At 38.6% G+C, this 144,179-nt stretch overlaps 1 protein-coding gene across 9 annotated transcripts; it reads right to left on the bottom strand.

Annotated features, from left to right (window-relative positions):
- Positions 1-27,499: 27,499 nt before the first annotated feature.
- RIC8B (RIC8 guanine nucleotide exchange factor B) lies at positions 27,500-143,190 on the bottom strand. Of its 9 annotated transcripts, XR_011076015.1 has the most exons (13): positions 142,717-142,912; positions 135,362-135,409; positions 102,098-102,706; positions 92,325-92,419; positions 75,887-76,115; positions 75,041-75,136; positions 69,673-69,817; positions 58,987-59,131; positions 42,978-43,097; positions 39,938-40,021; positions 35,630-35,768; positions 34,798-34,974; positions 27,501-28,817 (listed from the first exon to the last, which is right to left on the bottom strand). XR_011076015.1 is itself a non-coding variant. In XM_068561245.1 (11 exons), the coding sequence occupies exons 1-10, from the start codon at positions 142,798-142,800 to the stop codon at positions 39,982-39,984; spliced, it is 1,611 nt and encodes a 536-aa protein (XP_068417346.1). In that variant the 5' UTR covers positions 142,801-142,912; the 3' UTR covers positions 35,167-35,768; positions 39,938-39,981. The 9 variants fall into 9 exon arrangements, 5 of the variants coding, with proteins under 5 accessions (XP_068417345.1, XP_068417349.1, XP_068417348.1 ...); XR_011076017.1 differs by lacking the exon at positions 42,978-43,097 and having other exon boundaries at positions 27,500-28,817; XR_011076016.1 differs by lacking the exon at positions 39,938-40,021.
- Positions 143,191-144,179: the final 989 nt, after the last annotated feature.

Raw genomic sequence — 144,179 nt, 5'->3', positions numbered from 1 at the left:
TTAATATGTTTTCCTTATATTTAATTTTTGACAGTTTGATTAATATGTGTCTTGGCGTGTTTCTCCTTGGGTTTATCCTGTATGGGACTCTCTGTGCTTCCAGGACTTGATTAACTATTTCCTTTCCCATATTAGGGAAGTTTTCAACTATAATCTCTTCAAATATTTTCTCAGTCCCTTTCTTTTTCTCTTCTTCTTCTGGGACCCCTATAATTCGAATGTTGGTGCGTTTAATGTTGTCCCAGAGGTCTCTGAGACTGTCCTCAGTTCTCTTCATTCTTTTTTCTTTATCCTGCTCTGCAGTAGTTATTTCCACCATTTTATCTTCCAGGTCACTTATCCTTTCTTCTGCCTCAGTTATTCTGCTATTGATCCCATCTAGAGTATTTTTAATTTCATTTTTTGTGTTTTTCATCGTTGCTTGGTTCCTCTTTAGTTCTTCTACGTCCTTGTTAAATGTTTCTTGCATTTTGTCTATTCTATTTCCCAGATTTTGGATCATCCTTACTATCATTATTCTAAATTCTTTTTCAGGTAGACTACCTATTTCCTCTTCATTTGTTAAATCTGGTGTGTTTTGACCCTGCTCCTTCATCTGCTGTGTGTTTTTCTGTTGTCTCATTTTGCTTATCTTACTGTGTTTGGGGTCTCCTTTTCACAGGCTGCAGGTTCGTAGTTCCCGTTGTTTTTGGTATCTGTCCCCAGTGGCTAAGCTTGGTTCAGTGGGTTGTGTAGGCTTCCTGGTGGAGGGAACTAGTGCCTGAGTTCTGGTGGATGAGGCTGGATCTTGTCTTTCTGGTGGGCACGTCCACGTCTGGTGGTGTATTTTGGGGTGTCTGTGGCCTTATTATGATTTTAGGCAGCCTCTCTGCTAATGGACGGGGCTGTGTTCCTGTCTTGCTAGTTGTTTGGCATAGGGTGTTCAGCACTGTAGCCTGCTGGTCATTGAGTGATGCTGGGTCTTGATGTTGAGTTGGAGATCTCTGAGAGATTTTTGCCGTTTGGTATTACGTGGAGCTGGGAGGTCTCTTGTGGACCAGTGTCCTGAAGTTGGCTCTCCCACCTCAGAGGTACGGCCCTGATGCCTGGCTGGAGCACCAAGAGCCTTTTGTCCACACGGCTCAGAGTAAAAGGGAGAAAAAATAGAAAGAAAGAAAGAAAGAGGCTATAATATAGTGAAGTAAAATAAAGCTATTATAAAGCAAAGCTATACAGACAAAATCTCACCCAGAAGCATATACATATACACTCACAAAAAAAGGAGAAGGGGAAAAATTAATATATCCTGCTCCCAAAGTCCACCTCCTGAATTTGGGATGATTCGTTGTCTATTCAGGTATTCAACAGATGCAGGCACATCAAGTTGTTTGTGGAGTTTTAATCCACTGCTTCTGAGGCTGCTGGGAGAGATTTCCTCTTCTCTTCTCTGTTCGCACAGCTCCTGGGGATCAGCTTTGGATTTGGACCCGCCTCTGCGTGTAGGTCGCCTGAGGGCGTCTGTTCCCCGCCCAGACAGGACGGGGTTAAAGGAGCAGCTGCTTCGGGGGCTCTGGCTCACCCAGGCCGCGGGGAGGGAGGGGTACAGAGGAGGCGGGGCAAGCCTGCGGCGTCAGAGGCCGGCGTGACGTTGCACCAGCCTGAGGCGCGCAGTGCGTTCTCCTGGGGAAGTTGTCCCTGGATCACGGGACCCTGGCAGTGGCGGGCTGCACAGGCTCCCGGGAGGGGCGGTGTGGAGAGTGACCTGTGCTCACACACAGGATTTCTGGAGGCGGCAGCAGCAGCCCCAGCGTCTCACGCCCGTCTCTGGGGTCCGCGCTGATAGCCGCGGCTCGCGCCCGTCTCTGGAGTTCGTTTAGGCAGCGCTCTGAATCCCCTCTCCTTGCGCACCGCGAAACAAAGAGGCAAGAAAAAGTCTCTTGCCTCTTAGGCAGCTGCAGACTTTTTCCCGGTCTCCCTCCCAGCCAGCTGTGGTGCGCTAACCCCTTTAGGCTGTGTTCACGCCGCCAACCCCAGTCCTCTCCCTGCGATCCAACCGAAGCTGAGCCTCAGCTCCCAGCCCCGCCCGCCCCCGCAGCTGAGCAGACAAGCCTCTCGGGCTGGTGAGTGCTGCTTGGCGCCGAGCCTCTGTGTGGGAATCTCTCCATTTTTTCCTCTGCGCCCCTGTTGCTGTGGGGTCCGCGCTGATAGCCGCGGCTCGCGCCCATCTCTGAAGTTCGTTTAGGCGGCGCTCTGAATCCCCTCTCCTCGCGCACCAGGAAACAAAGAGGGAAGAAAAAGTCTCTTGCCTCTTCAGCAGCTGCAGACTTTTTCCCGGACTCCCTCCCGGCTAGCTGTGGTGCACTAACCCCTTCAGGCTGTGTTCACGCCGCCAGCCCCAGTCCTCTCCCTGTGATCCGACCAAAGCCCGAGCCTCAGCTCCCAGCCCCGCCCACCCTGGCGGGTGAGCAGACAAGCCTCTCGGGCTGGTGAGTGCTGCTCAGCACCGCTCCTCCGTGTGGGAGTCTCTCCGCTTTGCCCTCCGCACCCCTGTTGCTGCGCTCTCCTCCGTGGCTCCGAAGCTTCCCCCCTCTGCCACCCGCAGTCTCTGCCCGCGAAGGGGTTTCCTAGTGCGTGGAAATCTTTCCTCCTTCACAGCTCCCTCCCACTGGTGCAGGTGCCATCCCTATTCTTTTGTCTCTGTTATTTCTTTTTTCTTTTGCCCTACCCAAGTACGGGGGGAGTTTCTTGCCTTTTGGGAGGTCTGACGTTTTCTGCCAGCGTTCAGTGGGTGTTCTGTAGGAGCAGTTCCACGTGTAGATGTATTTCTACTGTATCTGTGGGAAGGAAGGTGATCTCCGCGTCTTACTCTTCCGCCATCTTCTCCACCGCCTCCTTTGGCAACAGGTGACAATAACTGGGGGCAGGGAGGGCAACTTAAAAGAATCTTCTGGGATAGTGGAATTTCTTGACCTCTCCAGCTTCCTACCCCAGCTATACTGAATTCCTTGCAGTTCCCTTGATTCATTCGCCAATTCATGCCCCAGAGTTTTTATCATAAATGGATGTTGAATTTTGTCAAAACTTTTTCTGCATCTATTGAGATGATCATACGGTTTTTATTCTTCAGTTTGTTAGGATGATGTATCACATTGATTGATTTGCAGATACTGAGAAATCGTTGCAGCCCTAGGATAAATCCCACTTGATCATGGTGTATGATTCTTTTAATGTATTGTTGGATTCAATTTGCTAATATTTTTTTGAGGATTTTTGCATCTATGTTCATCAGTGATATTGGCCTGTAATTTTCTTTTTTTGTGTGATACCTTTGTCTCGTTTCAGTATCAGAGTGACGTTGGCCTCATAGAATGAGTTCAGAAGTGTTCCTTCCTCTGCAATTTTGGGGAATAGTTTGAGAAGTATAGGCGTTAACTCTTCTCTAAATGTTTGGTAGAATTCACCTGTGAAGTCATCTGGTCCTGGACTTTTGTTTGTGGGGAGTTTTAAAATTACTGATTCAATTTTGTTACTGGTAATTGGTCTGTTTATATTTTACGTTTTCTCTTGGTTCAGTCTTGGGAGATTGTACCTTTCTAAGAATTTGTCCATTTTTTCTGTGTTGTCCATTTTATTGGTATATAGTTGGTCATAGTAGTCTCTTATGATCCTTTGTATTTCTGTAGTGTCAGTTTTTCATTTCTGATTTTATTGATTTCTGATTTTATTGATTTGGGCCCTTTCCTTTTTTTCTTGATGAGTCTGGCTAAAGATTTATCAATGTCATTTATCTTTTCAAAAAACCATCTTTGGTTTCATTGATCTTTTCTGTCATTTTTTTAAGTCTCCACTTCATTATTTCTGCTCTGATTTTTATGATTTCTTTCCTTCTACTAACTTTGAGTTTTGTTGGTTCTTCTTTCTCTAGTTCCTTTAGGTGTAAGGTTACATTGTTTATTTCATATTTTTCTTGTTTCCTGAGGTAAGCTTGTATTGCTACAAACATCCCTCTTAGAACTGCCATTGCTGTGTCCCACAGTTTTGTTTTGTTTTGATTTTTTATAGATCCTTATTGGAGTAAAATTGCTTCACAACACCATGCTAGTTTCTGTTACACAACGAAGTGAATCAGCCATATGCATACACATGTCCCCAGATCCCCTCACTCTTGAGCCTCCTTCCCATCCTCCCTATCCCACCCCTCTAGGTCATCGTCGAAAAGCACCGAGCCGATCTCCCTGTGCTATGCTGCTGCTTCCCACCAGCCAACGATTTTACATTCAGTAGTGTATATATGTCAATGCTACTCTCACTTCGTCCCAGCTTCGCCCGTCCACCCATGTCCTCAGTTCCATTCTCTATGTCTACCTCTTTATTCCTGCGCTGCAACTAGGTTCATGAGTACCAATTTTTTTTTTCAGATTCCATATATATGTATTAGCATAAGGTATTTGTTTTTCTCTTTCTGACTTACTTCACTCTGTATGACAGACTCTAGGTCCATCCACCTCACTACAAATAACTAAATTACGTTTCTTTTTATGGCTGAGTAATAATATTCCATTGTATACATGTGCCACAACTTCTTTATCCATTCATCTGTCGATGGACACTTAGGTTGCTTCCAAGTCCTGGCTATTGTAAATAGAGCTGCAATGAACATTGTGGTATGACTCTTTTTGAACTATGGTTTTCTCAGGGTATATGCCCAGTAGTGAGATTGCTGGGTCATATGGTAGTTCTATTTTTAGTTTTTTAAGGAACCTCTATACTGTTCTCCATACTGGCTGTATCAATTTACATTCCCACCAACAGTGCAAGAGGGTTCCCTTTTCTCCACACCCTCTCCAGCATTTATTGTTTGTACATTTTTTGATGATGGCCATTCTGATTGGTGTGAGGTGATACCTCATTGTAGTTTTGATTTGCATTTCTCTAATGATTAGTGATGTTAAGCATCCTTTCATGTGTTTGTTGGCAATCTGTATATCTTCTTTGGAGAAATGTCTATTTAGGTCTTCTGCCCATTTTTGGATTGGGTTGTTTGTTTTTTTGATATTGAGCTGCATGAGCTGCTTGTAAATTTTGGAGATTAATCCTTTGTCAGTAGCTTTGTTTGCAAATATTTTCTCCCATTCTGAGGGTTGCCTTTTCATCTTGTTTATGGTTTCCTTTGCTGTGCAAAAGCTTTTAAGTTTCATCAGATCCCATTTGTTTATTTTTGTTTTTATTTCCATTTCTGTAGGAGGTGGGTCAAAAAGGATCTTGCTGTGATTTATATCATAGCGTGTTCTGCCTATGTTTTCCTTTAAGAGTTTTATAGTGTCTGGCCTTACATTTAGGTCTTTAATCCATTTGGAGTTTATTTTTGTGTATGGTGTTAGGGAGTGTTCTAATTTCATTCTTTTACATGTAGTTCTCCAGTTTTCCCAGTACCACTTATTGAAGAGGCTGTCTTTTCTCCATTGTATATTATTGCTTCCTTTATCAAAAATAAGGTGACCATATGTGCGTGGGATTATCTCTGGGCATTCTATCTTGTACCATTGATCTATATTTCTGTTTTTTTGCCAATACCATACTGTCTTGATTACTGTAGCTTTGTAGTATAGTTTGAAGTCCAGGAGCCTGATTGCTCCAGTTCCCTTTTTCTTTCTCAAGATTGCTTTGGCTATTCTGGGTCTTTTGTGTTTCCATACAAACTGTGAAGTTTTTTTTCTAGTTCTGTGAAAAATGCCATTGGTAGTTTGGTAGGGATTGCATTGAATCTGTAGATTGCTTTGGGTAGTATAGTCATTTTCACAATGTTGATTCTTCCAATCCAAGAACATGGTATATCTCTCCATCGGTTTGTATAATCTTTAATTTCTTTCATCAGTGTCTTATAGTTTTCTGCATATAGGTCTTTTGTCTCCTTAGGTAGGTTTATTCCTAGGTATTTTATTCTTTTTGTTGCAGTGGTAAATGGGAGTGTTTCCTTAATTTCTCCTTCAGATTTTTCATCATTAGTGTATAGGAATGCAGGAGATTTCTGTGCATTAATTTTGTATCCTGCTACTTTACCAAATTCATTGATTAGCTCTAGGAGTTTTCTGGTGGCATCTTTAGGATTCTCTATGTATAGTATCATGTCATCTGCAAACAGTGACAGCTTTACTTCTTCATTACGATTTGGATTCCTTTTATTTCTTTTTCTTCACTGATTTCTGTGGCTAAAACTTCCAGAACTATGTTGAATAATAGTGGTGAGAGTGGAAAACCTTGTCTTGTTCCTGATCTTAGTGGAAATGGTTTCAGTTTTTCACCATTGAGAATGATGTTGGCTGTGGGTTTGTTATATATGACCTTTATTATGTTGAGGTAAGTTCCCTCTACGCCTACTTTCTGGAGGGTTTTTATCATAAATGGGTGTTCAATTTTGTCAAAAGCTTTCTCTGCATCTATTGAGATGATCATATGGTTTTTCTCCTTCAATTTGTTAATATGGTGTATCACATTGATTGATTTGTGTATATTGAATAATCCTTGCATTCCTGGGATAAATCCCACTTGATCATGGTGTATGATCCTTTCAATGTGCTGTTGGATTCTGTTTGCTAGTATTTTGTTGAGGTTTTTTGCATCTATGTTCACCAGTGATATTTGCCTGTAGTTTTCTTCCTTTGTGATATCTTTGTCTGGTTTTGGTATCAGGGTGATGCTGGCCTCGTAGAATGAGTTTGGGAGTGTTCCTCCCTCTGCAATATTTTGGAAGAGTTTGAGAAGGATAGGTGTTAGCTCTTCTCTAAATGTTTGATAGAATTCGCCTGTGAAGGCATCTAGTCCTCGGCTTTTGTGTGTTGGAAGATTTTTTTTAAATTTATTTATTTATTTTTGGCTGTGCTGGGTCCTCATTGCTGCGCGCAGGCTTTCTCCAGTTGCAGTGAGCAGGGGCTACTCTTTGTTGTGAGGGCTTCTCATTGTGGTGGCTTCTCCTGCTGCAGAGCATGCGCTCTAGGAGCGTGGGCCTCAGTAGTCGTGGCATGTGGGCTCAGCAGTCGTGGCTCACAGGCTCTAGAGTGCAGGCTCAGTAGTTGTGGCGCCAGGGCTTAGCTGTTCCGTGGCATGTGGGATCTTCCCGGACCAGGGATTGAACCCATGTCCCTGCATTGGCAGGCGGATTCTTAACCACTGTACCACCAGGGAAGCTCCTGTTGGAAGATTTTTAATCACAGTCTCAATTTCAGTGCTTGTGATTGGTCTGTTTATATTTTCTACTTCTTCCTGGTTCAGTCTCGGAAGACTGTGGTTTTCTAAGAATGTGTCCATTTCTTTCAGGTTGTCCATTTTATTGGCATATAGTTGCTTGTAGTATTCTCTCATGATCCTTTCTATTCCTTCAGTGTCAGTTGTTACTTCTCCTTTTTCATTTCTAATTCTATTGATTTGAGTCTTCTCCCTTTTTTTCTTGATGAGTCTGGCTCATGGTTTATCAATTTTGTTTATTTTCTCAGAGAACCACCTTTTGGTTTTATTGATCTTTGGTATTGTTTCCTTCATTTCTTTTTCATTTATTTCTGATCTGATCTTCATGATTTCTTTCCTTCTGCTGGCTTTGGGGTTTTTTTGTTCTTCTTTCTCTAATTGCTTTAGGTTTAAGGTTAGGTTGTTTATTTGAGACGTTTCTTGTTGGATGATCTGTCCATTGGTGAAAGTGGGGTTTTAAAGTCCCCTACTACAATTGTGTTACTGTCGATTTCCCCTTTTATGGCTGTTAGCATTTGCCTTATGTATTGAGGTGCTCCTATGTTGGGTGCATAAATATTTACAATTGTTATATCTTCTTCTTGGATTGATCCCTTGATCCTTATGTAGTGTCCTTCTTTGTCTCTTGTAATAGTCTTTATTTTAAAGTCTATTTTGTCTGATATGAGAATTGCTACTCCAGCTTTCTTTTGATTTCCATTTGCATGGACTATCTTTTTCCATCCCCTCACTTTCAGTCTGTATGTGTCCCTAGGTCTGAAGTGGGTCTCTTGTAGACAGCATGTATACGGATCTTGTTTTTGTATCCATTCAGCCAGTCTGTGTCTTTTGTTTGGAGCCTTTAATCCATTTACATTCAAGGTAATTATCGATATGTATGTTCCTATTCCCATTTTCTTAAATGTTTTGGGTTTGTTATTGTAGGTGTTTTCCTTCTCTTGTGTTTCCTGCCTAGGGAAGTTCTTTTAGTATTTGTTGTAAAGCTGGTTTGGTGGTGCTGAATACTCTTAGCTTTTGCTCGTCTGTAAAGCTTTTAATTTCTCCATCGAATCTGAATGAGATCCTTGCTGGGTAGAGTAATCTTGGTTGTAGGTTCTTCCCTTTCATCACTTTAAATATGTCCTGCCACTCCCTTCTGGCTGGCAGAGTTTCTGCTGAAAGATCAGCTGTTAACCTTATGGGGATTCCCTTGTATGTTATTTTTCCCTAGCGGCTTTTAATATTTTTTCTTTGTATTTAATTTTTGATAGTTTGATTAATATGTGTCTTGGCGTGTTTCTCCTTGGATTTATCCTGTATGGGACTCTCTGTGCTTCCTGGACTTGATTAACTATTTCCTTTCCCATATTAGGGAAATTTTCAACTATAATCTCTTCAGATATTTTCTCAGTCCCGTTTTTTTTCTCTTCTTCTTCTGGCACCCCTATAATTCGAATGTTGGTGTGTTTAATGTTGTCCCAGAGGTCTCTGAGACTGTCCTCAGTTCTTCTCATTCTTTTTTCTTTATTTGCTCTGCAGTAGTTATTTCCACTGTTTTATCTTCCAGGTCACTTATCTGTTCTTCTGCCTCAGTTATTCTACTATTGATTCCCTCTAGAGAATTTTAAATTTCATTTATTGTGTTGTTCATCATTGTTTGTTTGCTCTTTAGTTCTTCTAGGTCCTTGTCAAACGTTTCATGTATTTTCTCCATTTTATTTCCAAGATTTTGGATCATCTTTACTATCATTACTCTGAATTCTTTTTCAGAGGTAGACTGCCTATTTCCTCATCATTTGTTTGGTCTGGTGGGTTTTTACCTTGCTCCACCTGCTGTGTGTTTGTCTTCTCATTGTGCTTAACTTACTGTGTTTGGGATCTCCTTTTTGCAGGCTGCAGGTTCGTAGTTCCCGTTGTGTTTGGTGTCTGCCCCAGTGGCTAAGGTTGGTTCAGTGGGTTGTGTAGGCTTCCTGGTGGAGGGGACTGGTGCCTGTGTTCTGGTGGATGAGTCTGGATCTTGTCTTTCTGGTGGGCAAGACTGTGTCTGGTGGTGTGTTTTGGGGTGTGTGTGACCTTATTATGTTTTTAGGCAGCCTCTCTGCTAATGGGTGGGGTTGTGTTCCTGTCTTGCTAGTTGTTTGGCATAGGGTGTCCAGCACTGTAGCTTGCTGGTCATAGAGTGGAGCTGGGACATAGCGTTGAGATGGAGATCTCTGGGAGAGCTTTTGCCATTTGATATTACGTTGGGCCAGGAGGTCTCTGGTGGACCAGTGTCCTGAACTCGGCTCTCCCACCTCAGAGGCACCGGCCTGACATCCGGCCGGAGCACCAAGACCCTGTCAGCCACACGGCTCAGAAGAAAAGGGAGAAAAAAAGAAAGAAAGAAAGAAAACAAGAAAATAAAATAAAGTTATTAAAATAAAAAATAATTATTAAAAATAAAATAATTAAAGTGTAATAAAAAGAGATAAAGAAAGAAGAGAGCAACCAAACCAAGAAGCAAATTCTCCAATGATAACAAGCACTAAAAACATACAAAAAAAAAAAAGGGGGGGGACAAACAGAACCCTAGGACAAATGGTAAAAGCAAAGCTATACAGACAAAATCACACAAAGAAGCATCCACATACACACTCACAAAAAGAGAAAAATGAAAAAATACATATATATCTATATATAAAAAAAGGAGGAAGAGAGCAACCATATCAATAAACAAATCTACCAATGATAATAAACTCTAAATACTAAACTAAGATAAACATAAAACCAGAAAGAAATTATATGCAGAAAGCAAACCCCAAGTTTACAGTTGCTCCCAAAGTCCACTGCTTCAATTTTGGGATGATTCGTTGTCTATTCAGGTATTCCACAGATGCAGGCACATCAAGTTGATTGTGGAGATTTAATCTGATGCTCCTGAGGCTGCTGGGAGAAATTTCCCTTTCTCTTCTTTGTTCGTACAGCTCCTGGGGTTCAGCTTTGGATTGGCCCTGCCTCTGCGTGTAGGTCACCTGAGGGCGTCTGTTCCCCGCCCAGACAGGATGGGGTTAAAGTAGCAGCTGCTTAGGGGGCTCTGGCTCATTCAGGCCGTGGGGAGGGAGGGGTACGGATGCGGGGCAAGCCTGCAGCGACAGAGGCCAGCATGATGTGGCAACAGCCTGAGGCGTGCCGTGTGTTCTCCCAGGGAAGTTGTCCCTGGATCACGGGATCCTGGCAGTGGCGGGCTGCACAGGCTCCCAGGAGGGGAAGTGTGGATAGTGACCTGTGCTTGCACACAGGCTTCCTGGTGACTGCAGCAGTAGCCTCAGCGTTTTATGCCCGTCTCTGGTGTCCACGCTTATAGCCGCAGCTCACACCGTGGCACTTGGGTTGTTTCCATGTCTTGGTTATTGTAATTAGTGCTGCTATGAACATTAGGGTACATGTATCTTTTCAAATTAATGTTTTCTTTTTTTCCAATAAATATCCAGGAGTGGAATTGCTGGCTTATGTAGTAGTTCTATTTTTATTTTTTTAAGGAACCTGCCTACTGTTTTCCATAGTGACTGCACCAATTTACATTTCTACCAACAGTGTAGGAGGGTTCCCTTTTCTCCACATCCTCACCAACATTTGTTGTTTGTAGACTTTTTGATGATAGCCATTCTGACAGGTGTGAGGTGATACTCATTGTGGTTTTCATTTGCATTTCTCTAATAATTAGTGATGTTTGAGCATCTTTTCATGTACCTGTTGGCCATTTGTATGTCTTCTTTGGAAAAATACAAGTCTTCTGTGCATTTTTAATTGGATTGTTCCTTTTTTTTTGATATTGAGTTGTATGAGCTGTTTGTATATTTTAGATATTAGCCTCTTGTTGGTTACATCATTTGCAAATATTTTCTCCCATTCTCTAGATTGTCTTTTCATTTTGTTGAAGATTTCCTTTGCTATGCAAAAGCTTTTAAGTTTAATTAGACCCCATTTGTTTATTTTTGCTTTTATTTCTTTTGCCTTAGGAGACTGATCCAAGAAAATATTGCTATGGTTTATTTCAAAGAGTTTTCCACCTATGTTCTCTTCCAGGAGTTTTATGGTTTCAGGTCTTATATTTAGGTCTTTATAGTCTCTGGAGCTCGTTTAGGCGGTGCTCTGAATCCCCTCTCCTTGCGCACCATGAAACAATGGTCTCTTGCCTCTTAGGCAGGTCCAGACTTTTTCCCGGACTCCCTCCTGGCTAGCTGTGGTGCACTAACCCCTTCAGGCTGTGTTCATGCAGCCAACCCCAGTCCTCTCCCTGGGATCTGACCTCCGAAGCCCGAGCCTCAGCTCCCAGCCCCCACCCGTCCTGGCGGGTGAGCAGAGAAGCTTCTCAGGCAGGTGCGTGCTGGTCGGCACTGATCCTCTGTGCGGGAATCTCTCCGCTTTGCCATCTGCACCCCTGTTGCTGCGCTCTCCTCTGTGTCTCTGAAGCTTCCCCCCTGCCATCCCCTGTCTCCACCAGTGAAGGGGCTTCCTAGTGTTTGGAAACTTTTCCTCCTTCTCAGCTCCGTCCCAGTGGTACAGGTCCCGTCCCTATTCTTTTGTCTCTGTTTTTCCTTTTTTCTTTTGCCCTACCTAGGTACGTGGGGAGTTTCTTGCCTTTTGGGAAGTCTGAGGTCCTCTGCCAGTGTTCACTAGGTGTTCTGTAGGAGTTGTTCCACATGTAGATGTATTTCTGATGTATTTGTGGGGAGGAAGTTGATCTCCACGTCTTACTCCTCCACCCTCTTGAAGGTCTCTCTCCTAAACCGCCATCTTGACTCCTCCCTTCATCCCACAGTTTCTTGATCATTGTATTTTTTTTTTCATTTGTCTGTAGGTACTTTCTGATTTCCTTTTTTATTTCTTCAGTGATCCATTGGCTGTTTAGTAGCATATTGTTTTGCTTCCATATGTTTGTGTTTTTTGCAGTTTTTTCTTGTAGTTGGTTTCTAGTTTCCTAGTGTTGTGGTCAGAAAAGATGCGTGATATGATTTCAATTTTCTTAAATTTACCAAGGCTTGTTTTGTGGCCTAGCATGTGATCTGTCCTGGAGAATGTTCCATGTGCACTTGGAAAGAATGTGTATTCTGCTGCTTTCAGATGGAATGCTCTATATATCAATTAAGTTCTTCTGGTCTAACTACTCATTTAAGGCAAGTGTTTTCTTATTGATTTTCTGTCTGGATGATCTGTCCATTGATGTACGTGGGGTGTTAAAGTCCCCTACTATTATTGTGTTACTGTCGATTTCTCCCTTTATGTCCGTTAATAGTTGCCTTATGTATTTAGGTGCTTCTATGTTGGGTACATATATATTTACAGTTGCTGTATCTTTTTCTTGGATTGATCCCTTGATCATTATGTAGTGTCTTTGTCTCTTGTAACAGTCTTTATTTTAAAGTATATTTTGTCTAAGTATTGCTACTCTGGTTTTCTGTTGATTTCCATTTGCATGGAATACCTTCTTCCATCCCCTCACTTTCAGTCTGTGTATGTCTTTAGATCTGAAGCGAGTCTCTTGTAGGCAGCATATATATGGGTCTGATGAAAGAAATTGAAGATGACACAAATAGATGGAAAGATATACCGTGTTCTTGGATTGGAAGAATTAATATTGTTAAAATGCCCACACTAACCAAGGCAATCTACAGATTCAATGCAGTCCCTATCAAAATACCAATGGCATTTTTCAGAGAACTAGAACAAATAATTTTTAAATTTGTACGGAAACACGAAAGACCCCTAATAGCCAAAACAATCTTGAGAAAGAAGAACAAAGCTGGAGGAATCTTGCTCCCTCACCTCGGACTATACTACAAAGGTACAGTAATCAAAACAGTATGGTACTGGCACAAAAAGAGACACATAGATCAATGGAACAGAACAGAGAGCCCAGAAATAAACCCAAACACTTATGGTCAATTAATCTATGACAAAGGAGGCATATTCAATGGAGAAAAGACAGTCTCTCCAATATGTGGTGCTGGGAACCCTGGACAAGTAAAAAAATGAGATTAGAACATTCTCTAACACCATATAAAAATTAACTCAAAATGGATTCAAGACCAAAATGTAAGACCAGAAACCATAAAACTCTTAGAGGAGAACATAGGCAGAACACTCTTTGACATACATCAGAGCAAGATTTTTTTGGATCTGTCTCCTAAAGCAAAAGAAATAAAGGCAAAAATAAACCAGTGGGATCTAATTAAAGTTAAAACTTTTGCACAGCAAAGGAAACCATCAACACAAGGAAAAGGCAACCTATTGAATGAGAGAAAATATTTGCAGTGATGACTGATAAGGGGTTAATATCCAACATATATGAACAGCTCATACAACTCAACATCAAAAAAACAGCCCAATTGGAAAATGGGCAGGAAACCTGAATAGACATTTTTTCATAGAGGACATGCAGGTGGCCAATAGGCACATAAAAAGATGCTCAATGTCACTAATCATCAGAGAACTGCAAATCAAAATCACAATTAGATATCATCTCACACCTGTCAGCATGGCTATCATCAAAAAGAACCTAAATAACGAATGTTGGCAAGAATGTGGAGAAAAGGGAACCCTTGTATACTCTTTGTGGGAATGTAAATTTGTGCAGCCACTGTGGAAATCAGTATGGAAGTTTCTCAAAAAGCTGAAAATAGAACTACCATATGACCCAGCAATTCCACTCATGGGTATATATCTGAAAGAAAAAAAACACTAATTTGAAAAGATACATGTACCCCCATGTTCATAGCAGCATTATTAACAATTGCCAAGTTATGTAAGCAACCTACATGTCCATCAACAGATGAATGGGTAAAGGAAATGTTCTGTATATACACAATGGAATACTACTTAGCCATAAAAAAGAAATAAATTTTTCCATTTGCATCAATATGAATGGACTTGGAGGGTATTATGTTAGTGAAATAAGTCAGACAGAGAAAGGCAAACACAAATATTTGATATCACTTATATGTGGAATCTAAAAAATAGAACAAACTAGTGAGTGTATCAAAAAAGAAGCAGACTCACAGATACAGAAAACAAACTAGTGGTTACCAGTGGGGAGAGGGAAGTGAGGAGGGGCAAGATAAGGGTAGAGAATTAAAATAAATAAGCTAAAAGGATAAATTGTACAGCAAGTACTATGTATAAAATAAATAAGGTACAATGTATCAAATAATCTACAAGGATATATTGTACAGCACAGGAAATATTTTATAATAACTATAAATGGAGTATAAACTTTAAAACTTGTGAATCACTATATTGTACACCTGTAACTTATATAATATTGTACATCAACTATACTTCAATTTAAAAAAAAAAGACTACATTCCCTGGGGAGGTTGTAACTGCAGTTAGGTTCGGTATTAGGTCTTGGTTTGCTGACATGGGGCTTAGCACAAGTGACTCCATTTTGGGCCTGTTGTCTCCTTTTTAAGAAGGCTGGATTATCCACTCCTGAGACCCAGCTGTCTATGTGGTACAAATAACTAGACATGGAATCCAAAGACCTGAGCTCATGTCCTGGTTTTGCCCCATACCAGCTCTGTTAACATACCTCTCTGAGCCACAGAGCCCCTGTCTGTGAACCAAGGATGGTAGTGGAAACACCACACAGCGTTGCTGAGAGCAGCAAATGAGATCATGCGTAGGATGTGACTCTGGCAGGCAATAGATGGCTCATGACAATGTTTGATGAAACCAGTTCTGAACCAGGAAGTGGAGTCCCAGGATATAATATCTGGGCTGCAAGGATAGCTAGACAGTTTTCTAAGACATTCAGACTAAAAGCTAGAAATGAATTGGTATCAAGGGATGCTGAGAGAGCCCCCCTAGATGAGATACACAAAGAAGAGGCATATGGGTTCATGCAGCCGAGCTGAGTACACTGCGCTCCCCTTGATGGGTAGATGGTATCGCTTAGGGTCTGCCTATCTTGAGCCCAGCTTGACTGCTAACTAGTTTAGTGACCTAATCTTTTGGCCTCCATTTCCCATCTGTAAGTTAGGAATAATAACACTGGCTATGCCTTCAGGTTGTTGTGAGGACTTGAATGAGGTTAATTGCATGGATACAAAGCCCTTAGTGTCATAGAGTGAGTACTTATTTCATCTAGTTCTTACTATTCCTGAAACCTCAGAGGTGAGAAAAAGAGGCTGGTTGATGATGGCCTCCCTTCCCTCCCTTTCTTTTATCCTGTCTGGCTGCCAAATACATGGAAGAGAGCAATTATTTAGCACTGGTTTCTTCAGAATTGACTGTAAATCATTTTTTTAGTGTGGTATAGTAACATAAAACATAATTTGGGGGTCATACAGATAGGCATGAAATTCTTGCTCTGCCAATTCCAGCTTTGTGACTTTGGACAAGTTACTTGTCTTTCTGAGCCTCAATTTTTAAAAGGTATAGGAATCCTTCCTTGTTGATGTATTGAATGAGATAATGTATGTAATGTTTACATCTGTTCTCTCCTGAGAATCCATCTAGTGTTTTGCGTTGGAGAAAGCAAGAGTGTACAATATAATAGGATATCAGTATGGGAGGGTGATGAAAAAGAAGTTTGGACTCCTTTCAGAAAATATAAAAGAGGATCTCTAGGATTTAACTCTGGAAGATTTTCCAGGGGAGAGAAGCTACTGCTAAGTACTTATAACACTGTCGTGAGTTTTACCTTCACCGTTCTCACAATTTGGGTCCTACTGTTACCACTTTGCTTGATCATGATGATGATGATGAAAGCAAGCTGAGATATCCCAATTTATAACAAGAAACACGTATTTGGTCTTCATCCAGTTCCTGGCCCAGGGCTCCTAAAACCCTTGGAATTTCCTAAGTGATGAGAGCCAAAATGGTGTCTTTTTTACGTTAATGAGGTGACTTTTGGAAAACACCTAAGGATGGGGGCCGGTTGCTGGAGGAATCAACCAGGTGATTAGAGGGTTGGAACTTAGTCTCACTCCCTGACCTCTGGGTAGGGAGTCAGGTTGAATCAATCACGGATGGCCAATGATGTAATCAATCACGCCTGTGTCATGAGGTCTCCATAAAAACCCGAAACGACAGGGTTCAGAGAGTTTTTAGGTTGGTGAACACATGGAGGTTCGGGGAGAGTGCTGTGTTCTGAGAGCATAAGTTCAGGGCCCTTTCTCCATATCCGACCCTGTGCATCTCTTCCATCTGGCTGTTTCTGAGTTATATATCCTTTTCTAAGAAACTGGTAATCTGGTAAGTAAAATATTTCTCTGAGTTGTGTGAGCCGCTCTAGCAAATTAATCTAAACCCAAGGAGGGGGTCGTGGGAACCTCCAATCTATAGCCGGTTGGTCAGAAGCACAGGTGACAACCTGGACTTGCAATTGGTCTCTGAAGGTGGAGAAGACAATCTTGTAGGACTGAGCCCTTAACCTATAGGGTCTCCTGGTAGATGGTGTCAGACTTGAGTTGAATTGTAGGGCACCTAGCTGGTGTCAGAGAATTGCTTATTGTGGGGAAACCCCCACAATCTGGTGTCAAAAGTTGTTGAGTGTAGTGGTGGTATGGGGGAAAGGGGGAACCCAGGAGGAGGGCTGGGGTTTTCCTACTCACTAGCATTTTTGGTGCAAGCTTGGAAAAAACTCCCTTCCCTTGGTTCCCCCCAAATACAGCCAAGACTGGCGAGAATGTAAGGTTTTGGTTTTTTTTAATTAAAAATAAGGGTAAACAGAGTGGAAACACACACAGGAAGTGCAAGAAGCCTGATGCTCTGTGATTTCAGTTTTCTGACCCTTCCATTGTTAGCTTGCTCCCTGATATATTTCACACAGTATTTGTAATATTTATACTGTGAGTTCCATACCAATATGTCATCAATTTTTCTAAGTAAGCTAAGTATACTTTAAAACAAAGTGTCCAGGTAGCAAGCCTACTGCTATCAGTTAATTTCTATTTTACTTAGCTGTATTGTTCAGCTGTGGACTTACTTATTTTGGGTTATTGTTTACTTAATCTGCTCTATCCTGATAATGGAGTTGATGTCTACAATTATAATTAATTATAGTTTTGTAGAAGGTTTTCCTTGGCTCTCTGCTTTTCTGTTTGCTTTGGTCTCTGTTTTTCTTTTTTCTTTTTAAATTGAAGTATAATTGATGTAAAATACTGTGTTAGTTTCAGGTGTACAGCAGAGTGGTTCAGTACTTTTGCAGATTATATTGTTATAGGTTGTTATAAGATAATGGGTATAATTTCTTATGCTATACAGTATGTCCTTATTACTTATCTATTTTATATATAGTAGTTTGTATGTGTTAATCCCATACCCCTAATTTGTCCCTCCCCACTTTTCTGTTTCCTTTGGTAACCGCAAGTTTGTTTTCTCTGAGTCAGATTCTGTTTTGCATATACATTCATTTGTGTTATTTTTTTTGATTCCATGTATAAGTGATATCATGTAGTATTTGTCTTTCTCTGTCTGACTTATTCACTAAGCATAATATTCTTTAGGTCTATCCATGTTGCTGCAAATGGCAGTATTACATCCTTTCTTATGGTTGAGTAATATTCCATTGTGTGTGTGTGTGTATGTATACCACATTTTGATTAATCCAGTTGTCTGTTGATGGGCACTTGGGTTGTTTCCATGTCTTGGTTATTGTAATTAGTGCTGCTATGAACATTAGGGTACATGTATCTTTTCAAATTAATGTTTTCTTTTTTTCCAATAAATATCCAGGAGTGGAATTGCTAGCTTATGTAGTAGTTCTATTTTTATTTTTTTAAGGAAACTGCCTACTGTTTTCCATAGTGACTGCACCAATTTACATTTCTACCAACAGTGTAGGAGGGTTCCCTTTTCTCCACATCCTCACCAACATTTGTTTGTAGACTTTTTGATGATAGCCATTCTGACAGGTGTGAGGTGATACTCATTGTGGTTTTATTTGCATTTCTCTAATAATTAGTGATGTTTGAGCATCTTTTCATGTACCTGTTGGCCATTTGTATGTCTTCTTTGGAAAAATGCAAGTCTTCTGTGCATTTTTAATTGGATTGTTCCTTTTTTTTTTTGATATTGAGTTGTATGAGCTGTTTGTATATTTTAGATATTAGCCTCTTGTTGGTTACATCATTTGCAAATATTTTCTCCCATTCTCTAGATTGTCTTTTCATTTTGTTGAAGATTTCCTTTGCTATGCAAAAGCTTTTAAGTTTAATTAGACCCCATTTGTTTATTTTTGCTTTTATTTCTTTTGCCTTAGGAGACTGATCCAAGAAAATATTGCTATGGTTTATTTCAAAGAGTTTTCCACCTATGTTCTCTTCCAGGAGTTTTATGGTTTCAGGTCTTATATTTAGGTCTTTAAACCATTTTGATTTTATTTCTGTATATGGTGTGAGGGAATATTCTAATCTCATTGTTCTATATGTCCAGTTTTCCCAGCACCACCTGTTGGAGAGACTGTCTTTTCTCCATTGTAATTCTTGCCTCCTTTGTCGTAGATTAATTGACTGTATGTATGTGGGTTTATTTCTGATAAAAACTCTCATCAAAATGAGCATAGAGGAAACATATCTCAACACAATAAAAGCCATTTTATTAAACAGCCACATAATACAAACCCACAGCCAACATAATACTCAACAGTGAAAAGCTGAAAGCCTTCCCACTAAATTCAGGAACAAGACAATGATGTCCACTCTCACCACTTCTGTTCAACCTAGTATTGGAAGGTTACAGCAATCAGACAAGAAAAAGAAATAAAAGTATCCCAATTGGAAGCGAAGAGGGAAAACTGTCACTATTTGCAAATGACAATGATACACTATATAGTGAGCCCTAAAGTCACCTCCCCAAAACTGTTAAATTAATAACAAATTCAGCAAGGTTTCAGGATTCAATTTTAATATACAGAAATGTGTTGGCTTTCTATATGCTAATAATGAATGATCAAAAAGAGAAAGTAAAAAATATCCCATTTAAAATTGCATCAAAAAAATAACTAGGAATAAACTGAACCAAGGAGACTATATGCTGAAAACTATAAAACATTGATGAAGGAAATTGAAGATGATTCAAAGAAATGGAAAGATATCCATGCTCTTGGATTGGAAGAATTAATATTACTAAAATGGTCGTATTACCCAAAACAATCTACAGATTTAATGCAATCCCTGCCTGTCAAAATAACCACGTCATTTTTCACAGAACTGGAACAAATAATCCTAAAATTTATATGGAATCACAGAAGACCTCAAATTGCCAAAGCAATCCTGAGGAATAAAGAACAAAACTGGAGGTATACCCCTCCCAGACTTCAGGCTATACTACAAAGCTGCCATAATCAAAACAGTGTGATATTGGTACAAAAACAGACCCATAGATTAACGGAACAGAGAGCCCAGGTCTCTTTTTTTCATATGAGAGAGTTTCCTCAAACATCTATTGACCACTGACTGTGCCTTCATATTTAAGAATGAGACACTGAAAACCTCATTGCAGACTCCGTGTGGGCTTACTCTGTTTACCCTCCAAGGCCTATGTGATCTGGCCTCACCGTATCTCTCTGACCTCATCTCCTACTGCTCTCCACATTTCTTCCTCCAGCTAAACTACACATTGTAGTTCCCAAGGTGAACTAATATCAAGATTGTTATCACTTTGGGGCCTTTGTACTTACTTGCTATTCCCTCTCTCTAGAAAGAATAACTCCTAGATGTTCACTCAGCTTATTTCTTCACTTCTTTCAGGTCTCTGCTCAAATAACACTTTGTCAGAGAGGCCTTCCCCAATGACCTTCTATAAAACTTCTACCTGGGCCTAACACTGCTTTAGTTTCCACTGGTATTATTGCCACCTGACATGGCATCAGGGATAATATGCTTTGTTAGGTTCACCAGTATACTGTATTTATTTATTGTCTATCTTTATCCAGAAGAATTAAAGCTCCATAAGGTCAGGATCTTTATTTTGTTCACTGATTTGTCTGTTGTACCTGAAGCAGGGCTGGGACACTAGCATGTATTCAGTGCATATCTCTTGAATGAATGAATGACTGAATGAACAGTGGCCTTACTGAGCATGAAAAGGCTGGTATCTGGCCATTGTGTTGGAAGATACCTAACTTTCATTCTCTTCAGATCCTTCTTCTGGGCCATTTTCCCTGCCAGAAGGGTCCTAACTGCTTGTGTTCTTGGGGTTGACTGGGGGAAGGAGATCTTTCACCTGATCCTTCTGTTTTCAGCAAGATACCCCAGTCATCTTCAGTGCTTGAGTCCTTAGGTGCAGAGACCTTTGAAATAACTTCTTCTGAGGGAAATTCCTGGTTTATTCTGGCGAGGTAGAATAGGAATCACCTGGTTGTGTAGGGGCAGGTGACGGAGGGGAACCTGGTTGCCTGTTTTAAACCCCACCCACACCCTTATTCTTAGATGTACTAGGTATCTGATTCCTAAGCCATTATGGGGTTCTGTAGGGTATTTCACTGTGAAGTGCTGGTAAGTGTTTAATTGGCTCTCTAGTGGAAAAAGTCCTGATTGGTAGTGTTTGTTTATTCCCATGATGTAAATATTCCCACCATAGCTGAATTCAAGCTACCATCACGACCTCACTGAATACAGAGTTGGGAAGGGTTGAGCAGCAGCACACCATTCTTCTTACCTTACAGACACGAGATGTTAATAACTTCAAGAGCATAGATAATAATAAAATGTAGTAAAATAATTAGGAATGAGGAGTTTTTTTTGTTTTTGTTTTGTTTTTTGGCTGTATTGGGCCTTAGTTGCAGCATGCAGGATCTTCGTTGAGGCATTTGGGATCTTTCATTGCAGCTCGCGGGCTTCTCTCTAGTTGTGGCCTGCAGGTTTTCCCTCTCTAGTTGTGGCGCGCAGGCTCCAGGGTGCGTGGACTCTGTAGTTTGTGGCACACGGGCTCTCTCATTGCGTGCAGGCTTAGTTGCCCTGCGGCATGTGGGATCTTAGTTCCCTGACCAGGGATTGAACCTGTGTCCCCTGCATTGGAAGGTGGATTCTTTACCACTGGACCACCAGGGAAGTCCCAGGAAGTGAGGAATTTTGAGCATTTATTACCTTAGTTTTAAATATAACTTATTGAAATTTACATAATTTAATTTTTAATAATGATTAATTTTAACCAGCTTGTAAAATTCTTAAAAATTTAACAGTATGCTCTCGTGAGCTGGTATAAGCTGCTTCCAGCACATGTCATCTTGCTTTTGGCTTCCCTTGCCCCTTGTAGGCTTTAATTTTTCGATACCTTGTGTCTTCTTCCTCCATTAATTATCTCTTGCCCATCTAATTTCCAGTTTCCAAATTTTGTTGATAGCTCTTTTCTGCTGTCATCTTCTTTCTCATTTTCATTGTCTTATTGGGCTTAAGCTTTACTCCAAAACATCCATTTAGTGCCATTTTAATAGGTTTTCAGGAGGTGGTCAAGGTAAATGCATGTGTTCAGACTGCTTTGTTTAACCAGAAGTGTCTCCAATTAGAATTACTTTTAATTTCTTCTTGCATGTATGTGCTTGAAAATGTACATTGTGACTACATTCTTTGGCCTATATAGATTCTCTCTCTTTTTTTTTTCATTTTTACTATTGAATAGTTGGTGACCTTGTATGGCTCACATAAAATTTTAGTATAAAATTAACTTCATTAATTTCTATTGCTTAATGTACTTTTGGTATGAAACTTGATTCATTTAATACCACAATAATAACTTATAACCACAAATAAGTCACAGACATTAAAACATAGTAAAAGTTTTAGTTTCAAGAGTGTTTGTTTTGGGTAAAATAAGGTAGTAGTGTTTTACATCTATCAACACGTATTTTTCTTTACTGAGTTAGTTCATGACTTTATTCCTGGTGAGCTTATCATCTGTCTTGAGATAGAGGGGTGGAGGAGGAGGGAATTATTACAGCAGGAAAGAAAAAAGCAAGAAAAATTGTTTAGCTTGTTTAACTTTGAAGACAAAATATAGGTTTGAAAGTCATAATTCATTGTGGGGAAAAAAAGGATTTTATAAATTCCTTTATCTTACCCCTGTAATACAACAAGACTCAGGTTTTGTTGTAACTGAGACCCCATGATGTCTCCATCTTTGCACAACTTGGTTGTTCATCTCCTTCCCTTATGAGAGAGATCCCAGTATTCTTTCATGACCAAGATAGTTCAATTTGACTTTCTGAAACTAGTTGCCAATAGTTCTAAGTCTTTTCAATTTTGAGGGTTTTTTTTTAAACCTGAACTTTGTGGATCTCGTTTCCACACATGATAGCTGTTTATCATTAATATATTTTGACTGAGAAAATACAGATGGTCAAAAGGATATTATGAATTGAGGAATGCTTATGAATGAACTTTTATCACATCAACATGTGATACAGTATTTGTAAAATAGATGTACTTGGTATCCAAGACATTTTTTCATTCATTATGTAAATGATGCTTGGTAGCCCTACAAATTTGCAAATTCCTTGAAATGACTCTTAGCTTCACCCTCCTGCTCCCAAACCCAAAGTTGCTTAGTTCACAGTTTGGCAGAGCCAGTATTTTAGATTATCTTTTTCTCAAAGTCATTCCCATCTCAGTTTTTAAATGAGCTCTTTCTTGCCTTTCCACAATGCCAAATTGTGTTTATTCCAGCTTCTAAGCATTTCTTGACTCCCTCCCCTCTTTTTTTACACCTCCTGCCACTACTCCAGTCCAGGCCCTGCTTACCCCTCACATGTACTGATGCAGCAGCCTTCTATCTGGTTTCTTTTCTTACTGTCTGTCCCTTCTCCACTCCATTCTCCATACTGCAGCCAGAGTGATCTTTCTGGTTGTGTCCTTTCCTCGCCTGAAATTCTGCTACTCATGTGTCCCATCATGAGACATGTTTGTGTTCTGTAAACACATCAAATGCACGAGCTTTTGTTGGAGCCAGTTCTTTGGGTGGGAACAGTCTTTCTCCTGTACATGGCAAACTCAAGCTCAGCTCAGATGTCCCTTACGAAGCTTTGTTACTCAACCCCCATATTCCTCCTGGCATCCTGTAGCACTTTGTACAGGCTTTGGTTATGGACTTCTCACACTGTGGGCACTTTGGGGATAGGGACTTTCAAGTTGTGTTTGTATCCCCAATCACCTTGAACAGTGCCTGGTACATGGTAAATGCCCAGTGAATGTTTACTGAACACACTGATGTGGATTGGTATGCTTGTGAGCATGGGCCTTTCTTTGAGACTAGCAGGAGTATGGGATTCTATGTAGTGGGGAGATACGGAAATGGAGTGAGGAAAAATGTGTTAAAGTTATTTCCCAATTCTGTTTTTCCCATTTCAATCTCTTCTGAAATTTTTTCTCTCAAAACTTAAATTTTTCTGATCGCAAAATCAACACATAGCATAGTATTTACAGACATCAGACAGGTTTGAATTCAAATTTTGCTACTTATTGGCTGTGTGCCTTGCACATAATACCTAACATCTTTATGCCTTAGTTTTCTCATCTGAAAAGTGGGAGTTATTCTAATAGTACTTATCTCGTAAGATTGTCATGAAGATGCAATTGGAAAGTGCACGTAAAGTGCTTAGCACAGTGTCTGGCACAGTAATTGCTCAGTAAGTATACACAGCTGTAATTGCTATGTTCAATGCAGAAAAGGTACAGGTCGGTGAGACCTGGATACAGCTGGAGCCCTAGGGCCCAGGATCTTCCCTGTGTTACATTAAAAGAAAACACAAATCTGACTCTAGAAGCCTTGCAGAGTAATTTTGACCTTTTCTTTAAGATAGCCTTTCTCGGGCTTCCCTGGTGGCGCAGTGGTTGAGAGTCTGCCTGCCAATGCAGGGGACACGGGTTCGAGCCCTGGTCTGGGAGGATCCCACATGCCGCGGAGCAACTGGGCCCGTGAGCCACAATTACTGAGCCTGCGCGTCTGGAGCCTGTGCTCCGCAACAAGAGAGGCCGCGATGGTGAGAGGCCCGCGCACCGCGATGAAGAGTGGTCCCCACTTGCCGCAACTAGAGAAAGCCCTCGCACAGAAACGAAGACTCAACACAGTCATAAATAAATAAATAAAAGAACGTGAATTTCTTTAAAAAAAAAAAAAAAGCAAACTGGGCTATTCATTTCAGTAACAGTCAAGTGGTCTTAGTTTGCATTAAAAAAAAAAAAAAAAAAAAAAAAAAGATAGCCTTTCTCAACCAGGGTTCACCTGAACCACAGAACTCTGGACTGGAGTGACTATTTTTTCTCTCCATCGAGGATGCTATGTAGCTAACACTATTCTAGATGCACAGGAAAGTTAATTCACTATGTACAAAGCATGGTGTAGGAAGTGAGGCTTAATCTCCCCACCCCTTTAAGAAAGGCTGCTCTGATGCTTCTTGAAGACTTGGTGCAGGGACTCGGCATAGTGCATCAGAGTCACATCCTCCTATCCTCCTAAGTCCTCTCTAGAAACCTCTCCCTTTCCTTGAATCTTCTCACTTATGGCAGTTGTTAGAAATCCCTCCCTCCTTCCTCCCTCACCCATATGATTTGTTCCTAGAACACCATTCATTTGTTCCTTCTCCATATTGTGCTCGCCACATACCCAGTAGTTTCTGACAGGTGGTCCCCTTACTTTTCTTGAAAGACTAACATGTCTCTCCCCATCCCTGTGTACCCTCTTTCACCTCTGGACTTGCAGTGAAGAATATCTCCAAGAAAATTAATGCCAGTGACTGGATTACCGAGTAGTAAACATGATTGACATCTTTTTTCTTCACATGCAGACTTTTTAAAGTCATCTAGATCCCCTGCTATTTTCAAACGCCTCTCCTTAACAAAAATTATAGAATTATCTAGTCACTTAATCTAGCTGTGTCATGATTTGTGCTGCTGAGGCTCCTGCTAGACTCTGTATGACAGAGCAAGTCTGCTCTTCCTGGTGCCATTCCATTTCCTGCTGCTCTTCAGTGCTGACAAGGCTCATGCTGCCTCCCAGGAAGGCAGCGGGCACCTTTTTTTGTGGGGAGGAGGGATAGGTCATGATGTCACCTCTGTTAGCAAGGAAGAAGAATACTGGGTAAGCAGTTACTAGTGTTTACCACAATTCATATAATGGAATATCATATAGCCATTAATTTTTGAAGAATATTTATTGACATGGGAAAATGCTTACAATATGTTAAAGAAGAAAGCAGGGTACAAATCTGTAAATACAGCATGATCCCAATCTTGTAGTAAAATAAATTATATAGGCATAGAAAAAACACAGGACGGAAATACACCAAAACATTAACAGAGATTATCTCAGGTGGTGGGTTTTGGGGTGAATTATTAACTTTATTATTTCCTGTATTCTCCAAACTTTCCACAATGAACATATATTACTTTTATAATGGGGGGGAGGGGAAGGGAAGTCAATATAAGAGACACCTAGTACTGGGAGGCGGCAAGACTGATGGTAGTAAGGGGATGTTGAGTACTTGTACTGCCTCTGCCTATGTCTTCATTTATAAAGGAGGGACAATAACATCCGTCCTGTGCACCTGCCAGGACCACCCGCTGTGTGAAGGGGCCTCAAGTGTCTGTCAACTGTTACTTTAAAGCAGCAGCTCAAGTGCCTTATTTTAGAACCCGCTCCTCCATACCCTGTTTTAAAGGTTGGGAGGTATGTGGACACAGGGGCCTGCAGAGTGCAGTTGGCCAGTGTATTCTCACCATCCCCACTGCAGGCCACTGAGCCAGGCAGATGTCAAGGGTCAGGGTGGCGGGGGGGGGGGGCCGGGGGGTGGGAGCCTGCAGCCCTCATCTCTGACCTAAAGGATTCCAGGTCCTTATTTGAAATCCAGTACTAACTGAGCAAGTTTCCTACTCACACTTCAACTTCATTCAGGTCACCTCCCTGCTTAATAAGTTCTTTAAACCAGTTCTGCTGAAATAGTTATTGCTTAAAATGGCCTGAGAATTACCACTCTCCCAGCATTCCAGAGTCATAAAGGGGCACAACATGGACCCAGGTGGGCAGCGTGAAGGGGAAGGAGAGGTGCTGGGGGTCAGGCCGGCCAGAGTTAGATTTTTACTTGCTCTGTGATGTTGGGTAACTTACTTTGCTTTCCAGAGATGATCTCTAACGTGAGATGTGATGAGGTTACACAAGATAAGATACATAAAAAGCCCAGCACAGAGCAAGCAATCAACAGATGTTAGTTCTCTTTCCGTGTGCAAGATGAGGTCACTTTCATCTTCTCCCTCTGCAAATTCCCTCTTCAAAACAAAGCTTAGTGCCCAGTATGGGGAAACTCAAAATGAAACAGAACTCATTGAAAGCAGAAGAGCACAGCTACTTAAACAGGACTGTTCAAACACTCTGCATAAAGCTGGCAAGATGGTATTTCATTAAACATGTCTTCATTTAGGTAAGCCGACACTCATGCCAAAGCTATTTAATTGCAGAAATTATAAAAATACTTTAAAAATGCATTTGTAGAATGAAGTAACAAAAATACTTAAATTCTTTTTTCTAAACTTTTTTTCACTTAATCTAAAATTATGAATTACCAAGTTTCATTTTTATTTACTGTTAAAACATGGGTCACGCATAACTTACACTCCAACTATTTTGGATAAAAATCCTAAAATGTACTGTATTCTTCCTAGTCTTTTTATAGAGTATCCTTATTTTTTAAAAGAAACACAAGGGCATCGTTATAAGAATTAGTTTATAGGCCATACTGTTGTACAGATACTTTCTGGGTCAACTAGAATGTCCTTTGGGAAACAGATGGTCCCAGACTTATGACGCCTCGAGTAGTTCTCATTCTCCCCACGTTCCTATCGGGTTTTCAGTTGGCTTTTTGCTGCTTTCCATCTAACAGCCTCCTCCTTGCCATTTGTTTTGTGGGCTTGGAAGTCAGATAACTAAACATGTTAGAAATATATGCAAATTTTAGTAAAGAGGCAAAAGGTGAGATTCTTGAGGGATCTCTCCTATAAATAAATTGTAAGAAATTTTGCCATCTCTTTTGGCAGCTCTAAGGCTTTTTAAAACTGAATTCCTGATTTGTACTTTTGCCAGAGAAGTGACTTCTGGATAAACGACATTTTCACTAATACTTCATGTACTTTATCCCTAGAAAGGCTATTTATTATAAGTGAGATAATAGATGTAAAAGCACTTTAAAAAAGCACAAACTGTGAAACAGGATTGTTTACCCCATGTATCTATAAAGAAACACACACAGATAGCTAAATTGAATCAACCCCAATGTTTTATTTAATTTAACGTTTTAAAAGGCAGTGGTTAAGCACATTATGTGTGTATATATATATAAATATATATATATATGCATGTATATACATACATGCATATATATATATATAAAAGGAAACCAACCCCTTTTCAACTTTAGCCATTGATTAACTAGGCCCACTGTCTGTTGCATGATTCATTTTCTACTTCTTCATATGACCAATTCTAAAAGTAAAAATAAACAGCCTTAATCAGTTTAACAGTAACTATTTGTGTTTCTTTTTTAAATAAATAAAGTTACCATTAAACTGATCACATATGGTAGAAAGGTAGGACACACACAAGCACACACAGTCCCCAATTTAAAACATGTGACATATGAGTGACCTATATGTACAAATGGGTGCTGCTGACTCCCCCGCCCTCAGCAGAGGGCTCAGAAGAACTCCCCGTACCCAGGGGGTCCCCATTCCCTCTACCGGGTTGGAGGCACCCCTATGTTAGACCTCAGAATGCATGCTCCCCATGCAGTGATACAGATGGGGGTTCAGTTCTATGGTACTAGTGTTCAGGTTATTAGGGAATAAATAGGCATTTGTAGCTGCCTCAGAACTGAACCATCACTTATAACTTTATAGGGAGAAATGTATTCTGAAGTTCTAGATAACTGACATACAAACTTTTTGAATGTAATCAGTTTGCAAGTCCGGGGCTGCTGTGTGTGTGTGCGTGTGTGTGCATTTCTATAGATTTATACAAAATTGAAATGAAAAGCGGGGCTACGTTTATGGAGCAGCTGCTTGGCTTCCATTCACTCAGTCCTGATCTAACAAGTCACTTGCCTCAGCCCCCTTTTAGCAGCTCGTTCTGCTTCTCACATGCCTCCGTCTCTGGAGAGATTCAGAAAAGGCAGCTCACACAAGTGAGAGGAAGGACACGGCTAAATCTTCTGTTAAGAATCTTGGCAAACAGAACTGCCAGATTCAACCAGGGCTGCTTTATAGAGTGAAGTCCTTCAGTTCCATCTTGACAAAATGGAATTATTTTTTTTTCTGTTCCTAGTCCCTGCAACTCCGTCTAACTGCAGCTCTGTATGAATGCCTCAATATCGCAAAAACACAGGATCACTTCTTAAATATGCTGGATTCTCAATGAGTAAACCAGTTAATGTGTTTCTAGCCAAAGCAAGGGCATAAATGTTTTAGAGAAAAGATTCCCCTGGAGCTACAGAGAAAAGATGCTGATAAAAGCAATACTGAGAGTTGAGCAGGTGATGCTTTTAGTCTGTGTCAGAGCTGGTCTCCTCGATGACAGAGTACTGGTTGAGTGCTTCCTCCAAAGGCGTTATTGTCCCATCAGGTTTTAGTCCCATTGGTTTAAGCAACTCCTCTCTGGAAAAAAGAGATAAAAGAAAGAAAAAAAAGTATTCACCAGCATCACACACACCCCCTCCCCCCACCCAAATCCACATCCTTTAAAAAAAAGAAAAGTCTTTAAAAACCAAAGTATTTTTCCTCAAGCTCTCTCTGTGTGTTTGTAACAGGAAAGATGAAAGAGGTATGGAAAGAAAAAGAGGGAGATAAAAGACTTCATTCACACAGGCCAAACCTACTAAGCCAATTAAAAGTATGAAAAGTCAAGGTCTAAATGGGCTCAGGACAAGGAGCAGGTCTCTTCTGTTTTTAATAATTTTTTTCCTTTTGTGGATTTATTTTAGTGAAGTTGAAGCTGCCAAAATTTCACCTGTCCCAGGGGACCAGGCATATAATTAAATGGCTGATTGGATACGTATGGATTTCATTTAATGGAATAAATCTGTCATTTGATTTTTGCCTCTCCAATCTCTAGTGATACATAAGTACTTATTGATTTCAAATCATTTGGCCTTCCCCAACTTTCTCCCTCCCTTTTCTTTCCTCTCTCTCTCCTTCTTCTTCTTTTTTAAAAAACACCATTGCTTTTGTTTGTGGCAGTTTAATTATGGGATTGACAGCCATTTTAATCTCTTCAAAGCTCCCCAACTGCCTCTTTTCAGCTAATCCAATTATATCTACTCCACAAGTTACAGCCTCATCTAAAGATGATTAATTATTGATTAAGCCAATCAAAAAGCATTAAGGAAGATTTATTTAATCTTTTCATAGGCTCTTATTTATTGTATAGAGATTATGTCAAATGTACATGTTGAGTTGCTAACTCTAGTCCTCCTCCCACCCCAAAAAGTCAGCAGGGTACTTTAAAAGGAGCCTTGAAGAGGCACATGAGCTGCTTAAAACTTACTTCTCACAGAAACAGGCATCACCCCCTAAAAACATGTCTACAACAAGAACCAACATGGCAGCAGTTGTAATGCTGGTGGGAGTTGGAGTGAAGGAAAATGATAAAACCTCCTCTCCCTCTGCTTCCTTGCTGTTGTCCCTTAGGCCAGCACAAAGAAGGGCTCCCCTCGGAAGGGCCGGCCACATAGCAGTGTGACGGTGTTATAGCTGCAGAGAAACTTACTGGGGAAGGGGAAGAACAGCTCAGTGGTCACTGGATAGGTCAACAGGAACCTAATCAAGCAGCTCTGTCTAGTACCAGAAGACTATTGCTGAGAGTCTGAAAACTCTATTTGAGTAATGTGGATGGTTGACTGGTTGAGGCTGCTAAATACTATAAAGTAGGAAATGTGTTTCCTGATCCAAGAAATGGAGTCAGAATCATAGAACTTAAAGTTGAAGGGGCCTTAGAGATCATTTAGTCCAACCCCCTTGTTTAATAAAGGAGACTGGAGTGACTTACCCAAGGTCACATATCTAATGGCAAAGTTGGACCTGGGACATAGGTCTCTGAATCCCAGTCCAGTGCTCTTTGCAGCACACACATCTGGATTAACTGCTATAACTGCACTGAAGGAACACACTCTGAGTTCAGCTGTTCAAGGACTATGTGCCAGGAACTGTGTCATATACTGGGAATAAAAGGAAGACTAGGCACAGCTGATGCCCTTGAGGAGTGAGTGAAACATATACGTGAAAAATAACTTAGAACATAAAATGGGGTAAATGCTGTAACAGAGTCATGAACAAAAGAAATCACAGCTCCTGAGATGAAGCATCAACCAAACTGCCTGGGGAAGGTGGGAACGGCACCTCCAATGAGGTGTCCTATGCCACGCAAAGATAGTACAGATCTTTTCAGGCAAAGGAGTCTGTGTGGAGGGCTCTGTATGGTCCCAACTACTTGTGATTTTTCTTTGTAGACCTTTTCGGATTGTGTCAATTTCTTCCTCGGCTCCCATGAAGCTGGGACAGGGCCCAGTGTTTGGGGAGTGGTGAGGTTCAGTGAAGGAGCAGGAGGAGACAAGTCTGCAAGGGTAGTTTGGGGTCTAGTAGTCAAGTGTCTTGAATGCCAAAGCAAGGAGCTCGGGTCTTGGCCTGTAAGGAATGCCCTGTCATCAGGTTTGTTTTACAGGGAAGCATCTCTGGCAGCAGTGCAAAAGGCACACTGGAATAGGGGAAACTGCGGCGGGGAGACGAGCCACGAGGATGTCACTGTAACAGTAACGGCGTGAGAGGAGACAGGGAGCTGGATCATGGCTGTGGCTGTAGGAAGGAAAGGCCTTCCTTCCAGGGCAGAGCTGCGGTCCGCTGGAAGGGCGGAGGTGGGGGGGGGGTGAGGAGCAGAGTGTGGCTGCAGCCTCGCTCCGATGGCCACGTGGGCGGCGACCCGCTCGCTGCGGCAAGAGCACAGCAGGTGCAGCAGCTCGGGGGCGGGGGGCAGACGCTGACATCTTTCAGGACAGCGAACAGCTCTGCATGACAACCAGGGAGAAATGCTTAGAGGAACCAGAAAACGATCTGCTTCCACTGAAACTTCTCTTCAGCACGAATACATACTATACGTATCTATACTTTAGTAACTGTTTCCTAGTTCCGATGGTGCTGAAGGACTTTGTGATACTGGACACTGTTTACTAATAATCGATACCAAAGGAGAAGGGGATCACCTTCTGGGGTGAAACATTAAGGGATCAGAAAGTTCAAAGGTCTGAAGGGGCTGGTGGACTGAGGGTACAGTAAGGTGGGGGTGGGGTTGAAGGGTATGGGTAGGTAGAAGTCGGATCAGCAGATGAGACTACAGGAATTCTACCAAGATAGTGAATTGCTGGGTGGATATGCCATCACTCCTAACACTCCAGCATTTCTTTGGTAACAGGATGATACTGGAGCTAGCTACCAGCTTGCACAAAGTAGCTAGCACTTTCTCATCCAAACCCAGGAGGAATATTTTCAAATCAAGTCCATCGATTTCACCCCACTCCCTAATCCAATTTTATAATAGAAATAATTAAGAACATTACAAAAGTTTTATGGCCAAATTATGGGAATTCATCTATAGAATAAAGGGGCTCATATTTTAATTCTCATTTGTGAACTATTCTTCTCAAGGCTTTATTTTTTAGGTCTTATGTATCACCCCTCTACTAACATAGAAGCTCCTCTGAGGGTATGAATTATTGTCTTTTCCACATGGCTCCATGCGATGCTTGGTCTTACTGACATTCCTGCAGGAGAGGTGTCAGTGATAACTGGCCACATAATCACGCATTCATGCAAATAAATTAAGGCAGCAATGTGATACAGTGGAAAGAACAAAAAGATCTAGAGTCAGGAAGTCTGTCTGAAGTCCTGGCTCTTCCACTTACCAGTTGTGTGATCTTGGGCAAGTCTCTGAGTCTCTGTACTCCCATCTGTGAAATGGGGTTAATGATACTAGCGCTACCTACTTCCTAGTGATGGCTTAAGGGGTAGTAGTACCAGCAGTGGTAGTAGTAATTGCAATAATAATAGTGCAGATGAAAGAGTTCTATGAACTGTAAAGGAGTCCTAAATATTAGTTATTATTATTGTGGTATAGCGAAAGGCATATATAGGTTTTGGAATCAGACAGACCTAGGTTCTAATCCTGGATCTACCACTCACTAGCAGTAAGACCTTGAACTCTCTGAACTTCAATTTCCTTATCTGTAGAATTGGGATAGGAATACCCAGTTCACTGAGTTGTCATGAGGGTGAAAGGTCATTATACATAAAAAGTGCATAATGCAATGGCCGGAATGTAGTTGGAACCCACAAGATGCATTTCCTGTCCCTTATGTGTTTATGGAAGGAAGGCTTCCACAAGATTGTTAGGGTACTCTTTGGGAATAAGTGGGAGAAGAATATGCAGAAGCAAATAAAAGACATGGTCCCTGTCCTCAAGAAGCTTTTAGTCAGTTCAGAAGGTAAAACACACACACATTAAACAATATTAAAGGAATTACAGAACAGCAGATCAACAAGCTTGAGATGATTAACAGGCAGAGCCCTGCTTTCCCTAGCTTGACAGTTCTATACACCCTTACTGTATTTGAAATGTATTTAAAGGCGATTTCTCATCCTGTTTGGGAGTGGAAGGAGAGAGGATCACTTACAGATATGTTACTGTTTTTTCTTATGGACCCCGGGCTTACTTTTCAAACCCCCATCTTAACGATTCTGATCTTCCTCTCTATCATATAACAGCCCACAAATACCAAAATGAAGTCTTTGATATAGAGACTTACTCCTAAAAGGTCTGATAAATGACCTGGTTATACTAAACTGTTTCATTTAATAAGATCTGTTGTATCTAGATCAGCAAGATGTGGACAGAGAATGGGAAGCATTCATGAATACCACAGAACCGTTATTCCACCAGTCATATGGGCTATGTACACATGGGAGGGACACGGAGGAGATGGGGATGCTGATCACAGGCTCCCGGCAGGAGATGGACTCAGGGCCAGACTGTAATGGCAGTGATGGACATGGATTCATGGGGAGAAAGGCATCCCAGAAGCAGAAGATTAGTCAAGCAAAGGCACAGAAGCAAGGGTTAGTTGTGTGCAGGGATTGGCAAGCAGGCTGGCTTGGCAGAGGTAAAGGAAAAAGAAAGCTCAAAACAGATATGGGGTACAAAAGAGGATTTGGATGGAGACTTTGAAATCCTGGGCTGACGAGTCTGGATTATAGTACAGAGGTATTTTTGTCTTCTATTTCAAGGGTCCCATATTTAAGAATATTTATTAAAAATAATTCTCATTACAAACATTGAAGGCTATAAAACAATATTCCTTTGACATATTAAAAAGAAAATGTTCTATGCTTTATTCATTTTCATATCCCTATGTGTCTAGCACAGTGCCTTGCAGATAGTAGAGCCTCAAAAAGTGTTTATGAACTCAATTTAGCTGCAGTTGGTATTATCTTGCACTTTCACAGAAAGAAAAGGCATGGTGTTTTATGGGACTCCTAATAAACAAACCCTGACCAAGAGAAAAGCTGGATCTTTGGGTAGAAGTTTCACTTTCATCACCAAGATTTGCAGTTAGGAAAAGTATTAGCATTCTACAGGAAATTCTGCATAATGCTTTCCAGGGATTTCTCATTCTCTACTGGACTGTGAGCAACTTGAGGGCAGAGTCCATGTCTTATCTGGCTGTGATTTGCAGTATCTAGTATAGGATGGGCACACAGTAGGTGCTCAGTAAATGTTTATTGAAAGAATGTAATAGATGGGTCATAGCATAAATGGACAATGGTAGAGAACCATTTGCCAGGAAACATCCTCATATTATTTTAACTGCAGTTATTTCCCTGATGAGTCAGTGTCATCAGACATTCTGACAGTCCCGAAGTCAAGGCCCTCTTTGTACCATACAACCTGGGATTTCCAACCACTAATTAGTATAGACTCAGCTGCTTATATATGGGGCACCAGTGGGTCTAGATTCTAGTCTCAGATTTTCCACTGACTTGCTGGGTGTCCTTGGGCAAGTCATTTCCTTCTCTGGGCTTCAGTCTCCCCATCTATATAAAATGAAGGGGTTGGACAAGATGATCCCCAAGATTCTAATTCTAGGAGTCTAAATATTAGGCTACTAAATAATTTTGATCTACTTAAAAAGCTGCTAGGTTTTTAAGACACTAAAACTCAATACTGCTAAGCTTTTGTTTCTAATCAAGATCTTCTAAACCTAAGAGTCAAACACAGCATCCTACCTAATTGTCACTGACATACACCAAGACCACAAGTCCTTCCTGCAAAGCTACCAGCAAATGATTAGAATGATTCCAAAAGTAAATCAAAGCAATGGCAAATGTTACAAGGAAGGATCTAAATTCAATCATGGCCCTCAATAAACAGGCCATTTCATGAAGAGTTACTGGTCCTAAATTATGAAGGTCCCATCGAAAAAGGATGGCTAGGTGTCAGATATATGTAGATCATGGTTAAACGAAGATACTGTATATTGAAATGTGCATCAGGATTAAGATATTCACATAGCAATAACTCCTTCATACTTACCTTCAATGCTATACACAGGCCTTAACACAAGTTAAGACTGCCCTCGTTATCATCAAAAAGTACAGTGATGTCTACTGGATAAAGAGCCCATTCTAGGCACTGTGACAGTATCATGGCGGGCTTCTCATCTGATCAGGCATCTGGCCAGGGAAGAGATAAGCCTCCAAGAATGTTCAACTGGAACGAAACATCATTTAGAAATTTGATCTTACTAAACGATAAGGAACCATAATCTATAAGGGCTTGGCCAGGCACGAGGACACAGATAAAGCACGTCCAAGAAAGGAAACCTTATTTTGCCCCAGCCTAACCCTTAGGACTGCTAATGGAAACCACAAAAGTACTTTCTTAAAGATTTAGGGGTGGGAGATTATGGGATTTATACCATATTTAAAATTTTATAGTCTGTCTTTTTTTTCCCCAGATATAGTTCAACATTTTCCTGAGCCACCATTTCCCTGTAAGTATGGTCCTCTGGGATGTCTGGGCTTATGTAACCTCTCAGGACCTCAGAGAAGGTTCCACTTTTTAGGCTTCTGGTTCCTACATAACTCTTTTTCCCAGAAATGACAGTGCAATATTGGGGCTCAGATACTAACATACCCAATAGCACATTATAGAATAGGCCAGATGTGTATGTGTATGTGTATAAAACACCTTACTTGACCTGGAAACAAGAGAATACTCTTGCCCACAGCACATGTTTTTGTGCAATACAAACAAAGCATTCAATTCAAGTGTACTTGTTGAAAAACAGGACATAATTAAGCAGTTGGTAAAATGCATTCTTGTTTCCCACTTGCAGATCTCCCAAGAGTCCCTTCGAATTTACCTATACGAGTTTCAGCTTCCCGCTTGCCACTTAGCTTGATAACGACTCAAAAATCATTCCCTTGTTTTCAAGGGCTCTTCTTTCTTGTCTGCTCTGTGTACTACAGGGCAGTATTGACACATGGAATTAATGACAGGGTCTGTAATGAAACAACAGTCATGCAAACACCAGTCTGCTCTTTTGATAAAACAGCATGTTAGAGACCTATTCACCTCCCTCTAATTGAGTACTGCATAATAGTTCCGATCCTTTTATGTAACATATTTTGTTCTATGATTAGAAAAGAAGAAAAAGGGGGAGCCTATGAAGCATTGCTTCCTTCAGTCACCCCCTGATTAATTCTCTGATTTTAATGAGGGTGGCTGCTATTTAGGCAGGTCCTGTTACCTACTTGTTTTGTTGACTTCTGTACAATGTATAACAAAACCCATGATGGCATAATTGGGAACCATTTCTTTGGCACAGGGATTCCTGTTCTTAATGTAAGGTTGGCTTGGAAAAAAAAGAACCCTGACATTTAAAATTAGCCATTTCATATTTAATTCCCTTTCACATTTGAAAGATAGGATGAAAATTAGTATATAAATAAAGCATTTTAATTAACAGAGCTTTTCCAAAAGTGCCTGCTGTAATGGAGCCTGTGAGAGCCCAGAGAAAGAAGCTCTGTAATCTTTGCTATAATTCCAAGTCTGAGAGTGCATCTTATTTCAAGATTTCAGTATCAATGGAACAGTCCATAATCCACTGAAGTACAATGGATTTCCCAATAACTTGTGATATTCTTAAGTGTTTTTAACGCTTTTTTCCTCACAGAAATTAAAACAACCTTTGGCACTGGTTAACATATTCAGTTATATACTATGAAAGAGTGTCCTTTGCTGATCCTTCGTCTTTCAGTATAATCTTTCATCTAATGGCTTCCTAGTGCTGACTGGTTGGTTTTACTGTTCTTTCACTAAGCCACTAACCCAGTAGGCAGGAGAGGTGTGGTGACTTTTCTATACCAAATTCGAGGTCTTCAAGCTGCATTTTTCAAAAACATTTCTGAGATCCTTCCCTCAGCCTCACCATTATGCTTTGGGATTGGGTACAGTTAATTGGGAAGGTAAAATACGTAACATAAAAATATCATTCCCAAGACAAATGGATATGGCATGTTATCTACACCATGTCCTTCCACTTCAGGAGTTGCCTAAACAGGCAACAGTCCTGTAAATAAGTAAGTAAGTCTTTCTAAAGTTAATTTTCTTAAAATGATCACACTGAATGTAAGAATTTGTTAGAATACCTATAATCATTCTATTTTCAAAATAATTAAAAGACTTTATTAACATAAGAATCATAGCAGTTTTACTGGTTTCCTTCATATGAAGTTGTTTCTGTTTGTTTTCTGTTTTTGATATAAGCTACTTAGGACCTGACTTGATATTTGAGAAAAGCTCAACTATGGAATGAAAAAGCAGGAATGAATGAATGGCCTCCAAATCTTAATTTCTTTGTCAGGTAAATATGCTTACTCTCTGTCTTCGTGCTTTGCATCTATTTAAAATTTAGAGCATATTATTAAAAATAATCAGACTGACAAATCTGAGAGCTGTTGGTAATTTTTCAAAATAACATAAGATCTGGAATATGAAGACTAAGAACCAAATCCTGACTGTGTCATTAACCAGATGCCTGATCTTGGTTCAGTCACTTCATCATTGGTCCCATTTACTCCTCAATAAAATATCTCTTGCCCTATCTAATTCACAGGGCTGTTTTAACAGTCAGTGGAGATACTTTTTAAACTTTAAAGCACTATATAAATATTAGTCTTTTATTATTCTCATTTCTGTTAGAAGATCACATGCAAAGCTTCTAAAAATTTGCTATCTACCTCACATTAAAGAGCATGGTTAAGAAAATATAGAGAAAGAGGTTAGGGATAGTGCTCGAAAAATAAAACTCAGTTTTGTCCTTAAGTGAAGGTGATCTTTATTTCTTGGTAATTTCTCTACAGAACCTTTCTTTCCTGTTGTCCAAAATTAGCAAAATAAATATTAATAAGAGGTCAGCATGCCAGCTGACACTGTTGAATAAAGCAGTAGAAATGGAAGTTCGTACATGCTCTTCTCAATCAATCAGAAAGTCTTAAAAGTTAAAGGAGGAGGGTGACTGAGAGCAAACAGTCAATGGAGATTATTCTTATTTGATGTTTCTCTGATAAACAGAAGTCATTTCACCTAGTGCTTAAACCAAGAGCTCAAAGTAGGCACTCACTCCTACTACAGAGTTAAAGGCCAATGATGGGCAATACTAAGTTTGCGTGGCACCCTACTAAGAGACGTCCAGCCAGCTTCTCAAATTAGTCCTCCCCTACCACTTTAAGGGTATATCAGTTTAACTGGATCCAAGTTCCCTTAATTAAGCTTCTAAGCAACATTGCAGTGTATTTTAATGATGTAGAACAGTGCTATCTAATACAAATATGATGTAAGCCATATATGTAATCTTAAATGTTCTAGTAGCCACATAGAAAAAGTGAGAAAAGATAGGTAAAATTAACTATAAAATAATATGTTTAATCCAATGTATCAAAAATATTATTTCAATATAAAACCCATATTAAACAATTGAGATATTTATTTTACATTCTCTTTTTGTACTGAGTCTTTGAAAGTCTGAGTATTTAACACTTACAGGACATCCCAATTCAGACTAGCCATAGTCATATATGGCTAGTGGTTACCATATTGGACAGTGCAGATCCAAAGGATTTTCTGATGTAAATTAAGATCTTGACACTTTCGTACCTAAAATAGATCTCACAATGCTATAAAGACTGGATCATATTTCTGAAATGTACCTAAAAAGCATTTCCTTGATTAAGTCATCATAAAGGTGGGAGTAATCACAGTTATTTTTGTAAGTAAAGTAATTTAGTTACAAGAAAAAACTTATGTAGTTATTACTTTTCAGTCATAAATTACCTGTCCCAGCTTCCATAAATTTAAAAATAACCTTTGGATTAAAGGGGAACTATTCCTATATTTGATACTTGCATTTACTAAGAAAGCCATGTCCCAAATACTACACAAAGGCTGGCAAAATATATATATTGGATAAGGAGTAGATAAGAAAAGGAAGAAATGGAAAACAATTATTTATATAAATGTAAGTTTTAGAAGATTTTGACAGAATATATAAGCAATAAAGGCAATGTACCTTGTTAAACAGTGATGGGGTAAGGGGAGAGTAGAAGATTAATCAGTCCTGGTTCCAATTAAGAAACTAAATGGGATTAGAAAAGTCAAAACAAAACTGAAACTTGAAATATTACTTCCCTTGGTTAACTTAGGCTTAAGCCAGTCAATCCTCTCTCCCCTTTTGTGGAGGAGGCCGCGTCACTACATGCGGCTCGTGTGCTGTAGCTGAGGTGAATGCAGTTGTCTTAGCCACACTGGACTTGCTTAACCACATACAATCCCCATTCTAATCTCCCGCTTAAATTGCAGGGCCTTATTATTTTTCCAATTCAGAAAAGGAAAGAGGAGGTGGAGAGGCAGGCAAATTTCATCCCCTTTTCCACCTCTGTTCTCACGTTAAAAAAAATGTCAAATGAAGCTTTCTATAATCTTATGCCTCAGGCCTTATGCTTATGTCTGATAAATATTACAATTATCATTCTATATTAAAGAAGTTAGGTACCCCAATATTTAAATTAGCCAGTCGTGGGCCAAAGTACCTTATAGAATTCCTTCCCAGACCTGAATTTTATGACATCTGGCCAAGAAATGGAACTGACAAAAGTATACTTTCAAGTCTTTAAACCATGTAGGCTATTTTATTGAGCAAAAAATTAACCTTCGATTTGGGGATCTGCTTTATACATTATTTCATCATCACACACTGGGGAAACCACAGGGTACAAGGCACTGTACTAGCTAGACATGATGGGATTTATGGGGTTCAAATTATTCTCAAACTCTTAAGACCTCTAGGTCCATTGCCAGTCCCCTTATCTACATCTGTCACAAATACAATCCTTATACTAAAAAAAAAATTTAAAAAAATCACTTGGAATATACTGTCAGTTGGTAGTCAATGGGAAGAAAATGTTTGAGCGCTAATCTCTCCAGTATCCTTAAAAATCTAGCTGAGATAAAGCTGCTAAGGTGGTGAGCAACTTGAGGCAGTGGCTATGTCCGGCATGGAGGCAAAATGGAAATGTAATTTTAATTTTTGCATTGGTGGTTTTACAGTTTTGGTGGTAAATAACATCTGTACCCTACACCAGGCTCAGTAACAGTACTTGGCATGACCAACCTTAGTCATCACTTTGGTAAGTGCTTTGGCACGGGCCACTGTTGCTAACCACCATCCTGGTGCAGGTCGTTCACATCTGCTCTCCTATGGATGGAAAAAAGGAAGTGTCTAGCGTCCATTCATTGGCCACATCACCTCCAATCCTATCCTTTACTCGCACGCCTTTCAAATCAGGCCCAGGAGAAAATGATTTCACTTTTGGAAAGAAAGTTAATCAGACAAAGCTACAGTACACTCATGGCACAGCAAGACTTGGTGGGATGCGGAACATCCTTAGAGTGACAGTTGAAGGAACTAACCAACAGCACACTGCTGAAGAGGATGATTAGGAAATGTTCTGGCAAACACTGACTCTAACAGACAGACACAGTAGCACAGTGGACAGAGCAAAGGTCTTGAGTTCTGGAAAATGAAGTTCTTAGGCCTTACTTTAGCTAGAAAGACAGTGTATGTGAAAGTGTTTTGTAAACTGTGAAAGGAAATGGATTTTCACCAGTCATTAGCTTGGAAATGTTTGGGGCAATTCTTTGGGCCTTGCTTTCCCCAATGATAAATCTGATAACATATTACTCAAATAATGATAAAATAACCTGAGCTCTTTGGAAGAAAGATGCAGTATGTGAATAAAAAAGATTTATCTTATTAATAAGAATAAGTTTCCCTCCACCTAGAATGAATGGTCATTTCTCCATTTGTCAATTCAATACCTCTTAAACTTCAAGGATCAGCAGAAATGCTACCTTCCCTGTGAAACAGTCCCTGATTTATCCCAACAGAATGAACTGCTCCTTTTCCTGGGTGCTCACAGTTCAACACAGACCTTATTTTGTCATTACTTCCTTCTAGAATATTCTAGAAGAGATTACAGCCATATCCCACACTAAAATGTGAGTTTTCCAAAGGTACGGACTACCACATTCACCTCTGAATCTCCCTCATCTTCCTAGCACAGTGCCTTGCACAGAGTAGCTGCTTAATAAATGTTCCCTGAATTTACTGAATTTAATCTACTTTGGCTTTATGGCATCTTTTTTACCTTAAAAAACCAAACCAAAAACAACAGTGAAAAGAGAGAAGAAACTTAAGACAAACACATAAGACACATAAAGAATGGCTTCATTCTTTGCATTCCTGCTTTGGAATGCCCACTGCTGATCTCCATACAGTTTTGTCACTGATTGTTATTAGTGAGAGCAAATGTTAGAAAGCACATAAAGGCAGACAATGTAAAAATCCCACCACATGTCATGAAAAAGGTCTGTGATTTAGGACTATTCTCAAAGTTGCCTTAGCTTCAACTTTAATGGCAAAATTCATACCATCAAAGCCAACACAAGACATATTTGCTCTGCTTTATACATGTGAAAATCAGTATCACCTTCAGATTGAGCTGGGCATCTGCTGGGTGTTTACTCATCTAGGGCAAATGGGCCAGTTGGATAGCATCTGTGTTATCTTTTAAGAACTCATATTATTGAAATGAAATTTATGAAAAATGTAATTTATTCAACCTAACTAGTTCACTGTCTTCATGCTAATATGCTCTACTCAGGCCCTTGTTAACATTTCCCCCTCCAGCGTCTACCAGATGGACTCTGTTGGTTCTCATCCCAACTGCTGTACTTACAGCACTGTTTCATTAGCTACCTCAGATCCTTTTGGAAGTACAAATCTTACTTTTATATGTTCATTCAGAACCTTTTACTCTGCCTCCTATAGGTCTGTCCTATCAGCATCTTCTCTTTAATTGTAAATTCATTCAGGGAAGGAACATGTATATTCTATCCAAAGGTATGGAGAATGTCATATGCAAACAGATAACAATGTCTTTTGAAGACTGTGAGCATAGTGAGCTGTAGATTCTAACCTTCTTGGGAAAATGATGGAAATTTAAAAGGACTAACTGGAAGTTAACTAAATTCTAGTCATATCAGCTTTGTAGAGGATGAAGCTACTTACTTCTATGCAACTTCTACCACATTACCAGCATCATGTGAAAACTCAGACTCTGCAGAAGGTCTAAATACCCTAACTTGTCACACTCCCCATGTCAGCCTCTTCTTATTTTTGAACACTTCTACTCTAAGCCTCCTGCTGTGCTCTTAGCCTCTGCTTGTTTCTTTATTACACTTTTCCCTTTACTGGTTGGCTTTCTGGCTTTCCCGTTCTAGTTGCTACTCCTCTTGATTGAGGGATACTAGCCTTTGCATAGCTGTTGTGAAAAAGGAGATGACCAGAAGAAATTCACCTTCCAGTGGCAGCTCCCACCAACACACAGAAGCACTCACTCAAGATGGCTTAAAGGAGACAGTGACTCAATATACGACTAGAAAATTGAGCAATTCAGGCAAGTGTGAAAGGAATTAATACTTTCTAATAACTCCTCCAAGATGACTAGTTGCTTATTAGTATATATTTGATTTAATTATTTTCAAAACTGGCTATCTGGGGAGGGGAAGGAGGTGTGAAGCAAGAAGGGAAGGGGAGATTGTTTTTAGAATCCCTAATTAATACAAGTGCCTGCTTTCAGAAAATCCTTCATTTGAGCTATTCCTTTTCACTTTTTCCTATTGGGTGCATGACATTTTAGAATTCTTGGTTTTAGCAGCAATCCAGAAAGAAAGAATTGCAAACTTGCACATCAAAAATGGAAAAAAAAAAAAAAAAAAAAAAAAGCATCATGATTTGGAACAAAAACCAAAACAGACTAAAACAAAAAATACAAGAAGCAGCAAAATCATTGAACCTAATTCACAGCATCTTTTTGAAGACAGGGAGGTTAGTTGGTTAAATATCACAATGACCTAGTAGTTACTCTCCTAGCTTTGAGAGCTTAAATGTTTAAGAATGCACATCCATAAGCGGCACATGTAGAAGAACCATGGTAGCCAAGAGAGATCTGAACTACTGCTGCCTGGGCCATCCTGTTCCAATCAACATGGATTTCCAGAGTTGCTGTTCTATGGTAACTCTCAGTGAGAGAGACAAAGAAATAGAACATTTTTAGAAACCAAGCAAAAAATGGATGGGAATACAATACCTGGAAAGTTTATCAAGCATGTTGACAAGTTTCATGGCTTCATATTCTTTTTGTTCTTCTGTCATTTCATCTATGGGGTTTGGCATTGGTTCCTCTAAATGACCAGTGATAAGATTAATGCTACAAAAAGAAAAAAAAGTTATGCTGTATGTTTTCAAATTATGCTCTTTCTATACTTTTCTGGTCCAAGTTGTAAGTTATAATAAGAAAGAGTATAATAGCCAAAAAATTGGCAATAGCAATTTTATGATATAGAACTGCTATAGGAATTTTTTTTAAATCGACTTTTCCTGCTAATTTGCTTTGGGAAATGGGTGATAGCGAACTTGCCAACTTTTTTTTTTAAAGGCATGGCTGCTTTTTAAAAATATGAAATTTGATTGGTGCCGTTAGGATAAATATCCTTGGATGCACAGCTTCTTCATTAATTATATAAGGGACAAATGATTTCAGAGAAGGAGAAATCTATTTTGTGATACAGCATAAAACAAATATGTCAAAAAATTGGAAAAATGATGACAGAGAGGCTGGAATCTGAAAATGAAAGCATGCCAATTTATAATCTCAGGAAATTAGTCCATTAGTGAGACCACAGAAGGCAATGAGTGTTTAAATAATAAAAGATAAAGCAGAAGAACAATTTTAATTAGATTTGATCTGACCTAGATTAAAAAAAGGAATGAAATCTAGCCTACCAAAAGACAGGTATACCATCTGGCTTTCTGGAAATAGATTTAATAAAGTACGTAAGATGAATAAGTTCCATAAACTTTGTATGAAGTTCTAATACCAAACAAAACTATCCTCTTAATTAAAAGCCACATTATTTTTTTTTTTTGAGGTGAAATAAAAGATAATTCCTTCAATGGCTGCCAAATATTTATAGCTTAAACATCTTTCTGGAGAAGCAGAAAAGAGGTTACAGCATTTTGTACCAGCCAAGTACACACAGTATGTTTTTAATGATCAAATGAAATATCCCTGCAAATGGCAAATCACTGATAAGTTACTTTCTAGGGTCTACAAACACAAATGGTTTCAGGGGCCAGGCCTTAAGGATATGCAAATGAGTGAATTGGTCAAGTATAAATAACATGGAGTATTGAGGACTAGGGTAAAATGGAGAACAGTGCTAGTCTAAACAGGGAAAAAAAAAATCATGCGGGCCAAAACCAAGACACCGCGATTAATTACATCATCTGGTGGCTAGCTTGCCAGCCCTGCTTTAGACTTTTACTTGGGCAAGTTAACTTTCTTTACAGAGCAGGGCTTTTCTCACTTGGAGCAAGGGCTAGGTACTATAATCTGTTACAAAAAAATATTTATTTGTCTACATTCCTCAGAGGCTGCCTGACATACAGATTCTTACAGAAGGACTCAATGCTCCCCATCCTTAAAAACCGGATCTAAAACATACGTTTTGCCATTCTTTCATAAGACCTATGTCTAGAGCCACGGTTAAAAAACTTTTTCCTTCAAAGTAGTGGAACCCCTCACCCTTTTTATTTTAACAAATGAAATCTACACAGAAAGCTGATTTATGAAATAGATGAAAGTGGAACTGCTCAGGCAGAAGAGGGGATAGGGACGGCCAAGGAGAGTGCAGGCCTAGAATCCCTTCTATTTGTCCGCACTCACTTGTTTCCTCTTAAGGCAGCCCCTAAGGCACTTTCAGGAACTCTGGGGAAACAGTCTGAAAACCCATAGGCTTCTCAGTGATTCTTAGCCTTGGCTATACATTGGAATCACTTGAGAAAATTTAAAGACGAGGCCTGGGCCTCACCTGAAACCAGCTAAATCTGTTTTGGTTTTTTTCCAGGTGATTGTGATGCGCATTGAGGTTAAGAACCACTGGGACAGAGCGCCTACTTGAGACATTCACTGTGTGCTACTAGTCCCTCTCCCTTTTTTCAGGTGCTCATAAAAGAAAAGAAAAAGGCGTCTAGTTAGTGGCCATTAACAAAAATGCCAAACGGGGTCATCACGTTTCCCAAAGGTCAAGAACAAAGAGGACCCAGACGAGGCTTCTGAGAACTATGGAGTTTTTAAGAAGTATCCAGATGCCATAGTGAAAATGTAATTCCACCACCCATCTATTATTTGCTTAGGTGTATAACGACGGGACATATTTTCACTGGTTTCTCTTCTGCTGCCTGCTAAATTAGAAAAAACGTCTAGTCTTATAAATAAGTAAGTAAAGGTACTTATATATAGGCACATACCACTTACCAAGCAGACAAAGGCAATAAGGCCTTAGAAGAAAGTATAAGGGAAGGCAGATGTATTAACTATTTAGACCATGCTCATCTGTCTCTTGAGAGAAGGCTTCTCTCCTCAAGCTCAATGGAAGGGTGACTTAAATCAGATCCACACACTGTTTTAGAATATAATGAAATTAGCACAAGCCATCATGTGCCTCAGGGAAAAAAATCTGTCAGGAGGACACACTGGTCAGCTCTGTGGTATTGTGGATACCACAGCACACAAAGTCAGGACGTGCATTCCTGGATCAGAGCACATTTGATTCTTTTCTTGGTTCTTTTAAGGGCTTAATGGAAATGATGTTTGTTTTCCATAAGCTGACCTCAAGTCCGCTGCTGCTAAAATGATTTAATGTCTTGCTGTGAAATTAGCTACGAAAGTCACAAAATCCTTTGCTCACTGAGCATGAAAGCAGCAGCCAGAAATTCACTCTTACAGAGTAAGAACTTACCATCCTTTACCCATGTAGTAAAACATTCCAAACCCCCAAAATCACTCCAGGGATTGAGGTTTCATCTTTTGTCCTTGAAAAAACACCCCCTCCCCCTACCCCCACCCCGGTACTCAGAAGAACATAAACAAAGCCACAGCAAACACAAGTTGCTGAACCATGCCACTCTCTTATGGGAAAAATGCCAGTGTTCTGGGGGCAGGAGGCAGACTTGGACACTGTCTCCCCTCCAGCTCCCCACTTCAAACCAATCTCATGTAGCTTCTACCCAGAGGAAGAGAAGACAAATAGTCACCACCACAGCAACAGAGTGAGGTTTCATAAAAAACTACTTTTGAAAAAAAAAAGACTATTTTTGGTTGAACAAACACTTGCCACCTTTATAACCTTGAACAGTATAGTATGAGATTTAACGTTACAGGTTTCAGGATCTTAACACTGAAATTCTGGGATTGGTTTTTTGTTCCAAGACTCTGAGTCCTAAGATACTTTAAGTACACTAACTGTGGTGGATATTTTATTGGATAATTTTATATTTATCATAATTTTTCCCACCCTGTCTCTGCTCCCCTCCCCTATCTACTCAGCACTCCAATCCTATTTTATGTCTTCCAATTAGAGGACAAGAAGTATCCAAACTCTTATGTGTGATATGTCACCAAGAATTTTGTATTATATAAGGCCATTATATGACAGCAGCTGGAGACAAAAGGATTAAGACTTGCTCTTCAAAATGTTGCTACATTTGGCCAACATCAACAGTACTACACTAGTTCACTGAACAAAAAAAGAGCTATTAAATGTTCCCTGAGCTATATGAAAGTTAACATCTATCTCTAAAAAACGTGGATTAAATTTTGCTCAAAGCACCCTGGTTAATCAAGAGGCTATAAAGTCAAGTCCCTACAGAGGCTAAGGCAGATAAGATGAACAAAAAAGATACATTATCAGGGGATTGGTTCAAGATGACAGAGTAGAAGGACGTGCTCTCACTCCCTCTTGTGAGAGCACCGGAATCACAACTAACTGCTGAACAGTCATCGACAGGAAGACACTGGAACTCACCAAAAAAGATACCCCACATCCAAAGACAAAGGAGAAGCCACAATGAGATGGTATGAGGGGCGCAATCACAATACAATCAAATCCCGTAACTGCTGGGTGGGTGACTCACAAACTGGAGAACACTTATACCACAGAAGTCCACCCACTGGAGTGAAGGTTCTGAGCCCCATGTCAGGCTTCCCAGCCTGGGGGTCTGGCAACAGGAGGAGGAATTCCCAGAGAAACAGACTCTGAAGGCTAGCGGGATTTCATTGCAGGACTTCAACAGGGCTGAGTGAAACAGAGACTCCACTCTTGGAGGGTACACACAAAGTAGTGTGCTCATCGGGACCCAGGGGGAAGGAGCAGTGACCCCATAGGAGACTGAACCAGACCTACCTGCTAGTGTTGGAGGGTCTCCTGCAGAGGCAGGGGGTGGCTCTGTCCAACCGTGAGGACAAGGACACTGGCAGCAGAAGTTCTGGGAAGTACTCCTTGGCGTGAGCCCTCCCACAGTCCGCCATTAGCCCCACCAAAGAGCCCAGGTAGGCTCCAGTGTTGGGTCATGTCAGGCCAAACAACCAACAGGGAGGGAACCCAGCCCCACCCATCAGCAGTCAAGTGGATTAAAGTTTTACTGAGCTCTGGCCACCAGAGCAACATCCAGCTCTACCCACCACCAGTCCCTCCCATCAGGAAACCTGCACAAGACTCTTAGATAGCCTCATCCACCAGAGGGCAGACAGCAGAAGCAAGAAGAACTACAATCCTGCAGCCTGTGGAACAAAAACCACATTCACAGAAAGACAGACAAGATGAAAAGGCAGAGGGCTATGTACCAGATGAAGGAACAAGATAAAGCCCCAGAAAAAAAACTAAATGTGGAGATGACAGGCAACTTTCCAGAAAAAAAATTCAGAATAATGAGAGTGAAGATGATCCAGGACCTCGGAAAAAAAATGGAGGCCAAGACGGAGAAGATGCAAGAAATGTTTAACAAAGACCTAGAAGAATTAAAGAACAAACAAACAGAGATGAACAATCCAATAACTGAAATGAAAAATACACTAGAAGGAATCAATGGCACAATAACTGAGGCAGAAGAACGGATAAGTGACCTGGAAAACAGAATGGTGGAATTCACTGTTGTGGAACAGAACAAAGAAAAAAGAATGAAGAGAAATGAAAACAGCCTAAGAGACCTCTGGGACAACATTAAACATAACAACATTTGCATTATAGGGGTCCCAGCAGGAGAAGAGAGAGAGAAAGGACCCGAGAAAATATATGAAGAGATTATAGTCGAAGACTTCCCTAACATGGGAAAGGAAATAGCCACCCAAGTCCAGGAAGCCCAGAGAGTCCCAGGCAGGATAAACCAAAGGAGAAACATGCCGAGACACATAGTTATCAAATTGGCAAAAATTAAAGACAAAGAAAAATTCTTGAAAGCAGCAAGGGAAAAACGACAAATAACATACAAGGGAACTCCCATAAAGTTAACAGCTGATTTCTCAGCAGAAACTCTACAAGCCAGAAGGGAGTGGCATGACATATTTAAAGTGATGAAAGGGAAGAAATTACACCCAAGATTGCTCTACCCAGCAAGGATCTCTATCAGATTCGATGGAGAAGTCAAAAGATTTTCAGACAAGCAAAAGCTAAGAGAATTAAGCACCACCAAACCAGCTCTACAACAAATGCTAAAGGAACTTCTCTAAGTGGGAAACACAAGAGAACAAAAGGACCTACAAAAACAAACCCAAAACAATTAAGAAAATGGTAATAGGAACATACATATTGATAATTACCTTAAACGTGAATGGATTAAATGCTCCAACCAAAAGACACAGGCTTGCTGAATGGATACAAAAACAAGACCCATATATATGCTGTCTACAAGAGACCCACTTCAGACCTAGGGACACATACAGACTGAAAGTGAGGGGATGGAAAAAGATATTCCATGCAAATGGAAATCAAGAAAGCTGGCGTAGCAATACTCATATCAGATAAAATAGACTTTAAAATAAAGAATGTTACAAGAGACAAGGAAGGACACTACATAATGATCAAGGGATCAATCCAAGAAGAAGATGTAACAATTATAGATATATATGCACCCAACATAGGAGCACCTCAATACAGAAGGCAACTGCTAACAGCTATAAAAGAGGAAATTGACAGTAACACAATAACAGTGGGGTACTTTGACACCTCAATAACACCAATGGACAGATCATCCAAACAGAAAATAAATAAGGAAACAGAAGCTTTAAATGACACAATAGACCAGATAGATTTAATTGATATTTATAGGACATTCCATCCAAAAACGGCAGATTACACTTTCTTCTCAAGTGCGCATGGGACATTCTCCAGGATAGATCACATCTTGGTTCACAAATCAAGCCTCAGTAAATTTAAGAAAATTGAAATCATATCAAGCATCTTTTCTGACCACAACACTATGAGATTAGAAATCAATTACAGGGAAAAAAACATAAAAAACACAAACACATGGAGGCTAAACAATACGTTACTAAAAAACCAAGAGATCACTGAGGAAATCAAAGAGGAAATCAAAAAATACCTACAGACAAATGACAATGAAAACACGATGATCCAAAACCTATGGGATGCAGCAAAAGCAGTTCTAAGAGGGAAGTTTATAGCAATACAATCCCACCTGAAGAAACAACAAACATCTGAAATAAATAGTCTAACCTTACACATAAAAGAACTAGAGAAAGAAGAAAAACAAAACCCAAAGTTAGGGGAAGGAAAGAAATCATAAAGATCAGAGCAGAAATAAATGAAATAGAAACAAAGAAAACAATAGCAAAGATCAATAGAAGTAAAAGCTGGTTCTTTGAGAAGATAAACAAAATTGATAAACCATTAGCTAGACTCATCAAGAAAAAGAGGGAGAGGACTCAAATCAATAAAACTAGAAATGAAAAAGGAGAAGTTACAACAGACACTGCAGAAATACAAAGCATCCTAAGAGACTACTACAAGCAACTCTATGCCAATAAAATGGACAACCTGGAAGAAATGGACAAATTCTTAGAAAGGTATAACCTTCCAAGACTGAACCAGAAAGAAATAGGAAATATGAACAGACCAATCACAAGTAATGAAATTGAAACTGTGATTAAAAATCTTCCAACAAACAAAAGTCCAGGACCTGATGGCTTCACAGGTGAATTCTATCAAACATTTAGAGAAGAGCTAACACCTATCCTTCTCAAACTCTTCCAAACAATTGCAGAGGAAGGAACATTCCCAAACTCATTCTATGAGGCCACCATCACCCTGATACCAAAACCAGACAAAGATACTACAAAAAAAGAAAATTACAGACCAATATCACTGATGAATATAGATGAAGAAATCCTCAACAAAATACTAGCAAACAGAATCCAACACCATACACCATGATCAAATGGGATTTATCCCAGGGATGCAAGGATTATTCAAGATACGCAAAACAATCAATGTGATATACACCACATTAACAAATTGAAGAATAAAAACCATATGATCATCTCAATAGATGCAGACAAAGCTTGTGACAAAATTCAACACCCATTTATGATAAAAGCTCTCCAGAAAGTGGGCACAGAGGTAACCTACCACAACATAATAAAGGCCATATACAACAAACCCACAGCAAACATCATTCTCAATGGTGAAAACCTGAAAGCATTTCCTCTAAGATCAGGAACAAGACAAGGATGCCCACTCTCACCACTATTATTCAACATAGTTTTGGAAGTCCTAGCCACGGCAATCAGAGTAGAAAAAGAAATAAAAGGAATACAAATTGGAAAAGAAGAAGTAAAACTGTCACTGTTTGCAGATGACATGATACTATACATAGAGAACCCTAAAGATGCCACCAGAAAACTACTAGAGCTAATCAATGAATTTGGTAAAGTTTCAGGATACAAAATTAATGCACAGAAATCTCTTGCATTCCTATGCACTAGTGATGAAAAATCTGAAAGAGAAATTAGGAAACACTCCCATTTACCACTGCAACAAAAAGAATAAAATACCTAGGAATAAACCTACCTAGGGAGACAAAAGGCCTGTATGCAGAAAAGTATAAGACACTGATGAAAGAAATTAAAGATGATAGAAACAGATGGAGAGATATACCATGTTCTTGGTTTGGAAGAATCAATATTGTGAAAATGACTATACTACCCAAAGCAATCTACAGATTCAGTGCAATCCCTATCAAATTACCAATAGCATTTATTACAGAACTAGAACAAAAAAATCTTAAAATTTGTATGGAGACACAAAAGACCCCAAATAGCCAAAGCAGTCTTGAGGGAAAAAAACCGGAGCTGGAGGAATCAGACTCCCTGACTTCAGACAATACTACAAAGCTACAGTAATCAAGATGATATGATACTGGCACAAAAACAGAAACATAGATCAATGGAACAGGATAGAAAGCCCAGAGATAAACCCACACACCTGTAGTCAATTAATCTATGACAAAGGAGGCAAGGATACACAATGGAGATAAGTGGTGCTGGGAAAACTGGACAGCTACATGTAAAAGAATGAAATTAGAACACTCCCTAACACCATACACAAAAATAAACTCAAAATGGATTAGGGACCTAAATGTAAGACCGGACACTATAAAACTCTTAGAGGAAAACAGAGGAAGAACACTCTTTGACATAAATCACAGCAAGATCTTTTTTGATCCACCTCCTAGTGTAATGGAAATAAAAACAAAAATAAACGAATGGGACCTAATGAAACTTAAAAGCTTTTGTACAGCAAAGGAAACTACAAACAAGACGAAAAGACAACCCTCAGAATGGGAGGAAATATTTGCAAATGAATCAACGGACAAAGGATTAATCTCCAAAATATATAACAGCTCATGCAGCTCAATATCAAAAAAAGAAACAACCCAATCCAAAAATGAGCAGAAGACCTAAATAGACATTTCTCCAATGAAGACATACAGATGGCCAAGAAGCAGATGAAAAGCTGCTCAACATCACTATTTATTAGAGAAATGCAAATCAAAACTACAATGAGGAATCACCTCACACCAGTTAGAATGGGCATCATCAGACAATCTACAAACAACAAATGCTGGACAGGGTGTGGAGAAAAGGGAACCCTCTTGCACTGTTGGGGGGAATGTAAATTGATACAGCCACTATGGAGAACAGTATGGAGGTTCCTTAAAAAACTAAAAATAGAACTACTATACAGCCCAGCAATCCCACTACTGGGCATATACCCTGAGAAAACCATAATTCAAAAAGACACCTGCACCCCAACGTTCACTATTTATAATAGCCAGGTCATGGAAGCAACCTAAATGCCCATCGACAGATGAATGGATAAAGAAGATGTGGATAAAGAAGATGTGGATAAAGAACATTTATACAATGGAATATTACTTAGCCATAAAAGGGAACGAAATTGGGTCATTTGTAGAGATGTGGATGAATCTAGAGAGTGTCATACAGAGTGAAGTAAGTCAGAAAGAGAAAAACAAATATCGTATATTAACGCATATAGGAACCTAGAAAAATGGTACAGATGAACTGGTTTGCAGGGAAGAAATTGAGACACAGATGTAGAGAACAAACGTATGGACACCAAGGCGGGAAAGTGGCGGGGGGTGGTGGTGGTGTGATGAATTGGGAGATTGGGATTGACATATATACACTAATAATGCATAAAATGGATAACTAATAAGAACCTGCTATATAAAAAAATAAAATAAAATTCAAAAAAAAAGATACATTATCAAATCAAAGGAGCTTATGCCTGGTATGACAGGGGCCACAGTCACTCAACTCCATCAGTCAGTTACCATGTGAGAATGCAGGCCTAATGTTATCAGAACTTCCACTTTTTCAAAAGAAGTTAGAAATTCAGATTTTCATCTGAAATATCTGAATTCTAAATTATTTTAAGAAGCCCTATGTAAAACAAAAATTAAAAACATAAAACCAAATAACCAACACAACATCAGGCAAGTGAAGCAAAACCTACCTGTGGGCTAAATGTAGCCTATGGGCTGACAATTTGTAACCTCTAGGAAAGGGATCAGGGTTTTTAGGAAAAGGTGTTTGTGCGCCAGATCACGGAAGAAGGGGGCAGGTGGGGTGGGAAAGGAGACGTTATATGCACATGAAATTAGAAATGTCTTTCCAGGAAAAACTCTCCATAATATCTGCCACTCCACAAAAACAATCAAAAGAGCAGAGTGGAAATTTACCATATCCTGTTTTCTTGAATTCCATTCCCTGGTCCCACTCCCCAACTAGATGTGAAGCTTGATGAGGGCAGGGACCTCAACTGTCTTGGTATCCTAATGTTGAGAAGGGGCTGACCAAGTTAAATTTATTCAACAACTCAAAAAAATTAATTTATTCAACAAAAATTTACTGAGTGCCTACAGTATGTGAGGCACTATTTTGGGGCCATCTCAATGAATAAAAAAATTTCTCTCATGGAGTTTATCTTCTAGTGGGGAAAAAAGACTAAATGAATAAGTAAATTATATGGTATGTTAGAAGGTAATAAGTGCTATGAAGGAAAAAGAGGAAGGAAGTGCAAGGTGGAGAGGTAAAGGTAGGAGTGTGGCAATTTTTAATATGGGGACAGGACAGACTTTACTAGGAAGATGATAATTGAGTAAAGACATGAAGGAGGTGAGGGAATAAGACAAGTAGCTATCTGGAGAATAGGCATTCCAGGCAGAAGGAACAGTCAGTGATGCAGAGGCCTCAGACAAGAGTGTGTCTGGAGCATGACAAACAGTGAAGAGCCCAGTGTGGTGACAGTACAGTGAGAAAGGGTGCGTGTACATCACTGCAGGGACTTTTGGTGTTTAGCCATTGTAGAGTTTTGAGCAGTGATGTCTGACTTACATTTTATAAGGATCGCATTGGCTGCTGAGTTGAAAACAGACTGAAGAGTGACAAGGATAGAAGCAACAAGACCAGTTAGGAAGCTATTTAAAATGATCCTGGAGGGAGAGAAAAGTTTAGCTTGGACTGGAGTAGTAGCAGTGATGGCAGTAAGGGGTGATTAGATTCTGAATGTATTATGAAGGCAGAGCCAGAATTACCTAACAGATTTTTGTGAATTAGAATGAACTGAATAGAACTTTTAGCTTTCAGGGATATCAAGGGTTTATAAAAAATATATTTTCTCATTTTCTACTTTGGTTATATCAAAGAAAGATAATAGATGCTCTAAGAACAGGGAAATTATGTGAGGGGCAAATCATATCTCCCTTTGATTGGCTTTGAAGAATATGGTAGCAGTTAAAACACAAGCTTTGACTTCACACCTGTTAGGATGGCTATTAGATTAAAAAAAAAAAAAGCCAGAAAAATAGTAAGTATTGGAGAGGATGCAGAAAAACTGGAACCCTTGTGCACTGCTGGTGGGAATGTAAAATGGTATGGCAGTTCCTCAAAAAATTAAACATAGAACTACCATATGATCCAGCAATTCCACTTCTGGCTATATACCCAAAAGAAGTTAAAGCAGGGACTTGAAGCAAGGACAGATATTTGTACACTCGTGTTCATAGCAGCATTATTCACAACAGCCAAAAGGTGGAAACAACCCAGGTGTCCACTGATGGATGAATGGATAAACAAAATGTGGTAAATACATTATATAGAATGTTATTCAGCCTGAAAAAGGGAGGAAATTTTGACACATGCTACAATATGGATGAGTCTTAAAGACATTCCAAGTGAACTCAGTCACAGAAGGACAAGTATATGATTTCACTTATATGAGGTTCTTAGATTCCACTTTTATGAGGTTCCTAGTCACATTCATAGAGAAAGAAAGTAGAATGGTAGTTACCAGGGGTTGTGGGGAGAGGGAATGGATACAGAGTTTCAGTTGGGGAAGATGAAAAGTTCTGGAGATGGATGGTGGTGATGGTTGCACATTAAGGTATATAATGCCACAGATACGTATGCTTAAAATGGTAAATTTTATGTATATTTTACCTCCAAAATAAGAAGGCAAAGTGAAAAGCACAGTAAAACCTGCTTTGTCTACCTCAAAAACAACAACAAAAATCTCAAAAAACACCAGCTCTGGAGTTAGGCCACCTGACCACTCATGAACGGTGTGCCCTAGACAAGTTCTGGAAACCACTGAGCTTTAGTTTCCTTATCTGTAAGATGGGGATAACCCTAGCCCAAAGGTTTGCTGTAAAGATTAAATGAGATAATATCAGGAAAGTTCTTAGAACAGTACCTGACACATATTAGATAATAAATACCAGCTATTATTAGCATAAGTGAGCTACTTGGTAAGAAGTAAGCCAGCCAGAAGGCCTTGGATCCAGTGAGTTAGTCTATTAAGTTAAATCGTCACTATGGAGCTGCATGTGCTAAAGAAGCCATGCAACACTAGGTGTTTCGTGGAGTTATGGTTAAATTCAGATACAAGGTATTCTGAAGAGACACCAGTTAATAATGGTGACTGAGGTGAAAATGTCTCAAGTAATTTGAGAATTACCATATAAATATAAAACTGATTCCACATTAAAAGAGTAGGGTAAATTATGAAACAACATCTTAATCCAAGTTTTTGCATTCTATTAGCAATGTAAAGAAATAGGGTAATGTGGTGTAATTCTTTCACTTATTTATCAACTATTAAGTATCATGTATCATCCATACAAATAGACATACTGAATACATATAGATACACCAAGTTGCACCTAGGCAATTAAAAAAGCTCCAAAATACCTTTTTAAATTATAGTGCCTTATAATGTTTCCTACATTGGGCTGTTGGATTAAGAGTGATATCCTTGATGTAAAGGATATAGAAAAACTATGGTTGTGAATCTGTAGGAAATGAAACCTGAAGCAAAGCTCAATATTGTAGGTTCAGGTAACACACCTTTTGCTGGCCATTTACCCAAATTAAAATACAAAAGAAAAATTAGAGAACTCAATTTTGAAAGTGCAAAACTGGTGTGATTGCAAACATCACAAAGGTTGGTTAACCAGTATACATGGCAGAAGTGGCAAAATTTTATTTTTGATTCCGGTCTTTAGAGATCTGAATTTAGGTTTTGTTTCATGATTGCTTACAATAAATAAATTTCAGTTCCTAGAAAGGCTAGTTACATCCTATTATACATAAATATACCATCACAGGCTAAACTAGGCATAGAATAATTAGAATCTAGAACTCTAGAATAACTAGAATAATTTTAATCTGCTGGGTGTGATTATGAACTAGTATGGGGTATTAAGAATACAACGGTACATCCTAGAGTTCTGCCCACTTTGGCCATTCCGTCCTTCCACCCCTCCATACAGTGGCCCTATAAATACACCTTTTTGGACCCATAAGCTCCTATATACCATACCTAGCCTGAAAGCAACTGGTCTAAAATGAGCCAAATGTCATTACATACACATTTTTCAATTGATGTTTGGAATGATTTACAAACCACAGTAATCAGTTATGTTATACCACCTATTCAGTCAAGGGGCCTCCATGCTCAGAGGCATAAAAGAAACAGGTTAAAGTCAGAATTTAGAAATTTGGTTTCTTTTTGATAGAGGACCAAAGCTTATCTGAAAACTTTTTACAAACATGGCTAGACATACACCAAAAACCTGTGTGGCATGTACTTGATTCTATGAGTGTATTTTGTCTAAGTGTGTTAATTGCAGAAAGCCATTTCCAGTCTGTTAAATACATTTATTTTGACACAAAAAGGATTGTTGTGATATTAACTGTCTCTCATAGCCTGAATGTAAGCTCCATACAATTCTTAGTTTCAGATTCCACTAAAGGATTATAGGTTACCTTGGTGCATTAATCGGAATCCACTTACATTTTTGACAATGGGACGAGGGTCAACTGGATGAAGGGTAATTTCTCTGCTTTTGCCAATGCTAGCACTGTTTGTGAATAAGTGCATCATAAGAGAAGCAGACTGTGATCCTGAGAACACTGACTGGTGAGGAGTAATCAGCGGGTAGGGGACTAAGTCATCCTTTCAAATGCTGACTTCATAAACTTGACTAGATTGGTAAGAAGTTTTCTTTCCTTGAGCTTGTGGATCACTGCCCAGAACACAAAGGATTGTCTTGCTTGCAAAGTACTTTTCCACCACCCCTTCCATGGGGAACATTTTAATAAGTATTTTAAATTAACAAATGAAACATCCCACTACACTGTTGCACCTGAAAGAGGGAAGATGTAAGAGAAAAGCAGATGCAAATCTATCTGAAGAGGGAAGATGTGATGCTATGTGAGAAAAACATATTTATACTTATAATGAGCAATGTTTAAGAAACACAACAAGATCTCACAATGGTGACTATTCTGGCCACACTAACACACCATTCCTATTAATGATATAGGCCAGATCCAAAGGCTGAAGAAGATTCCAACCAGGGATGTAAGGCCTAAGTACAGAATCTTTCTGACAGAGAGCCAAAACAATAATAATATCAAACATCATGGTCCTTGATTTAAACAAACAGTGCTTTCCTGAAATCTAATATCACTTCCATAATGTAACACATTTCTATTTCCTGTACTATTGGGAGAGACCCAGTGTGTTCTCGTATTTTTTCTGAGGTTCTTCTTGTTATAGTAGCGTTCTTGTGTTCGCTAGATATATGACCAACACCATTTTAGAAGTCATCTACCAAATAAAATCAACAACACACATTGAGATGCAATGATATCAACCTCTCATGAGTACTCTAGAGTTTTCTATGTTAGTTGACTGTGTCCACATACCCTGGGACACAATGAACGCCTAATGTAATTTCTACCTTCATTTAAAAATATGAGACTCCTTAAATGGTATATTTTAATGTCTCAAATGGAGAGACAGAAAATATTAAACTGATATGGAAATATAGTTTATGGAATGGAAAAATCAAGAGCTAGCAAGAATAGTTTAGAATGATGACTTCCATAATTATGGAAAGATTAATGTATTATTTTTCTATCTTAGCTTCAAATACCTGATAGAGGTGCCCAACTTATAACATGTACATGGTGGCGGTCTTGAGAACTTACTGCTTAGAGCCACTGCTAGCTTTTTTTCCCCCAAAGTCTTTTTCTTCTAGGACACACTCCTAGATCCTGTTGAGGCTGATAGCCCTGGGGATGCCACAAGTAACACCATCTACTCAGACCTGATTTGCCAAGAATACAGGCCATATAAGTCCTGTCTGATTAGGGAATGATCTTTTTCTTTTACCTTCTGACAACCTATTATTTTCATTTCAACAAAGCACAATCTATACTTTAAAAAGAAGAGCCTAATTTTGCAGATAATGATTTTTCTATCCCTGTTCAACTACTACATTATCCACATCACACTCTAGAAGACTGTGGATAGAAAACATAGCATACGTCAATATCATCATCAATAGGGAAGGGCATACTCTTTTAACATTCAGTAATGAAAACCAGAAAACTGAGCTCAAATAACTCCTAATAAGTGGAAACTAAGAAATTTACCTGGGATTGGAGTTGAGAGGGGGATGAAAAGGATGGGGAGTAGAAGAGTAGAGGTGGTTTGTTTCGGGATAAGAGACGATTAGTGTCTTTGACTTGTAAGCACTGACTCAGGGAAAACTTGATAGAGTCTCTGGTTTGCCTATCCAATGTACTAATGCCTCTGTTAAAAGATGATTCCATAAGTGTTTGATTAAAATTTACCATAGAGCCAGTTTTCTTTCCTTTTGCTAGTAATGTGCCCTGTTGCTTTACTTTACTGACTCATAAGGGCTTTTCACAAGAGGAAATATCAGAATGTATGGAACCTACATTTAGATTTCTGAGAAAGACTGAAGTATCAAATAACCAACTTAAATACTTGGTCTTGGTTATACCTTATAAAATCTCAACTTATGGAAAGGAGAGCACAAAATAAGCAACAATATCCTTTAAATATATGACGGTAGACATCTAAAAACGCTACCTCTCTTAATACTTAGGAGAGGGTAAAGAGCACACGCAGCAGAACATTTCTTGCAATATTATCCTTCCTCGATCACTTGAAGTCACCCTCTAAGGCACTAGCTATGAAACTGCCTCTAAAACTATTAAACAGAAAGCTTCCAAATCCACAAAGGAAGAGAAATACTTGGAAAATGAAAGCCAAAGGAAGTGAAAGGCAAATAACCAATTCAAAGGCAGACATAGTTAGGTGAAAAGAAACATGATACTATACTTTGGTTTTGCATTTTTGTATTCTTCAGTGTCTGTGTCCTCGTCCTCTGAGTACCAATTATCTCCTCTTCCTCCAGCCAAGAGGCCCCTGGCCGCCAACAGTCCTGCAGCATTCCCATAGCCAGTGTATTTCAGCAGGCTATCCACTGCAAAAACAGAATAGGTTTTTAGACAGGAATCCCTGAGTCCTCACTATCATCACCAACTACTCACCAACACAGGGAGGCTAGAGATATATGCCATGGTAGTAAATCTTAAAATTGAGAGGTTTTCAAAGTGTGGTAGTAGTAATCCTACATGCTCTGAGGACCAAAAACCTTTTTTCAGGTATCAGAAATTCAAATGAAGCTGTTTTGAATATACTTTGTGGCAGGAGTGGGGCTTCTGTGACCGCCAGGCCATTGGTAAGGGTGGTGTTTTTAAGTTTTTGATCACAAATTTGATTTCTTTATCCAGTTTCAGAAAAATGATGATTAGAAAGTTAATGAAAGCCAGATTGACATTTTACCAATATAGCACATAATGTAAATCTTTCCTATTCCATTTATAGGAATTGGAGGGAAAGAGATTAAGAAATAAGAAAACCTAAGGATATTAGCAAATAGGATAGGCTAAGTTACTCCTTTTTCAAAGAAGTCAGCAACAATATGTAAGCACATTATACCCACTGAAAGGTAGGCCAGGAATTGCTGGACCTTAATAATGGTTCTACCACTTACTAGCAGGCTCTTTACTCCAACTTTCAGATACAGACAATTGGAATAATATCTACCTCACTGGTTAATACATGCAAGGTGCTTAGGAAAGTATCTGGTACAAACTAAATGTGTTCTTTTCCCCTAGTAATATGTAAAATGATTATTTTATTTTTTAAAGATTTATTTATTATTTATTTTTGGCTGCGTGGGTCTTAGTTGCGGCACGCGGGATCTTCGTTGAGGCATGTGGGATCTTTTGTTGCAGCGTGCGGGCTTCTCTCTAGTTGTGGCATGTGGGTTTTCTCTTCTCTAGTTGTGGCGCACAGGCTCCACGGCGCGTCGGCTCTGTAGTTGCGGCACGTGGGTTCCAGGGCACGTGGGCTCTGTAATTTTGTGGCACGCAGGCTCTAGTTTAGGCACGTGAGCTCAGTAGTTGTGACACATGGGCTTAGTTGCCCTGCGGCATGTGGGATCTTAGTTCCCTGACCAGGGATTGAACCCGCATCCTCTGCCTTGTAAGGCAGATTCTTTACCACTGGACCACCAGGGAAGTCCCTAAAATGATCATTTTAGACTTATCTTAACAACAAGAAAAAAAAAAGCCCAGTGAAGCACTTGGTGCAGGTCCTGTGTAAGTATTAACCTGTCATCAGTTCATCAATGTAAGGGGAACCCTGAATTGTAGGAATTTTTTTGATTTCTAAGTACCTTTAAGGAAAATACTAAGGAATATTTAGCAGCTTTATTTAGAAACTCTTTTCTTCAGGTACAGTTTCAAGGTGAACACTAGAATATTCAATCAAAACATAAAAAATGGCAAAATTTACTTAAGGCTTTCAATAAAATGTCATTCTAAAGACAACTGTAGGAAACAAAACATAACACTACGTATTTTATCCACGTATAAAGTCTTAGTAAAATCTACATCTGAAATACTACTGTAATTCATATAACTTACCTCAAAAAAGACAAAATAAAGCTGGAGAAGATTCAGAAGAGGGCAATTAAAATGACTTTGGGGACCTGAAAGGGGCAGTGGATAAGGAACTAAGTGGTTAAGGAAAAGGGATATATATAATGAGTATGAAACCATGAAGGGCATGGATAGGATGTAGGATAAATAGTCCAGGATAGAGTTGTTCATTAAATTTTCAAATACTTGAACGAGAGGGTACCTCCCTTGACACTGAAAATAGGTAATTTGGGGGCAAATAAAAGGAAGTCCTGCTTTCAAAGGACACAGCAAATGTGAAATTTGTGCAAAAGGAAATACAGATTAATAATATAAGTAGATTAAATAAAGTTTTACACTAGTCACTTTTAACTATTTTCTACATTAAAACCTACTGGTAACTGTGGTCTCTTTGGTAATAATTCTCAATGGGTGCTGGGTAGAATCATATTAGAATTTAATGAGGGATCATGGTGGTGTAATCTGAAAACCCTCTGAATAAATCTGATATGCTCCCTCTTGCCTCCACAAGATGGAGTGATTTAGATAAATTAATGGATTCTTGATGGGTTATTAGGGGAAGTGAATATCCAGTGTATACAGATATTCTTAATATTCATGACCTTAACCACATGGTCAGACACAAAGTCACTGAGGCTGAAGGATCATATATCTGAACCCACATGGCAATGATACTCTCACTAAGTTTTTGGATAAGGTTTATTTTTTTTAACAAATATGATGTTTAGCAGTTCCAGAAAAGAAATATTCACTGAAAATGTGAAAGTCTAAACTGAGATGATATAAATAAATGGTTTAAATAAATATACTTAAAAAATAAAATAACAGTAAGAAAGACACAAAATGTAAATAACCACCTACAGTGGCCAAACATTAAAATAGCTTAAGAATACAGTTTATGAAAGGCCAAAATAGGTTAAAAAGAAGTCAACAGAGCACTAAATAACCTGCTTTCTTATGCAGAAAATCCTCCTGGAAGCTAGTCAATAGTAAAAATCTCTAGCACTTTTATGAAAATAGTGCTTACTGCTCATTCACTGGAACAAACATTCTGTGTCAACTCTGTGACAGCTTGGGTTACAAAGACTGTTTCAGACATACCTTGCTTTCAGAATAGTAGACAAGGCTACAGCCAATAGTTTAAAAATCAAATGAACATTTGCTAATGAGATAAAATACTTAAAAATGGGGGTTGGGGAAGAGGAGACAAATGGACTACAAAATCCACACAGTGAGAGGCATTTTCTTTGTGAAGTTCTGATTTATATTATTTGGTGGAGTGTTTTTAGTTACTTTTTAGTCTGTTTTCATATATACTGTATAACATCCTGTTTGATATTGGGAACGTAGTAAGAGGAAAATGGACTGAATTTGGATGTTAAGATGAGTTGCTAAGGCAAACAAAAGATCTTCTGAGTGGTCCTTAAAAAAAAGAAACACACAAATGTATTTGTTGTCACAGTACTCATCCATGCAATTAGATGAAACTGCTGCAGAAATGAAACAAAACAGCATTCAGTCAGAAAGTTGCAAGAAATATTTCACCATTATTTTATCAAGATGCTAGAAGGCTATGAACAGAGGAAAGCAACCACAGCAGCACACTGCAAAGTCAGAACTGCACTGGTAGTAACGGCATTATTGTTTATGTAGAAGTGGGTTTTATCACACTCTCCTATGAAAACCAATAAAAGGGGTTTTGCTCTTTTACTACGGAGAAAGAACGGCAGAGCCAGATTCTACCCAGAAACGATTCCCCCTTCTCTGTTACACAGAGAAGGATTTACAGTCATTTTCCATTCAGTTAAATGCTGTGACTTTTTGAAATCCTATACTAGAAGCTTCCTCTGACTAGTCTTCCTACTTCCAGTCTCATATCCCTCCATTCCTGGTTCCACACAACTGCCTGTTATATCTTTGATATTCTTTTTTTTTAAATTTTATTTTATTTGGCCACGCTGCACAGCATGTGGGATCTTGTTTCCCCAACCAGGGACTGAACCCGTGTCCCCTGCATTGGGAGCACGGAGTTTTAACCACTGGACCACCAGGAAAGTCCTGCTGTTATACCTTTGTAAAGCAAAAAAACGATGTTACCACCTTCCTGGATAAAACCTCTAAAATCTCCCCGAAAGGCTAAAGCTCAAGTTCTAAAACAGGGCCTAAAGGAATCTTCATTTTGTCACACCTGCCTTGTTTCCCAAACTCATCTCCTATTACTCCTGTGCATTGTGGGTTCCTCACACTTTGAACTAGTCTCTTTTCTGTACATACCAATGCTGCTTTCCACTCCTCTGTTCTCTTAGGTGAAGACTTTCTCTGACTTTCTCCACACCAACCAATCACTCTTCCAGGTTGCTGCAGTACCTGGCACATTCCTCTCATATGGTGCTTACCATAGTATCCTACAATTATTCCTTTGTATGGAGAAGTCCACAAGACACTGTATTCACCACACTGAATTCACAGACAGCACAAATATTTGGCCTTTCATTAAACATTTATGGGGTACCTACTATCTGTAAGATACTTTGTTGAAACACTGGGGATCCAAAGATGAAGACAAGATTTCTGACCTAAAGAAACTCAATGTCTAGAATAAAAGTTTGATAAACAAAAAGTTACAACATAGCAAATGTCAAAAGTATTAACAGAGATAAGTAAAAATGGTACAAAGCAGAGAATGATGAACTCTACCTCAGATGATCTTCACACAGATGATGCTTAAGGTGATCTTCAAGAATACATAAAGCTCACTATGCTAACAAAGATGGGAGAGGCATTCCATGCAAAAGGAACAGCATCTGCAAAGCTATGGAGATATGCCAAGGAACAGTGCAGTATAATCATGCAAAAGTAAAGAATTTAGTATGATTAAGCAGAAAGTGCTGGGTAGGGAGTGGATTTAGGATACACTATAGAGGTAGGCCATGGAGGTAAAATTTAGATTTTACCATGTAGGTGACAGGGAGTCACTGAAAGTTTTATAAGGGGGAATGACAATATTATATATGTATTTTAGAACAGTCCTTTTCTTAGCCCTGTGTAAGACAGAATGAAGAAAACCTGACCAGAAACAGAGGGATAGGATTATTTTAGTAGTTTATTAACAGAGACACAGATTTGGAAATCCCCCCAAAGCAGGCTGAAGCAGAAGCCAAGTGAGGGGAAGAGACGGCTCAGGAAGCAATGCAAAGTGAAGATGGGGCCAGAGAGAGCTTTACGGAATGCTAGCAAGTCGATGTGGACAAAGATACGAGTTAGCAACTCAGACTGAAAAGAATGAACAGAGAGGTAGGTCAAAGGAAATCTAAGAGTGTGTTGTAGCACAGAAAAAATGACAGTGGTCAATAGTGTCAACTGTTAAGAGAGATGTCATACGATAAAGACTAAAAAATACACATTCCTTTTGAAAATTAGTTAATTTGTGACCTTCCTGAAAGCATTTTCAGTGGCATCTGGGGAGTGGGGAATGGTGGAAAAGCCTTACTTGCAGCAAGTTGAAGCCTGAGTGGGTAATGAAGATACTGAAAAGAAGAACAAATCAGTCTTTCAAGATGTTAACATGTGAAGGACAGTGACATGAAGATGTATATATATTGAGGAAAACATAGGGAGAGTTAACAAACAAAAGAACAGAAGGTAACAACTGATGAAGCAAGTCTTCTGAGAAGACAGGAAGGGAAAAGATCATCAGGAGAGGGAGACTGCTTAGCTCCAAGCTAAAGAGACACCTATTCCTCTGAGACTGAAATAAATGAGACAAAAGTAAGTGTATAACGGTGTGGGGCTATGTGCTGAGAGAGTTCAAGCCTTATTTATCTCTGCAACTCAGCTCCTTCCCTACCACAATGCCTAGCACACACTGGGAGTTAATAAATGTGTTAAAAGGCGGGGGCTGGGGAGGAGGGGAATACCCCACAAAGGCAGGGGGTTGTTTTACAAATTATTTTCTTTTATTAAACTATGTAAGGCTTGTCTTTAGGACCCCTTATAAAGTACACAATTTGCAGGGCAGGTAATAAAAATTTAGTTTTGTCAGCACTCAACAAAACAAGTCAGTAGCACGAGCACAAGTTAACCTGTGGGTCGCTATCAGTTGGAGATGTAGTTTAGCCTGGCACAGATGGCACTTGGACGGCTTTTTCTGTGCCAAGTCTTCCATAAAATTTTGGTCTTTGTATCTTGCCCCATTTCAATTTTCCTTTTTAATCTTGTCTCTGTGTTCCTAACCCAATTTGATTGCTGTTTGCTGTCTCTGCTTAGCGGTCTGAACTTTGTGCCTTGGTCATGGTACCTTAACTTTCAAACTCAGCTTTGAACATCTTTAAGAGGAAAGGTCAGTCACTCTGATAAATTATCTTAAATTTATTTCATTTTGATATAATCTGCCTCCAAACCCAACCCAAACTCTAAAATCTGATGACTTATGAGTTGAATATGGACTACAAAATTTTTTGGCGGGTGGGGGGCAGAACGTTTTAAATTAGAATTAGTTGACAGCATTTAAAATCTCTCCTGAAAAATCTGGGTGGTTTGGTAACACTGGCCACATGCTCCTTCATGGTAACAATCAGCTGGAGCTAAATAGCAGCAAGGTCCCTTTTCCAGTCTCCCACATTCCCCTGTTCCTCCACTCCCAACCCACAATCTCCCCAACAATTAGCTAAGTGTCAGTTTTCATTTATCATCTTACGTTCCGTTCATTTGACTTACTTTATTACCAGCCTGGCACTTTGTAGGCATCTGAGTTTGTAATCCTTGATAAAGAAAGTAAATAATATGAGGGCAGAGACCTTGCTTATCTTGTATACCTTTGTATTCCCAGGGTCTAGCTCAAAAAGTATTTGTTGAATAAGCAAGCTTTTATTTCAGAAGAATACTTTTACTATTAAATCAAACTAAAAGGAAAAGCAGACGAATATATATAGAATTGTTAAAGATCAAATGAAAAAGATACAATTTTGCTAACATGGGTTTGGGGCTCAAAGTTAGGACTATGACACCGCAAATACTGGGTCCCAGGGGGAACAAAGCTAACCATTTCAAATTAAAAACAATTAACAGATTCATTTATCAATGTATATACCATATTTGTTACACCACCAACTCATTAGTAAGGTGATTGATTATATTTATATATATAATTTATGTATTTAGATATATAAAATTATTTAGATATATATTTAGATATGTAGTTTATGTATTTAGGTATGTAATATATATTTAGATATGTAATTACGGAAGAAATAAACTTCATTTTTCCCCTCTTAAAAACTTTACATGTACACAAGAAATGCATGCTCATTGTAGAAAAATTATACAATACAGAGAACTAAAAAAAGTCACCAGTCATTCTACCACTTAGAGGTAACAATGGATAAGATTTTGATGTATTTATATTTTGATAAATACTTTTTAATGAATAGATATACATGTGTGGTTTAGATTTACATGTATATATGTGTGTGTGTGTGTGTGTGTGTATGATCATACTTTAAATACAGCTAATTTCTGATCTCAGTAAAATCGATTTAATTCAGCCAGTATTTGCAGACTACTATATGCAAGGCACTATTCCAGTCAATTTCAAGATGTAGTATCTTTTTTCATAGTCATAAAATAACTGAATTGTGTAAAAGAGCAGATGTTAAATAAACTAGTCTATGAGAACAGTTGAAGATAATTACAGTTGACCCTTGAACAACACAGGGGTTAGGGGTGATGGCCCTCCATGCAGTTGAATATCCTCCTATAACTTTACAGTTGGCCCTCCATATTTGCTGTTCCACATCCGTGGATTCAACTGACTATGGATTGCGTAGTATTGTAGTACATATTTATCAAAAAAGAATCTGCATATAAGTGGACCTGGGAAGTTCAAACCCATGTTGTTCAAGGGTCAATTGTATTATGAGAGGAAATATGGCAGAATGGAAAGACAGCTCAACTGCATGAGATTGGATAAGACCCTTGCCTCATTTATGACACTGAAATAATAATAATGTTTACCTCAGAGAGTCCTTATGAGAATTAAATGAGATTATGGCATAGAATGTTTGGCACATGAATACATAACAGTTGTGTTTATTATCATTGTAATGATATTGATCAAATTATGTTGCTAATATACCATCTTAACAGTAACTGAAGTGGTTGTACCAATTAGTCAGAAATGAAGTGTAAGAATTCAATGAATGCAACTCAATAACAAAAAACCCCAAATAATACGATTAAAAATTAGGCAAAGGACCTGAATAGACGCTTTTCCAAAGGCATATGGATAGCCAACAGGTACATGAAAAGGTGCTCGATGTCAATAATCATCAGGGAAATGCAAGTCAAAACCACAATGAGGGGGCTTCCCTGGTGGCGCAGTGGTTGAGAATCTGCCTGCTAATGCAGGGGACACGGGTTCGAGCCCTGGTCTGGGAAGATCCCACATGCCGCCGAGCAACTGGGCCCGTGAGCCACAACTGCTGAGCCTGTGCGTCTGGAGCCTGTGCCCCGCAACGGGAGGGGCCGTGATAGTGAGAGGCCCGCGCACCGCGATGAAGAGTGGCCCCCGCTTGCCACAACTAGAGAAAGCCCTCGCACGAAACGAAGACCCAACACAGCTAAAAATAAATAAATAAATAAATAAATAAATAGAGTAGCTATTAATTAAAAAAAAAAAAAAAAAAAAACCACAATGAGAGATCACCTCACACCTATTAGAATGGCTTTTATCAAAAAACAAGAGATAACAAGTGCTGGCAAGGATGTGGCAAAGATGGAACCCTTGTGCACTGTTAGTGGGAATGTAAATTGGTGCAGCTACTATGGAAAACACTACGGAGGTTACTAAAAAAATTAAATATAGGGCTTCCCTGGTGGCGCAGTGGTTGAGAATCTGCCTGCCAATGCAGGGGACACGGGTTCAAGCCCTGGTCTGGGAAGATCCCACATGCTGCTGGAGCAACTGGGCCCATGAGCCACAACTACTGAGCCTGCGCATCTGGAGCCTGTGCTCCGCAACAAGAGGCTGCGACAGCGAGAGGCCCGCGCACCGCGATGAAGAGTGGCCCCCGCTCACCGCAAGTGGAGAAAGCCCTAGCACAGAAACGAAGACCCAACACACCCAAAAATAAATAATAAATTAATTAATTAATTTAAAAAAAAATTAAATATAGAACTACAATATAATCCAGCATCCCACTTCTGGGTATATATCCAAAGGAAATGAAATCAGAATCCCTATGAGATATCTCAACTCTCATGTTCATTGCAGCATTACTCACAATAGCCAAGATATGGAAACAAGCTAAGTGCCTATCAACAGATGAATAGATAAAGGAGGTGTGTGTGTGTGTATATGCATGCACGTGTGTGCGCGCGCGCGCGCGCGCACACACACACACACACACAGTTGACCCTTAAGGAATGCTAGGGTTAGGGACGCCTACCCTTTATGCAGTCGAAAATCTGTGTATAATTTGATAGTCTGATCTCTGATTCTGTGGCTCCACATCCACAGATCGAACTAACTGTGGGTCCAACCTACCATGGATCATGCAGTACTGTAGTGTGTATTTACTGAAAAATATCCATATCTAAGTGAACCCGAGCAGTTCAAACTTGTGTTGGTCAAGGGTCAACTGTATATAAAATGAGTATTATTCAGCCATGACAAAGGAAATCCTACTATTTGCAACAACATGGATGAACCTAGAGAACATTATGCTAAGTGAATAAGCCAGACAAAGGCAAATACTGTAGATCTCACTTATATGTAGAATCTGAAAAAAAAAATCAAACTCATAGAAACAGAGAGTAGAACAGTGGTTACCAGGGAATAGAGGGTAGAGAAACAGGGAGATCTGGTCAAAGGGTACAAGTTATAAGATGAATAAGTTCAGTTATAAGATTAATAAGTTCTGGGGATCTAATATACAGCATGATGACTATAGTTAATAATACTTTATTATACACTTGAAATTTGCTAAGAGAGTAAATATTAAGTGTTCTCACACCACACACACACACACACACACACACACGTAACTATGTGAGGTGGTGAATGTGTTAATTAACCTGACTGTGGTAATCATTTCACAATGTATATGTGTATCAAATCATCATGTTGTATACTTTAAATATATATAATTTTATTTGTCAATCATACCTCAATAAAGCTGGCAGGGGAGAAAAGAATTCAACTGACTGAAGATTTTGAGAGAAGTGAGTGAAGTTTTTCACTTCTAAGTTATCTCTCTCACAAAACTAGGGTACTTAAAAAAGTGTAATATAAAATCTGCTTAGTTGGGACTTTTACACTAGTACTTTTATAAACTAGGAGATGCAGAAAGAAATAGTAAGAATATCTGAATAACTTGGTTAAAGTTCCTTGTTTGGAGAACTTTTGTAGAGCAAAATAATCCATATAATTTAAGGAAATATTTTAAATTGTTAGATGTATCTCAGAAGACAATCACTTTATACGTACTTGTAAAATAGTATTTATTATAGTATAGTTACTTTTTAGTTTCTCTCTACTTCTGTCTTACCCTCATCTCAAGGGTAAGAGGTTTATCTTATGCATTTATTGATTAAAGAACTTAATGAAGAAACCAAAACTCCTATAGCTTTAATTCCAAGAGGAATTAAAAAGTGGAACTAACCCAGGCCTTTGCCTGGTTATCAAAATATTAGCACCTGAATTACTTAAGCAGATTTTTCAGAATGGCTCCAGGTCCTGACTCATCAAGATTAAGAAGCCTGGGTTAAGGAGACAGAAGGCAAAGTTTAAACATGAGCGTGTTTGGTAGTGTATCTGCCTGCATGTCTCAATGAATTCAGAAGCATGTAGAAAATGCTTTTAAATTATTAATTTTTATTATCTGCTCAAGGCCTCTAATGGAACAGATAGAGAATAAGCTCTGAAAAGAGTGGAATGAGATGGCCACTAATAACAGAAACATTTCTCAAATTCCCTCAGAAAGATGAAAAAGTAGAGGGCAAAGAGAGTTTAACCTACCTCTCTCTTTGCAAAGGACAAAAAGGAATTCAGCAGCAATTTGCTTGACTCCCAAGTCAACATGTGTCATGAGGCGCACCAGCTTATTTCTCACAGTTGAGCCAACTTCAGGTCGATTTGTCACATCCCTCAGTGGTGGTAAAACCTAATGGCACAAATGCAAAACCATCATCAATCGTTTAAGTATTAGAGTAAGCGAGAATGGTACCAACCGAGCTTAGTTTTGTAAGAGTAGAAAAAACATTAAAAAATAAATAGGTTTACTTCCAAATAGAGTAAAGCTAAACAAAAAACAAACCTCAAATAATTTCATGCCTGTAATGAAATTTCATTTGAAGTGAAACATCTCTTCACTGTACCACCATGATATATTCAAACCCATTCCTGAGTTTTTACTCATCTCAGCACCTGGAATGCCCCTGCTGCCTCTATCAAAATCCATGTTAAAGTCTGGGTCAAATTTCTCTTTCTTCCTTAATACCCTGACTCATATTGATTTTTCCCTTCTTTTAATTCCTGCAGCATTTTCATTATTTACTAAAAAAAACCAAAAACCCTGTACATATGTTTTCTAGTTGTTTTATTTTATAATAAAATGGTTATTAATTATTGAGTACTTCCTATGTGCTAGTTGCTGTAATAGATGATATGCATACATTCTCTATAATCAACCCTCACAGGAACCTTGCAAAGGAGGTAGTAACATCACTATCATCCCTATTTTATAGACTGATCCTCAGAGGGATTACATAACTTGCTTGGTTTATCTGTTTGTTTGCTCACTCACTCACCCATCCATGCATCCACCCAGACCCCTCCTCTTTTGGTTCTCCACACTGGTTGCTTCATCTTAGCCTCTGTGCCAGTTCTCTTTTATCCTTTTGTTTTTAAGTGCTGGAATATTCAAGGGTTAAGTTCTTGGGAGACATTTCTTTACTATTTTCACTCTCTATTGGTGATCTCATCCAGTTTTACGGCTTTGTATGGTCTCTATTTACTGATAACTCCCTAAAGTATACGTCTATCTTGATTTCTTCCATGACCTCCAGACTTTTATAGGCTTCTCAAATTTAGCATGTCCTAAGCAGAATATTGAAGCGCCCAACAAAGCTGTTCCTTCTACAGTTTTCCATCTCATTAAATAGCAAGTCTGTTCTTCCAACTATTTACTGCAAACACCTTGGAAACAGCCTTGATTCCTCTCTTTCACATCCCACATCCAATCCATCAGCAAATTATTCTGGCTCTACCTTTGAATTATATCCATAACCCAACCACTTCTCACTATCTCCTCTAGTATTACCAAATTCAAGCTACCAATATTTCTCATCTGAACTATTACCACAGTCTCCTAAGTCATCCCTGCTTCCATCCTGGTCCTTCTATGATCTATTCTCTACATAGCAGCTAGGATGATCCTTTGAGAGTCAGATCATGTCATTCCTCTTCTCAAAGTCCTCCAGTTCCCATGGCTTCTCATCTCACTCATAGTAAAAGATGAGGTCCTTCCAAATTCCTTAGGTTTCACATAATGTGGCTTCCTGCTACTTTTCTGACTTAATTTCTATCATATTCCTTGCTTACACTGCTATAGTCTCACAAACCTCCATGGAACTCCTTATACTCACCGAGCACTTTCCTACCTCATGGTCTTTGCATTTGCTGCTCCCTCTGCCCAGAAACTCTTTTTCTGGAAACTGGCTTGGCTCATTCCCTTACTTTCTTCAGGTCTCTGTTCAAATGTCATTTATAGGAAGACATTCCCTGATCACCCTATATAATTAACCTTCAGCATTCTCTTTTTTTTATCCCCCTCCCTCTGCTTTAATCTTCCTCATAGCACTTATCACCACCTAACACAGTATATATTTCTTTCTTTATTGTCTGCCTTTTTCCACAAGTCAGTTTCATGGGGGCAGGGATTTCTTTCTGTTTTGTGTACCGCTCTCAGTGCCCGGCATATTACAGGTTTCAATAAATATTTGATGATTGAAGGAAGAATGAATTAATTCAAGTAACTTTTTAAAAGTGCCTTCTATAAGCTAGGCACTATGCTAGGAAATGAAGATAGACACAAAGTCAAATTATAATTTACTATACCAGACTCTTTATGTGTATGTATATTATTTTTTATTTAATCCATTCAGCTGACTTCCTTCCTTCCTTATCTCTTTCTATACTGAGTGCCTACCATGTATCAGGAGGTACTGGAGGCCCTGGAGATACAGCTGTGAAAAAAACCCAGAAACTAAATCTCAGAAAAACTGAGTAATCTGCCCAAAGTGTTTATAGAATCCATGTTTCAATATCTCTGGTAGGATAGAACAAAATTCTCTTTGTGCCCGGTAGGCACAAAGTAATTGCACAATAAATTCTTATTATTTGATTCAGCCAACCATACTGAGTTTATCTCCCATTTCTAGAGGAATGAGACATGTAACAAATGATTTCATGTGGTATGTACCTACAGTTCCAGAGTATAGTATCTATTAGTAAAGGTTATCGCACAAAAATTCTCTTAGCTATGTTTTGGGTTCCTTAAGTTTTTGAAGTGAAATTTTGTAGTTTTTATTGTTACATATCATGCCCAAACTGCATATGTATGGAGCATTTCTATTTCCCCCCAAATACTACCCTCCATTAAATTTTTTCTTTTCTTTGAGAAATCTTGTCCAGTTCCTCTTTCAAATCCATAGAATCTTCATCTCTTCTATTAGCCTCTCCAGATGAATCCAACCTGAATCAGTAATTTCTACCATCTGTTCTCTTTCTACCTGCCCAAATACTGAATACTCAAGACCAATTTACTTTGGGTACGCACGAGTTGGATTTAATCAGGTATTAACTATGGGGCACAATCATTAATTAGCCATGGTTCCAATTACACTATTATCAAAGTTAATCATCTGTTACTTTAAGTTCTGCCCTTCTTGATCCTCATAGTCTATAGTGCATCTTCCTCAGAAGGAAAGTTGATTTCTGTATTGTGCCTTGTATCTTTCTTTAGTTGTCTTTTACTTGTCATGTCTCCTTCTTTATCTGTACTGTAGTATTTCTTTGAGGATAAGGAGTGGGTCTCACAATCTTTTGTATCTACATAATGTATAGTCCAAGACCTTCATATAAATAATCTATTTAACAAACAGATTTTGGGGGGGCTATCCTGGTTAGAGATGGCAAAATCTAAACAGTTTAGTTGAACGTGGATCTCCTCTGTGAAAAAGCTAAAATATAGAACACAAAGTATTTTCATTTATTATTCTCCACCAAGTCCTCCTAGTCATGATAGAATGTCTTAAAATAATCAAACTTGGAAATGACCTTAATTCATCAATTAACTAATTTATTTTGCTTAGATGATTATTCATGCTTTGATGGTAGCTAGTCTTCCAATAGACTAAAATTCTTCAAAGATAAGAGTCCCTACTTTCTAATTTCTCCTTATCAGCAATATCTATTAATGTGCTCTACACACAGTAAAGTGCTTATTAAATCTTGACCATAAACATATGGGGGAAAATGAACCTAGTTAATTTATTAAGAGAAATTCTATATGGCAATAAATGAACAATGAGGTGAATGGTGGTACCATGTAGTGAATGAGGAAAGAAGGGGAAGACAGAGGGTGGGGAGGGATGGGAAATCAAGAGATTAGTTTGGGATACGTTAAACTTAAGATACCTACTACACGTCCAAGGGGAGGAGATGAGTAGGCAGTATGTTATATAAGTCTGGAGCTTAGGGGACAGGTCAAGAGTAGAGATAGAAATTTGTGAGTCATCAGTGAATAGATGACTTTCAAAACCATGACTGTTGAATGGGACCAACAAGAGAGTAGAAATGGAGACAAAGATAATATTGCCTTGGGGAGCTCAAACACTGCAAAGAAGAAGTTCCCTGTTGTGTCCTAGACACCACGTGAAGAAGGTACTTCAAGTAGGAGAGAATACTTAATTACATCAAAATGTTACGGGGGAATAAAAAAAAGATTTGAGAACTATTAGATTTCGCAATATCGGGTTGATGATGTTTAACAAACACCTTTGTAGTAGAATGAAAAGCATGAAAACCTAATTACAGTGGGTTCGGAAGAGAATCAAAATTAGTAAAAAGAAGAGAGCGGGTGAGCACAGAAAACTGTCCTGAGGAACACTGCATAAAGAAGAGAAGAGAAATGGAGAGGCAGCTTGAGAAGTGGGATTAAGGGAAGGTTTTTCTGCTTTTAAGATGGAAGATGTGTTTGGGTGCAGACAAAAATGATCCAGTACATTAAAAAAAAAAAAAAAAGATTAATGTAAGAAGAAAGAGAGGGAGTAAATACAGGAGCAAAGTTCTTGAGGTGAGAGGGAAAGGTATCCAGGATATGAGTGCAGAGGCTGGCCACAGAAGGAAGCAGGGACAATTCATCCCTTGTGATAGAGGGGGGAGACAAAGGACATGGGGGTACAGATAGATGCAGACAGACAGTAGATGCAGAGGCAGAAAGATGACTTCTTACCATGAACTCCAACTACTACCATCTTACTCCGAACCTTCATCATCAGCTCTCTTTTGGGCTGGTCTCCTCACATCTACTCACACTCCTTTAGTCTATCTTATATATAGTAGCCAGAATATCTTTAAATATAAATGAGGTCACATCACGTCCCTTCTCAGAACAGTCCAATGCTCTCCCTTCTCACTTAGAAGAAAATCAAAAGTCCTATACAACCTTACGTTATTTGGTTCTTGCTTACCTCTTTTACTTCATCTACCACTCTCCCCCTCGCACAATGTTCTCTAGCCTTCTTGCTTTTCCTTAAGCATACCAAAGCATCCTCTCATCCAGGGACTTTGAAGTCGTTCTGTCTGGTACATTCCTCTTCTAGAATATTCACAGAACTATTCTCAGAGAATATCCTCTTCCAGATATTCTCAAAGATCCTTTCCTTACTTATCCAAGTTTCTGCTCAAATGTCATTTCCTCAGAGAGGCTCTTCCTTATTCCCTTAAGTTTTCCCTTCCCCTGTATCTTTCTTCTGAACACTTATCACCACTTGCCATTGTATCATACATTTATTTGTTTACTTTTTGTCCCCCTACAATAAGGGAAACTCCACAAAGCAAAGACTTCATGTGTATTTCAATGCTTAGAATACAGCACACAGATCTCAATAAACATTTGTTGAGTAAATGAATGAATGAGTCAAAAAAATAGACAGGGTCACTTATTTGTGGATTAGGAAGATTTCAAAGATTTAACACTAACTTTTTTGAGTTTCTGATATTCTGAAAGAAAACGACTGTGAAAGAATTTGACTCATTAATTTTATGTTAAAAAACACATATAAGATTAACTTTGAGATGTTAATATGCATTAAACAGTTACCTGATCTTTGAGAAATTTTCTGATGTTTCGATGGGCTCGGGAACATTCTGTTAATAAGCTGAGAACTGGAGTTAGACCCTCTCTATAGCTGCTTCCCTACAAAGAAAACCATACATGCTGCATTAGTTTAGTTTCTAACAGTTTACTTTTCTTCATATAACTGAGTATATTAATACTCTTTTTTTGAGAGGGAGACACTTTATGTTACCAAAGCTGTACAAACTACTTTAAAAATTATTTTCCTAAAAATATTTCCATTTCATTAGTTATCTTCATGTTTACTAATGCCCATTTTTATCCTTCCTGGCTTTTTCTACATTTCGTAGGGCCCTCACTGGCTCAGCAAATGGGCTTAAACAAGGCGAAGGTTTTGATGACTAACCCATCCTAGCTTGCTGCCTTTTAATATAGATACTCGACAAAGCAAGTGACAGAAAAGAGAAAATAAGCAGCTTACAACAAATGGAAAGTTGACAATTTTCTTTTAAAGATGTCTTTTAGGTGTTATGGAAAGTAGTTATCATCAAGTTTTGGGGGGAGATAATTTTTACTTCTAGAACTTACAAAATACCTACATAGAAAAGTAATTACTTTTTCCTTTGTTTTCAGGCACTAGTCACAATTTTGGTGTCGCATCAACACAATTTTCAGCTTTAAACAAATAAATTCACTTGGTTTCAGCAATTTATCATTTACTACAGTAAAATGCTTTCCGGAGTATAAATAATTATTCAAGATGTCAGCTATAAAAAAAAAGCTTAGATTCAAAAATCACATCCTGTGATGTCTGTAATGTGTGTACAATTACATTCTTTAGAAGTATCTTCTCAATTTTATCAGTCTTACCTTGTCTATTCTCTTCTCCATAAAACTGAGTAAAACATGAATGGCCTCCATATTCATACCATTGTATACCATGGTATTATTTTTCAAAACTGTTTCTTTCTCAGCTGTTTTATCACTGGGCAGTTCATCTAGTGTCGTTGCTTCTGGGGCTGTTTCTTCATGGGTTAATGGACAAATGAGAACATCCAAACAAGAGACCGGAACATTGCTTAAAAGGTTGACTGCATTGCTGAAAAGCAATTTAAAAAGACAATATTTTAACTTGACTGACTAGTCCTTTAAAACACAAACATAATAAGTTCAGAAGTGACTTTTAGGAGTCAATTAAAATTCTTCTTTTTCAAAATGAGCCTTTAATATTATTTGGCATTTACTGAGTAACAGAAAATAAAGAGAACTGTTTCAAATACACACATGACAAATTAGAAAGAACAGATGTTAAATGGACACACACAATCATATGATGTCATGTCACTTTCTGAAATGCTAAAATAGGAATTAGTGAGCTTTAACACTAGCTCTTTAATTTTATTATGATACAATACTAGCTTTGCAGTTTTTCCTTGGGATTTTAAATCCTTTTGTGGATCCACTGGTGTCTTATTATTCCTTAGATTACAACATAAAGCATTTGAGAAACACTGTATATAAGCAGCTTATCACAGAGGCAACAACATTAAAAACCAAATACTGTAGGATTAAATTTTGTACTTTCTAGATATAGAAATACAATTTTTAGATCATCCCTTATTTCATAAGACATTTGCAGAAAATGGTAAATGGTGTTTTTCTCCTTCTCTTGTCCCCAGATTTCTTTAAAAGAGGCCAACAACAACAAAAAAAAAAGAGGCCAACATAGCTACTTCAAATCTCTATCCCCCTGGGCCTTTCTTTCTATGTATTAATGAAATAACGAGCCTGGGATGCGCACCAGTAGGGGGAACCCAAACCTTGTATTTTTTGGTATTCCCTAAAAATCTTGTTCCGTTGCTCAGTGTATAAGAGATTAAAATTAAAATTGTTAGTGTTTAATTGACACTAACAATTTAAAAATTGGACATGCTCTCAGTTCATATATTTTCCTTCATGCATTATTTCATATTTTTTCTTTTAAAAGGAGAGGTGGTGTTCTGTGCTAACTGGATCTTAAAAGCCTGTGCCTCAGAACTTCCTGATAAACAACAATGGAGAGACAGGCATTACATTTCCTAGTGACAGAGAAGCAGATCTAAAAATAACTGCATCCTGACTAAAAATAAACTCTTGCAAATACAATTTAAAAGTCTAACCACTTGGAAACCAAATTCAGGGCTTAATCTAACTGATGCTGTCTTAATTTAGCCCATAGTAGTTCCTTTTAATTTAGATTATAGTGACACCTTCAAATATAAAACAAAATAAACAACAACAAAACAAAAATAAAATACAAAATATTTTCTCTCCTTTACCCTGAAGTGTGGCTGCATTTCCCCAAGAATGAATATTTCTTTTCTTTCTTTTTATATTACGGGAAAAAAATTCATAAGAACTCAAAGTTGAAAAAGTAGACAATGGAGAACAATAACTGGTAATGTAAAGGGCACCAAAAAATCAGAACCAAGAACAAAAATAATTTAACAAGTCCTATAAGTGAATGGTTCCTGGTAAAATACAAGTTATTTGGTTGTCCCCACTAAGAATCTACTGCTGCTGCTGCTGCTATTACTACTACTACTATTCAACAAAGTCTCTAATTTTGATTATTTGTAAATAATCGCAATTGGCTGAAATACGACGCTTTTCCCTCAAACTTTCCTTTTAAAAGTTTTGCAAACATCTGTAGTTCCTTATCTATAGATAAAAATATTGCACTTCTGACTTAAGCATTTGGAAACCGTTATTAAATATCATAGATTCACTGGGGTTAAAAGAAAAAATAATAGAACTCTACGTAAGAATTACTTTCTAAAACTCTAAAAGCCACTTTGAAATGTCAGTTTTTTTTCAACACATAGAGCAATAGGCTGGAGTCCACCAGTAGTATGATTCTCTGAATCTACCATAGAGACCACACTGAAAAGTTTAAGGCAATGCATTTCATTACAATGGAATGCTTCCCTTTAAATTCATTTAAAATAAGCAGTTTCCAGGAATTTCGTAAATTTAAGAAACCAAATGTAGAGTTTGATTCAACAAATATTTGGAGGTTTTAGGCTTTTCAAGAAAAGTTCCCATTTTCTTGTTTCTTATTAAACAACTGGGTTCCCAAACAACTACAAAATTAATTTTCTGGCTCACTGTGTTTGAGCTATTCTTTTTAAGTAAGGAAAGCCAGCTTTTTGAGCTGTCACTTCTCTGACAGTTTTATTTGTGGTAGAAGAGTGTATGAAATTCTCCAGCTACCAGGAAGTCAGTGACTATGCACAGATCCGCACAATGGTGTTTGCATTCCTACTCCAGGGGGTAGAAATACTGTGTATATTACTCTCCCCTTTTCAGCTTCCTAGAGATCATTAATCACTGGGACATGACATCCTCCCACTCATACTCCCAGCCCCCTCCTGATATGCAGATTCAAAAGCAGGGCCTATTTAGAGCTCCTTAATGCTCTGATTAAAGCCTTGATAGTTGTGGGAGAAGGAAGGCAACCTAAAATCCAGGCCTGTTATCAATTGAGGGGCTAAACATAATTTAATACCAGATGACACTAAGGAGCATGATAACAGTACAAGCAGACCTACAGCTGTTGGCAAACTTTCCTGGTCAAATGTATCTTCTTTACATTTGGGGCTCACATATCGTTTTTCATGGCTGGAAAATCTACTTAAATGAACCTCAAGATCTCCAAAAGATTTTCACATGTAAATACCTAAGTTTACTTTAGTCTAACTCAGTTCAGTAATTATTTATTAATTACTTATGCCAGGCATTTTTTAGGCAGGTATTACGAAGAAAGCAGAAATAAATCCCTGCCCTTCTGGAGCTTATTTTCTAGCATGTAGAGAACAGTCAATTAAATGTAAGCAAACAAAAAAAGTTAATTGAATAGAAGGTGATAAATGGTCTGAGGGTAAAATTCAGGAGGGTAAAACAGGACATGAGAGTTTTAATTTTGAATAGGGTAGTCTGAACAGACCTCACTGAGATGGTGTCATTTAAGCAAAGACTTAAAGGAAGTTAGGGAGTGAGCCCTGTGACTACATGCGGAAAGGGCATTCCAGGAGGAAGGGCAGGAGCAAAGACCCCAGGGCACGAGCAGTGGCATGTATGAAGAACTGCAATGAAGTTGGTGTGGCTGAAGCACCACACACAGGGAGAGGAGTGGGACAGGAGCTCAGCTGGGTAACAGGGGGGCCAGATTGGTTTTACAGGCTATTATTACTTTAGTTTTTATCCTGAATGCAATGGGGAACCACTACAGGGTTTGGCATAGTAATATACTCTATCCTTATGTTAAAAGGATCACTCTGGCTACTGTGTTGAGAACAACTAGTAGGACATCAAAGGTGAGGAAGACCAACCAGTTAGGGTGTTATTATCAGGTGAATGAACATGGTGGTAACAGTGCAGTGGTCAGATCTGGATACATTTTGAAGATTTCCTGATAGGCTAGTTGTGGGGTGTGAGAATACAAGGTTCTAGCCTTAGCAAGTGGAAAGCGAGAGTTGCCATAAATTGAAATGGGAAACACTGCAGGAGAAGCAACATTTTAGGGGAAGAGTAAGAGTTTAATCTTGGATATGTTAAGTTTGGAATGTCTGTTATACTTCCAAATGGAGATGTTAACAGGAAGTTAACTGTAAGAGTCGGGAGATCAGGGAGGGAGATCTGGACTAGAGATATAAACTGAGGAGTCATTAGCATGTAGATAGTATTTAAAGACCAAGACTGGATTAGATCAGTAAACGAGTGAGTGTGGATTGAGAGACTATGAGAGATAGGCCTGGGGCACTCTACCACCCAGAGGCTGAGTGGGAGAGGAAGAAATTACAACTAGTGAGGTAGGAGGGAAACCAAGATAGGATGGTATCCTGGAAGAAAGTATATCAGTAAGAATTGAGTGATCACCTGTGGTCAAATGATGTGGACAGATCAAGTAAGATGACAACTGAGAAATGTCCACTGGATTTAGCAACACAGAAGTGACCTTAATAATAGCCATTCTGGTGGAGTAGTGGGACTAAAACCTGAGTAGACTAGATTCAAGAGAGAATAGTAGAAGAATCAGATAGATCCTAGAGGAGGTTTATTGCAAAGCGCAAGAGAAGACTGGAGCAGCAAATCCAGGTGGCAAAGTGTTAACCCACAGGGACCTGGTCATTGTTCTCTAAGTGTGCTGTAGACATAGTCTCATTTCTGTATTTGTCCATGTTTTCTCCTGTTTAGAATGGTCTCATTCTTTAAGATTAGCTCAAGTCTCACTTTATTCTCAACAAATATTTACTATGCCTTGTACTAGATGCTAAGTATACAAAAATAAATAAAATATGTTCCTTTTCCTAAGAGAAAACAGCATAACATAATTTGTAGAGCAATGGGTTGAATTCTAAGTTGCCTCCTAGAAAAGTGTGCCTTGGGCAAATTACATGACCTATTCTAGGCCTTGGTGTCCTTAATTCTAAAGTAAAGGGAAATAAATTTATCCCATCAGGTTGATGTGAGGATTAAATGAAAAAAGGCATGCAAAGCACTCTGCCTGGTACATAGTAAATGGCAGCTATTAAGGAGCTTTTGAACAGGAGACATACTATACTATAGGAGGGAACAGCAAATATCTGGAAGAATGAGAGAATATGGTATCTGTGGGGAAATGAAAACAGGTTCCTAAGTCTAAAGCAAAGGACAAGGCCTCTAAAGGACAGGGCCTTAGTAGGCATTAAGACAAAAAAAGTGTATGTGTGAGTAGAGTGGGGAAGGGGGATTATAAAGGGGATTGCCATGATGAGATACATGTTACGGCCAAATGGGTTACTGATGACCTTAAACCAGAGTTGTGCTGGCAAAGGAGTAGGTGCAGAAGCCAGAAAAACAAATTTCCCAGATGCCTTTGCAGATCATTAATAAATGCATAGTGACAAAAGAACTTTGCTCTTAATCATAAAGACAGAGGGGAGCCACAAGAGGATTCTAAGCAGAGTTACTTTTTGAAAAACCACTCTGCATGCAGTGGAAAGGATGGACCAATCTGTCAGGTTAGGTAAAATTTTCCCACAGGACAGAGCAGCTTGAGTTTAGAACTGGAGAAAGAAGGTGGTCTGACAGATCTGGGGTTAGGTGCTTGAACACTGGCAGGACAGGACAATTAGGGAGTAGAGAGAGGTGAACCAAATGATGAACCAATGCTTTAGAATAGAGAGGGAAGAAAGGAAACCTTCAGGAGGCTTATAGGTAGGAGAAAAAGGAATCACCAGGGGATCAGAGGTCTGGATGAGGATGGAGAACAGGTACAGTATGAGTGAGGAAGACTTCCCTCATCATGCTAGACCATAGTGAGCATGTTATCTGAATTCTATTAGCAATTATTATTTGGATAATTAATTTACTGGGAAACTACTCAAAAACTATCTTGTGACATCTCTTCTATTTTTATCTTGATTGTTATTTAACTTTTCAGAATATTCATGTCTTGTTTCCCCATTTATACTCTATGTTCCTCCAGACTATGCACTATGGTGTGGAATCCTTCAAGAACCTAGCATGGTACTCAGCTATAGTTCAGATAATATCTGTTCACCTAGATAATTGTTATTCACAGTGAGAATTAGGTTAAAGAGCTAAGAGCTTTAATAACAAAAAAAAGAAAAAAACCCTCTCCCCATTCTCTCCAAACTCTCCTTTTTCTGTATACCTATATAAGCTTGTTTATGTTTAACACAACACTCATCAAAACAAGTGCATTTATTCACTTAGCAGCCTCTTTTACCCCCTAGTTGGAGAGCCCTGGAGAAAAAAGATTATACTGTATTCATCTTTGTTGCCTCTAGAGCTCAACGTAGTGCCTGACACATAGTAAGTGCTCAGTTAATAAATATAAACCAAAATGAAATGGTCCAATTTTCGAACATTTATTAGAAGTCTGCCATGTGTAAGACATGCTTACTTTTTTTACATTTTACATTTTGCAATGTGTGTATCAAATCAACACACTGTACACCTTAAATGTATACAATGTTATATGTCAATTATGTCTCAATAAAGCTAGAAAAAACAGACATTATGCTTAGCACTGTAATGAGGTGTCATTAGGTACTAAACTGTCCCCTTAAATATGTGAGATAAAATGAACTGGTTTAAACAAAGAACAACAAAAAAAAGCAGGGAGGTAAGTACTTTTTTTTTTTTAATTTTTAAATTTTATTTATTTTTTTATACAGCAGGTTCTTAGTAGTTATCCATTTTATACATTATTAGTGTATATATGTTAATCCCAATCTCCCAATTCATCACACCACCACCCCCCCACCCCCGCCACTTTCCCCCCTTGGTATCCATACATTTGTTCTCTACGTCTGTGTCTCTATTTCTGCCCTGCAAACCAGTTCATCTGTACCATTTTTCTAGGTTCCACATATATGTGTTAATATACGATACTTGTTTTTCTCTTTCTGACTTACTTCACTCTGCATGACAGTCTCTAGGTCCATCCACGTCTCGACAAATGACCCAATTTCGTTCCTTTTTATGGCTGAGTAATATTCCATTGTATATGTGTACCACAACTTCTTTATCCACTTGTCTGTCGATGGGCATTTAGGTTGCTTCCATGACCTGGCTATTGTAAATAGCGCTGCAAAGAACATTGGGGTGCATGTGTCTTTTTGAATTATGGCTTTCTCAGGGTATATGCCCAGTAGTGGGATTGCTGGGTCATATGGTAATTCTATTTTCAGTTTTTTAAGAAACCTCCATACTGTGCTCCATAGTGGCTGTATCAATTTACATTCCCCCCAACAGTGCAAGAGGGTTCCCTTTCCTCCACACCCTCTCCAGCATTTGTTGTTTGTAGATTGTATGATGATGCCCATTCTAACCGGTGTGAGATGATAACTCACTGTAGTTTTGATTTGCATTTCTCTAATAATTAGTGATGTTGAGCAGCTTTTCATATGCTTCTTGGCCATCTGTATGTCTTCTTTGGAGGAATGTCTGTTTAGGTCTTCTGCCCATTTTTGGATTGGGTTGTTTGTTTTTTTGATATTGAGCTGCATGAGCTGTTTATATATTTTGGAGATTAATCCTTTGTCCATTGATTCGTCTGCAAATATTTCCTCCCATTCTGAGGGTTGTCTTTTCGTCTTGTTTATGGTTTCCTTTGCTTTGCAAAAGCTTTTAAGTTTCATTAGGTCCCATTTATTTACTTTGGTTTTATTTCCATTACTCTAGGAGGTGGATCAAAGAAGATCTTCCTGTGATTTATGTCAAACAGTATTCTTCCTATGTTTTCCTCTAAGAGTTTTACAGTGTCCAGTCTTACATTTAGGTCCCTAATCCATTTTGAGTTTATTTTTGTGTATGGTGTTAGGGAGTGTTCTAATTTCATTCTTTTACATGTAGCGCTCCAGTTTTCCGAGCACTACTTATTGAAGAGACTCTCTTTTCTCCATTGTATATCCCTGCCTCCTTTGTCATAGATTGACTACAGGTGTGTGGGTTTATCTCTGGGCTTTCTATCCTGTTGCATTGATGTATATTTCTGTTTTTGTGCCAGTACCATATTGTCTTGAGTACTGTAGCTTTGTAGTATAGTCTGAAGTCAGGGATTCTCATTCCTCCAGCTCCGTTTTTCTCCCTCAAGACTGCTTTGGCTATTCGGGGTCTTTTGGGTCTCCATACAAATTTTAGGATTTTTTTTCTAGTCCTGTAAAAAATGCCATTGGTAATTTGATAGGGATTGCACTGAATCTGTGGATTGCTTTGGGTAGTATAGTCATTTTCACAATATTGATTTTTCCAATCCAAGAACATGGTATATCTCTCCATCTGTTTGTATCAGCTTTACTTTCTTTCATCAGTATCTTATAGTTTTCTGCATACAGGTCTTTTGTCTTCTTAGGTAGGTTTATTCCTAGGTATTTTATTCTTTTTGTTGCAATGGTAAATGGGAGTGTTTCCTTAATTTCTCTTTCAGATTTTTCACCATTAGTGTATAGGAATGCAAGAGATTTCTGTGCATTAATATTGTATCCTGAAACTTTACCAAATTCATTGATTAGCTCTAGTAGTTTTCTGGTGGCATCTTTAGGATTCTCTATGTATAGTATCATGTCATCTGCAAACAGTGAAAGTTTTACTTCTTCTTTTCCAATTCGTATTCCTCTTATTTCCTTTTCTTCTCTGATTACCATGGCTGGGACTTCCAAAACTATGTTGAATAACAGTGGTGAGAGTGGTCATCCTTGTCTTTTTCCTGATCTTAGAGGAAATGCTTTCAGGTTTTCACCATTGAGAATGATGTTTGCTGTGGGTTTGTCATATATGGCCTTTATTATGTTGAAGTAGGTTTCCTCTATGCCCACTTTCAGGAGACTTTTTATCATAAATGGGTGTTGCATTTTGTCAAAAGCTTTTTCTGCATCTATTGAGATGATCATATGGTTTTATTCTTCAATTTGTTAATATGGTGTATCACATTGATTGATTTGCATATATTGAAGAATCTTTGCATCCCTGGGATAAATCCCACTTGACCATGGTGTATGATCCTTTTAATGTGCTGTTGGATTCTGTTTGCTGAGGATTTCTGCATCTATATTCATCAGTGATATTGGTCTGTAATTTTCTTTTTTTGTAGTATCTTTGTCAGGTTTTGGTATCAGGGTGATGGTGGCCTCATAGAATGAGTTTGGGAGTGTTCCTTCCTCTGCAATTGTTTGGAAGAGTTTGAGAAGGATAGGTGTTAGCTCTTCTCTAAATGTTTGATAGAATTCACCTGTGAAGCCATCAGGTCCTGGACTTTTGTTTGTTGGAAGATTTTTAATCACAGTTTCAATTTCATTACTTGTGATTGGTCTGTTCATATTTCCTATTTCTTTCTGGTTCAGTCTTGGAAGGTTATACCTTCCTAAGAATTTGTCCATTCCTTCCAGGTTGTCCATTTTACTGGCATAGAGTTGCTTGTAGTAGTCTCTTAGGATGCTCTGTATTTCTGTGGTGTCTGTTGTAACTTCTCCTTTTTCATTTCTAATTTTATTGATTTGAGTCCTCTCCCTCTTTTTCTTGATGAGTCTGGCTAATGGTTTATCAATTTTGTTTATCTTCTCAAAGAACCAGCTTTTACTTCTATTGATCTTTGCTATTGTTTTCTTTGTTTCTATTTATTTCTGCTCTGATCTTTATGATTTCCTTCCTTCTACTAACTCTGGGTTTTGTTTGTTCTTCTTCCTCTAGTTCCTTTACGTGTAAGGTTAGATTGTTTACTGGAGATTTTTCTTGTTTCTTGAGGTAGGCTTGTATTGCTATATACTTCCCTCTTAGAACTGCTTTTGCTGCATCCCACAGGTTTTGGATCGTCGTGTTTTCGTTGTCATTTGTCTCTAGGTAGTTTTTGATTTCCTCTTTGATTTTTTCAGTGATCTCTTGGTTATTTAGTAGCGCATTGGTTAGCCTCCATGTGTTTGTGTTTTTTACGTCTTTTTCACTGAAATTGATTTCTAATCTCATAGTGTTGTGGTCAGAAAAGATGCTTGATATGATTTCAATTTTCTTAAATTTACTGAGGCTTGATTTGTGACCCAAGATGTGATCTATCATGGAGAATGTTCCATGCGCACATGAGAAGAAAGTGTAATCTGCTGTTTGGGGATGGGATGTCCTATAAATATCAATTAAATCTATCTGGTCTATTGTGTCAATTAAATCTTGTTTTTCCTTATTAATTTTCTGTCTGCATGATCGGTCCATTGGTGTAAGTGAGGTGTTAAAGTCCCCCACTATTATTGTGTTACTGTCGATTTCCTCTTTTATAGCTGTTAGCAGTTGCCTTATGTATTGAGGTGCTCCTATATTGGGAGCATATATACTTATAATTGTTATATCTTTTTCTTGGATTGATCCCTTGATCATTATGTAGTGTCCTTCCTTGTCTCTTGTAACATTCTTTATTTTAAAGTCTATTTTATCTGATATGAGTATTGCGACTCCAGCTTTCTTTTGATTTCCATTTGCAAACAATATCTTTTTCCATCCCCTCACTTTCAGTCTGCATGTGTCCCTAGGTCTGAAGTGGGTCTCTTGTAGACAGCATATATATGGGTCTTGTTTTTGTATCCATTCAGCAAGCCTGTGTCTTTTGGTTGGAGCATTTAATCCATTCACGTTTAAGGTAATTATCGATATGTACGTTCCTATTACCATTTTCTTAATTGTTCCGGGTTTGTTTTGTGGGTCTTTTTCTTCTCTTGTGTTTCCCGCCTAGAGAAGTTTCTTTAGCATTTGTTGTAAAGCTGGTTTGGTGGTACTGAATTCTCTTAGCTTTTGCTATCAAATCTGATAGAGATCCTTGCCGGGTAGAGAATCTTGGGTGTAATTTCTTCCCTTTCATCACTTTAAATATGTCATGCCACTCCCTTCTGGCTTGTAGAGTTTCTGCTGAGAAATCAGCTGTTAACCTTATGGGAGTTCCCTTGTATGTTATTTGTCATTTTTCCCTTGTTGCTTTCAATAATTTTTCTTTGTCTTTAATTTTTGTCAATTTGATTACTGTGTTTCTTTGTGTGTTTCTCCTTGGGTTTGTCCTGTATGGGACTTGCTGCGCTTCCTGGACTTGGGTGGCTATTTCCTTTCCCATGTTAGGGAAGTTTTCAACTATAACCTCTTCAAATATTTTCTCGGGTCCTTTCTCTCTCTCTTCTCCTTCTGGGACCCCTTTAATGTGAATGCTGGTGCATTTAATGTTGTCCCAGACGTCCCTTAGGCTGTCTTCATTTCTTTTCATTCTTTTTTCTTTATTCTGTTCCACAGCAGTGAATTCCACCGTTCTGTCTTCCAGGTCTTTTATCTGTTCTTCTGCCTCAGCTATTCTGCTATTGATTCCTTCTAGTGTATTTTTCATTTCAGTTATTGTATTGTTCATCTCTGTTTGTTTGTTCTTTAATTCTTCCAGGTGTTTGTTCTTTAATTCTTCTAGGTCTTTGCTAGACATTTCTTGCATCTTCTCAATCTTTGCCTCCATTCTTTTTCGAAGGTCCTGGATCATCTTCACTATCATTATTCTGAATTCTTTTTCTGGAAGGTTTCCTATCTCCACTTCATTTAGTTGTTTTTCTGGAGTTTTATCTTGTTCCTTCATCTGGTACATAGCCCTCTGCCTTTTCATCTTGTCTATCTTTTTGTGAATGTGGTTTTTGTTCCACAGGCTGTAGGACTGTAGTTCTTCCTGCTTCTGCCCTCTGGTGGATGAGGCTATCCAAGAGGCTTGCGCAGGTTTCCTGATGGGAGGGACTGGTGGTGGGTAGAGCTGGGTGTTGCTCTGGTGGGCAGAGCTCAGTAAAACTTTAATCTGTCTGCTGATGGGTGGGGCTGGGTTCCCTCCCTGTTGGTTGTTTGGCCTGATTCGACCCAACACTGCAGCCTACCCGGCTCTTTGGTGGGGCTAATAGCAGACTCTGGGAGGGCTCACACCAAGGAGTACTTCCCAGAACTTCTGCTGCCAGTGTCCTTGTCCTCATGGTGAGCCACAGCTACCCCCCGCCTCTGCAGGAGACCCTCCAACACTAGCAGGTAGGTCTGGTTCAGTCTCCTATGGGGTCACTGCTCCTTCTCCTGGGTCCCAATGCGCACACTACTTTGTGTGTGCCCTCCAAGAGTGGAGTCTCTGTTTCCCCCATCCTGCTGAAGTCCTGCAATCAAATCCTGCTAGCCTTCAAAATCTGATTCTCTAGGAATTCCTCCTCCTGTTGCCGGACCCCCAGGCTGGGAAGCCTGACGTGGGGCTCAGAACCTTCACTCCAGTGGGTGGACTTCTGTGGTATAAGTGTTCTCCAGTTTGTGAGTCACCCACCCAGCAGTTATGGGATTTGATTTTATTGTGAATGTGCCACTCCTACCGTCTCACTGTGGCTTCTCCTTTGTCTTTGGATGTGGGGTATCTTTTTTGGTGAGTTCCAGTGTCTTCCTGTCGATGACTGTTCAGCATTTAGTTGTGATTCCCATGCTCTCACAAGAGGGAGTGAGCGCACGTCCTTCTACTTCACCATCTTGAACCAATCTCCAGGGAGGTAAGTACTTTTTAAATACACACTGGTTCTTTTGGGTAAAAAAAAAAAAAAAAAAGCTTTGTAGATGCCAATGTGTTGAGTGAAAGAAATTAGGCTGAAAAGCTGAAAGAAATTAAATCAGATCTGGTCCTCCCCTCTCCTTTCTTCTCTAGTGTATAGGCCATCCCCATCTTTCCCCTTCTCTCCAAATAAAACAAAATCACAACCACATCCACATGCAACTTTTTTTTGGCTAAGTGTTTATGCATAAGCTTACTGATTATGGACAAGAGGGCTCAAAATACTCTCAGGCAGATATTAGAGTTGGACAGAATTAGGATGTCCTTTAATGGAGCCAAAAAGTTGGATCATACCAACAATTTACTTATTACCATAAGTATAGACAAAAGGAAATGAAATAGAACAAATAGATTTTAGAAACTATATAAGATGCTGATTAGTGGAAAGGAAGTCAACATCAAGGTCAGCTATCTTTGTGAACTAACTCATTTTATCTCTAGGTCCATGTCCTCCTGATTTCTCTAGGGAAAAAAAAAAAAGGCACTGTCTTACACAGACAACATATCAGAAAAACTGCTGCTAAGCCATTTTTTGATTCACTCATCTCCTAGAGCACCTTAACAGGCTCCTGACATGCTTACCAAGCATCTGGCTTGAGAAAATCTTAGAGAAACAGAAAATAGATTTCACTACACAATCGCAATATATACAAAGAAATAGCTTTCTAAACAAAACATCAAAATTCAATAAACTTCCACAATGTTCATTGCAGCTCTATTTACAGTAGCCAGGACATGGAAGCAACCTAAGTGTCCATCAACAGATGAATGGATAAAGAAGATGTGGCACACATATACAATGGAATATTACTCAGCCATAAAAAGAAATGAAATTGAGTTATTTGTAGTGAGGTGGATGGAACCTAGAGTCTGTCATACAGAGTGAAGTAAGTCAGAAAGAGAAAAATAAATACTGTATGCTAACACATATATATGGAATCTAAAACAACATAAAAAAATGGTTCTGAAGAACCCAGGGTCAGGACAGGAATAAAGACACAGACGTAGAGAATAGACTTGAGGACATAGGGAGGGGGAAGGGTAAGCTGGGACGAAGTGAGAGAGTGGCATGGACTTATATATACTACCAAATGTAATAGATAGCTAGTGGGAAGCAGGTGCATAGCACAGGGAGATCAGCTCAGTGCTTTGTGACCACCTAGAGGGGTGGGATAGGGAGGGTGGGAGGGAGACGCGAGAGGGAGGAGATATGGGGATATATGTATATATATAGCTGATTCACTTTGTTATAAAGCAGAAACTAACATACCATTGTAAAGCAATTATACTCTAATATAGATGTTAAAAAAATTCAATAAACTTTAAAATAGAGCTTTAGAACTAAACATTGGATCTAAAAGCTAATATGCTCATTATAATAATAGTAAGAGAAATAGCAGTGACTGCAGTGTTGTGGCAGTGGCAGTAGCAGCTCCTCCCCCATTTTCTGAGAGCTTACTCAGTGCCAGGGACGGATGGCTTTACTAATGTCTCATTTAGTCATTATTACAACCCTTTGAGTTTGATGACAATGCATAACCACACACCACACTATCTAGGTTTACCTCTTTCATTACATTTTTCCTTAAAAAAAAAAAAGCAAAAAACAAACTTAGAAATTAACTTTAAAAAATGGAATGAGATGTTACCTTGAAACATTCTGATTGTTTTTTAAATGATGCCTTAAACACACACACACACACACACACACACACACACACTCTTTGCAGGGTCACTACAAATGGGCAGAATTTAGTACACATTACAATTCTAGTAAGGTTCTTAAAACAGCCCTTTGAGGTTGGTATAGTTTTTTTTCTGCATTTAAATGGATTAGCTCAGAGTCATTACTGCTCAAATGATACTAATCACTTTAATTCTGATTAAAGGGACATGCAGGGCCAGTCCAGATAAACTGTCAGGTCAGCAGCAACCTCAATCTCCCAGGAAAGCCTTTTAGCAATACATATAAATCTTGTCTATGGCTCTAGGGGTATTCCTTCTTATTTACAGTGCAGCTAACAGATATTTTATCAGAGAAACTTAAAGAAGTAAATTTAAAGAAAAATATCTTTTAAATTTATTTAAGAAAAATAAATATTTAAAGCAAATATCATCAGAAAGTAAAATAAAGAAATCTGTACTTTAAAAAAATCTGAGTGTTAAAACCTCTATACAGTTTTGCTCTCTTTTGACGAATACTGGGTACTGTTTTAAAATATTAAATTCACTCTTCAGAGAAAGCCTTAGCAATGTTTTTGTGACTACTGTAACAATTCCCATCAAAACACTTTCTTCTCACATCCTTGTATGAATGCCATTTAACTTGTGATATGTAATTCCCTAAATAAATAAATACATACATACATACATACATACATACATACATACATACATACATTTATACCTGGGCTTATAAACCCATTTTCTTGTAGTTTTAAGTTTTAAAAGCTAGATTTCTAGTGTCTCTTGATTATGAAAAATTAGTCAGACAAAAATGCTTAATAAAATCTTTTTAGAGGATATGATTTACTGCAGTTAATCTGATTATTTTTAAAGACACAGCTTCAAGAAAATTAAAGGAAATTTTCATCTGTAGCTGCAGAAAGTAGTATACTTTTTAATTTTGAAGAAAACAATCTTTTGAAGGCTTGCAGGGCAGAGTACATAAAGATAACCCACCAACAAACTCAGTACAATATCAAATAATAAACTGCCAATCATAACTAAAATAATATGGGTATGACTGAAAAAGAACAAGGGTATGTTTCATTTTACACTCTGGTTCTATTTCTATAGTTTTATTTAAGCCATATTTTGGAAAACAGAATACTATAAATGCTCAAAAGGTAATTTCTACTATTAGAAGAACTCAGTTTTAAGTTATTTGTAAAGCAGACTTAATGCCAAAGTTATTTGTTTGCAGATTTGAAATTTATTTGAATTGTTTAAAATGCCATTTGTGTTCTTATAGAATAAAGCATCATGAGCAATCTCATGTTAAAATCAGAGGTCTTGTTACTAGAAATCTGATACAAAATAGTAAGAGAACTAGAAAGATGTATTAATACTTCTTCAGCTGTTCTCAGAGAATGATAACTTTTTTTAAAAAATTAATTTATTTATTTGTTTATTTTTGGCTGCATTGGGTCTTCATTGCTGTGCGTGGGCTTTCTCTAGTTGCGGCAAGCAGGTGCTACTCTTCGTTGCTGTGCACAGTCTTCTCGTTGCGGTGGCTTCTCTTGTTGCGGAGCACGGGCTCTAGGTGCGGGGGCTTCAGTAGTTGTGGCTCTCGGGCTCTAAAGCATAGGCCCAGTAGTTGTGACATGTGGGCTCTAGAGCACAGGCTCAGTAGTTGTGGCTCGTGGGCTCTAGAGCGCAGGCTCAGTAGTTGTGGCGCATGGGCTTAGTTGCTCTGTGGTATGTGGGATCTTCCCGGACCAGGGCTCAAACCCATGTGCCCTGCATTGGCAGGTGGATTCTTAACCACTGTGCCACCAGGGAACCCCTGAGAATGATAACTTTTAACAGCAGTCCATAATAGCTCTAATGGGCAAGTCACAAAAATTGAACTATTTTTTATATATTAATACTTGAGACTGTGGCCCAATTTTTATAATAAGTTTTAAAAATTTAATTAATGTTGCTTAAGATATACTTTTTGGTAAATACTCTTAAAATGAAAATAGTGAGAGTATTAGTTTAAGAGTAGTAATTAAAATCAGGGTTCAACCCCAAGCTCTTTCACTTATTAGGGTTGAACAATCTTGGAGAAACTGCTTGATTTTTCTATGACTCAGTTTCATCATGTATTGAAAGGGAAAAATAGTACCTACCTCATAAGGTTGGTGTGATGATTAAAAGAAGTTAATCTTTATAAAGCACTTAGCATAATGCCACACACAGTATTCAATAACTGTGCGCTATTATTATCGTTGTTCTGGGTTTTTTTGTTGAATGCAACAAATGCCAAATTCTCTTCTCTTGTTGGGGCTTAATATAACAAAGTCAAAGGAGACAGAATGAAAATTTCTCATCAGGGCATAGTAATGATTTCCGACCTACCAGCTACCCAGTTTACTGTAATATTTTCACTTTCTTGTGTTTATAACAATTAAAATAGATGCATAAAAACAATAAGAACTTATTATGTCTTTCACTGAAATATCAGTAGAGGTTACCTACCTGTGTAGCTCTTCTGTTTTGTCTTCAGTTGGACCTACGATTAGTAAACAATGGCGAAGAACAGCTGCCATGACACGGAACTGATGAGAATCACCCTATGGCAAATAAAAGAGAGGTGAGGAAAAACTGGGGATTGAATGAATGCCTTAATGAAGGAGTTTGGTACGTTACTACAACCCTGGGAGTCATCCTATGGCCCATCTAACCCCCAAAACAGTTATTCTTATGCAATACATAATAGAAGTCAGGATATTCTAGGAAGAACTCCCAAGTATTAACAAAGTATTAACTAAGTGAATTGTCATCATCTCATATGAACAGCTACAGCCACTGCCAGAAATGGCTGAAACCATTAAGTTGTTGATCTATCCTCCCCCTTATGACATGTCAGGCAAAGAGAAGTATGATCAGCATCCATATATTACCTACTCTGTTTTACCTGTCCATAAGATTCAATTCAACTAGGGATCTTTTCCATTTCCAGAAAGTCTAGATTCTTTTGTTGGATAGTATACTGTTCCAGTTTACGAGTCATTATAAAAATTCAAACAGATATAATACTACCAGATATTTTAGAAGCGGGTTGTACATCCTTAATAAAAATGTCTTATCTCTTAACTTTCAAAAACAATGGATTAAAATCTATTATTATCAACTTCATTTTAATGAATCTTCTTAATCTCCTAGTTCCTCCAAATCTTGTTCCTAGTTTCTCCAAAGCGACCAGCAAGTGATGAAAAATAAGCACTCTGAGTTTAATCTCCTATTTTCCCAATGTTTACTCATTGGTAGTGGTATTAGACACACATAGAGTCAGAGGGAAGGCAAATAATAGGAAATAAGCTAAGCTCTGAATAATCACTTGGTTTACCGCCTCATTTATCGTGAGATCTTGGGCCACTACAAATTTTTTAATCATCTGAATCAAGGTTGTACCTTTCTTCTTCCAGATTTTTAGTAATTAAGAAGACATATGAAATTAGTGATAATTATCTATTATAATCAGATCCTGGATATGTTATATCTCAGGAAGGTTCCAATTACTTCAAAAGCTATTAAAATTTTTAAAGCTCTGTGTATATATATAATTGATTTCAAGTCTGTGTAAAGTGAAATATATTCACATATTATACATGTATGGCCTATATTCATATATATAACTCAGCCCTTCTAGGAAGATGTCTTTTATAAAATCTAACAAACAATAGCACAGTTTCATTACTCATAATGTGTATAGCAATATTTTAAAATAACACCATCATGTGTAGATTTGGAAGAGATGAAGGTCTCAGTGGCATAAGAGAAAAAGCACTTTACTTAGAGTCAAGAGTCTAAGTTGTGACCTTAGGGAAGTCATATAGCTTCTCTAAGCCAAAGTTTCCCCATATGCATCTCCACAAACATGAGATTGTTAGGGTTGTAAAAGGATTAAATTAAAGCAGATGATACACATGAAAATGCTTAGTACTTTCAGTGAAATATTTGAGGGTGAGGGGAAGGATGAGGCAGGAAGGAAACAAAAGGTAAGACTGATAGAGCTGAAATGAGTGATAACGAAATTATTGCATGTTGGGGAGGGGGACCAGTGGAATGCTAGAGACACTAAGGTTTTAGAATGAACACTGTTCCACTTGCCATCCATCTTCAAATGCCTGAATCAAAATTCTCTAATATGCAAATATACTTTTACATACCCCACGTTACATGAAGCACACTGAAATGCATGTGAAACTCATCCATTACTTAACTCTTAAAAAGATCATATTTTCCTTGGTTTTGATAATTAACTAGGAATGCACTTCCTTTTAAACTAGATTTTCCTTTATTTTAATTATCACAATCATTCTCTTCTCATGCTGATGTTGACAAGCCTCTTGCAAAACTCCATTTTGGTCCTTCCACTATTTGCAACTGTAAGTGAAAATCCTACTTCTTTCCATCCCCTTTCCTCCTGTCCCAATTTTCATGACACCAATTCCCCAGTTGTACCCTGTGTCTGCATGTCCTCTTTTACTGTAAACCCACTAAATTCTATTTCTTTACTCAAAACAACTACTGAAGTCCCGGGATTGTGTGCCTCTACTTTTAGTATCACTGACTCCTTTTCATCCTTCAGGTCTCAGAGAAGCCCCTTCTTTGACCACCTTATTTAGGTAGATTCCTTCTTTCATTATCTCTATCATTGTATCTTGTTATGATTTCTTTCAGGAAATCATAATCTGTAATTCCACATTTCTTTACATACTTACATATGCATTGTTTTCTCCATTCATCTAGTACCTTCACAAGTTTTAGAGGGCATGTGTTTAACAAGTGTTCAATAATTTTTAATGTAAATGAAAAGTAAAACAAAAAAGTGATCAAATCTTAAGTGTACAGCTAGATAAATTTTCACAAAATGAGTACGTCCATACAACCAGCATGAAAACAAAGCAACGCCAAGATTGAGAACCCCAGAACTGCCCTCATGACCCCTTCAAATGACAGATCTGCTCTTCAATTGTAATTCTAACATTTAACATCATGGGTTAGTGATTTTTGTTGTCACAAATTTTATATGAATGGAATCATAAAATATAGACCCTTCTGTATCTGTTTGTGAGATTCATCCATGTTTTTGTGTACAGTTGCAGTTTGTTCATTTTCATTGCTTGAGAGTGGTGCTATTCAAAGTGCAGTTTGTGGACCACTACTGGTCCACACCCTGTTTGCCACTGATCTGCAAAGCCATGAGTACAGAAGGTACACCTGAACATTTAGAAACTTTTCAAGCAGTCTGACATTGTGTGCAATATTGTATTATACAAGAGTTCCATTCTGACAGCTAAGGAAAGAAATGTGGTCCCTCACAGTTAGGTTAAGAAAGCACTGCTGGCCACATAGCACAGGGAGATCAGCTCAGTGCTTTGTGTCCACCTGGAGGGGTGGGATAGGGAGGGTGGGAGGGAGACGCAAGAGGGAGGAGATATGGGGATATATGTATATGTATAGCTGATTCACTTTGTTATAAAGCAGAAACTAACACACCATTGTAAAGCAATTATACTCCAATAAAGATGTTAAAAAAAAAAAGAAAGCACTGCTGAATACAGTGAGTATATTACAATTCACTTATCCATTCTACTCTTGATAGACACTTGGACTATACTGAAGAGTGCTGCTGTGAACATACTTTCTTGTATGTCATTTGGTATGCTGGGTCGTAGGGCATATACATATGACAGACTTTAGAAGGTACTGCCAAACAGTGTTTCAAAGTGTTTATACCACCTTACACTCCCACCAGTTGCTCTACAGCTGTGCCAACACGTGGTATTGTCAGCCTTTTAAATTTGTCATTCTCGTGGATGTGCAGAGATTTTATTATGCATTTTCCTGATGACTGATAAAGTTGAACACATTTTCTTATGTCTACTGGTCATTTGGATAGCTCTTTTATGAAGTGCCTGTTCAAGCCTTTTGCATATTTTTCTATAGGGTTGACTGACATTATTTGTAGGACTTGAATATATTCTAGGTAGAGTCCTTTATCGCATATATGTGTTGAAAATATCATCTCCCATTTGGTGGCCTGTTTTTTACTTTCTTCTCTTGATGAACTAATTTTAATGAAGACCAATTTGTCAATTCTTCCTTTATGGTTTCATCTTCATTTTGTCCTGTTTTAAAAATCTTTGCCTATTTAAGAAATGTTTGACTTGTTTAAAATAAAGTCATGAAGATAATCTTGTTTCTTTCCAAAAGCTTTGTTATTTTACCTTTTACATTTAAGTCTCTTATCCATCTCAAATTAATTTTTCTGTATGGTATAAGGTAGGGATTTAAATTCATTTCTAATTGATTAAAAAGCCCACCTTTTCCCCACTGCAATTCAGTGTTACCTGTATCATAAGTCAGTTGACTGTATATGTGTAGGTTTATTTCTAGATTCTTTATTCTATTAGTCTGTCTCAATAAATATTTGTTGAATGAGAGCTATCACTTAAAATGTCTTACTTAACAAAGGTCAGAGTGTACACTATTTCCTACTATTGGTTGTTCTGCTGGGTGACTTTACATAAACAATTTAAACTCTTTGATGTTTAGTGTCCTCATTTGTCAAATGAGATTAATGCTCCTCCTATCTTATACAGATGCTTGAAAGAGTAAATATAATTGCTCTTTTTAAAACAATATACACAGTTTATACAACTGTCATTTACTTCTTCATGAGCTTAGTTTTGATATCTTTAGGGCATCAACAGTCTCTCCTCTGTAATCCTACTATCTCCAAAGGTTGAGAAGGAAAAAAATCCCTAAGACAAAGAGAGGAGGAAGAAAGAGAAAGCAAGCAGGCTTGTGACAGTAGAAATCAAAATGAGATAACACTAAAAGAGAGGTAAAAACTCATGAAACTCTTTGGGATCTTTGTGGGGGGGGGGGGATCTTTTTATACAGGCTTTACTTCTTATTTATAGATTCCACTACTGTACTATTGCTTTCTTCTCCTGTGCAACCTGTGGAAGATTTTCACTTTTGTTTGGTAAAGGTATCAATATCCTCATACCTTTTCATTCAACGCTTCAATCGATCTAATCAATGCCTGAGAAAAAAGTCTGAAAGGAGAATACTTCACACCAATGAGTCCTAAACTGGTTTTGTTATCCCAGGGTAGTTCTCATTACTTCAAGAAGGTTTAGGAAACTTGTCCTATGAAAATTCAATTTCAATTCTACACAAAGTGAAACACAAATACACACTCACACACAAATGTACACACACACTCTTACTTGGAAATACAGCTATACATCAGGTAGTATTTCACCCTGTCTTACCCTAGCCATTTTGCAGTTATTTGTCCTACTAAATTGCGTATGTTCCTTACAGGCAAAGATTAAGTATTCCACCTCCACATCTTTTACATTTAACATGGTGCCGGGCATAAAGTAATAAATGCTTTTTTGAGTTAACTTACAAAAGGAAATATAAATGTTATAAAATAGTGTGCTGTATCTCCAAAAAGGCTAGAATCTGCTCTCTAAACAACATTATTAAATGTTTTAGGTTTCTAGAAAAATTAATAGTTTTGAAAATTTAAAAGGTATCATAAACTTTCCCTCCTCCCTGTCACTTTGGCTATTTCTCTTATATACTTCTACTATACAGATAGCAAACTGTATCACATTTAATTTCTCATAAAACAAGTATTCATTGAACACCTACTCTGTGCTAGGTATGTTGCTTAGCAGAAAGACTATGCCAGTGAGGTCAGACATACCCCCAAAGATCTAGAATATATGGCATTTGTAGCGTCTGTGCATTTCTGAGTTGATTCTTTTTTATTTTCAAACATATAGAAAATATACAGAAGAATAGTATATAATGTGACAGTTATATATCCATCTGTTTACATGTCTGATTTTCCTATGAGACTGTTAGTTCTCTGAGGGCAGAGATGCTTTATACTGCATCTTGTGTGCCTAATACAGAACTTTGCACATATTGGGCACTCAATAATAAATGTTTGTTGAAAAATGATTCAGTTAAAAAACATGGTACAGCGTGAAGCTTTATTTTTAATTAAATAATGTCAAGTCCTTTTTTCACACTTCCTTCAAAGTCTCTAAAATCATTATGGGGCTAATCTCTTCTGTTACAATGTGACATTCCCAATTAACTCCTATAGATACTCACTGTCTTATCTCACTCAGATAGCATCCTTTGACTACTCAGATACTTGCACTACTTCTCTGTTTGCACTTGGTTGTCTGGCTCTAACATGTGTGTTGGTCCTTGTATTTTCTCATTACATTGCATTGATACCTAGGAAGCACTGCAGAAGGGAATGTGTGCTAAGTAAGGGATCTCTAGAATAACATGCCTTCCTCCATGAACAGAGAGATTTAGCAAAGTGTTGAAGCAGGAAGAAGACAAGACCATTCCCATTAACTTTTCTAGAATTGATTTTGGGTCCTATAAAAGGAATAATTTGACTTTTTTAAACATACTACCTTCAGGAAAGGGAGAGAAAGAGGGAGGAAGGCCGGGAGACAGACTGACACCACATGTGGAAATAAGGCCAACTACATTTCCTAATGAATGGAAAGGAATCTCCGAATTAATCTGCTTGATGGCATTGGCTTCCAGGCAGGAATTTAACACTGAGGCATGAACCTAAAATGAACAAATCACACTAATTTACTAAACCTCAAAAAAAACCTAATTTTCTGTTTTTTTGTGAATTGTAAATGAACAGTCATAAAAATACCTACTGAAACAGTTAAAACCAAAACCAAACATCTGCATTTTCTGTGACAACTGAGTTGTAAAGTAGGTAAAGATTTTAAAAAGTGAAATGCCGGGTGTTTGAGAGCTGTAAACTAGCACTATTCTTCTGAAGGTCAGTTTGGTAGTACATACAAATTTAAATACATATGATATACACAAAAAACCCTAAAGTTTTGAAAAACCCTTTGGCCCATGAATTTCAGGAATTTATCTGCAAAGGTTTTACAACAAGAAAATTCACCGTGTATTACTATGTAAAACAGCAAACAATTGCAAACAATCCAAATCTTTACACATAGGGCATTTGTTAAAGGTTGATAGATCCTTATGAAGGAATACTCTTAAGTATTTTTATACATATACTTATGAGTATTCTTTCATGAAGATTTATTATCTTTAACAAATACGAGAAGAAAGTGGTTGTTAAAAATTTTTTTTGGTTGCAGAACTCTTTTTATACCCCAAATGAAATCTAGTTACAACCTAAATTTAAAGAAAAACAATAGCAACAGCAACAATCAAAGGTGCTGGGTTTTTTTGGCCACGCTGTGCAGCTTGTGGGGCATGTGCCATCTTAGTTCTCCTACCAGTGATCGAACCCCTACCCCCCTGGAGTGGGAGCACAGAGTCTTAACCACTGGACAGCCAGGGAAGTCCCCAAAGGCGCTCTTTTTAAAGAAAGTGTGGGGAACTTGAAACATTGTCCACTCATCCCCAGAGGTTACTCCTCGGAACATTATGACTTCAAGGAACACACTGTGTAATCCACTACTCTTCAAGAACATTTATTGTGAAAAAAAAAGCAAGATGATAAAATGACTGCATTTTTGTAAAAAGAAATATATATATATCTATATATATATACACACGTTTATATATTACACAATGAATAATGGTTAGAAAGATATAAATCAAAATGCAAACAGGGTTTATCTTTGAATGGTAGGTTTATAGGTAATTTGTATTTTCTTATTGCTCGTATGCTTTTTTCCCTTGGATCTGCAGTATTATTTAGCATGTATTATTTTCATAATAAGGAAAATATTATTTTTAAATCTATATTTTAAAGTTGGATTCTTCTGTACAGTAAGCTTTCCATATCCCTTTATTTCAGCTGGTATTTTAAGGTATTAACAATTCTTTAGATGCTTGCTCAACTAGAGAAAGATGTCTTTAATCTGACAGTCAAGGAGATATTAAAATTCAGGTAAATGGACCCTTAATGGCAAGTTTCTCTACATCCTTACTACAGATTTTCTTTATGCTAAGTTATGTATACCTCAATAAAAAGTACTCTATGTTCTTATTTCTGTGTCTTTCCACACGTTGTTCAATTTCTGAGAAATGTTTCATCCCCCCATTCAAATGGCCAAATCATTCTCAGTCTTCAGATCTCAGGAGAGACTTTTAGAGGTCTTCTCTATCAAGTATTCTCCATCATTGTACTGTTTCTCTCCTAGTACTTAACACAATTTAAATTATATATTTGTTTACTTATTACCTATATCACCAATAAAACTGAAGTCTGCAGAGACTATGTGTATTAGTTGCCAATATATTACACAACGCCTAGCATAATATCTGGCAATTGTTCATAAATATTTGTTGACTGACTGATTTACTAAATGCTTGCTAAAATTTGAATTTAGAGACTTATGGAGACTCAAGTGGTTTAAAATAACCTTTCCCACACTCTTGCCTAAGTGGGTTGGCAAGGTCCTGTTTTCAATACTGTTTACAATTTCTGATAACTTCAATAATAGCCCAGAGTCATATTAACTAGGCACATTTTACAATGCTTGTATAAAGTGATCCGTGACTCACAAGAGGTCTGTTGAGATGCCTGCTTCACGACTACTGATCCTCTATCATGTATCTTTTGGAAAATAAACATTCTATAATACAGAATAAGTATTTGCCACTTCAACATTTTCTGAAGCTTCTTCCAGCCCTGCTATTAATTATAATTGAAGCACACTAATTAGGGCTAATCTCAATATACTGATATTTATTACATATCATTCCATACATATGCTGATGTGTAGCCACTGAACTATAAACCCTTTCTGTCAGGAATCTGAAGAGCGTAGGCTACTATTTGGGGCACAATTTAAATAACAGGGGCTCCAACAATGGCAAACCAACAGTCTCAGAAGAGTTCTTGCAACTAAATGGAGAACTTAAAAACACCAAAACAAACAGTGTAAGAAAAATAACCATAGAAGGTACCAAATAAGCATAGAGACATAACATTTTAAATACTTCCAAATATTTGGTTTCAAAGCATAAATGGAGCATGTGGACTTTCCACATCTTTTTCTGCCAAGTCCCAGGAAAAACTGACCATACTTCAGTCATCTAAAACAGCTGTTAGGACTGATCTTCAAATATTTGGTTTCAAAATATAGACCTATTTGCACTTTAAAACTCAGATGCCTGCATACTCCTACTACAGCACTGCACTGAGATAATCCTTTCAAAGTAGGCTGCTGGCAAAACCAGATCTTTATTCATGGTGAGAACAGCTTCAAATGGACACAGCAAAATGTTAGCCTAAGTCCTAAAGTCAATTGTCAGAAAAGATAATTTGCTCTGCCACCAAAATACTTTTCTTTCTTTTCTTTTCTTTTCTTTTTAAGGCAGAGACTAAATTTTATGAGTTATTTAAGGTTAAAGAGAGAGGGTAAATGTGAAATGTTAAGATTCTAGAAGCAAGGGAAAAAGTTTATGTCCAGTTTACTTAAAATTGTTGACTTCCTTAAACTAAGCTTCTTATTTAGCATATTGTTCTTGTGGGTACTCAAATTTAAACTATCAAATCTGCCTCACTTTGGGTTGCTAGAAGGTCCAAGCCACAGAAAAGGATCTTAGTCTAGCAATAAGTCAAGTGGTTTAAAATAAACTTTCCCATATTCTGGTATAATTATACTTGTTTTCTAGGACTGTATATAAGCATGGCTATCTAGTTGTCCTACACTTCTGATAGTTATCTAACACTACAGAGTAACACGTTAGGAGACTAGGATGATAGGTGATAAACACAGTGTCTTTTACTCTACTGAGCAGACATCAATTCTGATTGATCAATTTCAACTTGCCTGAATATCTTTGTTTCTTTAAGACTGCAGGCAATGAAAATGCCTATACCTTTATGAATCACATTGTTTTGTTTCGCTTTAAATCCATCATTTAAACCTTGTTCCTGAAAGAGGCACTTAAAAAAAAAAAGACACATGATAGTACAAATCAGAAAAGGAACTATATTTGGCATCTAACAAAACAGTAGTCAATCTTCACCCTTTTCTTCTGATAAGTGTTACACAAATGGGAAGAATAAGAGTTATAATGGTTAAGAAATGTATCTTGAGTCATTTAAATGATTAATGAGGGAATTGGAAACTTTTTCCACCATTTCCCTTCTTAGCATTCCTCTCTGGCAGGCAGCTCTAAGGACACCCTAAACCAATGAAATTCCAAGTAGATAAGAATATTCTTCTCAACCTTACCTCTTTATGCACCTTCCAACTGTCTACCGTCACATTGAAGAGAGCTTTGAGGGCCTCAATGGCACAGTCTGTCTCCTGAGGTGAGAGAGGAGGTCCATTACGGTCTATGGCCGATTCATATTCATCGGTCCACTTGATGCTAAAGGCACTTTCCAAGATCTGGGTTAGCAGCGGTAGTCCTTGGAGCTCATAGCGCAATTGTGACCTGATGTCGGTGTGCAAAAGTGACAGGACGAAGAGCAAGCGCAAGTCAAAGCACTTAATGTCATTGATAAACTTTCGGTCCTTGCACTTTCTCAGGAGGTTACAGAGCTTTGCAGCAAGGTTAAGTTCCAGGCTGAGCTGCTGTGCCATCTGACTGTTGAACACTATGTTACAAAGACATTTTAATGACTCCACAATAACTGGGAACTCTGACACCTTCTCCAAAGAATCATCCGACTCATTTAGCTTGGCTAGTCGCAGCAGTATCTGCATATTTTCCTTAGTTGTTACAGGAACTAAAACCTTTTTGTCTCTGGAGAGAATGCGGAGAACTTCCAGGCAGGACACTTGACATGTTGTTGGGATGTCCTTTAAAAGGACTTTAAATATGCCTTCACAGAGTTTCTGAAAAACAAGAATGAGTATGAAAAAATCATTATTTGGCTTAAGTGATTTAAAACAGAATGTTTCTCTATCAATGTATTTAACTGCAGTTCTAAATCTGGCTAGAAAAGGTTTTTACTTTTTTAAAGTCACAGAATGTTAGAACTGAAAGAGACCTTATATTTGGTGTACTTCTTTTACTTTACAGATATGGAAATTGAGGGCCAGAAAGGTTAAGTTACTTGTATGGGGCCAGGGTGAATTAGTGGGGTAGCAACAGATAGAGTATAGGTTTCCTAATTTCCAGCCCAATATTCTTTCTATAAAATCACTTATTCTCTTTTTAACTGACTAGTTTCAAATATCTTATATGGCTTTGTTCTCAATGAATTTTTAACATCAGACTACACATACTATCAGGATAGAAGGTAATCATCTGAATCACAGCTGTTTCCTTCCTGGAAATAAAGATTAATGCCTTGAGAATTGGTTCACAATTGGCCACAAGTATAGGCTCTCATAAAAAGACTTAAAGAAGTCTGCATTTCTGCCCAGTTTCAGCTGTGCTATTTCTTCTGAGTAGTACTAATGCAGTAGTCCCATGTTTTATAAACCTTAGAACTCTCTTTAGCTAACGTGTAATAACATTTAATCATCAAGTGACCCCAGAGATCTTTTGCTGCCAACACTGATAAAAATTATTCCAAGTGTTGGGTTCCAAAGAGGGCTCAGCTAGCATATATGATGCCTTTGAGTCAACTGCAAAAAGGTGCCCCTCTCCAGGCTAACTGCAAAAAATGTTCCTACTGGGTAGACAAATTACAAAACAGCCCTCTTCCTCTGGGCAGCCCTGTGCCAGGACACATGGCTTGGGAAGCTCAGAGTGTGGGCAGGATCTTAAGCTTCCCTTTGTTCTCTTGGTGCAGGGCACAGATTACACAAATATATGTAGTAGTCCTGGTTCCAAATTTTGCTACCACTATCTCAGAAACAACTCTTTATTTGGACCCAAAGTGTACTCTATCTTGAATTTTTTGAAAAATAGTTATTTCTGTCATTGCCAAATTTAAGAACCACTGATAATTCTCTCAAAATTCAATGTCCAGCTTTCTTCTCCATAAACTGCAGATCTGGGTCTCTGAAGCTCAAACCTTGTATGTGCAGCAAGCAGGTATAACCATTCCACTGCTGACCATTTCTATACCCGTTACATTTTATTAAAATAACAGCAACAACAACTATGACCAATACAAGGTTTTACAAAGTTTCTATTAACCTATCATCAGACTTTGTAACTTTTTTAAAAAGAGGCTATCTGTGGGTCAAGCATTATGATCTTGGCAGGAATCCTAGGCCATGTGCATCTTCTCAGTACATCTGAGTCAAACAGCTATGGAAATGTCAATTTTATTTTTTATTTTTTTATAAATTTATTTATTTTATTTATTTATTTTTGGCTGCATTGGGTCTTTGTTGCTGTGCGCGGGCTTTCTCTAGGTGCGGTGAACGGGGGCTACTCTTCATTGCGGTGCATGGGCTTCTCATTGCGGCGGCTTCTCTTGTTGCAGAGCACGGGCTCTAGGCACGCAGGCTTCAGTAGTTGTGGCATGCAGGCTCAGTAGTTGTGGCATGCGGGCTCTAGAGTGCAGGCTCAGTAGTTGTGGTGCACGGGTTTAGTTGCTCCACGGCATGTGGGATCTTCCTGAACCAGGGCTCGAACCCATGTCCCCTGCATTGGCAGGCGGATTCTTAACCACTGCGCCACCAGGGAAACCCGGAAATGCCCATTTTAAATGTACTATGCTCTCTAGATGGAGGTGGGAAGGAAATTAACCTAACAAGCTAAAAAAAACTCTATCCCTGGGACTTCCCTGGTGGTCCAGTGGTTAAGATTCTGCACTCCCAATGCAGGGGGCCTGGGTTCGATCCCTGGTCAGAGAACTAGATCTCGCAGGCCACAACTAAGACCCGGGGCAGCCAGAAAAAAAAAAAAGGCACTCTATCCTTTAACATACCTGATAACTGGAAGGGACTTCCATTTAATGTTTTAATATCCTTGTTAAAGCATATTTTTCATGAATGCAGTTTTGGGGTGAAGGAAAGTATAATGTGCCTACTACTAAAAATATAAAAAATGGGAAATTTTCTCCAATTTCAGATCTTTCACATCCAAGACAAAAAAAAAGTACCTTCTACACACTATTTCCTATGTGGTATATTCCTGGGTGGTGGAGTTAAATAACCTTTGCTCCCATACAATTTTACTCAAGAGGGAAATTATCTACATTCCTAGTTAAGAAATACATAATAAATATGATATTATAAAATACTATATATGTGAATTTGGAGTTCTACATATCTAATAAAACACAGAAATCTTTAGCTCTTTTCTTTCTAAACCAAAAACAAGAGCAACAATAAAATCCAGAAAAAAAAAAATCTGTGGGTAATATGGCTTCCTTCTTCCTCCACCTTCAGACTCAAGAAAGAAAAAAAGCAAAATATGAATACAAACTGGCATAGCCAAGGCTATTAGCTAAATGGACTGTTAAACTCTGGGACATAAGAAGGCTACATAAAAGAAATTAGAGAGGCCTATAAAATTTATAGTTAAAAATTGCCTCATTTAAAGGCTTGTAGGAGATCAGCAACCGAGACTGTTTTAAGCACAGTTTTCAATCATAGTTGTTTTAAACTCATCATAGTTGATGTCATTTCTCATCACAGACTTGCCTCACATGACAACAGTTAGGTAGCTTTTTGCTGTAATGTCCCTTGAAAAGTAATACCACTTCTTGGACAATGACCCCTCCCTTTTTTGTATTACAACTTAAAAAAAATCAGACATAAAAATATAACAAAGGAATAGTTCAACAGACACACTCATCGCTGTACTCCATACCATCATTTCTCTTCAGAGAATATTATAAAGAACAAAGAACAAATAAACCATGTACCACAACTGGATGAATCAGAAAGTTTTGCTTTGCACATGAACACCAAGCAAGAACACTGAAGAGGTAGCATTCTTTACGACTGCTCCATCTGTTGAGTGCATGCGTGACTTCTATGTTTCAAAGGTGCTCCTGTTTCACCTTTATTTTGCCCTAATGTTATTTTCCTGTGCTATAACTTTTTTTCAGTTGATTTTACTCTTCCTAAAACATGCTCTGTTCTCTTCAAACACTTTCCATAGCTCCCTGTTGCCCACAGAATGCAGTTGAAATAAGCTGTGTCCCCTTTCCTACTGCTGTCTCCGTCACACACATACTCTCCTTCTCCTTTCTTTTCCAAGTGCTCCAAAGGGACTCCCAATCCCCTGACCATATGTCCTGAACCTTTCTCCTTCCATTCTCTCAGCATGGCCTACTCTGTCCCCATTTCCACCAGTCAGGACCCCACTCTTTTTCTAAGGTTTAATTTGAGGACTAAGGGGTCTAGAAGACTCCGAAGCCACTCCCTCATTTGCTCTCTTTCTATATAGCACTTAGTTCCAACAAGCACTTAGTTCCTTTTTACAGAGTGAGCTGTTGGGGCATCTCACTCCTTTTCCAGGCTCCTTGAGAACAGAGGCTATGTTTCATCTGTATCCCAGTGGCTGGCCCAAGTGTGCTACAGCTGTCTTTAAGTGCAAGATAACCACAGACTCCCAAAGATTACCAGCTTTAAAGTCTACCACCTGACTCTCCAGCCCCTTCCAAAGAATAACTCCTTTGTATTCCACCACCAACCACCTCTCACTATCGTCCACCCTGCTTTTTGAGTTTTCTCTTTCATATTATTCCCCGATCAAACCCTCCTCTCTAGTTGTATTCCTTTCGAATTATCTCATATAGAGCTTTTTTGCTTTCTTACCGTCTCCCCTCTACCTGCATGAGTCCTTCTCCCTCTTTGACTATTTAAGTTTTAACCATTCTCCAAAGCTAAGCTTAAAATTAACTTTTGATATAAAGTTCTTCCTAACCACTTCAGCCCCCAACATTCTTCCCTTCCAAGGAACACCCAAACCAAAATTTGTAGCAATCATTGGTGCTTAGTACATTCTTTCTGTTTTCTTTTTATGAGTTTGCCTCAACTACTAAAAGCTCTCTGAAGGTGGAAAGCACATCTTTCTTTTATGAGAGAAGAAAATGTACCATAGTGGCTTTTGAATCAGAAAAACCTGGTTTTAATACCCAGCTTTACCACTGTGTGATTCAGACATGTTATTTTACTTCTCTGAGTCTCACTTTCTCATTTGTAAAATGGGAATAATATCACTTACTTCTCAGAGGGCTGTTGTGAAATAGACTCTGGGGTGTAATAAGCACTCTTTGAATTGTGACTATTATTGTTTTATTTAGCATAATCCTTGTAGCCCTCAGCAGAGCAACTAGAACACAGTAAGCACCCAAAATATAAACTGACTGTACTAAGAAGTTCCCTGAATTTAAAGCATTAGTAGAAGTCTATTAATGCTGTCTTGACACTTCTCCTTTCTAAGACGGAAACAGAGAAGTAGTAAAGGCTATTCTTGTGATTGTACTGGTAGGATGGTTTGCCCCGTGGCATAAAATAGTCTTTTCATACAAGCAGCAGAAATTATTTGTCTTCATATAAAGTTCTTTTTTCTGAAGAGTTTAAATTACTTAAATATATATGTTCTTTAAAATGTAAAATGCATCAAACTACTGAAGAAAATAGAAAAAACATTCATAATTATACTACCTAGTATATTTTATATGCAGCTGACAGAAGGATTTATCCTTAGTCAATCTATTTGAGTATCAGTAACATGCATATTACTTCAGCCCACAGTCACAATCATCATGTGTATATAATCTTGTTTCCTGTCTTAAATTTAATTTTTAATGTAATTATAAGCATTTTCCACATTGCTATAGAGCCCTTATAAACATAATTTTAACTTGATGCAATATTAAATACGACTCCTGCTCTCAATAATCTTTAGCATGAAATACAGCAGAGTTCAGAAAAAGCAGTGGACTTAGCATCAGAAGGGATGACTTCCTAATTTTAATAATTATAGTAATATTATTTGCTTATGTGCTTTATAGTTTACAAAAAAAACTTTCATGTATGTTCCTCAATCTAAGAAATGCTTACTGAACATTTACTATATGATTCTTTAAATGACTGCCTAAGGACACAACTAAGAAGTAGAAGGCCAGGACTCAACTGAGATCATCTGACTCCAGTGTGATTTCCACTATAAGTCCATGATCATACTATAGCTGTCTCTCATTTGTTAACTGTGACCTTCAGCATGTCACTTTATTAGGTTTTCTTCTTCCTCTATAACATGCATTAAAACTCTTTAAGGCAATCTTCTTCCAGCTCCAGAATGGTAGGCTTTTCACTATGAATCTGTAAAACTAGGATTAGCTTTGGCTTTAACTATGAAACAAGCAAAACATGCTATGATGTGTATGTGAGGATTCAAATGATCTATCATGATTTATATATTGTCCTAAAAGTATATAATTGATGTATTGATTTCTAAAAATATTTTTAAAAAAAGAAAAGTCATTTTATTTTTTTTTCCCCCTAGTTTTATTGATTTGAGATCTCTCCGTCTTTTTCTTAATGAGTCTGGCTAATGGTTTATCAATTTTGTTTATCTTCTCAAAGAACCAGCTTTTAGTTTTATTCACCTTAGCTATTGTTTCCTTCATTTCTTTTTCATTTATTTCTGATCTGATCTTTATGATTTCTTTCCTTCTGCTAACTTTGGGTTTTTTTATTTGTTGTTCTTCTTCTTTCTCTAATTGCTTTAGGTGTAAGGTTAGGTTGTTTATTTGAGATGTTTCTTGTTTCTTGAGGTAGGCTTGTATAGCTATAAACTTCCCTCTTAGAACTGCTTTTGCTGCATCCCATAGGTTTTGGATTGTCGTGTTTTCATTGTCATTTGTCTCTAGATATTTTTTGATTTCCTCTTTGATTTCTTCAGTGATCTCTTGGTTATTTAGTAGTGTTTAGCCTCCATGAGTTCGTGTTTTTTATGTTTTTTTCCCTGTAATTGATTTCTAATCTCATAGTGTTGTGGTCAGAAAAGATGCTTGATATGATTTCAATTTTCTTAAATTTACCAAGGCTTGATTTGTGACCCAAGATGTGATCTATCCTGGAGAATGTTCCGTGCGCACTTGAGAAGAAAGCGTAATCTGCCATTTTTGGATGGAATGTCCTATAAATATCAATTAAATCTATCTGGTCTATTGTGTCATTTAAAGCTTCTGTTTCCTTATTTATTTTCATTTTGGATGATCTGTCCACTGGTGTAAGTGAGGTGTTAAAGTCCCCCACTATTACTGTGTTATTGTCAATTTCCTCTTTTACAGCTGTTAGCAGTTGCCTTATGTATCGAGGTGCTCCTATGTTGGGTGCATATATATTTATAATTGTTACATCTTCTTCTTGGATTGATCCCTTGATCATTATGTAGTGTCCTTCCGTGTCTCTTGTAACATTCTTTATTTTAAAGTCTATTTTATCTGATATGAGTATTGCGACTCCAGCTTTCTTTTGATTTCCATTTGCATGGAATATCTTTTTCCATCCCCTCACTTTCAGTCTGTATGTGTCCCTAGGTCTGAAGTGGGTCTCTTGTAGACAGCATATACATGGGTCTTTTTTTTGTATCCATTCAGCAAGCCTGTGTCTTTTGGTTGGAGCATTTAATCCATTCACGTTTAAGGTAATTATCGACATGTATGTTCCTATTACCATTTTCTTAATTGTTTTGGGTTTGTTTTTGTAGGTCCTTTTGTTCTCTTGTGTTTACCACTTAGAGAAGTTCCTTTAGCATTTGTTGTAGAGCTGGTTTGGTGGTGCTGAATTCTCTTAGCTTTTGCTTGTCTGTAAAGCTTTTGATTTCTCCATCGAATCTGAATGAGATCCTTGCTGGGTAGAGTAATCTTGCTTGTAGGTTCTTCCCTTTCATCACTTTAAGTATATCATGCCACTCCCTTCTGGCTTGTAGAGTTTCTGCTGAGAAATCAGCTGTTAACCTTATGGGAGTTCCCTTGTATGTTATTTGTCGTTTCTCCCTGGCTGCTTTCAATAATTTTTCTTTGTCTTTAATTTTTGTCAATTTGATTACTATGTGTCACGGCGTGTTTCTCCTTGGGTTTATCCTGTATGGGACTTGCTGCGCTTCCTGGACTTCGGTGGCTATTTCCTTTCCCATGTTAGGGAAGTTTTCGACTATAATCTCTTCAAATATTTTCTTGGGTCCTTTCTCTCTCTCTTCTCTTTCTGGGACCCCTATAATGTGAATGTTGTTGCATTTAATGTTGTCCCAGAGGTCTCTTAGGCTGTCTTCATTTCTTTTCATTCTTTTGTCTTTATTCTGTTCTGCAGCAGTGAATTCCACCATTCTGTCTTCCAGGTCACTTATCTGTTCTTCTGCCTCAGTTATTCTGCTATTGATTCCTTCTAGTATATTTTTCATTTCAGTTATTGTACTGTTCATCTCTGTTTGTTTGTTCTTTAATTCTTCTAGGTCTTTGTTAAACATTTCTTGCATCTTCTCGATCTTTGCCTCCATTGTTTTTCCGAGGTCCTGGATCATCTTCAGTATCATTATTCTGAATTCTTTTTCTGGAAGGTTTCCTATCTCCACTTCATTTAGTTGTTTTTCTGGAGTTTTATCTTGTTCCTTCATCTGGTCCATAGCCCTCTGCCTTTTCATCTTGTCTACCTTTCTGTGAATGTGGTTTTTGTTCCACAGGCTGCAGGACTGTAGTTCTCCTTGCTTCTGCTGTCTGCCCTCTGGTGGATGCGGCTATCTAAGAGGCTTGTGCAGGTTTCCTGGAAAGGTCAAGTTTTATATACAAAGAAAATGTGTTTGCTTAAAATACAGACACAGTCTACTGTACTCTGGCAACCAAAAGAGGTAGTTAGAAAACACTTTAAAAAAACTAATTAATTAATTAATTAATTTTTGGCTGCGTTGGGTCTTCGTTGCTGCGCGTGGGCTTTCTCTAGTTGTGGCCAGCAGGGGCTACTCTTCGTTGTGGTATGTGGGCTTCTCATTGCGGTGGCTTCTCTTGTTGCGGAGCATGGGCTCTAGGTGCGTGGGCTTCAGTAGTTGTGGCGCATGGGCTTAGTTGCTCCGCGGCCTGTGGGATCTTCCTGGACCAGGGCTTAAACCTGTGTCCCCTGCATTGGCAGGCAGATTCTTAACCACTGCACCACCAGGGAAGTTCCCAGAGAACACTTTTGAGACAAGTACTACTGAAAAGTATCTGCAGATTGGTGCCAGTTCACAAACTGTTTGTTCCCAGACCATGCTGAGATAGGTTCGTAAGTTGAGATAGGTATAAAAAGTTGAAAGTATGTATTCAGAAACCCTTATAGTGATTTGACTTTGCTATGACATCCAAGGATGTGATTATTTCTTTAATGATTCATCTTTATTGTATTTTTTAAAGTAGTGGTCCAGCACAAATTAGGGAAAAATTAACAAACAAACAAAAAACTTGGTCCTTCATCACAAATAATGTGAGAAGCACTGTTCTAGTGAATGCATTTTATCCTGTATAAGTTTTCTTCTAGTATATAATCAAGGCAGAAAAACTAACTAAGATCCCAGACTAATGAGGAAATAATATAAAGCCTCATAAACATACTTCCTAAGACTTTGTTTAATTGTTAGGCATTGTGGTGAAAAGTGATAGATGTCCATCAAAATCCATTCTCCCTTTCTTAAACAGTAACAGAACTGTGGCAAGTCTCATGGCTGCCTAGCTACAGCACGCTCCTCAGCTCTTCTTCATGGTCATATGACTGAGCTCTTGCTGGAATGTGTGTGGACACACTGTATGCCCTTTTCAGGTTTGGGTCATTAAGACAGCGGGCATGCCTTCTCCCTTTTCTTGTCCCCTTCTGCAGCCCAGAACCTGGAAGTGGCAGCCCCAGTATAGGCTAGAACAACGCTCAACGGCAAAGCATGACTTGACAAACTTATAAAGAAACTGGGTCACTGAATAAACACATGGAGCTGACCTACTCATCTGCATAGTTGATCACCTCAGGACTGTTACTTGGAAAGGTAATAAACACCTATAGTCCTTAAATCACTTCTTTCCTGGGGTCCCTTCGTTGCAACAACTTAGCTTTAAATTTAAATAAGAATGCACCTTTGAAATATGATGCCCCATTGATGCTCCATCCAGAACCTCTTATACCATCATTCCATAAGTAACAGAAATTATATTTTGCCTCAATGATTAAGCAACTACTCTCTATATCTAATACCAAGAGTTAGACCAACTTGGCCTGGTCGTGCCAAGTTGTTCAGTTGCTCATTGTTCAGTTGTTCATCTATTCGCTCATTAAGAACTCACCAAGTGTCTATTTAATAAAGCCAAGATAAAATAGGTATGATAGTAGCTACTTCATAGGGTTGTTGGGGGAATTAAATGAGATAATGTGTATGTGCTACCTTAGAATAAAATAAATACTAAATAAATTTATGTGCACATACATTGTAACTACAATGTAGGTGCTATATATATAGTATTACCATACAGTTTAGTAAGAGGCTACATGGTATAATAGAGAATATGAGTTGCCAAGTTAGACAGCCTTCACTTTGCTATTTATTACCTGTGAGATCTGGGCACGTTATTTGTTTTTTCTGAGCATAAGGTTCGTTACGTGTGAAATGGGATAATACCCTATGTATTACAGTGTTGTTTATTAAATGAGAAGATGGTACACAGTAACAGGCAAAATTGTACATTTCTAAGAACAAGACCTCTAATTAAACATCTCAGCCAATAGCAGTTATCTTGAAGGAGGCTTGTTTTCTGATTGAAATAATAAGTCTACATGTACATTTGACATCTAGTTTTCTCTCCAACAACAGTGCTTACCAAAAGGATTTAATGTACAGAGGTTTTAAAAAATCTTTATTATTAGTTGGTGAAATTCAGGTAAAGATTCATAAATTAACTTAGAGTAAAAATGGGCCAATGACTAGGGACTTCCCTGGTGGCCCAATGGTAAAGAATCTGCCTTCCAGTGCAAGGGACGCAGGTTCGATCCCTGGTCAGGGAACTAAGATTCCACATGCCACGGGGCAACTAAGCCCACGTGCCACAACTACTGAGCTCGTGTGCCTCAACGAAGAGAGCCCGTGTGCCACAAACTACAGAGCCGACGCGCTCTGGACCCTGTGTGCCACAACTACAGAGCCCACGCACCACAACTAGAGAGAAGCTCACACGCCTCAATGAAGACCCTGCGTGCCGCAAGTAAGACCTGAGCCGCAACTAAGACCCGATGCAGCCAAAAAAAAAAAAAAATGTGCCAATGACTGAACAACCAAATAAAAAAATGAAACAACAGTGAACAGAGAAAGTGAACACTGCAAAAGACAAGGACTAAACTAAAGTCTGTTTTATTTATAAGAAACAGGAAAATGCAGTAACTTTCTAGTTCAAGTTGGAAAGAGGGGCAGAGTACATACATAGCACAGGCAGTGAGTTCAACTTGGCAGTAGCCCTACCATAACTACAGGCCAGAAAAGAGTCAAAGAGCCAAAAAAAAAAAAAAAAATGAGAGTAATTTCCAGAATCAGAATATTAAGAGTTATAAAGGGCTGTAATGACTACTTAATATCAACAAACACTAGCAGTGCAAAAGGTTCTACTAAAAAAATGGGTTTTGTGGGAGAAGAAGTCTGGGAAACTTATAAGACTTATTAAAACATTAAAGATTCTCAGAATAACTATGAAAAAGAAACCTGTTTAACTTTAAAAGCTGATATTTCCTTTATTTATTTGAATCCTTTCAGAAAACAATACCTAATAACATACACAGCATTAGGGGATATTTATTTTATAGATATGAAAACTGACTACCATGGAGGCTAAATGATTTGCTTAAGGTAGCACGGAAAGCTACAATTGGAAAGGGGACTAAGATTATTATTTGACTCCCAGTCCTACTCTCTTTTCATTGTACTGATATCTGGTGATGAAATAAATAAAAAACGAGTGTTCCAACATTCAAAGCAATTCTGGGATAAGCTAGGTCTGTGAAAGGAATTACTGAGGAATGATTTTTTTCTCCTTAAATAAAGAGACTTAAGCCCTTAAACATGGTTCTACTTCTTCTTATTATTATTTAATGTTTCTGTTCTTCTATTGTAGTGGGAGTGAAATACCTATCCTTACAGTCTACCACTTTCTCTTTAGTAAGAATGGATTCCCCATCCCACCCCCACTTTGTTGTCCATTATGTCTACAACGTTAGCCACATGCTTGATTTATGCTCTCACTGCAATCAACCAGTGCTCCTATAGTGATGGGATAAGGACCCTGCTCTTAAAATAGGCACATCCGGGAGATATGGCACAGTGCCAGGGATACTTAAAGTCACAGGACAATCCTTGTGCATCCTCTTTAACGACTGTTTTACGGAAAGATTTATCAAAGGTGGGGGTGGGGAAATTTCTACATAAAAATAAACAAATGTGTTAAAACTCACAATACAGGGCTTCCCTGGTGGCGCAGTGGTTGAGAATCTGCCTGCCAATGCAGGGGACACGGGTTCGAGCCCTGGTCTGGGAAGATCCCACATGCCACGGAGCAACTGGGCCCGTGAGCCACAATTACTGAGCCTGCGCATCTGGAGCCTGTGCTCCGCAACAAGAGAGGCCGCGATGGTGAGAGGCCCGCGCACCGCGACGAAGAGTGGTCCCCACTTGCCGCAACTAGAGAAAGCCCTCGCACAGAAACGAAGACTCAACACAGTCATAAATAAATAAATAAATAAATAAAAGAACGTGAATTTCTAAAAAAAAAAAAAAACTCACAATACAAAAAGTCACATGAATTTTTAAGATAAAAATTCAAATGTGAAAGCAATTTTACAGTTAAGGCAGGATCCCTTGAATGATGCCTCCCTGGTTTCTCAAGGTTATGCCTACATTCTTCTCTGATGGATGTCACTGGATATATAGTCCACATGGATCTAATTTTAGTTCTTAACTGGAGCTGAAGGTCAACCACCTAAATCTGATAGTTCTAAACTTTTGCCCTCTGCGTACAGCAATATTGAGTGTGTGTGTGCACGCGTGCACACTCGCACAAGACAGAAAAAGAGGTATTAAATTCTAGAATAAGCTTACTATAATCAAGTTAGAACAATGCTGTGAGTTCCAGAAGACAGACCTATCAAAAAAATTGTATTTTACAAAAACATTAAACAATTAATGACTTACTGCCAGGATCTACAATGCGCTTTTAAGAAAGGTTAGAGAGGATTCTGGAGGTCAAATTTAGAATTTCTTTATAAAAATCTGATGATGAGATTTTCTAAATGAATATTCACGCAGCTGGTTTCATTTATATTTAGTTTAATATTCTATCTATACACTTTGGGGGTTTTATTCCTACTTGTAGTATGGGAGGCAACAGTAATTGCCCCTTTTTATTTAATGAATACTGTCCTTGTGAATGGGGTTTTTTCCTCACTTCCTAAATTTCACCTTTAGTTCCCCTTCTTGCACATGTACATTTTTTTCAGTAATACAATCCTTCTGGCTATGTTCTGTATCATGGTGATTCTGCCAAAAGACTGAAAAGAGAGTTCAGAGTAACAACAATTATGTAAGTTTGGCTCACGTTTCTTTGCTAATTAGCAATCCTGAGAAAGACATGATGCATCATCAAGAGTTCATTAACAGATGCGAAAGACAGCTTAGGTGTAAATGAAAACTTAAAAACCAATCAGCTACCCTTCTTTTCTTGACTGAGGGCAGAAATGGGCATGTCAAAACTTTTAATTTCTCTTCAAACATAGTACCAGCCAAATCTGCTTCTCTTACTACTTAAGCAGGAGTCTTTATTTTCAGAAAGCCCTCTTCTCCACTACCGACGCAAAACATGTATTAATACTGACAAATACAGAAGTATTATCATTTCTTGCATTTTAATTAGCCAAATGAAGGAAATTATCTCATTTAATCTTTACTGATTTCGTAGTCAAGTTATAGTTTTTTCTTAATTCTATTAATTTTACTTTATATATATATATATATATATATTTAACATCTTTATTGGAGTATAACTGCTTTGCAATGGTGTGTTAGTTTCTGCTCTATCACAAAGTGAATCAGGTATACGTATACATATATCCTCATATTGCCTCCCTCTTGCATCTCCCACCCACCCTCCCTAACCCACCACTCTAGGTGGTCACAAAGCACTGAGCTGATCTCCCTGTGCTATGCAGCTGCTTCCCACTAGCTATCTGTTTTACATTTGGTAATGTATATGTGTCCACGCCACTCTCTCACTTCGTCCCAGCTTACCCTTCCCCCTCCCTGTGTCCTCAGGTCCATTCTCTACGTCTGCGTCATTATTCCTGTCCTGACCCTAGGTTCTTCAGAAAGTTTGTTTTTTTTTTTAGATTCCATATATATGTGTTAGTATACAGTATTTGTTTTTCTCCTTCTGACTTACTTCACTCTGTATGACAGACTCTAGGTCCATCCACCTCACTACAACTAACTCAATTTCGTTTCTTTTTATGGCTGAGTAATATTCCATTGTATATATGTGCCACATCTTCTTTATCCATTCATCTGTCCATGGACACTTAGGTTGCTTCCATGTCCTGGCTATTGTAAATAGAGCTGCAATGAACACTGTGATACATGACTCTTTTTGAATTACGGTTTTCTCAGGGTATACGCCCAGCAGTGGGATTGCTGGGTCATATGGTAGTTCCATTTTCAATTTTTTAAGGGACCTCCATACTGTTCTCCATAGTGGCTGTATCAATTTACATTCCCACCAACAGTGCAAGAGGGTTCCCTTTTCTCCACACCCTCTCCAGCATTTATTGTATGTAGACTTTTTGATGATGGCCATTCTGACTGGTGTGAGGTGATACCTCACTATAGTTTTGCATTTCTCTAATGATTAGTGATGCTGAGCATCCTTTCATGTGTTTGTTGGCAATCTGTATATCTTCTTTGGAGAAATGTCTATTTAGGTCTTCTGCCCATTTTTGGATTGGGTTGTTTGTTTTTTTTGTTATTGAGTTGCATGAGCTGCTTGTATATTTTGGAGATTAATCCTTTGTCAGTTGCTTCGTTTGCAAATATTTTCTCCCATTCTGAGGGTTGTCTTTGCGTCTTGTCTATGGTTTCCTTTGCTGTGCAAAAGCTTTTAAGTTTCATTAGGCCCCATTTGTTTATTTTTGTTTTTCTTTCCATTTCTCTAGGAGGTGGGTCAAAAAAGATCTTGCTGTGATTTATGACATAGACTGTTCTGCCTATGTTTTCCTCTAAGAGTGTTATAGTGTCTGGCCTTACATTTAGGTCTTTAATCCATTTGGAGTTTACTTTTGTGTATGGTGTTAGGGAGTGTTCTAATTTCATTCTTTTACATGTAGCTGTCCAGTTTTCCCAGCACCACTTATTGAAGAGGCTGTCTTTTCTCCACTGTATATTCTTGCCTCCTTTATCAAAGATAAAGTGACCATATGTGCGTGGGTTTGTCTCTGGGCTTTCTATCCTGTTCCATTGATCTATATTTGTTTTTCTGCCAGTACCATACTGTCTTGATAACTGTAGCTTTGCAGTATAGTCTGAAGTCAGGGAGCCTGATTCCTCCAGCTCCATTTTTCTTTTTCAAGATTGCTTTGGCTATTCGGGGTCTTTTGTGTTTCCATACAAATTGTGAAATTTTTTGTTCTAGTTCTCTGAAAAATGCCATTGGTATTTTGATAGGGATTGCACTGAATCTGTAGATTGTTGGGTAGTATAGTCATTTTCACAACGTTGATTCTTCCAATCTAAGAACATTGTATATGGCTCCATCTGTTTGTATCATCTTTAATTTCTTTCATCAGTGTCTTATAGTTTCCTGCATACAGGTCTTTTGTTTCCTTAGGTAGGTTTATTCCTAGGTATTTTATTCTTTTTGTTGCAATGGTAAATGGGAGTGTTTCCTTAATTTCTCTTTCAGATTTTTCATCATTAGTGTATAGGAATGCAAGAGATTTCTGTGCATTAATTTTGTATCCTGCTACTTTACCAGATTCATTGATTAGCTCTAGTAGTTTTCTGGTGGCACCTTTAGGATTCTCTATGTATAGTATCATGTCCTCTGCAAACAGTGACAGCTTTACGTCTTCTTTTCCGATTTGGATACCTTTTATTCCTTTTTCTTCTCTGATTGCTGTGGTTAAAACTTCCAAAACTATGTTGAATAATAGTGGTGAGAGTGGGCAACCTTGTCTTGTTCCTGATCTTAGTGGAAATGGTTTCAGTTTTTCACCATTGAGAACGATGTGGGCTGGGGTTTGTCATATATGGCCTTTATTATGTTGAGGTAAGTTCCCTCTATGCCTACTTTCTGGAGGGTTTTTATCATAAATGGGTGTTGAATTTTGTCAAAAGCTTTTTCTGCATCTATTGAGATGATCATATGGTTTTTCTCCTTCAATTTGTTAATATGGTGTATCACACTGACTGATTTGCGTATACTGAAGAATCCTTGCATTCCTGGGATAAACCCCACTTGATCATGGTGTATGATCCTTTTAATGTGCTGTTGGATTCTGTTTGCTAGTATTTTGTTGAGGATTTTTGCATCTATGTTCATCAGTGATATTGGCCTGTAGTTTTCTTTGTGACATCTTTGTCTGGTTTTGGTATCAGGGTGATGGTGGACTCGTAGAATGAGTTTGGGAGTGTTCCTCCCTCTGTGATATTTTGGAAGAGTTTGAGAAGGATAGCTGTTAGCTCTTCTCTAAATGTTTGATAGAATTCACCTGTGAAGCCATCTGGTCCTGAGCTTTTGTTTGTTGGAAGATTTTTAATCACAGTTTCAATTTCAGTGCTTGTGATTATTGGTCTGTTTATATTTTCTATTTCTTCCTGGTTCAGTCTTGGAAGGTTGTGCTTTTCTAAGAATGTGTCCATTTCTTCCAGGTTGTCCATTTTATTGGCATATAGTTGCTTGTAGTAATCTCTCATGATCCTTCGTATTTCTGCAGTGTCAGTTGTTACTTCTCCTTTTTCATTTCTAATTCTGTTGACTTGAGTCTTCTCCCTTCTTTTCTTGATGAATCTGGCTAATGATTTATCAATTTTGGCTATCTTCCCAAAGAACCAGCTTTTAGTTTTCTTGATCTTTGCTATTGTTTCCTTCATTTCTTTTTCATTTATTTCTGATCTGATCTGTATGATTTCTTTCCTTTTGCTAACTTTGGGGGTTTTTTGTTCTTCTTTCTTTAATTGCTTTAGGTGTAAGGTTAGGTTGTTTATTTGAGATGTTTCTTGTTTATTTATTTATTCATTTTTGGCTGTGTTGGGTCTTCATTGCTCCATGCAGGCTTTTTCTAGTTGTGGAGAGCGGGTGCTACTCTTCGTTGTGGTGCACGAGCTTCTCATTGCGGTGGCTTCTCTTGCTGTGAAGTACAGACTCTAGGTGCACGGGCTTCAGTACTTGTGGCTTGCGGGCTCTAGACAGCAGGCTCGGCAGTTGTGGTGCACAGGCTTATTAGTTGCTCCGCAGCATGTGGGGTCTTCCCAGACCAGGGCTCGAACCCACGTCCCCTGGATTGGCAGGCGGATTCTTAACCACTGTGCCACCAGGGAAGTCCTGTTTCTTGTTTCTTGAGGTAGGACTGTATTGCTAAAAATTTCCCTCTTAGAACTGCTTTTGCTGCATCCCGTAGGTTTTGGGTCGTCGTGTATTCACTGTCATTTGTTTCTAGGTATTTTTTGATTTCCTCTGATTTCTTCAGTGATCTCTTGGTTATTTAGCAGTGTATCATTTACTCTCCATGTGTTTGTATATTTTACAGATCTTTTTTTCCTGTAATTGATATCTAGTCTCATAGCGCTGTGGTCGGAAAAGATATGATCTATCCTGGAGAATGTTCCATGAGCACTTGAGAAGAAAGTGTATTCTGTTGTCTTTGGATGGAATGTCCTATAAATATCAACTAAGTCCATTTTGTTTAATGTATCATTTTAAGCTTGTGTTTCCTTATTTATTTTCATTTTGGATGATCTGTCCATTGGTGAAAGTGGGGTGTTAAAAGTCCCCTACTATTATTGAGTTACTGTTGATTTCCCTTTTATGGCTGTTAGCATTTGCCTTATGTATTGAGGTGCTCCTATGTTGGGTGCATAAATATTTACAATTGTTATATCTTCTTCTTGGATTGATCCCTTGATCATTATGTGGTGTCCTTCTTTGTCTCTTGTAAAGGTCTTTATTTTAAAGTCTATTTTGTCTGATATGAGAATTGCTCCTCCAGCTTTCTTTTGATTTCCATTTGCATGGAATATCTTTTTCCATCCCCTCACTTTCAGTCTGTATGTGTCCCTAGGTCTGAAGTGGGTCTCCTGTAGACAGCATATAGATGGGTCTTGCTTTTGTATCCATTCCGCCAGTCTATGTCTTTTGGTTGGAACATTTAATCCATTTACATTTAAGGTACTTATCGATATGTATGTTCCTATTACCATTTTCTTAATTGTTTTGGGTTTGTTATTGTAGGTCTTTTCCTTCTCTTGTGTTTCCTGCCTAGATAAGTTCCTTTAGCATTTGTTGTAGAGCTGGTTTGGAGGTGCTGAATTCTCTTAGCTTTTGCTTGTCTGTAAAGGTTTTAATTTCTCTGTCGAATCTGAATAAGATCCTTGTTGGGTAGAGTCATCTTAGCTGTAGGTTTTCCCGTTTCATCACTTAAAATATGTCCTGCCATTCCCTTCTGGCTTGCAGAGTTTCTGCTGAAAGATCAGCTGTTAACGTTATGGGGATTCCCTGGTATGTTATTTGTTGCTTTTCCCTCACTGCTCTTAATATTTTTTCTTTGTATTTAATTTTTGATAGCTTGATTAACATGTGTCTTGGCATGTTTCTCCTTGGATTTATCCTGTATGGAACTCTCTGCGCTTCCTGGACTTGATTGACTATTTCCTTTCCCATATTAGAGAAGTTTTCAACTATAATCTCTTCAAATATTTTCTCAGACCCTTTCTTTTCTCTTCTTCTTCTGGGACCCCTATAATTTGAATGTTGGTGCGTTTAATGTTGTCCCAGAGGTCTCTGAGACTTTCCTCAATTCTTTTCATTCTTTTTTCTTTATTCTGCTCTGTGGTAGTTATTTCCACTATTTTATCTTCCAGGTCACTTATCCGTTCTGCTGCCTCAGTTATTCTGCTATTGATTCCTTCTAGAGAATTTTTAATTTTATTTATATGCTGTTCATCATTGTTTGCTCTTTAGTTCTTCTAGGTCCTTGTTAAGCATTCCTTGTATTTTCTCCATTCTATTTCCAAGATTTTGGATCATCTTACTATCATTACTCTGAATTCTTTTTCAGGTAGACTGCCTCTTTCCTCTTCATTTGTTTGGTCTGGTGGGTTTTTACCTTGCTTCTTCATCTGCTGTGTGTTTCTCTGTCTTCTCATTTTGCTTAACTTACTGTGTTTGGGGTCTCCTTTTTGTAGGCTGCAGGTTCATAGTTCCTGTTGTTTTTGGTGTCTGCCCCCAGTGGGTAAGGTTGGTTCAGTGGGTTGTGCAGGCTTCCTGGTGGAGGGGACTGGTGCCTGTGTTCTCGTGGATGAGGCTGGGTCTTGTCTTTCTGGTGGGTAGGACCGCATCCAGTGGTGTGTTTTCAGGTGTCTGTGATCTTATTATGATTTTAGGCAGCCTCTCTGCTAATGGGTGGGGTTGTGTTCCTGTCTTGCTAGTTGTTTGGCATAGGGTATCCAGCACTGTATCTTGCTGTTCATTGAGTGGAGCTGGGTCTTAGTGTTGAGATGGAGACCTCTGGTAGAGCTTTTGCAGTTTGATATTATGTGGGACCCGGAGGTCTCTGGTGGACCAATGTCCTGAACTCGGCTCTCCCACCTCAGAGGCTCAGGCCTAACACCCGGCCAGAGCACGAAGACTCAGTCAGCCACACTGCTCTAGCTTCTTCCTAAAGCGGACACAGTCTTGTAAATAATTCAAGCTATCCAGAAGAAAGTGCTAGTCTTGTCCTGATTAAGCCCTTTTTTTATTTCTTGATTGAGTCCAGAACTTTCACCTTTTCACTCAAAGGAAGCACTTTACGTCCTCTCTCTGGTGTGTCCGAATTGCCAGCTTCACTCCTCTTGCTTTGGGGTATGTATTAAGTAAAATAAGGGTCATTTGAGCTCAAGCCCTGCGACACCCCAGTCAGTCTGATAACCCAGACAGCCACCAGGTGATTCACGAGTGGGCAGGATGCACTGGACCAAGTGTGATTCACGTTCTTCTGGGCGGGATGACATGCCAAGTTATAGTTTGACTACACAGTACACTAACAAGGCTGGATGATGTATATTCTGTCACAACATATATGCCATATTTTGGTGGTTGATACAGATCCTGGTCCCATGGATTTCTACAGCTTTTTGCCTTTTTCAGTGTATCAAAGTCTTTCCGATATACAGTCTCTTTGGAATTTCCTTACTTTGTCTCCAGTGCCATCTACTCCACAACACTCAACTCTTCACTCTGAACTAGTTACTCTATCTCTAAATCCCTAGTTCTCAGCTCTAGTAGCCCAGGCATGTATAGCAGATAGTCAAGGGCTCTGATGGTAAGCTGAAGTTATGACTAACTGTTTGTATCCCCATTAAATTCATGTGCTGAAGCTCTAAGCCCAATGTGATGGTATTTGGAGATGGGGCCCTGGTCCTATGGGATTAGTACCCTTTTAACAAGAGACACCAGAGAGCTAGCTCACTCATTCTCCACCCCCTTCCCTTCTCTGCACAAAGAGGTCAAATGAGTACACAGTGAGATGGCAGTTGACAACAGGCCAAGAGAAGAGGTCTCAGAAGTAAATCTACCTTGCCAATACCTTGATTTTGGACTTCCCAGCCTCCAAAACTGTCAGACATAAGTTTCTTTTGTTTATGCAACCTAGTTTTTGGTATTTTGTCACGGTAGCATGAGCAGACTAAGACAGCCAAGAATATGGACAAGAGTGAAGTTGTCTCAACGAGACAGTTGTGATGTTAGAGGTCTTCAAAGGCACAAGAACACACTAGTGGTGTAGCCGAAAAAAAAAAAAGCACAGAAACAGTTTGGGTTCTTTCTAATTCCCAGTTCTATTATTTTCTGAACTTGGATCTGGAGTAATTTACTTATTCTATCTGAAGCTAAATTTCCTCATGTGTAAGATAGAAAAATATCTATTTCACATGGTTATTGTGAAAGATCTATTTATATTATTAATATTATTATATTATTTAATATGGATAGCATCTGAGACAACATACTGTAAGGTGTAAGGCAACTACAAGTTATTTATTGGGAAACAGTACAGTTGAAGTAAAGAAAGCACTTGGATTCAAACACTAGCTTGTAGCTATGTGATCCTGGCAAATTTTTGGAAATCACTGTCCCTCATTTCCTCACCTCTAAAAATAGGGATAACATCTAGGGCTTATAAATATTAAATGAGATGATATAGTTAAAAATCTCTAGCATAGTGCTTGGGGTAGAATGGAGGCCCATGCACATTACATCATAAAGATGGCCAGGTGGACAAACAGATCAAGTAACATTAACAGGCACACTCTGCACAAGCACAATAGGGCTAGGAAATTTTTATCTATATTTTCCATTTAATGACAAAGCCCCTTGAAAAGGAAAGTGCTGATGTTATAACATTGCAATTTTGTATTAATTTTATAGATTCTACAGTGTTCATTTAGAATCTATAGAGTTCATTACTGAGCACTTATGTGCATAGCCCTGTTACAGGCACATAACTTAAAATGCTCCCAATTTAAAATTCAAGTACATGCAAACTATTCAAGAGAAATAAATTCTAACCAAGTGACAAAAAGTTTATTTTGGGTTGGGGAGCTATAAAAACATGACTCAAGTTATTTGTAATATTAGAGAGATTAAACATATGTAAAATGAGTGAATAAGGAATGTAAATGTATTTCAATGCACAGCAGTTTAAGCTGTATATTCAAAGATTAAAGGAATAAACTACATATAGAGAATTTAGCCAGAGAAAGCTTCTTGATAAATGTGAGTGCTGGGCAATAAGTAGGGGGGAGAAAATGAAAGAAATGGAGCAGGAAAAAGAAGATAGAAGACAAGCTAAATGGTGGACAAAGGCAGAGGCAGAGAGGGATAAAGTAGGAGGATCAACTAAAGCAGATTTAGAGTTCATACAAGTAAAAGCTTTCTAACAAGTAAAGTTATCTAACAGCAGAGTGGCTGCTGTGCGGTTCCCATTATTGAAAGTATTCAGTCAGAGTGTGATTACCCTCAGTGCAAGATACCTTAGAAGGAATCACTGCACTGGAAGATATTCTGGGTCCCTTAGTATATTATACTGTAAGTTCCCTGAGGAGCCGCCCTGCAACAATGATCACTGAAGGTAGAAAAGGAGGCAGAGGACCTAGTTTGAGTCCCAGATTTTCCACTCATTAACTGTAACCTTAGGTAAGTCAACCTCTCAATTTTTCATTTATAAATGGGGAAGTTAGGAACACTGGAAATGTCTGTTCAGCCAAGAACTCTTTCAGGTCCTAAGAGTTTTTAATCAGCCAAAGATGTACACATTCTCCACTTTCCTTAGTACATGGTCAAACTTTGTAAGGAAGAGCTAATTGCTGAGGAAAAGAACCCTACATTTTAGGCAGGAAAAATAATAATAATAGTAAAAAAAAAAAAAAAATCTGCAGCATGCCTAACTCCTATAGGTCAATTTCTGTACTGCTAATGGGGAGGGCTGACACTAGATATCCTTACTAGTTATCCTATCCAGTCATACTGCAAATCATGTGCTTCTGTTTCCTGTCAATGGTCTTAATTAGTTCAATGTCAAAGCTTTGTTTACGCTCTGCATCAAGTCTCAAATTTTGGATGCCTACGATCATAAAATAGAATCAATTCATAAACTATAGAACAGGTCAATTCAATTATTAATGAGTGGCAGTATGGCGCAGCACAAGGGCTGTGGAGCCAAACTGCATAGGCTTAAATCATGTCCTCTTACTTCACTAGTTTAGGCATGTAATTTACTTCACTAGATAGGCAAGTAATTTCTTTGTGTGCCTTAGTTTCCTCATCTGTAAAACAAGTAAGATAACAGTACCTACTTTATAGCTTTGTTGTTAAGTATTAAATGTGTTAATATTCATACAGTGCTTGGAATAATGATGGGCATGTAGTATTTAATAACAGCTTTATCGATATATAATTTACATATCATAAAGTTTACCCTGTTAAAGTACATAGTTCATTGGTTTTCAGTATATTCACACTTGTGCAACCATCATCACTGTTTAATTTTAGAACATTTTCATTACCCTAAAAGGAAACCCAATACCCATTAGCAGTAAATCCCCATTCCCCTGTCCCTAGATCCTGGGAAACCAATGATCTACTTTCTGTCACTACAGATCTGCCTATTATAGACATTTCATATGAATGGAATCATACATTATGTGGCCTTTTGTGTCTTGCTTCTTTCACTTAGCATAATGTGTTCAAGGTTCATCCATGTTGTAAGCACTTATCAGTTACTTTGTTCTTTTTTATGGTTAAATAATATTCCATTGTATAGATATAACACATTTTATTTATCTATTCACAACTGATGGACATTTGGGCTATTTCCGTCTTTTGGCTGTTACGAATAATACTGCTATGAACATTCAAGTACATGGTTTTGTGTGGACATATATCTTCATTTCTTTTGGGTAGATACCTAGGAGTACAATTGTTGAGTCAAATAGTAACTCTGTTTAATCCTTTGAGGAACTCCCAGACTGTTTTCCAAAGTGGCTGCACCACTGTACATGCAGTAACCTATCAGTAATGTATGAGGGTTCTATTTTCTCCACATCCCTGTCAACACTTGTTATTACCTGACTTTTTGATTTTAGCCATACCAGTGAGTGTAAACTGGTATCTCATTGTGGTTTTGATTTGTATTTCCCTGATGATTAATGATGTTATCATCTGTTTATTGGCTATTTGTATATCTTCTTTGGAAAAATGTCTATTCAGATCCTTTGCCCATTTTTAAATTCGGTTATCTTTTTATTATTGAGTTCTTTATATATTCTAGATACAAGTCTCTTATCAGATATATGATTTGCAAATACTCTCTTCCATTCTGTGGGCTGTCTTTTCACTTTCTTGATAGTGTCCTTTGAAACACAAAAGTTAACTTTGATGAAGTCCAATTTATTTATTTTCCTTTGGTTGCTTGTGCTTTTGGTGTCTTATCTAAGAATCCACTGCCAAATCCAGGTCATGAAGACTTACCCTATGCTCCTGGTCAGAGTTTTATGGTTTTAGATCTTACATTTGGGTCTGATCCATTTTGAGTTAATTTTTGCATACAGTGTGAGATAAAGGTTCAATACATTCTGTTATACGTGGCTAAGTGTCTCAGTGCCATTTTTTAAAAGACTATTCTTTCCCCACTGAATGGTCTTGGCACCCCTGTCAAAAATTAGTTGACCACAGACACGTTGGTTTATTTCTGGACTCTCAGTACTATTCCACTGATCTACATCTATATCTATATGCAGGTTTTTTCCAGTAAATACGTATTACAAGATCCACAGTTAGTTGAGTCTGCGGATGCAGAACCATGGATATGGAGGGCCAACTATAAAGTTATACCTGGGTTTTTGACTACTCAGGGAATCAGCGCCCCTAACTCCTGAGTTGCTCAAGGAGCAGCCGTATTTATGTTTACCTATCCTCGTGTCAACACCACACTGTCTTGATTATTGTTGCTTTGTAATAAGTTTTGATGTTGGGAATTATGAGTCCTCCAAGTTTGTTCTTTTCAAGATTGTTTTGGCTCTTCTGCATCCCTTGCAATTCCATATGAATCTTAGAACTGGCTTGTCAATTTCTACAAAGAAGCTACCCAGGATTCTAAAAGGTATCTCATTAAATCTGTAGATCAAGTGGGAAGTGGTGCCATCTGACCAATAATGTCTTCGAATCTATGAACGTGGGATGTTTTCCCATTTCTTTAGATCTTTAATTTCTTTCAACAATATTTCGTAGTTTTCCACAAAACAGAGTTACTTTCTGAGTTATTTCCTTAGTTGTTGCTCTAGGGCTTAATTAGTGTATGTATGTGTGTATATACACACACACACACACACACACACACACACATATATCTTAACTTACCAGAATTAGCTCCAGATTTAGATTAATTTAATTCCAGTGAGATACAGAAACATTACTTCTATATGATGCTATTTCTTTCCCCTCTTTTTGTGGCATTATTGTTATCCATAGCATAACAACAATTATTACTTGATATATAATTTTGTCTTTTGAAGACACTGAGAAGGAAGGACAGCAAGTATATACGTACAGCTTTTGTTATATTAGCCTTCTTATTTATAATTTCTGGTTCTCTTGATTTGTTCTTGAGGATTACTATCTAGAGTCACATCCTTAGTCCAGTACAGCTTTGCTTTTATCAACCTTTGTGCTATTTTTGGCAAATATATCACATTTCTATATGTTATTGGCTGAACAATATATCATACAAATGTTGTTTTATACAAATGCTTTTAAAATCAATTAAGAGAATAAAGGAGAAGAAACATGCATTTACATTATGCTTTATAATTACATAATTACCGTTACTAGTTCTCTTTTGGTTTTTTGTGTGCATTCAAATTGTTGTCTGGGGTGATGTGCTTTCTGTCTGAAGAACTTTTAGTATATCTTGTAAGGTGGATCTAGAACAAATTCATTTTTTCATTTATCTAAAAATGTCTTTATCTCCCCTGCAATGTTGAAAGATAGCTCTGCTGGATATAAGATTCTTGGCTGAATTTTTTCTCTGAGCTCTTTGAATATATTATTCCACTGCCTCTGGCCTACATTTCTGATGAGAAGTAAGCTGTGTATATCACTGAGGTTCCCTTGTAAGAGGTGAGTCATTTTTCTTTCCCTGCTTTTAAGATTTTCTCATTGTCTTCGAGTTTCAGCATTTTTACTCTAGTGTGGCTGTGGATCTCTTTGAGGTTATTCTACTCAGACATTATTGAGTTCTCTGGATATGTAGGTGTTTTCCAATAAATTTGGAAAGACTTTAGACTTTTTTTTTTTTTTGAAAGAATGGATGCACTTATAAATTTATTTATTTTATTTATTTATTTTTGGCTGTGTTGGGTCTTTGTTGCTACACATGGGCTTTCTCTAGTTGCGGCGAGCAGGGGCTACTCTTCATTGTGGTGCACAGGCTTCTTATTGCAGTGGCTTCTTTTGTTGCAGAGCATGGGCTCTAGGCTTGCAGGCTTTAGTAGTTGCAGCACGCGTGCTCAGTAGTTGTGGCTCACGGGCTCTAGAGCACAGGCTCAGTAGTTGTGGTGCACGGACTTAAGTTGCTCCACAGCATGTGGGATCTTCCCGGACCAGGGCTCGAACCTGTGTCCCCTGTACTGGCAGGCAGATTCTTAACCACTGCACCACCAGGGAAGTCCCTAGACATCATTTCGTCAAATATTTTTTCTTCTCTTTTCTCTCTCCTCTCCTTCTGGTACTCCAGTTATGTGTATGTTGGTATATTAATGTTGTCTCATATTTCTCTGAGGCGTTCATTTTCTTTTTCCTCGGTTCTTTACCTTGTTTACACTATTGATTTATCTTCAAGTTTGCTTATTCTTTCTTCTGCCAGTGTGAACCCAGTGTTGGGCCTCTTTAGTGATTTTTTTTTTCAGTTACTGTACTTTTCACTTCCAAAATTTCCATTTGGTTCTTTTTCTTTTTAATAATTTCTATCTTTGTATTGATATTCTTCATTTGATGTGACATTGTCATCAAACCTTGCATTACTTCTTTAAATATGGTTTCCTTCAGTTTTCTGAATATATTTATAATGACTACTTTGAAGTCTGTCTGTTAAATCCAACATCTAGTCATTCTCACAGGCAGTTTCCATTGCCTGCTTTTCCCCCAGTGCACAGCTCATTCTTTCCTGTTTCTCTGCATGGCTTTTGTTTTTCTTTTTGAAACTGGACATTTTAGATAATATATTATATCAACATTGGGTAATGCTTATACCCTCCAAGATTTGCTATTGTTATTTTATTTGCTCAGTGACTGGCTGAATTATTTTAGTTAAGTATATTTTCCTCCTCCTCCCTGCAGATGTAGCTCCTCATAAGGCTCACCCTTTTGTATGCCACAGTCATCCTGGGATAACAGTGGCTTTGGCAGGCCTCTCTTTGACTTTCTCTTTCCCTGACCACACCCAGCTGTTAAGCTCCACTAACTGCAGGCTGATTGATCTATTGTCTTCAACAATGTCCTGAGGCATAAACTGCTCTACAAACTGAGCCAATTTATTAGGGCTCCTTTGAAGAGATAGTTCCTGAGGTAAGTATGTAAGATTTGTTCTAACTACAGGAGGGTTCCTCCCAGCTGTCTTTCCTAGTTTCTTTCTAGCAAACTACCTAGCCTTCTGGTTAGCCTTATATCTCCAATGAATCTGTCAATCTCCTCCCAATTGCCTTTCACCACAACCTGTACTTTCAGGCAGGAACTTCACACTGTTGCAAATTAAGTTGGTTCCTTTGGGGAGAGATTCAGAGCTCACTGTTATAAGCTCTGCTTGTTCCTCTGGGCAAAGTTCCTGAGCCTGGTTCTGATGCTGAGGGCAGAGACAACAGCATGCTTCTTTCTGGGTGACACCTCCTTGAGAGATCAACTGGAGAGGACAGGGGAGCAGCAGGCCCAGAACTCCTCAGCTGGCCTCTCCCAGGGTGGAACCTGTGTCCCACCAGCCAGGGCGAGTGCAACTGGGGCCCTAATATTCTCAATGGTGCCCTACCCAAGGTAGAGCCTCTGTCCCATGAGTGGGGATTGGGTGAAAGGAGGGAGACCCCACCTCTCAGCTACATTCACCCAGGATTTTGTCCCAGCGACATGTAGCTCAGGCAGGATGAGAAATGCTGACCTTACCCCTGTCTCTACTGTGTAGGTGCCTTCCAACTGAGAGCTGAGGGAAGTGGGAGCTCCGTGTTCTTGGCTGCATCAGTTTGGAGGAGAGTTTCCATCTCACTCCACTGAGAGTGGGAAGACAGGGAGCAGGTCTCAGTTCAAATCCCACAGACTTTCACTCTTCTGACTGAGTTTTAGTAGATTGTCCTGAATAAGTGTTCCTTTATTGACTGCATGCTCTTAGGACTATTTCCAGAGACTTTAAATGGTTGTTTTTTTTAAAATAACCAGTTTCATTGGGGAGCAGGTCCATAAAGCTCTCACACTGTCATGGCTGGAAGCAGAACTTCTTGATCAGTTTTTTATATGAGAAAAAGGATCTGAAACTCTAAAGTGTAAATCAGAGTTACTACTCTTAACATTCCCAGGCAGAAATCCTAAAAAGTGATCCATACAGAGATCATGTATGGACTGCCACATCTATGGCTTACTAAATCAGAAGGGCTGTTCTGTTCTTTCTTCCCACATTTAGTCCTTCAATACCTTGGCAAAACATCTAAAATAAAAAATGGAGTCTGAAATGAAGTTTAAATTGTTTCATTTTTGAACTACTGTGAGGCATTCATCCTGGCCTATGATATAATTCAGCCCTTCTAGTTAAGTTTTATGCCAGATCCAGCTGGACAGAAACTTTAAAAAGTAAAAGTTTTAGAACGCTTTTGGTAGTATGTGTGTTTGTGTGTTTTAAGGAAATCAAGATGTTAAAAAGGATTATCTTTAAAGCTATTGGTTTCTAAATGAGAATTGTACTTGCATCATATATCAGAGTATTCCCTAAGGTGAAGACATCAAATAAAATTTGAGTCAAATTTGCAAGACACACAAAGCTCATTTTGTTCTAGTGAAAACTGGGGTTTAACAATTTCAAATGACTAAACTAAGTGTAAAAGGCTTTCAGAACAAGCATCCATGCCTCAAGCTATTCCTAAGCATGGATTCACAGTATAGGATTGATGGTTCTATCTTGGCACATTTTCCTTGGGGGACTCTAATATGGAAAATTACCCGTTCATTTTCTATAGTCCACAATGGAAACCCTCAGTATGCATCCGTAGCTGAGAAAGCACCAAACCAAACACCATAGGAAAATAGCCAACTTAGGAACTAAGGCCTAACGCAGGACCTGGCACACAGGAATTACTGAAAAAATATTTGTGGACTACAGAGATCTCTACTAATATGCCAAGTACATCCAACTTTGGGGAAAAAAAGTAAAATGAAGAAATATTTCAAATGGTAGAATGGACTTTTGTGTACAAATAAATTTATTTCAGTCCATAAACTGGCTCCACAAGTGATACTATCTCCAAACCTAGTAACATTTTTATGTTCCCCCAGAAGGAATATGTAAGATAATCACAAAGGCCCAATTTTAAAGAAAATAAATGATTAAAAAGTATATTGGGGCTTCCTTGGTGGCCCAGTGGTTGAGAATCTGCCTGCCGATGCAGGGGACACGGGTTCGAGCCCTGGTCTGGGAAGATCCCACATGCTGCGGAGCAACTAGGCCCGTGAGCCACAACTACTGAGCCTGCGCGTCTGGAGCCTGTGCTCCGCAACAAGAGAGGCTGCGACAGTGAGAGGCCCGCGCACCGCGATGAAGAGTGGCCCCCACTTGCCGCAACTAGAGAAAGCCCTCGCACAGCAACGAAGACCCAACACAGCCAAAAATAAATAAATAAATAAATAAAAATTAAAAAAAAAAAAAGTATATTGGTCTTTGCTTATGCCCCCAATCACACTACTATAAGAGAATATATTATCACATATAATATGTAATTATCATATTCTTATATCATTATCATTGACTATAACAGAAAAATTCAAAATACAGAAAAGATAAGTTAAAATATCATCTACAGTAATAATACTAAGCCACTGTTTTAGTGAATTTCCTTGTAGACATTCTTCTTTGCATAGTTTTTATTAGTTTTACATGGTTGTGATCATTCTGTATGAATACTTTTGTATTCTGCTTTTTCAGTAAACAACATTATGAAATGTGCTTGAGATTCTGCTCTCTAGTTATCAAACTCAAAACCAAACCGTATGTACAAGTTATAGGAATTCTGGCCTCCACTCAAGCTCCAAGTCCCCTTTATTCATTTAACAGGTGTTTATCGTAGGTGCCTATTTTGTGCCACATGCAGTGCTGGGGACTGAAAATACAAAGAAAAGTAAGCCAGAATTTTTGTCCTCAAAGAGTTCTCAACTCAGTAATTACTCTCTGCCTTCACAGAAGTATGAGCTTACCTATGTGAGTTTGAAGTTAATGAAATAAACGCTTGAAATTTATTTTTAACTTCACTCTTTTGAGGAAAATTACTAAATACATAAAGGTTTATCTCAGACAACAACTGAAGTTTTCTGCATTTAATATGGTTGTATTCTTATCTTACAGGTGAAAGAGCTGCAATTCTTTTAATCATTTTATGACAGGTATTTTTCAACATTTATTGCAATTAGTTCTCTTTATTGGCCTTGAGATCAGTTGTATTTTAGAAACCAATATAAGAGCTTTCATTTCCTCAAGCTGTAAATTTTAAGATTATTCATCATACCTCCCTCCATCCTACATATTTGCATGGTATATGTGTTTATGTGCTGGTAGATAATCATAGCCACCAACTGAGGTAGAGAAGATGTAAAGCAAACGCTTCAATAAGCACAGGTGCTTATACCCAAATATATCATGAGCCACATGCACCTGGAACTATTTGCATTCTATGCACAAACATTAGCAATTGTATCTGACTTTACTTCTCTGGAAAAATTTAAGCATTCCTAGTTGGTAATTTCCTTTGATATTTTCCAGTTTAAGTCTAGTTGCCTAAATGGTGTCTCAAGGTATGAAATAAGAGATAAAACAAGGTACTGAGTCATAATTTCAAACCTTCTGAGATATACCTCAAGTGGTAATGAGTGGGAGCCGTGGAGCACTGAGCAGTGAAGGAGCTGCACATAATAGCCAGAAAACCTGTTCTCTAATCGAGGCTCCACCACTTACGAGTGATATGAGTGTCAACAAGTTGTCATTAACATGAGCCTCGGTTTTCTTATCCATAAAACTGGGATGGTGATATTCTCATCATACTTACAACATCACTGTATTACTAATAAAAAGCAAATCTTTCTAAAAATGCAAAATGCTACGTGTTAGGACTTAGGTCTAAGGATCATTACTTTATAACCAATTCCTAAAAAGTTCGTATAATCAGGTTTTATTTTTTGAAAGGCTCTATTTCCTTACATTTACTTATAGGTTGCCACAAGGTTTTACATAAGAGAGGTGTGTTTTTCAGAGCGACAGCACCTGTAGTTTATTGAAAGGGGCGCTGCTGTTACCAAGGAGCTGCTGGTAGAAGGCTCCAGAGACATGTTTAGGAAAGAGAAAAAGAGAACTAGGGCAGCAAAACAAACTGGATGGTAATTTGAGTTCCTCTTATTTTAAGATTGGGTTTAATGTTGGAGACATGCCTACTATTCCATGCCTCTCTAACACTGAGAACTTAAAAGGCTGTTAGGATGTAGAGCCTTTAGAGAAGTCCAATAATTTTGATTTCAAAGTCTTTTTAGAGCTTTAGGCATGAAGAGTCCCTAATGGTTTTAACCCCTGGAGACTGAAATAGTTTTGTTTGCCAATGTTTTTTCATTAATGAAGATTACCTAGCTAGGTCCCTAATGACATTTGTTTGTATCAGACCTCCCAGGAAGCAGCAATCTACACGTAATACTGAAAGTAACACTAGTACAGTAGTTACTGTCACCAAAGATTTAAAAGGCAGTAAAAGAAAATACTTGGAAAATGTTAGGTTTTGCTACTATCCTACAGGAAACAAACATGCTTTATTAATAACTGTGTGGGAATTTTTTTTCCCTTAACTGAAAGTCATATGGCATGGGGGGGATCTCTGTCTTCATGCACTTATTTTGACCAGTAAAAGCACTACCAAAGATTCTAGTGTCAGATTCACAAGGCACCATGGAATCTATATAGTATGGATCCTCCCAACTAAACCAAATAGCAGCTGCCTTCCTAGCCTGAATACCTATCATGAGTATATTAAAAACATGTTCTTTTTAACACCTTGTTTCTTTTTTCTTTTCATGTAAACTATCTCTCCCATTAGCACATAACAGTCTTTCTCCTTCTCCCTCTTCCTCCCTCTTTACCACAGCAAAATATTCCATTCTGCAAATATACACAAGTTTCTACAAATATTCCCTAATTGCTGGAGGCGTTATTGTTTCCAATCGTCTGCTACTATGTACAATGCTTCAGTGAATAACTTTGTTTACGTTATTTCAATCTGTCCACAGAATAGATCTAAAAGTGACATTGCTTGGTCAAAGGGCAAAATACATCTGTAATTTTGGTACATACCGCCAGTATATGCAAAGGTAGGAAGTAGGAAACAGAAGGGATGTGTATGTGTATGTAACTGGAAACATTTCATATTGCTAGAGCATAAATTACAAGGGAGAGAAGCAAGCAATAGGCTGCAAAAAGTAGGCAAACTTCAGATCACTGAGCATCTAGGTCATGTTAAGAAGCTTGAACTTTATTCTATAGACAAAGAAAGTTACTCAAGGGTTTTAAGGCTGGGCGTGACACAGTCAGATTATTGTTACAGAATTATGGACAATGGACTGGAAGGGCATATAACTTGAAAAAGAAGGAACAGTTAGGAAACTGGTACAGTAATCCAGATGAAGGACTGAACTAGGGCCGGGGTTAAGGAGAGAATGTACTGAGAAATCTTAAGAGGCAAAGTGAGCAGGATGTAGACAGTAAATATGGGGGTGGAGGTGAATAGAGGGATGATTTCAAGGTATGCTCAAACCATTACCAGCAAAGCACCGGATTCAAGTTATTTCTCCAGCAGCAATAATACGTTTACACAGATTCAGTCATGCTCTCTTACCTGGTCTTAGCATTTGTGAGGCCAGGGATAGTGGTATAGGGCCCAGCAAACACACAGGCAGAACTGGTGAGCTTCTCCTTGAGCATCGTGCTCTAATAAACTAAGTAAAGCAACCACGGGTGACCCCAACAGGCCAAAATGACACTTCATAGCTCTATCTCTGATGCACCCTCTCATAATAACTCCTCTATTCGTAAGCCTCTTGACCCCATTTTCCTCTTTGCCCATGAAGTCAGTGACCAAGACAATTGCTGACAACATAAATAACTGCCAGCACAGGGAACAATATGTGGTTGAGGGGCAGCTGCATGAATAGCTGTTTTTCCAAAACTTAACCCAAAGCCAAGCTTTACTGTAAACCCAATATTACAATATTAGCAATGCATTTTTGGCAGCCTGCAGTCCTGCCACCAAACAAAGTTAATCTCTGGAGATGAGAAGATATGGAGGAGAGTCCCCTCTGAACCCTTCCCATTCCCCTGATTTATGCAAGTGTAATGGTCCTATGGGGATGGAGCAGGAGGGTGTTATGTGTAATCCATACTAAACCTGGCACTTGTCTTTATTCTCAGAGCTTCTAAAAACCAAACTGAAGGGAAACTGAGAAGTAAACTATCAGATGAAATCAAGTCCACTGTTTATCAAGTCCATGAAAGAAATACATACACACACACACACACACACACACACACACACACACACAGAGTAACACCAAGGCTTACCTTTCTTTTATCTTCATCTGTTGATTCAAATTTGAAAGTAGCCCTATGCTGAAGAGGGAAAAAAGGGAAACAATGTCATTTTAAATACACAGATTTTTGATTTTGGCTGTTTAAAAATACCTAATGTCTTTAAAACGTTGTCTTCCCATATCATGTCTCAAAGTTCTTATTAAAGTAAGAGAGGCATGTAAGCAAATAATTGTAAAACAGTACAAAAGACTAAAGCAAAAATATATACAGAAGAGACAGAGTACTGAGCCACTAACTACCCAGGGAAATCAGGAATTCTTCGCATATAGTACAGAGCATTTGAGCTGGACCTTGAGGGATGAATAGGAGTTTGCCAGGTAAATGGAAAGCATTCTAGGGATGGAAACAAAGGCTCATGTGTGAAGTGGTATGATATATTTATAAAATAAGCAGCTCTGTCAGAGTGAAACACAGGACACATGTTAGGGGATGAGAGGAGTGGAGAAAGATGAGAATGGGAAAGTAGACTGGACAGAGATTTGGAAGGATCTTCCAATGTTGCCGAGGAGTTTGTACTTTCTTTATCATATGCAATAAGAAATCACCAGAGAATTGTAGATAGGGAAGAAATTGATAGACTGGCATTTCAGAAAAGTAATTCTGTAAGAATGAGGGTTTAAATCATGGCTCCACCACTTAATAGTTAAGCAAGTAACAAATTATAACTGTATTTCCCATGTGAAAAGAGGGGGTACCTAGTTCACAAAGCTGCCATGAGGGTTAAAACAGCTATGACATATAATGTACCATCTCAGTGCCTGGCACATAGTAAACACTCAGTAACTAGTAGGATGATAATAATGATGATGCCAATGACATTGAGGAAAAATAACTGAAAGAAAAGAATGTCATGACTCTCCTGAAATGACTGGCAACACTATATTTTCCACTCTGTGGCTGAAATAGAGAATGGAGTAAGTTGACTTGTCCACTTCCAGAGAGTGATGGTACCCAAAAAATAGAGCATAAAGTTCCTCAATCTCTTCTCAAGTTTTATTCAAGAGAACCAAGTGCTCTTATGGATCCTAAGTTTTCATTTAAAAAAATCTTTACTGAACATCTCTCTGCCTTTCCTTTGTATTTCTCATTGGCAACATGGCAACCCACCAGGAGTTTAACACAGTAAGTACTAAAGATATCATCATTACAGGTGGTTCTGCATTGACAGCTTCGCAGAAGAAGCAATTTTTGAAATTAAATGAGATGGAGAAATGTTGACAGAGAAGCAGTTCTGAAAGTAAGAAATGGTCAGAGGGAAGACTTACAGGTAATAGAGAAGGGCCATTTGAGGAAACCTAAGACAAGCTGCCTCACATACCGTTTGCAAAACAATTAAAATGGATGTCAGGTGGTAAGGCCTTGGATTTAAAAATGTATACCTGAATGGGCATATAGGTGACAGGCAACCAGGGGAAGACCCTGAAGGAGGTGTGAACTCATTCTGGAAGAATATTTTGGGTGGTAGTTTACAGGCCAGATCAAAGAAGAGCAAGACTGAGGACATAAAGCCCTCTGAGAAATGGGCATCAATAATCCAGGAGTGATATTGCTGGAGGCGGTATAAATTGACACCAACTTCACAAATGAAAGTGATTTGGCAACACATAATAGAAACCATAAAAATATTCACAGCCTTTGACCCAGAACTTTTACTGCTAGAAAGTTATCCTAATGAGATCATCCAGAGGAGAGAAAAATTATATATGTAATCATATTCACTGCAGTGTTATCGAGTATTATGGAAGAAAAAAGAGAGACAACCTGAATATCCAACAACAGGAGACTGATGAAATAAATCACTGTGTATTCATCTGATAGATTATTATACTGCCATTTTAAAAAAAATATGGCTAAAAAGTTCTGTAACAACATGAAAAATTATTTATGATGGCAGTAAGAGGAAAAACAGTAAAACATCAAACTGTATGTCTATGATGATAGTACCTACATAAATGTATGCATGATTTCAAACGAAGGCTTGAGTGTTAAAATGCAAAAATAAAAACAACTATATAGGGTTGGTGGAATTGCTGGTGATTCCTTTGACAAAACTCATTGTTGGTATATTATTTTTATAATTAAAAGAAAAATTTTATATAAAAGGTAAATAAATTAATGAATGAGCAAGGAAAGAAAGAAAAGAAGAAAAGGAAGGAAGAAACAACAAAGACTATAACTTAGGAATTTACAGACCCAAGGTTTAGTAAAAACTAACAGTGAATAAAAGATCAAGAATTAGCAGATTGTATGGTTATAAACTGAAGCTTAGTAAAGGTTCACTACAAATGAAAACTCATAATTGCACTTAGAAACAAGAAGCTTAATTTCTGCCATTATATGTGAAATATTAATTCCACACATTATCTGGAATAAATGTACCTAGTTGCCAATGTAATAGTTCTCCTAAACTTTTTTTTTTTTTTTTTTTTTGCATTTATGGTAAGGGAACAGAAAAAGAAATCATCTTTTGGAAAGCCCCACGTTAAGTTATAAAAATATCTTTTAAAAGGTTTCTACATAGAATTAAATCTCTCAAGGTGATAATTTAGAATAGTATCAAGGACTAATTTTTATTTTTCTTTTTAAATGCAAGGCTGATCCTGTCACAAAACTGCAACATTTAAAAAAAAAAAAAAAAAGAAATAAAGGAAAGAAGAAAAGCAAGCTTTCAAAAGCCCTAACTAACATGAGGGCTTAATTTAATTAGCAAATATACTGGTATTGTGAGGCAATACAAATTGAATTTAGAATATGCCAATCCATTCAAAGCAACCTCAAAGTGTAAAACAAAAAGTCCTCTTACATAGTCCAGGATATTTATATATCCTATTCAAATGTGGAGGCTGTACTTCTAGAACTGTCCCAATATTAGGTCCCTATCAATCAGGTTCTTCTAGCACATAAATGAAGACCTCACTGCTATCAGTGTTGTTTTCCTCTCTTATGAGGACTACTCTCAGAGACCTACATACCTGTCCGTATCTTAAATAACTTTTACCTTTCATTTGGCCATAAACTTGCCACACTTCCATAATGGAATCCTACTGGAGCCTGCTAAGGGGTAATCGTATGTCTAGGTGGCCTCTATGGCCACCAAGCCACCTCTCTGGTTATCAACATAGTTGATGATGATGCTAGGCCTCAGTTTCTTCTCCTATTAATTGAGAGTGTTGGACCCGATTGTCTTTGAGGTTCCTTCTTGTCTAAATACCCTGGATTCAAGGAACTAAGATACTACTATGCACCTCAAGGCTCTTGATCACTGTTTGTTGCTGATAATCATAATGATGCCAACCAATCTCTCTACTAAATCTGTTAGCAGAACAAGCCCTAGGGGAGGAGAAGAAGCTTGGACAGCCTAGACTAGAGCAATATATACTTCCCACATTAATAGCTCATTCTATAACTGGAGTGGGGTGACTGGGACCCAACAGTAGCCAAAGGAAATAGTCCTGAAAACCCTTTCTCTTCTGTGCTCAATAACACAGAATAGACAGGGGAAAGCCAACAGGGCCTTGCAAAAAGAGCCCTGGATATTGAATCTGAAGACTAGGTCTGCCACTTCTAGCTATGTGCCTTTAGGCCTGTAGACAGTTACTTTGTCTTTCTGAACCTCAATTTCCTAGTCCCGAAAAAAAGGGAGAATACTTCAGTCACCCTCGTAAGTTTTAATACGTGATGACATGTGAAAGCACGTAGGATAATACACAGTACATAGCAGGCACTCAATAAATGCTATTAGATGAATTGAAAGTGAAAAAGAACAACCACTCTTCCTATTTTTAAAAAATACTTTCCTATGCTGAGTCAACTTGCATTATGCCCTTGAGAAACAGACAAGTTTCATTTTTTTCTAGGATAGATAGCTCTTCCTTCTCCCCAAGACAAGAAGGGTCAGTGAATGAAGGAAGAAATCTTGAAAATTAGAATCTCCTTAACACAGTAGAAATTAGATGTTACCTGGAGCCAGACGGGTAAATGTTAAACATGGTACAAGGTATTTTGCTAACCATTAAAAAGTGCACAGGTCAAGGAAAAAGAGAAAGAATGGAGTATATTCTCTAATTTTTTTTTTATCAGGCTACGTCAACTCCATGCCACGTGCTTAATTCCTGACTTTGTTGTTCAAAACTAGCAGTTATGGGTTTTTCTTCAGTGCCAGGCACTGTTCTAAATGATTTACACATATAAGTCATTTAATCCTGACAACAAACCTATGATGTGGGTACTATTATTATCCCTGTTTGGCAGATGAGGAAACTGAGGCACAGCAAAGTTAAGTACCTCGCTCTATGCCACGCGGATGGTAAGCCGGGGACCAGAGTTCAGGCAATCTGGCTCCAGAACCCGTGCTCTTGCCGCAGGACCTCTTGAGCACCTTGACCATTAGTGAACGCCTCCTACATGCATTATGCACAGCGTTCGGCATTATACTTCACTTAATTCAGGTCTCATAATAACTTAGATGATAGAACCCTATGTTACAGATAAGGAAACTGGGACTCAGGCTTAAAATAACTTGTCCATAGTCATGACACTAATAAATGGCAGATGTGAACCAAGATTTATCTGACTCCAAATTCCACCTTCTTTCCACTATACTTGCTGCCTTCTTTTGAGAACGACTAACCAATCATTCTCTCTCTACATCATTCATTTCCCTTCTTGGTTGGACTCCTCAATGCCCCATAATCACTTCACTCTAAACATTTCCCAAATCCATGTTTCCAGATAAGGAATATGAGGCACATGGTAATACCCAGGTACTTTTTCAGGGTTTCAGACTCCATTTCCCATAGAACAGGGCAATTTAATTCCCCCTCCCCATTCTTACTGCCAGACCACTGCAATCGTGCTTCCCCTTCTTCTTCATCTGCCTCTAGTGTCTCCTGCCTTGAGGGGCAAAGCCCCACCGCCAACATAAAACTCAGCTATTTTCTTTGTACTCTGGACCTACTATAATCAGCATTAAACATGAGAACTCTTTTCTGAAGGAGCTGGCCGAGCCGGTTCACATCAAGACACAGCTTTCTCAAGCCTGGCCCCCAAAATACCACCCCAAACAATACACATTGGACATTACAACTTTAAAACCATTCCCAATGTGAAAGGAGAGCTGGGGATGTCCAGAACTTAAGCTCTGACAGCACTGGGCCAGGAGTGGTAAGTGGAAACCAACCTGGAGGGAGATCAAGGAGAGGAAGAGATAAACTGGAGGAAACAAATCTGGAGTTCTAATTAGTTTAGCCATGAAGGGAAGGAGAAAATATTGAAGGAGGAGATAAGATCCAGTTCGAGGTTTTTTCCTCCTCCCTTCTGTATAGAAGAAAGTTCCTATTTATTGCTGGATACCTGGGATATAATAAGTGCTAAATAAACACTAGTTGATTCAATACAATGGCCAAGTTTTCTGTTGTATTTCTTTCTTTTGAAAATCAGTTTGTTGCTGCCTCAAATCTTTTTTGGAAAGCAATTATAAATCCAGTTGAATGAATACACAGTCGGGCCTCCATATCTGCAGGTTCCACATCCGTGCATTCAACCAACCATGGATCAAAAATATTTGGAAAAAAAATTGGAGAAAGTTCCAAAAAGCAAAACTTGAATTAACTGGCAACTAGCTACAAAGTATTTGCATTGTATTTACAACTATTTACATAGCATTTACATTGTATCATTAATAATCTAGAGATGATTTCAACTATAAGGGAGGATGTGTGTAGGTTATATGCAAATACTATGCCATTTTATATAAGGGACTTGAGCATCCATGGATTTTGGTATCCATGGGGGAGGTATAGGGTCCTGGAACCAATCCCCTGCAGATACCAAGGGATGACTGTAATCTCCACAATATGTACATCTGTGCATTAAATGAATTTCTCCTAAATTACGCAGATATGCAACAGTAAAGCATATCAGAAAGCGAGGAAGCTAAGATATGAATAGAACTGAATCCATGCATCCTCCCAAAGAAAGCAGCATAGTACTGTAAAAGAGCAGTCAGAAAACCTAGATTCAAATCTCAGCCCCATCTCTCAATGACTGTGTGGACTTGAGGTAACATCACCCTAAATTTTATCGTTTGTGAAATGGGAATACCACCACTTTCCTCACAGGATTGTTGGGAAGATTAAAGGGGAGTGAAGGTGCCTTATTTTTGGATCTTCTCCACATAGAGCAGAAATGGCATACTGGCAGCTCAACAATACAAAGTGTATGGAAGTGCAGTGGTGGGCACACAGCAAACACAGAAAGGGAAATTATGAATGGAGGCAAATGAAAGGAAGAAAGATGTTATATCTAGGGTGTGACATGGTATTGGGTGTGTTTTCACAGAAGTCAGTTATTTCTATAAAGTGGTCTTCTAAATGGAAGAATAAAGGTGTGGTATGTTACCTTCAAGAGTGAGCATATAAAACTCCTGGAAGGTAAAGTAATGGAGAGCTAACGGGTCTTGAAGAGACATTCAGAGAAGTGACTGGGATATATAAGATACCTTTTTACTGCAGAGTTGTAAAGTGGAAAGAATAATACCTAGGTTGGAATCCCAGCTCAGAAGCATGACCTTGGGCAAGTTACTTAACCCATCTAGAATCTCAATTGCAAAATGCAGATAAAACCTCACAGGATTGCTGTCAAGATTGAAGGAGATAATGGATGGGAAAGCTGTTAATGTGATACAAACAACAGGTATTATTAGGAGTTAGTCTGCCCCCAGTTACAACATAGTGTGTCCATGACCTTGGCGTGATTTCAGTTCCTAGTGCCTCGGTTTTCTCATCTATAAAATGGGGAGGATGATGCTATCTACCCTATAAACTCTCTGAGAATCAAGTTGGACCATATATATGAGACATCACGCCTTGAAAACTGTACAGTCCTGTACGTATACAAGGAACTGCCATAGTGGCCGACACGTCTTATGCATGTCAAGGCCCGTGTTTATACACAGAAACACGTTATTTTTAAGCTATGCAGGTGAGGAAGACTCGCGTGCATTTATGCATCCATGAGAGGGGCACAGACGCACGCTCACGGATTCCGGGGGTGTGACTTGCACGCTTGGGAAGAGGACCATGGGACAAACTGCTGGGCCGGAATCAGAGGGGTGGGCGCCAGGGTGGGGGCGGGGGGGGGGGGGGATACAGGATGCACGGATGGAAAAGGCTGGGGGCACAAACACGCATGCCCAAGCCGGAAACGTTTTCAGGGGAGAGCAATGCGCATCCCCGGAATGAGGGGGGTTGGGAGGGATGTGATGTGCAAGCCCGGGGGGCGGCCCGAGGGTGCTATACCGCACGCCCGGGGCCAGGGCTCTTTACCTTATCGCTGTAATCCCTCAGGACCCGCTCGATAGCCCCCGCCTCGCCGGCCCGGACGATGTAGAGGGCGCGCTCCTCATCCATGGCCGCAGGTGCGGGGCAGCCGCGGCCGCTCTGCGCGCCCAAGCCGCTGCCTCCAGGTAAACGCCTCGCGCCCCCGCTCGCTCGCTCGCTCGCTCGCTTCTTCCCAGCTTCCTTCCTTCCCTCCTTCCCTCCCTCCCTCTGCCTCCAACCCGCCAGCCTCCGCCCGGGCAGGCCCGACGTCACCGCCCCTCAACTTTCACCCCGCGACGTCACCGGTCCCCCAGCAACCGGCGCCTCGCGGCCACCCCCGACAAGGCCCAGGACTCGGTAGAGGCCTGGCGAACGGCCTGAGGGGGGAGTCAAGCCCGAGGCCCTGCTAGCTCTCCCGCCTCTCCCTCCCTCAGAGAAGAGTCCAACCTTTTAAGTGTGCTTTCACAGACAGAACTGTTCTCTCCTGACCCTCCTCTATGAATCATTCTCCTCAGCTGACGAGAGCGACCCGGCTCTTCCCCGCCCCTCTAAGAGCCAGCAGCTAAATGGACTACAATTCCCTGCGTGCAATGGGGCCATTCCACTCTTCCATCTAACTTACCGGAGTGCCGAATGGCATGTCGGGATTAGTAGTCATCCAGCGGGAAAGACTTCCCTCCAAAGGCATGCTGGGAACTGTGGTCCTGCGAAGGCCGGAAACCGGAGTCCGGCGGCCGCCTGAGGCCAGCGGCCCAGAGACCGTTAGGGGGAGGGCCTAAGCGTCGGCTCTGCCTCCTTTTTGTTCCTTACGGAGCTGACCGTCCTGCTCGAGCCTTTGCTGGTTGGACTGGTTGACAGCCGCGGAGACTGGCACCCGTTGGTGGGAACTGTCATGCACCGGTTTAATTCCCTCTTTTCTCGTTTAGCGGTTTCGGTCTCTTTGAAATTCTTTCCTTCCTTCCTTGTTTGCGGTCATGCTATGTATTCAGCTACAATAATGTGGGAAATTGCAGGCAGTTCTCGGATAAAAAGGGGACTCGGCGGGTTTTTGCCTTAATAATAATAGCCGGCTTGTATCGCGTGTCGCCGGGTCTGCAGACTCAGAGTTAGGTGATTTCTCACTACACTTGAGATTTTTGTGGAACCGTAGGAACCCGAATAGGTTAAGTAATTTGTCCTAAGTCACATAGCCAGTAAATGGGGAATTCGAGATTTGTATCAGCGTCTTTCCCCAAAGGCAGCTGCTCTACAACCGCCGGTAAATGTGATAATACGGATATACTAGTAATGGTAGTAGTGATGGTGATGATGATGGAGGCTCACATTTGCTCAGTGTTCGCTACATGCATTCTGTTATATACTTTACTTGTGTTATCTCAGTCAATTTCTCACAAATTAAGTCAACAAATATTTGAGCATCTATGCTGTGCCAGGCACTGTTCAATACCGTTCAATACTGTTCGGTATGT

Source organism: Eschrichtius robustus, chromosome 13 (genome assembly GCF_028021215.1).
Source record: "Eschrichtius robustus isolate mEscRob2 chromosome 13, mEscRob2.pri, whole genome shotgun sequence".
Lineage (NCBI taxonomy): Eukaryota > Metazoa > Chordata > Mammalia > Artiodactyla > Eschrichtiidae > Eschrichtius > Eschrichtius robustus.
Note: the sequence above shows the minus strand (reverse complement) of the source record. Positions and strands in the feature narration are given on the sequence as shown.

Excerpts from the sequence above, each read along its gene's own strand:
- RIC8B (XM_068561244.1), bottom strand. The coding sequence starts at position 142,800 with ATGGATGAGGAGCGCGCCCTCTACATCGTCCGGGCCGGCGAGGCGGGG. Across the intron at positions 43,098-58,986 it reads TACAAAAATGCAAAACCAAA|CATTAATCTTATCACTGGTC; the intron begins GTATAGTATCAT and ends TTCTTTTTGTAG. Across the intron at positions 28,818-42,977 it reads ATGCTTGATAAACTTTCCAG|AGAGGAGTTGCTTAAACCAA; the intron begins GTATTGTATTCC and ends TCTTTTTTCCAG.